The sequence below is a fragment of the Lissotriton vulgaris genome, chromosome 3_1 (genome assembly GCF_964263255.1).
Source record: "Lissotriton vulgaris chromosome 3_1, aLisVul1.2, whole genome shotgun sequence".
Taxonomy (NCBI): domain Eukaryota; kingdom Metazoa; phylum Chordata; class Amphibia; order Caudata; family Salamandridae; genus Lissotriton; species Lissotriton vulgaris.
The window spans coordinates 1,735,586,326-1,735,730,504 of record NC_141689.1 but is presented as its reverse complement, the minus strand read 5'-3'; positions in this window follow the sequence as shown (position 1 = coordinate 1,735,730,504).

Sequence of the window (144,179 nt, the reverse complement as noted above, 5' to 3'; positions counted from 1 at the left end):
AGCAGTGCTCATCACAGCAGTTGACAACATCCGAATGATCCTCGACTAGGGAGATACTACTGCCGTCATCCCACTTAACCTCTCTGCAGTCCTAAACACAGTCTCCCATTCCATTCCGTTTAAATGCCTTCACAAGGTGGGCATCAAAGGACCAACCTTGCAATGGATCTGCACCTTTCCCACTACAAGAAACCAAATGATTAACATGCCACCATACTCCTCGGAAGCCCGGGATCCTGTTTGCAGAGTGTGGGATCGTTCTTGGCTGAAGCTGACCCTCTTCAACATCTATATGTCCCTGCTGGCACACGTCATCCTTGCAAACAACCTTGATAAACTCGCCCATGCCAACAACACACAACTGATACTGCTGCAGGGATTCAGAACTATGCTTGTGATTATGGGACATCAGTAGGCAGGGACTTAGTCCCCATACCACCTGAGTACTCAGGAGCCTGGTACCGGCTAGCTATGGTGTCTCACTTCCCCTCCCACTCAATCACAGGGGGACACGTGATTAGACACCCCAGAACACAACCCTCTTGACCCCCTCAGGAATCGTTGTTACAGGGCACACCCTTATGCTCTCACACCCGTACTAGTCCACTGTAATTTCTGACAGAGAGAGATGGAAAGTTTTAAATGTTTATTTTAACTATCCTGTTCTAGTATGCAGTAGACATGCCACAGCAAGTAGAAAGATGCCTAAAACAAATATGGTTAGCATAGCAAGTAGTCTCTTTCTACAGAAGCAAAATTATTATAGATTAGAAGATCTCTAGGTGTTAGTAGCAGACCCCACACCTTAGTTGACACAGATGAAAGTTCTACATCTCAGGTGCTGTCACTATCTTTTCCCTGTAAAGTTCACCCTCCAAGTGTGTTACCTATCTGTGCACACCTATATGACAAAAGTACATGTTCCCAAACAACAGCTGCATTTGGGTGCTTTGTCTGGGTGCTATGGCCTGACTAGAACAGAATAACAAGCAGCATTGTTGTTTGACCTTGCCTACATGTTCAGACTAAATCCCAGGAAAGACCAGAAAGCAAAAACAATAGCATGTTCTGTGTGAAAGTACAGTGTGGCACAAATTAAAATATGTCTATAAGTAACATGCTCAGAGCAGAGAACAGTCTGGAACATGCTCATGCTAACATAGGGAATACAACAACGGGCCTGCACAGGGCATATAACACCCTCCCCTTGGTCATGACATTAGGACTGAATGACGACAGAAATCAAATGATGAGCATGACCAAAGTGCATAAGCAATTGCAGATCAAGATTGCCTGAAAATATTATTGACAAATGCATGGAACTTTTGTGCACAATAATATATCCGATTAAAGCGTATCGCTGGGACCCGAGATGTAAGATGCCAAATGGAACAATATCAATTCCAGTAAGACATCCAAGCCTTCCAAATTGGAGATAGCTGGCATCCACTTGAGAAGGTCAAAGGAACAAACATGCTCTTTATATCCAGTTGTAGATAGAATCTTCCAATGAGAACCTGTGTGGACTTCTATGAAATTGACATCCTGGAGCTGATGCAAGTTGCACCTCTGACCACTGGCCCAAACGCTGGGTTGAATACAAGCTGCATACCCAAAGAACAGTGTTGGTTATGGGCCACTAAGGGACCCATCAACAGTTCAAAATCCAGGGCTGCATGAGATGGGGTAGCAAGTCAGATATCCAGGGCCCACTAAAAGGGGCATCAGACAAAATGAAACACAGGTTGCACATAGGTGAAGTAAGCATATCGAAAGGTCAAACAAAATTCCACATCTAGAGCTTCTAGAGGCACCATTCCATAAACTTTTAACATTTGCTCACAGGAGAGCTGCAGCGATGCTTGTCCAGGCAGGACCTCAGAAGGAGCAGCCATTGCAGAAAGTTGTAACTAAGTATGGGCTGAAAATCCGTTCAGTTCGCGGAATTTGCGGATTTTTGGCAAATTCGCAGTCCACGAATCGTGCAAATTTTCCCCAAAATCCGCAATTCGCAAGCTGATGGATTTTTTTGCTTGGTCGCGCTTCAAAAATACAATATCGCACGCGGGGCGTTGACTTACCATGATTCTGAGTTCCCCGAGTTGTTTTTCCTCCCGGTTTGCGTGTGCTGCGCCATTTTGGATCTTACTGCGTGATCGTGCAAGAGTTTATCGACCGCGAGTACGTCATTGCGGCCTGCCGTCTTGCACAGCGAGAGTTTGACAACGAGAGTACGTCATAAGGGCCCGCGATAACGAATTGCAGGAGTAAACAATTGCGAACACATAGATGCGGCGCGCAGCTGACTTCCCGCAGGAGATTTGAACAGCTCGCTTTCCTGAACTTGCAAAAATTGCAATTCTGCACAAGAAATCCACCGCAGGCAGCATAAACCTTCTGAAAATGATGATTTTGATCAGAATAACTCATGACATTTGGCTGCACTTTTTTGTGCAAGGAGTCCATTTTGGGGAGGGGGGGTGGGAGGAAGGAAGTGCCCCACAGTCTTCAACTTCCTGTTCCTGTCCAGCAGAATCCTCCCAGTGCTTTGTCCATCTCCTGGTCACTTTTCATTTGGATCTGGAGCTGGAAGGATTACTTTTTGTGGATGCTGCTGGATATTTGGATTTGAGGCCTTTTTGACTTTCTTTGGATCACTTTTGGATTAGAAATTTCACAAGTAAGTTTGTTTGGGGCATTGCAGTTGCTGCAACTACAATTTTGGAATCTTTGATTTTTGGGCTGTTTTGGGGCCTTGTGCCCAGGGGTACTCAGTGGTGGGTGCACTGAGTCTTTCTGTGGGGTGTTTTGAATTTAAACATCAAGGAGGGGCTGGATGGCTTGGGATTGTGCTGATTTTTCTGTGATTTTCATTTTTTTGGCCTGTTGTGGCCTTTTCACCAGGGGTAGTGAGTGTTGCATGGGCCTAGTCTTTCTGTGGGTTGTCTGGAATTGAAACATCATGGAGGGGCTGGATGGCTTGGGATTGTGCTGATTTTTCAGTGTTTTTCGATTTTTTGGGGTGTTCATGGGGACAGGCCATGTGGGTGGGGGCCATTTTGAGTGCTGCTACAGGCCCTGGCCATGTGCTGGGAGGGAGGGGGCCATTTTGAATGCAGGCAGTGTTGTTAGGCCTGCAACCATTTTGCCTAGTTTTCAACCTTTATGCCCAGGGGTAGTGAATGTTGGATGGGCCTAGTCTTTCTGTGGGGTGTCTTGAATTTAAACATCATGGAGGGCCTGGATGGTTTGGGATTGTGCTGATTTATCTGTGATTTTCGTTTTTTGGGCCTGTTGTTGTGGCCTTTTCACCAGGGGTAGTGAGTGTTGTATGGGCCGAGTCTTTCTGTGGGTTGTCTTGAATTTAAACATCATGGAGGGGCTGGATGGCTTGGGATTGTGCTGATTTTTCTGTGATTTTCATTTTTTTGGGGTGTTCATGGGGACAGGCCATGTGGGTGGGGGCCATTTTGAGTGCTGCTACAGGCCCTGGCCATGTGCTGGGAGGGAGGGGGCCATTTTGAATGCAGGCAGTGTTGTTAGGCCTGCAACCATTTTGTCTAGTTTTCAACCTTTATGCCCAGGGGTAGTGAGTGTTGCATGGGCCTAGTCTTTCTGTGGGGTGTCTTGAATTTAAACATCATGGAGGGCCTGGATGGTTTGGGATTGTGCTGATTTTTCTGTGATTTTCGTTTTTTGGGCCTGTTGTTGTGGCCTTTTCACCAGGGGTAGTGAGTGTTGCATGGGCCTAGTCTTTCTGTGGGTTGTCTTGAATTTAAACATCATGGAGGGCCTGGATGGCTTTGGATTGTGCTGATTTTTCTGTGATTTTCGTTTTTTGGGGGTGTTCATGGGGACAGGCCATGTGGGTGGGGGCCATTTTGAGTGCTGCTACAGGCCCTTGCCATGTGCTGGGAGGGAGGGGGCCATTTTGAATGCAGGCAGTGTTGTTAGGCCTGCAACCATTTTACCTAGTTTTCAACCTTTATGCCCAGGGGTAGTGAGTATTGCATGGGCCTAGTCTTTCTGTGGGTTGTCTTGAATTTAAACATCATGGAGGGGCTGGATGGCTTGGGATTGTGCTGATTTTTCTGTGATTTTCGTTTTTTTGGCCTGTTGTTGTTGCCTTTTCACCAGGGGTAGTGACTAGTGAGTGTTGCATGGGCCTAGTCTTTCTGTGGGGTGTCTTGAATTTAAACATCATGGAGGGCATGGGATTGTGCTGATTTTTCTGGGTTTTTTCGATTTTTTTGGGGTGTATAACTAAACTGATGTTCCTCTGTCTTCCATTGCTTTTAGGTGCACAAGACTCAAGAGAACCACCAGTGCCAGGAAGAAGTCCTGCAGCGGTGTGTGTGTGCAGCATAACGTCACGCGACGTCACGTCTGGCCACAGACAACTCTGCAACTCGTGCAACTTCGGCCTGCTGTTCTGACCTGCTCTGAAGAAGATGGCCCCAAAAAAAGTTCTCCGTAGCTCCTCTAGCAAGAAAGTTGCCAGTAAGGAGCAGAAGAAGCAAGTTACCAAGGAGGCTGGTGTGCCGGCCGCCGCGTTTTTTGGGAGTAAAAAAAAAGTACGCCTGCAGCAGCAGCGGGATCTGCTGGGGACCAAGCTGGGAGCAGCACCCCCGCTCCATTGGGCTCAGTGCCTCCACCACCACCACCATGCCAACTTAAGTCCAAGCCTTTGATTGCTGCAGAGGCAGTCAGTGTACTTCTTCAATCACCATCGACCAGTGATGTTGGCTCATCGCAAGAAAGTAGCAGCAATGTCCCTGAATCAACACAGGTTGTTGTAACTCATCTGACAAGTGTTGAACAACCACAGCCGCAACAACAACCACATGTGCAAGTACAAGCCCAAGTACATGTGGAAGGAGAGGCAGCGCAAGGAGATGCGCAAGCAGAGGTGCATGGAGGGTCACAAGTGCCCACAATAGTTGTTCCTCCCGAAGTAGGGGCACATCAGGAAATCGACAATCAAGCCAAGGTATCATTTGAGGAAGCCACTCCTCCTGATGATCATTCATTGTCTTCCACATCCCTAGCAAGGAAAAGATCAAGGTTGGTGTCTACATCTTCTTCAAGCCCACCTCCTTCTGATGATACGGATCCCAATTGGGAACCAGCACCACTGCCGTCTGAGAGTGAGGCACACCATGATCTGACAAAGGTACTTAAGCGTAAAAGGAAGGTCGTCAAAAAACTCATAGTTATGGAGTGTGATGAGGCTCAACAAGAAGTGGCAGATACTCCTGCTGATGAAGACTCTCACGACGACGACGCAGTCATCATAAAGGTCACTGCAGCCCCAGCGGGCATGCAGCAAAAAGACATTTTGACCCTAGCCCGAGAAGCTGCTGAGCGTGATGATGTTGTTGACGAGGAGGCAATGGAAGAAACACCACAATCATTGGACTTAACTAGTACACCAACACCTACCGCTTCCATATTTCTTAGTCGCCAGAAGGGACCTCCATCCACCTCGACCTCAATTAGTGGTGGTGAAAGTGCAAAACGTACTGAAGTTCGGCAATCCACATCCTCCACTTCATCTGGCATTAGCAGCAGGACCACCACCACCAGTATCGCAGCCTCCTCCCGCCCCCAAAGACATTTCAAGTCCGCAGTTTGGGACTTCTTTAGTGTTTGCCCAAAAAAGGAAAACTTCGCCATTTGTAGCATTTGTAAGTTGGCAGTTAGTCGTGGTAAGTTTGGTTCCAACTATGGTACCAGAGGCCAGAGAGGTCATCTTGAAAGAAAGCACGCTGTCAAATGGTTTGCGCACCTACAGGCGATCAAGGAAGCCCGAATTGCACGTAATGCTGTTTCATCTGATGATGACGAGGAGGAAGAAGACGTGTCAAACACTTCACTTACACCCAGTACCCCTGTCAGCAGCACACCCCATGTGAGCCACACTAAGAGTGTGGGAGAGAGTGAGACACCAATGCGAAAATGTTCATCAGCGAGCGTAACTGGGTCGAAGATATCATCATCATCATCATCCCGTAAATGCTTGGTCCAGGGCAACATTAAAAAGATGCTGTTTACAGAAGAGCAATATGAACGCAACCACCCACTGACGCGTCTGTATAACACTAAGCTGGCTAAAATGCTAGCTCTGGACCTTCTCCCTTTTTCTTTTGTAGAAGGTGTTGGTTTTCTAGAATTAGTGGCAGTGCTCTGCCCTAAATGCAAGGTTCCTAGCCGGTTCTATTTTGCCAGAGTTGCGGTTCCAGCACTACATGAAGATGTGCTGGAGGTGATTGGGGCAGCTTTGCTGAATAGTGCTGTTCACACTATACATCTGACAACAGACATGTGGACCAGTGGCGCAGGCGCTGATTACATGTGCATCACTGCACACTGGGTCTCTTTTTCAGGGGTTAAAGCAAAGCTAAACGCAGGTGTTGACCCGGACCAAGTTTTTAAAGCTGCTCGGAAACATGCAACACTAGCCATGTTTGGTTTGGAGAAACGTCACACAGCACAAAACATTTTGAAAGAGTTTAACACAAAGGTCCTTGTCTGGCTGTCCCCAAAAAAACGCCAGATTGGTTATGTTTCCATGGATAATGGCTCCAATGTAGTTAAGGCCATGGAGCTGGGTCAGTATTTCAGAGTGCCGTGTTTGGCGCACAGTATAAACCTGGTTGTCAAAAAATTCTTGAGTGAGAAAGACAGTCCAGCGTACGAGGTAGTGGACACCTGCCGAAAAATGTGCAACCATTTCAGCCATTCTTTTAAGGCCTGGAAGCATCTGAGGAGCCTGCTACATGAACGCCGAATGCCAGTGAAAGCACTCATCCAGGAGGTGGCAACACGTTGGAACTCAACCTTCTACATGCTTGAGCGTCTCTATGAGCAGTATACGGTACTCGATCACTATTTCTTAAAACAGGGTACAGCTCAGAAGGGCCTGAGGATGGGTGCGGTGCAATGGGATATAGTTAAAAGCCTGACACGCATGCTTCGTCCTTTTGAGGTCTTCACGCTTGCAGTCAGCAAGGAGGACTGTAATTTGGGAAAAGCTATCCCATTGTTGTACATGCTGGAGCACCAACTGAAGGAGGTGTCTTCTGTGTTTCAAAAAGATGAAAAAAACAAAGACCCTTTTGTTTTGGCAGAGAAATTATTAGAGCACCTACAAGGTGATGAACGTCTTCAAATGATCCACTCACACCAGCATTACATTTGTGCTACGATTCTGGATCCACGCTACAAAAAGGCACTGGCAGGCCGAGCATTCTTTCCTTTTGCTGATGAAGATGTTACAAAGTACAAACGTTGGCTAGCCATGTCAGCCAAGAGGTTTGAAAGAGAACCGCAGAAAATTGATGGAAAAGGCAGTACATCAGCATCAGCAGGCCACCCCCAGTCAAAACAATCCACTTCTGCACCTATGGCTGTGGCACAAGTGACCTCTCAGCCGTTAAAGACACCGGCAACCGGATCATCTGCACCAGACATAACAGTAACATTGGATGCTGAAGAGGATTGGCTAAATCGGCTTGGTTTTGGTTCTCAAAAGGTCACAGCAAAAGCTAAGCAAAGTGGAGGAACCTTGGAGGACCTTGAGTCGATGGTGCAGGACTATCTGAATGACTCAACAGAGGTCTATGTTAATGCTGAACCATTGGCGTATTGGCATGGGAAAAAAGAATTGTGGCCACAGCTCTCCAACCTGGCTTTAAACTACTTGTCTTGCCCAATCGCAAGCGTGTCTTCTGAACGTGTTTTCAGTGCTGCTGGTGGCATTGTAACTCCCAAACGGAGCCGCCTCTCGCCCAAAAATGTGGAGAGGTTATCAATGATCAAGATGAATCAGCATCTCATACCACCAGAATACAAAGTACGAGAAAGCACGCCGCATGAAGACGAGGAGGACAGCAACGTAGATGAGGGAATTTATTCTCTGTTCGGTGACACTGACCTCGGGGTATGGGAGCACTGCTGGCTATGGATACTTTAGTTTGCAAGAGGATTGAAGCAAATCCATGGTGGCAGAGGGGAGTTAGGGCCTAGCTGCAGAGCGCGCGCGGAGTGATTTGGGAAATTGGCAAAAAAATGACTAAGTCCCCATTTTTGTACTTTTGCTCTTTGGCTGTTTGGGGGTCTTCTATTCGTTTTCTCATGGGTTGACGGCTCTGGGGCCATTGCTGGGAAGCTCTAATACCGGATAAAAGTGGTTTGGACCAAATTGGAGGCGGGAATCTTTTTGTGTTTTTGCTGACTTGCTTGCCTTTGAGGTTCTCTTTGGGGGGTTCCGGGTGTTTGTGGGTGAGTTTTGGGGTCTGGGAGCACTGCTGGGACAGTCTAATCTTGATTGCATTTGCTTTTCAGGAAATCCGTGGTGGAAAACTGGAGTTATGGCCTAGCTGCACAGCGCGTTTGGACCGAAGGCCGAGAAATATTGTAAGTATGAGATTTTGCTTTTGGGCTGTTTGGGGGTCTTGTGCTTTTTGGCGGGTGGGTTGTCGGGTCTTGGGGCATTCCTGGGAAGGTCTAATACCGGATAGAAGTGGTTGGTACAAAATCCACGCTGATTTTTTTTGTTGCTATTTCTAACATTTTGCTCAATGTAGTGTTTTCGGGGGCCTGTTTGGGGGGCTTCCTGGTGTTTGTGGGTGGGTTTCGGGGTCTGGGAGCACTGCTGGCTCTGGATACTTTAGTTTGCAAGAGGTTTGAAGCAAATCCATGGTGGCAGAGGGGAGTTAGGGCCTAGCTGCAGAGCGCGCGCGGAGTGATTTGGGAAATTGACAAAAAAATGACTAAGTCCCCATTTTTGTACTTTAGCTCTTTGACTGTTTGGGGGTCTTCTACTCGTTTTCTCCTGGGTTGACGGCTCTGGGGCCATTGCTGGGAAGCTGTAATACCGGATAAAAGTGGTTTGGACCAAATCGGAGGCAGAATTTTTTTTGTGTTTTTGCTGACTTGCTTGCCTTTGAGGTGCTCTTTGGGGGGGTTCCGGGTGTTTGTGGGTGAGTTTTGGGGTCTGGGAGCACTGCTGGGACAGTCTAATCTTGATTGCATTTGCATTTCAGGAAATCCGTGGTGGAAAACTGGAGTTATGGCCTAGCTGCACAGCGCGTTTGGACCGAAGGCAGAGAAATATTGTAAGTATGAGATTTTGCTTTTGGGCTGTTTGGGGGTGTTGTGCTTTTTGGCGGGTGGGTTGGCGGGTCTTGGGGCATTCCTGGGAAGGTCTAATACCGGATAGAAGTGGTTGGGACAAAATCCATAAGGAAAAGCCTTTTGGCACTTTTTGTAACTTAGGGTTCGTTAGGGTTAGCCCTAACAGCAGGATTGCATGTGTTTTGGGGTGTTCTAGATTTTTGCAACTGAGTTCTGGGGTCTTAGAGCACTTGTGAGAATTTGTAATGTGGGTTGCAAGTCATTTGAAGAAAATCCATGGTGGGAAAGGGGGGATTTGGCATAGTTAAAGAAAGCCTCTGCCACTATTCTAAACTTAGGGCTCGTTAGGGTTAGCAGTATTTCTATTGCATGTGTTTGGGTGGGGGGGTTTTGAGTTTTGGAGCGATGCTGGCTATGGATACTTTTGCTTGCCTGCAAGTGGTTTGAATACAATCCACGGTGGGTAAGGGGGTATTTGGGCCTACTTTTACTTTCGAAGTACGTTTTGTCACCAGTTTTCTGCTAGGCCTCGTTTTTTGAGATCTGATTGGGGGTCTTCTACATTTTTGCAACTGGCTTTAGTAAGGGTCTGGGTGGAAGCACTGCTGGGAAGGTCTAATTTTGTTCTAAAACACAGTTTACAGTACACCTAGCTTGAGGGGAAAGAACCGCTAAATTAATTTGCCCATACTTATTTATCCTTGAAAAGGTGACTCAGACAGAGTACGCACTTTCAAAAATGTTGTACTGTCTATTAGGAAAATCAAAGTGTGACTTTTTGCACTACACAGCGTACATACCTTATATTTATTTATCAGTGCTGTTTTTCGTTCAATAATTACAGGCCGGGTTTCAGTCTGTGCAATGGGGAAAAAAGGATGGAGTCAGGCTTCACATTAGCGAGCCGCAATTCAGCATCCGCCAGGCAGGCAGTGGACAGGGTGTCTTCTGGTCACCAACATTGATGGACGAAACGTCAGCTGGAATGGATGAGTGCCGCTAATAAGAGGAATTGTTTGCTGCATGCAACTTACTTACCAAATTCAACAGGACAACTACAACAATACAGATACAGTATCCATTCTTTTCTTCAATGAGTGTGTGTGACTGCATTTTTTGGATCTCTCTCTGCTTCTAAATTGATCCTTACAGCCATTCTGTAGGTTTTACTTCGGCTATTTTTTAAACCTAATTTAATGTAGCCCTGTACTGTCGCATTCTGTCATTCACGGTTGTCGAAAGTACTACTTACTTTTCTGTAACAATGCATTCAGTAGTGCATGCACTTCCTTTATGTCACGTAAAAGATTTATGGTTAGCTTTGTACCCAAAAATTTCTTTATGTTCAATTATTGTTTGTCCATGCTGTGCTTTTTTTTTTCTTTCAACAAAACCTACCCAAAAAGAAACCCCCATTCCCATCCATTTTACAAACCCTAACCCTCTTCCCCCGGGTTGTGTGGCTTTGCTTGATGTGTGACTAAATGACATCAATAATTCCACACACTTGCTGGGGAGGATAAGGTCATAGCAACAGGCTGGTGAAGGAATCCGAGGATATATTCTAGACTTACTCAGCTTCAGTACTATTTCTTGTAGTAGTAGCCAATGTCAAAGAAATCCTACACAAGTACAAGTTATACTATCAATACTTTACCATTTGTTAGGCTACATTGTGGCACTGTTGTAGTCTAGTGTACTGTCACCTGCTATATTCTCTATCGTACCGTTGTAATGCTACAGTAAGGACAAACCAGGTTTCATTTTCTTTTTTTCCATAGCCATGCAACTGCCACTGTGTCACACCACTAGTACCACCGCAATGAGGAGGAAATTTCAGCCGCCCTGGATTGCAACCTTAATCGCCATTTCCCGTGGAGCCAGCCCTGGGCCTAGCCCTACTTTCAAACAGAAATTACAGGTAAGATAAGCGTTTGGTTGGAGGTAGTATAATGGAGTATTAGGAGAGACGAGAGATTGACGGTAGTACTACTAAAGACCTAGGACTATTCAGGAAAACAAACTTACTGTTAAACCCCCACCCACCAGGCTCAAAAGCAGTAAAAAACAGGTATGGTCAGATAAAGTTTCAAAAAGTATGTTTTTATAGCCCTAACAAAATAATCTCCCGCAAGACCCTCCCTAACCCCAACGATTGTCCTTCAAAAGTCCCCAAAAAACCCAACTCCCAATTCCCACCCCCCAAAAGTCTCTAAAAAAGGGGCAAGGGACACTACGGCAGGGTGCTGTTGACTTTAGCAGCCAGGGCATCATGCTCCTTGCGGAGGGTGGCATGTTCGAAGCGGAGGCCCTCCACCAAGTTCTTATAGTTCAGGACCTCCTGCTCCAGGTAGGACAGTCTGAGGGATAAGCGGTGCCGGCGTGCCTTGCAAATCCTGTGGGGGGCAGCTGCTGTCTTTGCTGCTCGGCGGTGGCGTTTGGCTTTGGTAGCCCGGCTCCGTACCGCTGGAGCACTGCGCTGGCTGGCAGCCTGCACGGAGGAGGATGCAGCTGTCCCAGTGGACGTTGTTGTAGTACCAGACTGCGTCTCCTCTTCCTCCAGGGCCACCAGCTGCCGATATTCAGCGACAGTGGCATCCAGGCTCCGTTGCCGGGCCATTCGAGCCAGCTCCCTCCTCCTTGATGGTCTCTTGGATTTGGAAGGAGCAACTATATGAAAAAAGAAAGACATAGTCTGTAACCAATGCTCCTTAAGATTAACACAAAATGATTGAGCAAAATTTTTTAACAGTACAAGTAGCAAATTGAAAGCACAGTACATAACTATTGAGGACAGTATCTATGTAACCTCCGACTTCTTCATCCTTGCTCTAACATTAGTGGGAGTTTAAGGAACAAATTCTACGAGCACTATGGACTTCCATTACAGTCGACTATGACAGTACACCAGTCTTATTCTTCTTCTTCTCTCTTGTTTAGGAAAATTGGTACGTTATCTTATGCAAGCCGGCATAATGCCAGCGCAGTGAACTTGCACCCGAGAAAAACAGACGCACACCATGGTGAGTGAGACAGACTTGCGTTACTGTACCAGTACAGTACATGCAGGTGGTGAAGCTCTTACTTTTCTATTACGGGTGGCACTGAGAATACTCTGTTAAAAGGGCTACTGCTTAATTAATTTAGCTTTCACCCTAAAGTGCAAATGAGTATTAGAAAAGGAAAATGAAGAAGCTAAATAATCTGATTATCTATCACTTCACATGGGATGTATTTGATGACATACGGGATGACTTTAGGTGCTTTGCTTATTATTGAGTGAACAGTGATACACCCACACATGAATGACCTACTACTACTAAACTAAAGTTATTAAGAGAGGTAGGGAGTGTCCAACGTAATAACCGGATATATGCTGTGCTTGCAGTTGCAATACAAACTACTGCTACTATTCATGGTAGTATTTGGACAAAATTACAACTTCTTTTCCTTGCCTTTCCTACACTGGAACGGACGTGCGGGTGCGGTGTTACGTGCTCTTCAAAGTAACACTTAGTTCATCCAGTGACGTCTACTCTCTCTAGATACACATATGCTATCTAAGAGTCAGATAGTACCATGATCCAGGCATCCATCCATTCAAAGTATATGCACACATACAGTTTCAGTTTCACCCACCCAGGCTGTTCTCCTTCCACCCATCCTTGCTTCATCATTCACCCAGCCATGCACTATACCATATTCTTTCCTTCCCAGCCACCTCGGGGACCAAGCAAACACATATCATTCTTCTTTGCCAGTCATCATTACATTTCTCCTCCTTCCACACTTACTTACACCCTTCTTTCGCTTTTCGTTCATCCCATCCATCAAGTTCATCTCAGATCTGATTGGGATTCTTCTCGCCAAAAACTTCACAGCTAAGTCGAAGTACATTTAGAGGAGGCTACTACCTGGTTTATTTATAATACACCCGTGCAGAAAGCACACTCTGCAGTCTTCAATCTCAATGAGTAAGGAATATATAGCTTACCTCTGCCCGCCACCACCGTGTTATCCCTCACAGGCATGTCCTTGTCCGGCACTAGCACCGCCTCCTCCACAGAGTTGTCCTCCTCGTCCAATGCCTCCACCACTTCCGCGCTGGCCCCGCCTCCAGATGTTCCACCTACAAAGTACATTTAATAATGTTAGAATACACCACTCACTACTATATAATATTTGGTCTAGGAGGAAGAAAGAAATGTGAAAAAAACAGTATACAATTTAATAATTTGTGACTGTCTACTCTAAAGTAAAAATGTCCCTTTTTCCAGGGAAGGCTGTTATCTTGCTGCACTTTTTGGCACAACTGATGAATGCTTGCTTTTTATTTTTTTAAACAACAACTGAGATTGCATGTGCTGCCAATCCTTTAGCTCATTTATTTATAGTTAGAACACCTGACTGTTAAACAAATGTTCCTGAGACCACAAAAGTGTCGTTTTACTTCTATTTTATTTTGAAAAAGGGGGGTTATATTTTATTATTAGAATATAAACCAATTTTTAGAAAACATTTTCAAAGCATAATTTTTAGACCTTATGTACAACTAACAAATCATCATATTATAAACACAACAAAACTTTTTTAATAGAAATCTTTTTTTAGACTTTATGAACAACATATAATACAGGACACTCAGTCATACTACTCACAAACCACACTATTTACATATCTACAAACAATACAAAAAGAGAACATACAAATTATATCTACAATGTAATCACTGTGGATTTACAAATGAAGCCTAGAACCTAGTTGTATATTTACAAGAGCTATTCAAAAATAAAAATCATCCATTTTTTAGTTTGTTAAAGGCTTGTTAAGTCTACGCGTTTCGAACTCATATGAGTGAATGAGTTCTCATCAGGACCAAGGTCTGTGAAAAGAAAAAGGGAAACTTATTGGTATGCTGTTTTAGTGAAAACTAGTGTCTACCGCCCCTACTACTAGCTTGTGTCTCTTACCTCTCAATCACTTAGAAACCAGAAAAAAGCGAGTGATCTGGACACCTAACCATCTGTTATGGAGAAAATAAATGACTCCCATCAATGACTACCAAAACAATGACCATGTTGCATTAAAAACAGACTCCAACCTCTTTTTTCATGCTTACATAATTCTGGTGGGGCCAGGCTCTCTGACGACTTTGGGCGGTTGAGCTCCGGCTGTGTGTGAAAACGTAATGATGTAAATAGTGGCTCTGAGTTGGACAAAAGTTTCCAATAGCTTAACCCTGAGTGTATTCTCACCTCGGGGCTTGGTATTGTATCTTCACGCAGCCGGTTTGGGATCAAACAATGGTCCGTGGTGCAATGGAGTTACTTTAGGCGGTCGAGCTCAGGCTGTGTGTGAAAACGGAGTAATATAAATGGTGGCTCTAAGTTGGGCAAACATTGCAAATAGCTTAACCCTGAGTGTATTCTCACCTCGAGGCGTGGTGTTGTATCTTCACTCAGCCGGTTTAGGATCAAACAATGGTCCGTGGTGCAATGGAGTTAATCTGCAAAGACCAAGGTGGAAAGCTGCAGTCAGACAGCGTGGCCTGCATGTGCTCGGGTTTCAGAAAAGAGTTCAGCCAGCGCGTGGCACACTTACCGGCAGGATCGTCGATGCCAGGCAGCGTTCTGTGTTGCCAGTCGTCTGAGTCTTCCGGGTCCTAAAAGGATCCTGGGAGTGTGGGCGGATGCCTACTCTCTTGGATAGTCCGTCTTTTAACAGAGCTAGATTTGTTTAGCGGGAGGACGTGTATGGGAATTGTAGTTTTCTTGCTAGCAGTTTTTCTTTAGAATTAAAACTTTATGCGAATTTGTATGTTTTGCGGTTCGTCTGAGTTATTTATTAATATTCGAAATGCTCCAATAGTGCATGGTCCAGTGTCAGAAATCGGGCACAGTGATTCACTCTGCCACAAAGCTATAGCGGGAATTCCCAAACATTTTACTTCCCGTCAAATCAGCTGGGTCCCGTCAATATACGGACCACGCATCACGCATCTGTTGTTTTTCCATGAATGGTCACACGCAACTGACCAAATCTTAAAAATAAACATTTTCGCTAAAACAGTGGTCATGCCCGATTTCTGACACTGGACCATGCACTATTGGAGCATTTCGAATATTAATAAATAACTCATTCGAACCGCAAAACATACAAAGGGCAACTATGTCAATTCCATACACGTCCTCCCGCTAAACAAATCTAGCTCTGTTAAAAGACGGACTATCCAAGAGAGTAGGCATCCGCCCACACTCCCAGGATCCTTTTCGGACCCGGAAGACTCAGACGACTGGCAACACAGAACGCTGCCTGGCATCGACAATCCTGCCGGTAAGTGTGCCACGCGCTGGCTGAACTCTTTTCTGAAACCCGAGCACATGCAGGCCACGCTGTCTGACTGCAGCTTTCCACCTTGGTCTTCGCAGATTAACTCCATTGCACCACGGACCATTGTTTGATCCTAAACCGGCTGAGTGAAGATACAACACCAAGCCTCCAGGTGAGAATACACTCAGGGTTAAGCTATTTGCAATGTTTGCCCAACTTAGAGCCACCATTTATATTACTCCGCTTTTCACACACAGCCTGAGCTCGACCGCCTAAAGTAACTCCATTGCACCACGGACCATTGTTTGATCCCAAACCGGCTGCGTGAAGATACAATACCAAGCCCCGAGGTGAAAATACACTCAGGGTTAAGCTATTGGAAACTTTTGTCCAACTCAGAGCCACTATTTACATCATTCCGTTTTCACACACAGCCGGAGCTCAACCGCCCAAAGTCGTCAGAGAGCCTGGCCCCACCAGAATTATGTAAGCATGAAAAAAGAGGTTGGAGTCTGTTTTTAATGCAACATGGTCATTGTTTTGGTAGTCATTGATGGGAGTCATTTATTTTCTCCATAACAGATGGTTGGGTGTCCAGATCACTCGCTTTTTTCTGGTTTCTAAGTGATTGAGAGGTAAGAGACACAAGCTAGTAGTAGGGGCGGTAGACACTAGTTCTCACTAAAACAGCATACCAATAAGTTTCCCTTTTTCTTTTCACAGACCTTGGTCCTGATGAGAACTCATTCACTCATATGAGTTCGAAACGCGTAGACTTAACAAGCCTTTAACAAACTAAAAAATGGATGATTTTTATTTTTGAATAGCTCTTGTAAATATACAACTAGGTTCTAGGCTTTATTTGTAAATCCACAGTGATTACATTGTAGATATAATTTGTATGTTCTCTTTTTGTATTGTTTGTAGATATGTAAATAGTGTGGTTTGTGAGTAGTATGACTGAGTGTCCTGTATTATATGTTGTTCATAAAGTCTAAAAAAATATTTCTATTAAAAAAGTTTTGTTGTGTTTATAATATGATGATTTGTTAGTTGTACATAAGGTCTAAAAATTATGCTTTGAAATTTTTTTCTAAAAATTGGTTTATATTCTAATAATAAAATATAACCCCCTTTTTCAAAATAAAATAGAAGTAAAACGACACTTTTGTGGTCTCAGGAACATTTGTTTAACAGTCAGGTGTTCTAACTATAAATAAATGAGCTAAAGGATTGGCAGCACATGCAATCTCAGTTGTTGTTTATATGCTTGTGGCAAGCAGTGCTGTTGGAAGCCCAAACCCAGTAGTTTTGTTGTTTAGATGCTTTTTATTTTTAACACGCACCACTTTTTCTCCTAACAGACAGAACCTTGACTTCTAAGAAGACGAGCAGGATCAAGTTCAAACCAGGTGAGAGCTCGGCTCGACCACAAGAAATGTGTCCAATTAATCGTCAGCACTAAGCACTTTTCCATTTTCAGTTAAACGTTTACTTTTATGACAAACTTGATTTTAATAAATGTGTTTACTTTTAATAAAGCTTTTAAACTTAAATAGACTCTGTGGTTTTTGGTCCTCCAGACTAGAGTGGACGAGCTAAAGGTTTTGCAATTTTTGCAAGCATAAGTCCGTGCCTCTGACATCATTGGGGAATATTCATCGGTGACTTTGGGAGCTAAATGACTCTGCCACACTATCTAGTCAGTAAGGAGATTGGGGGTTCAACTACAAAGTCTGTTATCACTGAGGTATGTGGAAAGTCTAACAGCACCTATTATAATTGATAAGCTAAGCAATGCATTATTTAGTGTCCATAGTTCTGTTTGTGAAGATTTGTCCCTGCAACAGTAGTAGAATGGATTGTCCTCCTATCCAAATCAAAAGTAAAGTAGTATCTTATTCTTTCTTGGTGGTCATTCACCTTTTTATTGTTGGCAATTGTCAAAGCATAAACATTTAGAAGACTTGAAAAGACATTATGGATACTCCCAGAGGACTGCACTCTGTGCATAGAGCTATTGCTGACTAGAATGGGAGTCCAATGGAATTGCCAAATGTGCAATCTTAGTTAGCTACACAGACAGACTAATAAGAATAATCTAGTAATACCACACGGAGTCATAGTCGAGGCAGGATAAGAATTTAGATCCAGTCTACAAGAATATCAAAGACGATTTAGAAAAAATCGAATGAGGAACGCTGGGAAAAAATAAGTACTCTATATTAAAATTAAAACTTACTGGGGCCAGCAAAGGAGCCCTCGCCTGCCCAATCCTGGCCTGCATCCTCAACAGCACCCTCCTCCTCCTCCTCCTCCTCCTGTGTCCTCCTCTTGCCCCTGGGGGAAGCTGATGTACAACATGAAAGAAAGAAAAACAGAAAACATGGATGATATTTTTCAACCAAATCAAACATTTCAAAAGAACTAACAAAATAATTTGGCGAAATAGCAAATAGACAACTATTCCACGGGATATATTATTGACCAATCTCAAATGGTCTACTACGTTATTAGTATTGCTTGATTTGCGGACCGTCGAATTGGAAACTTCTTAATTAACTCACTACACAAAGTACTAAAAAGGTTTGCCTAGGATTGGCAGGCGCAAAAACAACAAGTGATGGACTGAATGTGGATCAATGTCACACACTCCCCCAGTCAAAAGATCTGGGCCCAAATCCATCGTTTTTTTGCACTCCACACCACCCTGGGTTAGACAATGGCGATATGCAAATCAGCTCTGACCCTGTTGCCCCATGGGAACAGTCCAGTCCGAACTACAAAAGCCATGTCCTTCCCAGAACGGAATCAAGCATCCGAGGACCGGACCGGTTTCGAGGTAACACCTCTCATCAGCCCGGCTAGCTTGACTCCAGTGGTGTGGAGTGCCTGGGACCCACGTTTGGGCATCCCCAGTGCACTTAGGGCGGCAATTGCAAAAACAACAAGTGATGGACTGAATGTGGATCAATGTCACACACTCCCCCAGTCAAAAGATCTGGGCCCAAATCCATCGTTTTTTTGCACTCCACACCACCCTGGGTTAGACAATGGCGATATGCAAATCAGCTCTGACCCTGCTGCCCCATGGGAACAGTCCAGTCCGAACTACAAAAGCCATGTCCTTCCCAGAACGGAATCAAGCATCCGAGGACCGGACCGGTTTCGAGGTAATACCTCTCATCAGCCCGGCTAGCTTGACTCCAGTGGTGTGGAGTGCCTGGGACCCACGTCTGGGCATCCCCAGCGCACTTAGGGCGGCAATTGCAAAAACAACAAGTGATGGACTGAATGTGGATCAATGTCACACACTCCCCCAGTCAAAAGATCTGGGCCCAAATCCATCGTTTTTTTGCACTCCACACCACCCTGGGTTAGACAATGGCGATATGCAAATCAGCTCTGACCCTGTTGCCCCATGGGAACAGTCCAGTCCGAACTACAAAAGCCATGTCCTTCCCAGAACGGAATCAAGCATCCGAGGACCAGACCGGTTTCGAGGTAACACCTCTCATCAGCCCGGCTAGCTTGACTCCAGTGGTGTGGAGTGCCTGGGACCCACGTCTGGGCATCCCCAGCGCACTTAGGGCGGCAATTGCAAAAACAACAAGTGATGGACTGAATGTGGATCAATGTCACACACTCCCCCAGTCAAAAGATCGGGGCCCAAATCCATCGTTTTTTTGCACTCCACACCACCCTGGGTTAGACAATGGCGATATGCAAATCAGCTCTGACCCTGTTGTCCCATGGGAACAGTCCAGTCCGAACTACAAAAGCCATGTCCTTCCCAGAACGGAATCAAGCATCCGAGGACCGGACCGGTTTCGAGGTAACACCTCCCATCAGCCCGGCTAGCTTGACTCCAGTGGTGTGGAGTGCCTGGGACCCACGTCTGGGCATCCCCAGCGCACTTAAGGCGGCAATTGCAAAAACAACAAGTGATGGACTGAATGTGGATCAATGTCACACACTCCCCCAGTCAAAAGATCTGGGCCCAAATCCATCGTCTTTTTGCACTCCACACCACCCTGGGTTAGACAATGGTGATATGCAAATCAGCTCTGACCCTGTTGCCCCATGGGAACAGTCCAGTCCGAACTACAAAAGCCATGTCCTTCCCAGAACGGAATCAAGCATCCGAGGACCGGACCGGTTTCGAGGTAACACCTCTCATCAGTGTTGTAGTTCGGACTGGACTGTTCCCATGGGGCACACGGTCAGAGCTGATTTGCATAAAGCCATTATCTGACCCAGGGTGGTGTGGAGTGCAAAAAACGATGGATTTAGGCCCAGATCCTTGTACTGGGGTGAATGTAAGACATTGATCTACATTCTGTCCATCAAATTGTTTTTTGTAATTTTCTCCCTGAGTGTACTGGGGTAGCTCAGACGTGGGTCCCAGAGCCTCCACACCACTGGAGTCAAGCTAGCCGGGCTGATGAGAGGTGTTACCTCGAAACCGGTCCGGTCCTCGGATGCTTGATTCCGGTCTGGGAAAGATATGGCTGTTGTAGTTCGGACTGGACTGTTCCCATGGGGCACAGGGTCAGAGCTGATGTGCATAAAGCCATTATCTGACCCACGGTGGTGTGGAGTGCAAAAAATGATGGATTTAGGCCCAGATCTTTGTACTGGGGTGAATGTAAGACATTGATCTACATTCTGTCCATCAAATTGTTTTTTGTAATTTTCTCCCTGAGTGTACTGGGGTAGCTCAGACGTGGGTCCCAGAGCCTCCACACCACTGGAGTCAAGCTAGCCGGGCTGATAAGAGGTGTTACCTCAAAACCGGTCCGGTCCTCGGATGCTTGATTCCGGTCTGGGAAAGATATGGCTGTTGTAGTTCGGACTGGACTGTTCCCATGGGGCACAGGGTCAGAGCTGATTTGTATAAAGCCATTATCTGACCCAGGGTGGTGTGGAGTGCAAAAAACGATGGATTTAGGCCCAGATTCCTGTACTGGGGTGAATGTAAGACATTGATCTACATTCTGTCCATCAAATTGTTTTTTGTAATTTTCTCCCTGAGTGTACTGGGGTAGCTCAGACGTGGGTCCCAGAGCCTCCACACCACTGGAGTCAAGCTAGCCGGGCTGATGAGAGGTGTTACCTCGAAACCGGTCCGGTCCTCGGATGCTTGATTCCGGTCTGGGAAAGATATGGCTGTTGTAGTTCGGACTGGACTGTTCCCATGGGGCACAGGGTCAGAGCTGATTTGCATAAAGCCATTATCTGACCCAGGGTGGTGTGGAGTGCAAAAAACGATGGATTTAGGCCCAGATCCTTGTACTGGGGTGAATGTAAGACATTGATCTACATTCTGTCCATCAAATTGTTTTTTGTAATTTTCTCCCTGAGTGTACTGGGGTAGCTCAGACGTGGGTCCCAGAGCCTCCACACCACTGGAGTCAAGCTAGCCGGGCTGATGAGAGGTGTTACCTCGAAACCGGTCCGGTCCTCGGATGCTTGATTCCGGTCTGGGAAAGATATGGCTGTTGTAGTTCGGACTGGACTGTTCCCATGGGGCACAGGGTCAGAGCTGATTTGCATAAAGCCATTATCTGACCCAGGGTGGTGTGGAGTGCAAAAAACGATGGATTTAGGCCCAGATCCTTGTACTGGGGTGAATGTAAGACATTGATCTACATTCTGTCCATCAAATTGTTTTTTGTAATTTTCTCCCTGAGTGTACTGGGGTAGCTCAGACGTGGGTCCCAGAGCCTCCACACCACTGGAGTCAAGCTAGCCGGGCTGATGAGAGGTGTTACCTCGAAACCGGTCCGGTCCTCGGATGCTTGGTTCCGGTCTGGGAAAGATATGGCTGTTGTAGTTCGGACTGGACTGTTCCCATGGGGCACAGGGTCAGAGCTGATTTGCATAAAGTCATTATCTGACCCAGGGTGGTGTGGAGTGCAAAAAACGATGGATTTAGGCCCAGATCCTTGTACTGGGGTGAATGTAAGACATTGATCTACATTCTGTCCATCAAATTGTTTTTTGTAATTTTCTCCCTGAGTGTACTGGGGTAGCTCAGACGTGGGTCCCAGAGCCTCCACACCACTAGAGTCAAGCTAGCCGGGCTGATGAGAGGTGTTACCTCGAAACCGGTCCGGTCCTCGGATGCTTGATTCCGGTCTGGGAAAGATATGGCTGTTGTAGTTCGGACTGGACTGTTCCCATGGGGCACAGGGTCAGAGCTGATTTGCATAAAGCCATTATCTGACCCAGAGTGGTGTGGAGTGCAAAAAACGATGGATTTAGGCCCAGATCCTTGTACTGGGGTGAATGTAAGACATTGATCTACATTCTGTCCATCAAATTGTTTTTTGTAATTTTCTCCCTGAGTGTACTGGGGTAGCTCAGACGTGGGTCCCAGAGCCTCCACACCACTGGAGTCAAGCTAGCCGGGCTGATGAGAGGTGTTACCTCGAAACCGGTCCGGTCCTCGGATGCTAGATTCCGGTCTGGGAAAGATATGGCTGTTGTAGTTCGGACTGGACTGTTCCCATGGGGCACAGGGTCAGAGCTGATTTGCATAAAGCCATTATCTGACCCAGGGTGGTGTGGAGTGCAAAAAACGATGGATTTAGGCCCAGATCCTTGTACTGGGGTGAATGTAAGACATTGATCTACATTCTGTCCATCAAATTGTTTTTTGTAATTTTCTCCCTGAGTGTACTGGGGTAGCTCAGACGTGGGTCCCAGAGCCTCCACACCACTGGAGTCAAGCTAGCCGGGCTGATGAGAGGTGTTACCTCGAAACCGGTCCGGTCCTCGGATGCTTGATTCTGGTCTGGGAAAGATATGGCTGTTGTAGTTCGGACTGGACTGTTCCCATGGGGCACAGGGTCAGAGCTGATTTGCATAAAGCCATTATCTGACCCAGGGTGGTGTGGAGTGCAAAAAAGGATGGATTTAGGCCCAGATCCTTGTACTGGGGTGAATGTAAGACATTGATCTACATTCTGTCCATCAAATTGTTTTTTGTAATTTTCTCCCTAGGATTGGCAGGCAGCAGTCCGCAGCATGCGAAGTGACAGCCAAAGTCCATCGTGATTGCAGATCAGCGACAACACTAAAGTTTTCTACTACATTAACCAGTCATTAAAATACTCAAACTATCAATCCACCACCACCATTTCTTCTTATCGCCATGTGTACAAAGGAAGGACTGGACTTGAGTCTGTAGGGGCTGATTTAGAAGCCCCTTGCGGCTCTTTTGCTCCATTGTTGCGTGACTTTTGTGACACAGCGGCATCACAAAAGAGGCGGAATGGTGCAGCGTATATTAACACCGTGACGCATATGGGAGACGCATCACGTTGTAAAGCCCTGCGCCATCAGGGGGCCTTCCGGCGCAAGGGAGGGCGTTCCTGCGCAGGAACGCATCCTAAAAGTGGCAGAGGGAAATCTACAAGATTTCAATCACTCACTTTAACGACAATGATGCGTGACTCAAACCCTGCGCCTGCTTGAAGCAGACGTATGGCTTGACGCAGCATTGGGGAGATAGGGCACCCCAGAGCATTGATGGAGCTGCGCCATCGTTGCGATGCAACTCCAGCAATGCGCCGCCCTTACGGCACAGATGCGTAACGCTTTGGTGATGTTTTAGGCCCATGGTGCGCAGCATTGTAAATACGGCGCACCATGGGTGACAGTGGCGTGGCGCACAATTACTGGCGCATCCCTGCTACTTTGCAGGGATGCGCCGGTAATTAAAAATCGGAACCTTAGTGTGTAGCATTACGCAGTTCTTTAAACTGCACTCATACATAATTTCACAGGCCAATGAAATGAACACAAAATCTACTGAGAAGCTACTATGCTTATTTGTTTTCGATTTTGTGTTCATTTCATTGAGAAGGAGAGCAGTGCACCTGATATGCACAGAAGATTTTGAAATATAATTTACCTACAATGTAATGAGCAGCATTATTGCTCTTGGTAAAAAAAAAAAAATTGCAATATAATAACACAGCAGGAGAAAACAGAGTAGTAAAGAAATAGCTACTACTACTACTCACCAAGCCCGGGGATCTCGAGGCCAAGCAGGTCGAGCAGATCTCGTTCACGGGTCAGGACATCCGTCCAGCGGTGGATGGCCTGGTTGTAGGTGCGCCGGACCCGAGAGTGGTGGTACATGGCCCGGCATACCTTATCCCACCGCTTTCGGAGCTCCCGCATCCCGTACCCGCCTCCGATCTTCCCGCCTGCCATGATGGTCCTGGGGAGGTGGCGCTGTACATAGAACACTAGTGCAGCCACCTCCTCCACGCTAAAGATCTCCCGTGGCATCACTAGCTCCCCCCTCAAACGCCCGCACGGGAACCGGGCACGGGGTGCGGGACCCTTCCCCTTTTCGGGATGCTTCCCGGCTCCCTTCACCATGGTCTGGGTGGAAAGGAATAAAGAAAATAGAATAGGGAAGAGAAGAAAAGAAAAGAGTTTGAAAAAGTAGTTTAAAATTAACAAAAAGTAGCAGTAAACAGAAAAATATAGGGCTAGAAAAATAGAGGGATAGATAATAAGTAAAATAGATAAAAAAAACTTCAAACAAGCAAAGGATGGCAGAGATTTAGAGAGGATACAAGAAGCATGCCCAGAACCATAGCAATGAATGAGAAACAAGATGGCCGCGCCCGTTCACGACCACGCGGGTAAGTTCGCGCGAGATGTTCCTCGCGAACACTCGCAAAATTGTACTGGCGAGCCGCACACTTTGCGAGATTACACTTTGAGCCCGGAAACGGAAATACGTCATGCAAACAAGATGGCCACGCCCTTGAACGACCGCGAGGGTAACTTCGCGCCTTGCGCTACAAGCGGCTCGCGAAAACGCACAAAACCTTGCGAACTAACACGCCGCAAAAAAAGAAATCGCATATTCGCACGAATTCGCGGCTTCCGAATCCGATCTTGCGCGTGTTCGCGAGCCGCGAATCCCGCGAAATTGCAGAAAAACGAGTTTTGCAAAACTGAAAGCACTCGGCAGGTGCAAGAGTTCAAACTCATCATTAGTAACCATTCCCTGTAGTGCTTCCTGACTGGGGCCCCTCCAGAGTTCAGTTGCTAGTTGCAACAATTGTATGACCCTGCTCTGACCCTCACAGCAGGCTCATAGAATAGCTACAAGTAGGCCACAAAGGTCATGGGAAAAAAAATTGCACTGCAACAGAAAGCAAATTAATGATAAGGAAGCAGGTGCCAGACCTGGAATTTTAAAACAGTGAGACATTAATAAACTAACCCCAAATTAATTCAAGTCAGTTGAAGCAGGGCGGGTGTGCTTGCTTTTCCCCCCCATAATCTACAGTGATGATGAACCAGAGGGTGGCATTGATGTAACAGAGGGTGGCATGGGTGAAACAGAGGGTGGCAGTGGTGAAACAGAGGGTGCTGGGAACCTGTGATGATGAACCAGATGTAGAAACAACATAGTCGCGACCATTGCGAGCCGACAGGTAAGTTCGCAATTGCGAACTAGTACAAAAACCCTCGCGAACTGGCAGAAACCCTTGCGAACACACAAAAAAAAATCCGCAAATTCGCGAGAATTCCCGGAATTTGCGGATTGCGAGTTCGCAAATTCGCAAATATCGCGAACGCCAGATTCGCAAAATTCGCCCATGCTTAATGGAGAGGTGCATGGAGAAGCGCAACTAGAGGTGCAACTACAGGCGCATGGAGCAGCACAAGTGCCCACAATGCTTGTTCCTCCAGAAGTAGAGGCACACCAGGAAATCGAGATTGAAGTGGAGGTATCATCCTAGGAAGCCACTCCTCCTGATGATGATCCATTATCTTCCAGATCCCCAGCAAGAAAAAGGTCAAGGAGGGCTACTCTAAAGTCTTCTTCAAGCCCCCTTCCTTCTGATGATCTTGATGTTGATTGGAACCCAACAATGCAGTCTGAGAGTGAGGCACGCCATGACGACGAACAAGAAGTGGTGTATTCTACTGCTGATGAACAGTCTGACGACAACCCAGTCATCACATTCGTCACCCCAGCCCCAGCGGGCATGCAGCAGACAGACATTTTTACCCTATCCCGAATTGCTGCTGAGCGGGAAGTGGGCGGCGTGGCACTGGTACAACCACCAACGCAGTAAACTACTACATCAACACGACCTACAGCTTCCAAATTTTCTAGTCAGAAGGGCCGGCAGGGACCTCCATCCAGCTCGACCTCCATTACCTCAAGTAGTGGTGCTGTAAGTGCACAGCAGAGTCAAATTCATCCATGCCAATCCTCCACTTCATCTGGCATTGAAACTGAAAGTAGCACCTCCACCACCAGCAGACATGTCCAGTACCCAGGTTGGGAATTCTATAGTGTTAGCAAAAAGGCGGAAAACATGGTCGTTTGTTCAATTTGTAAAAGTGTAGTTAGTCGGGGTAAGCTTGGTACCAACTATGGTACCGGAGGCTAGAGAGGTCATCTCCAAAAACACCACACTATCATTTGGGAGGCGCACCTAAGGAAGATAAGGGATGCCAAAAGTACAACAAATCCAAATGTATCCATTCATATTGCTTCTGATGATGATGAGGGGCTGATCGTGCAGGTGGGAAGTGAAGAAGCGACAGACATTTTTTCTGGTACACCCAGTACCCCTGGCAGCAGTACTGCAGCGCCCAGACCCTCTATCCCTGCAACATGTATCAGGCACACTAAGAGTCTGGGAGAGACACCAATGCAAAAAAGTACATCAATGAGCCTAACTGGGTTAAAGAAGTCTGCATCATCATCATCATCACCTATGAAAACCGTCCAGATCACCATTAAAAGCATGTTTTGGTCGGATGTGCCATTTAAACGCAACCACCCTACGGCATGCAATGCAATGCTGGCTAAAATGTTAGCTAAAATGTTAGCGCTGGACCTTCTCCCTTTTTCTTTAGTGGAAGGGGTGGGTTTTCTAGAATTTGTGGCAACAGTCTAGACTAAATGGAAGGTTCCTAGCCAGTCCTATTTTGCCAGAGTTACGGTTCCAGCACTACATCAAGATGTGCTGGAGGTGATTGGGGCAGCTTTGCAGAAGAGTGCTGTTCACACTATCCACCTGACAACAGACATGTGGACCAGTTGCCAAGCCCTTGATTACATGTGCGCACTGGGTCTCTTTTGCAGGGGTTAGAGAGAAGTTACATGCAGGTGTTGACACAGACTCAGTTTTTCAAGCTACTCGGAAACATGCAACAGTAGCCATGTTTGCCATGGAGAAATCTCATACTGAACTAAACCTTTTGGATGAGTTTTAGAGTAAGGTCTATGAATGACTGCATCCAAGAAAGCGCATGATTGGTTATGTTTCCATGGATAATGGCAGTAATATAGTTAAGGCCATGCATGAGGGTGGCTATTTCAGAGTGTCGTGTTTGGCGCACAGTATTAACATTGTTGTGCAAGATTTCTTGAAAAAAGAAAACACAGTCAGCAAGTTACTAACCACCTACCAAAGAATCTGCACACATTTCAGCCATTCTTTTAAGGCCCGGAAGAAGCTGAGGAACATGCAACGTGAACGAAGACTGCCAGTCAGAGGACTCATCCAGGAGGTGGTAACACGTTGGAACTCAACCTTCTACATGCTTGAGCGTCTGTCTGAGCAGTGGATAGTAATCAATGAGTATGTTTTTGCACTGGGTTCTACTATGATAGACATGAGGCTAGAGTTGGAGGAATGGAAGCTAGTTAAAAGCCTGACAGACATGATTCGTCCTTTTGAGGTCTTCACGCGTGAAGTCAGCAGGAAGGACTGTACTTTGAGCAAAGCTATCCCATTGTTGCGCATGCTAGAGCACCAACTGAAGGTGGTGTCTTCAACGTTCCAAGATGATGCTGAAAAGCAAGACGCATATCAGTTGGCGGAGAGATTATTTAGCCGCCTAGTTGACAATGAAAGGCTTAAAAAAATACATACAGAACAACATTACATTTGTACCACTATTCTGGATCCACGGTACAAAAAGGCAGTGGCCATAAAAGCATTCATTCCTTTTAAAGAAGCAGATGTTTCAATGTACAAACATTGGCCAGCTCTGTCATCTACTCGGTTCGAAATAGAGCGGCAGAAAATTGAAGGAACCGGCAGAAGGACTACTGAATCAGCAGGCCATCTGGCGTCAAGGTTCACTTCTGAATCTGTGGCCAAAGGCAGTCACTTTCCCTCACAGGTGTTAACGACACCAGCAACCGTATCATCATCCTCCTCACCTGCACTAGGCCCAGCCATAATATTCACGGAAGCGGATTGGCTAACTCATCAAGGGTTTGCTAGTTCCAGTGATGCAAAGGCCACAGATGGTACGGAAAGTAGAGCACCCCTGGAGAACCTTGAGTGTATGTTGCAGGCCTATCTGGATGACCCAACAGAGGTCTTCGTTAATCAGAACCCATTGCTGTATTGGTATGGGAAAATGCCTCTATGGCCACTGATCACCAACCTGGCTCTAAATTATTTGTCTTGCTCACTCACAAGCATGTCTTCTGAACGTGTTTTCAGTGCTGCTGGTGCCATTGTAACTTCAAAAAGGCCCCGCCTCTCGCCCAAAAATGTGGAGAGGTTAACAATGATCAAGATGAATCAGCACTTCATACCACCAGATTACAAAATACGTGAATGCACGCAGGAAGAACCAACTTAGCTGACAGAATTTCTTCTCTGTTAGCTGACCTACTCCAGTCTCAATTCACAGAGTTTGAGGACGAACTCTACTTCCCTGACACCAAGGCCTGAAAATGACTTCCTTTTTTTCATCCTTATTCACTTTTATTCCTGTGTGTCTTTCTTTGTTTTGCTACTTTTACCACAACAAAACTCTAATCACATAATCACAACAAATCCATCAGCAGCACTGTCTTCGTCTTATTTCCTTATTGAAGGTGCCGCTGTCTGCAATCCAGAAGTTCACAAGTTCACATTCACAACTCAGTCATGTTCCTCTATCCTCCTCCTCCAGACTCCCCCTATTCATTTCCCTCAAGGCAGATGCTGGATTACGCAGAATGAAGAAACTGTCGCTTTGTAGATGAGTCCCCTCAAAAGAAGTGGGACTGGAATTACTGACTATATGCTGATTGCTGACAGTTACTTCTGAAATTGATTGACACACACGAGAGGCTGCCCTGTGGGCCTCCACATTAAGAACAACAAGATGTGGACAAAAAGTGGAACAGGTAATGAATAATGAGTGGGCATGCACTGCAGTGGACAGCACTGGCTGTCTGGCTCTGATAAAAGCAATTGCTGTTTGCTTGTTGTGCATGAAATGAATCATCATATGTCTTCTGTTATTATATAATCTTTTACACACTACATGTAACTAAAGTCTACTCTGTGTTTTTTTACCTTGTTTAATTCAAATTCTCTACTGCAGGGGCCACTACGTTGCATTTTTTAATATGCAAAATGTCCTTAGACTCACTGTGTGTGTAGACTACGACTGCATGAACAACATTGAGTTTGCCAATATACCATGATGATGATGAGTCTTGATGATTAAAGTTACATAATTTCTTTACAGTCACTGACTGGGACGGAGGGATCATCATCGTCGGTTTATGGAAGAACTATGGCCATTTCGTGAGTGGCAAACAGGTAAACCAGTCAACAACAACTACAGCAGAACTACATGTCGGTCTAGTCATGGTATGGAGTGGTCAAGCCAGTGTAGTGTTGTTATGCCAGAGTCCAGCCAGCAGTTCATGTAAAATTGCGGCTATGTAGCTTGCTGCATACAATTAGATATGCTTTTTTCTGTATGTGTCACAGAGGTATGCTACATCAGGTTGTTTTACTCAGTAGTGCCTGCCTTGACCGTCTGCTTGGCCCTGGCCTGCTGTGTGCTAATTACTATCCTTGAAAAAGAGACTCAGAGTACGCACTTTTGAAATGATGATGCTTGTATGTAATACTGTCGCCTCTGAAACTGAAACTCTTATTTTTGCACTACAGCACACCCTACCTTATATTTTTTTCTCTGTGGTGTTTTAATTTCACTTCCTGTTTTATTTTTCCATCATCAATTACAGGCCGGCTTTTACCCTTTGCAATGGGAAAAACAATTAACTCAGGCTTACCATTATTGATCCACAATTCCACATCCGCCAGGCAGGCAGTGGACAGTGTGCTTGGTCACCAAGATTGATTGACGGAGTGTCAGATGGAATGGAGGAGTACAGCAAAGAAGAGGAATGGCTGGATGCATGCAACGTCCCAAATTGAACAGGACAACTACAACATACAGTCACTGTATCCTCTTCACTTCTCCTTATCTTTCAAATAATGTTATATTGTTGTGAACTTCTATGAGTGTGACTCTATGCATTTGTTTGCTCTCTGCTTCAAATTCATCCCTCCAGTTATTTGATAAGTTTTTCTTTGCTATTTTTAAAACTAATTTAATGTACTACTAAGTGTTTATTCTCTCAGAAGGCAGATAGGCAAGTGAAATTGCGAACTTACTGAAGCCCTTTACTGTCACATGGTTTCTTCATAGTTAGTAAGTTGTAGTACTACTTTTCAGTAACCTAACCATCCATTTAGCAAACAACTTCATGCATGCAGTAGTGCATGCACTTCCTTTATGTCCCTGAAAAGATTTATGGATATCTTCGTATCCAAAGATTTGTTTATCTTCATTTGTTGTCCATGCTGTGTTTTTTTTCCTCTCTCCATAAAACTTTCCCAAAAACCCCCATTCCCATCCAATTTTCAAACCCTAACCCTCTTCCCCCGGGCTGGGTGGTTTTCAATGAAGTGTGACTAAATGACAACAATAATTCCACACACTTGCTGGGGAGGATAAGGTCAAAGCATCAGAAAAATCATTCAAATCAGAATTTCATGTGCACCATCGTGGATTCATCATCAACATTCTCTTCCTACACCTGACAAATCGAATGCTTAATGCTTACGCTGCTGTGTCCTTCACCTTCAATACTATTTATTATAGTAGCCATACTCCACGCAACTAGTACTTATATTTTGAATACTTTAGCATTGCTTAGGCTACAATTTATGGCACTGTTCTTGTGTACTGTACTATCTATCGTACTGTTCTAATGCTACGCTCAGGCCACTCAATGTTTCATTTCCGTTTTTTTATATGCTGCTACTGCCAGTGTGTACCACTACTACTACCAGCACAACGATGACATTTCATCCATCCAGGATTCCATACCCAACCTTAATCTCCAGTTGCCATGCAGCCAGCCCTGTGCCTAGCCCTATTCTCAAACACGAATCACAGGTAAGATAGGCATTTTGGGGGAGGAAGAAAATGGAGTAGGAGTAGAGGAAAGACTGACGGTAGTACTAGTAAAGTAGTAGGACAATTGAATTCACTAACTCTGACAGTGGCACTTTTGTACAATTTTGGGCGATTAGACAATTTGAATCAACCAGCCAGTTAAGTTTCAGGAAAACAAACGTACAGTTAACCCCCGCTTCCCCCACAAAAGGGTAAAAAAAAGTGTATGCTATGTTTAAGTAGAGAAATAAGTAATTATTGGAGCCCTAACAAAAACAAACTATCCCACAAGAAGGCCCAATCCACCCCCCTCCCTAACCCCAACCAATGTCCAAATGTCCTTATAAAAAAAACTCCCTGTCCCCAACACCCAATTCCCACCCCTCCTCCCCCCAACAGTCTTTAAAAAAGGGGCAAGGGACAGTCACTTCTTCCGGTGGTGTCCTGTGGACAGGTGGTCCTGCATCTCTTTGCGGAGGTCCCGGAGCTGACACTCAAGCTTCTCCACCACACGCTCCAGGGAGTCCACTCTCCTGCTGAGGCAGCGCTGCCGTGCCATCCAGGTTATGAGGGGGCAGTAGGTGTTTTGCTTGCTGCTGTGCGGCAGCGGTGGGAAGCGGTCTGACCACGGTGCCGTACTACTGGAGGCTGCTGGCTGGTGGTCCTGGGGGCACTGGAGGAGGATGCAGTTGTTGCAGCCTTCTCCTGCTCCCGAGCCCACAGCCGCCGATATTCAGCGCTAATGGACTCCAGCTTCTGGGCCCTGGCACGGACAGCCATCTCCTTTCTGGTAAGCTTTTGTGGAGCATTTATATGAAGAAAGAAAGAAAAATACTGTAACCAATGCTCTTTAACATTAACACAAAATAATTCAACAGAAAGTTGTCTCACAGTAATACAAGCAACTTGCAAGCACAGTATAACGTTTTGGCATGTATCTTTCCGCCGTCTTTGTAGGCCTGTAACATTAGTGGGAGCTTCAGGAATTCTACTAGCAGCACTACAGACTCACTACATAGTCAGAGAGTCAGAGAGTACACCAGTCTTCTTCTTTTTTTCTCTTGTTTTGCGAAAGAAATTACCTGTACATGAACTTTTGGTAGCCGGCATAATGCCAGCACAGTCAGCTTGCACCCAAGAAAAACAGACACAAGCCATGATGACGCAGACTCGTTTTACTTTAAGCAGTACATGCAGGTGGGGATAGGGAAGCTCTTTCGTTTCTATAGGGGTGGCACAGGCCATACTCGGTTACCTCAAGGGCTACTGCTCAATATAATTTATATTTTGCACTGCCCCCCCCCCCCCCCGGGGCCTTGACTACTACAAAAGGAAAATGAAGGTTATTCATTTCAGATCATATATCCTGCAGATCACATGATCTTTGCTTATATGATGGATGACTTTAGCTGCTTTGTTTTAATAGATTGAGTGAACAACAGCCGGAGGAAGGGACTTGACTTGATATAATGTGAACTATTCAATACATACACAACATATGCTGTGCTTGCAAAGTAAACTACTGTACTGTTAGTTAAGGGAGTATTTCTGAACAATCACAACTTCTAGTATTTGGATTTCCTCTGCTTTGCTACTCTGGAACGGACATGCTGTTCAAAGTAACACTCTTCATCCTCTGAGTGTCTGCTCTACACATACACCTCTGCTATCTATGAGGAAGAAGATACCATCCAGGCTTCCAAAGTAAACGCCTATCATTCTTCTTAATCTTAATGTCTCACTCTCAACTGTACCAACTTTACTTTTTCTCAACAACCAACTAACACCCTTTTCATTTTATTTGGTAAACCACCATCGTGACTTGCATTTGAGTTTCACACAAATGATATATTGCAATGCACACCACACATGCATTTTCTGATTCACCCACACAGGCAGTCATCTTTTCTTTATCCTCCAACCATCCTTGCTTCAAGCAGCCATGCATCTGATTCCTTCCTATCAGCCACCACTGCCTGCATACAAAAACACGTATCATTCTTTACAGTCATAAATTTGACGACTCGCTCGTCCTTCCTTTCACCCTAAGTTCTATCCTGTTTCGTTCATCACATCCCTCAAGTTCATCTGATATGACTTGGCTTCACGATAAAAGTTTCCCAGCTGAGTTGAAGTCAAACAGAGGGGGAGATTGCTTACTTGAGAACTACCCCCGCTAATGCTATTGCTAAGTCAAGGGTGACTGTCTTCTTCGTGATTGGCAAAAATGTAGTTCTAAATTGGTAACTGTTCTTAACAGTACAGAGTACTTGTACTAGTGTACTGTCTACTGTACAGTACATCATACACTCCTTTGCGAGCCTACTCTAAAATTTCAGTAAGTAAGGAGTATAATAACACACCACCGTCCCCCGCTGCTGAGCCATCCCCCTCAGCTCCTCCTGGTGGCACTTGTGGCGCCGCCGCATCGCCCCCTGGAGTAGTGGACACCTCCGCACTACTGGCCCCGGCACTGGTGGTGGGAGGTGCTGCATCCGATGTTGTAATGACGCCTAGAAAAAAACATGTCATATTTTTAGATGCCATACACCACCCCCTATTTTGTCTCGTAATGGAAGAAAATGTTAATACATAACCAATTTTTAATTATTGGGAATGAAAAAAATGATGGTTTTGGAGAGGGTGTTAACCTTTTATATGCTTAGCCATTACATGCTACACTTTTTGGCACAACTGATGAATGCTTGCTTTTTAACATGCACCATTTTTCTAATCACAGACAGAAGATTCCATTGCCCTTATGCCAACAAGAGCTTTTGAATTCACCACCTGCTTCTGTCCCTTACTCATCACCACCAGTACTTGAAGTTCAAACAAGGTGAGGGCTCCCGCACAGTTATTCTAATAATTAGGTGTGTTAAGTTGAAGTATATTGATTCTAGGGAAGGGTGTTCAAACTTTATTGAGTACGGGGTTTGGGACCCTTCCCCTTGCTCTTCCCGGCTCCCTTTGCCATGATCCTGGACAGAAATGGAAATAAATAAGAAAGAGAATAGGGAAAAAGTAAATAAAAGAAAAGAGTTAAAAAATTAGTTTTAAAGTAACCAAAAGTAGAAATAAAAACAAAATATAGATGTAGAAAAAGAGAGGGATAGATAATGAGTAAAAAAGATCAAAAAAAGTTCAAACAAACAAAGGATTGCAAAGATGAAAGCAGGATAGAAAAAGCATGCCCAGAACCATAGCAATGAATGAAAAACAAGATGGCTGCGCCCATTGAGGACTGCATGGGCAAGTTTGTGCGATATTTCCCCCGCGAGCATGCAAAAACGTACGCAATGATGTAATTGCGCCTCGCACGTAGGAAATGCCCAATGCGAACATGCAACTAGCACCTGGAAATGGAAATACGCCACGCGAGCACTGAAACAAGATGGCCTCGCCCATGTACGACTGCATGGGTATTTTCGCGGTCAGCGCGCTGAAAAACCCCCAGCGAACACGCAAAGCGCCCTGCGAATTTTACCCATACTTAGTTATAACCCTGAGCTGGAGTTGGTCAATGTTCCCATTGCATATAGTTAACATGGGGATGCTGTCCATTTGCTCTGTGATGAAATGTATCACCATAATGTTGATAACAGAACAAATCCACATAGTTCACAGAATTAAAACATTTATCCATATTTCTAAAGCGCAGACTATTCACCCTTACAGGTCTCAAGGCACTGGGAGCTGTCGTGGAAATTAAGTGAGTCACATAGTGCTGAGCTGCCGCCAAGCCAGGGATCGAACGTGAACCCTGTGTTCCAAAGTCAGCTGCCCTGGCCGCAGCACCATACCTCTCCACCTTCAGTAGCAAAAGCAGTGTAGTATTGCAATTCGGAAAACATTGAAATCACAGCATTTACATCCCAATCATCTGGTTGCAACTCAGTTATTATCACATCACCCACAAAAACACCGAATACATATGGAATCTGTAAGATCTCTGTAGAAGCGAAGACATCAAATTGGACTTTATCCCATACAATTCCATCAGTGACTGGGACCGCTAAAATGATAACAAGGGACTAGTCTTTTTTCATTTTATGTGAGAATGAATGTGGGGAGAGCGCGCTGTAGACAAGTTCTGCAGCAGAACATTCCAGGAGGTATGGGCCATTAATCAAGAGCCATGAATCCAATCCACATGAACAAAAATACTATGGAAAACATGATCCAGACATACGTCCAAGGTGAGCCCAGATTAGTGCATTTTAACCAAGATATGAACACACAAATCATCGCTGAAGACAATGAAGAATTATCAGGAGAAAAATTGTCTTGATCAATATAATAACCAGAAGAACTTAGTTGAACAACAGAGGCTGAGATTCTGGTTTTGGGGCTTGCACTCCTGTAGCAGTCTCAAGGGGTGGATCAGAATAAACTATTTCCATAATGGAGGGTGTAAAAGATAAAACAATCAATCAATCAAGAATTTATCAAGTGAGACTACTCACCCATAAGGTTCTCAAGGCGCTGGGGGGATGCAGGTTCCAGTTGATCAGGGATGGGGTTCGTCGAAGAGTCAGGTTTTGAGGTTTCTTATGAAGGTGGGCAGCTCTACTGTCTGTCTAAGGTGGAGCGGAAGGCGTTCCAGGCCTTTGGTGCGAGGAAGGAGAAGGAGCAGCCTCCCTTTCTGGTTTTTCTGGTGTGTGGGACCACAGCGTGGGAGAGCTGGGCTGCTCGTAGGGTTCTCTGGGGCGTGCGGAAATTGATTTGGCTGTTCAGGTATGCTGGTCGGTTGTTGTGGAGGGTCTTGTGTGCTTGGGTGAGCATCTTAAAGGTGATTCTTGCCTCGATGGGGAGCCTGTGTGGTGTGCGCAGATGCTGGGAGATGTGGCAGTGTTTTGATAGGTTGAGGACCAGCCTTGCAGGGGTGTTCTGGATGTTCTGTAGCTTGTGGGTGAGATTTTTGTTGATTCCGGCATAGAGTTGCCATAGTCTAGTCTGCTGGTGGCCAGGGCGTGAGTGACGGTTTTTCTGTGTTCATGGGGGATCCACCTGAAGGTCTTGCTTAGGAGGCGGAGGGTGTGGAAGCAGGAGGATGCAACTGAGTTGATCTGGTGGTCCATCTTGAGCTCGGAGTCCAGGATGATCCCCAGGTTGTGCGGGTGGTTGGTGGGAGGGTTTCCAAGTGCGGTGGCCACCAGATATCGCTCCAGGCATCGGGTTTGGGTCCCATGATGAGTACTTCTGTCTTGTTGGCAATAACCTGCAGGCAGCTGTTTTTCATCCATTTGGCGACTGCTTCCGTTCCTTCTCAGAAGTTGTGCCTGGCGGTGTCGGTTCGTTGGTTAGGGATATGATGAGTTGGGTGTCGTCTGCGTAGGACACTATGTTGAGTCCGTGGGTTTTGACAACTGGGGTGAAGGGAGCCAGGTAGATGTTGAAGAGCGTTGGGCTCAGGGAGGACCCCTGGGGGACTCCGCAGGTAGTTGGTGTAGGGAGACATAGAAAAGGGGGGAGCCTTACCCATTGTGTTCTGCTGGAGAGGAAGGAGCTGATCCAGATCCCTGCATCGTGAAGCCTGCGAATTAGGGTACGGTGAGAGACAGTGTCGAAGACTGCTGAGAGGTCGAGGAGGATTAGGGCTACTGTTTCTCTTTTGTCCAGTAGGGTGCGGATGTCTTCTGTCACGGCGAGGAGTGCGGTTTCTGTGCTGCAGTTTTTGCTGAAACCAGATTGGGAGGTGTCAAGAATGTTGTGCTCTTCTATGAAGGTGGTGAGTTGGCTGTTGATGGCTTTCTCAATGACTTTTGAAGGGAATGGGAGTAGGGAGATGGGTCTGTAGTTTTTGAGGTCCGTGGGTCTGCTGACGGTTTCTTCAGGAGGGGGTTGACTTTGGCGTGTTTCCAGTCATCGGGGAGAGAGACGGCAGCCACGGAACAGTTGATGGTGTGTCGGAGTATGGGTGCAATGGTGTTGGTGGCTCTGTTGAAGATGTGGTGGGGGCATGGGTCCGTGGGGGCCCCTAGGTGGATTGAGGTCATGGTCTTTAGTGTGTCTTCGGTGATGAGGGCTGTCCAGCAGTGTATTATAGGTTTCCCTGTGTCGTAGGTGGTCGGTGGAGGTTATCTGTGTTGGTTTGGTTTGTCAAAATTGTTGTAGATGCTCTTGATTTTGTGGTGGACGAATGTGTTGAGTTTGTCACAGAGTTCTTGTGAGGGGGGATATTGTTCGATTCTCTGGCGGGTTCGGCACACTCCTTGATGATGTTGAAGAGTTCTTTGCTGTTGTGTGCGTTGGTGTTGATTCTGTCTTCAAGCTCTTGTTTCCTTGTTTTCCTGATTAGTTGGTGGTGGGCGCTGATAGCAGCTCTGAAGTTGTAATGGGATTCCGTGGATTTGGTATTTCTCCAGGATTTGAGGCAGTGGCAGTTGCGTCTGGACTCTTCGGAGTTCGATGGTGAACCATCTGGCTTGCTTGGTGTGGGTGCTGTTGGTTTTCTTGAGATGTGCTAAGGTGTTGGAGCTGTCAGAGAACCATCTGTGCAGCATTCCGGCTGCTGTGTTGGGGTCTTCGTGGTCCGTGATGATTGGGGTTATGTTGCTGAGTAAGGAGGTGAGCTGGTCGTCAGTGGTTTTGGACCAGTTTCTTCGTGGGAGCAGTGCTGGTGTCTGTGGGTGGTGGGTGTTCTGAGGGTGAACTGGAGCATTGGTGGTTGGTCCATGGGAGTTCAGTGGTGTGGCTGAAGGTGATGGAGTTTCTATTTCCTGATGTGAAGAGGGGGTCGAGGGTGTGTCCTGCTGAGTGCTTTGGTTCGGTCACGATTTGAGGTTGTCCAGGAGAGCTGCGGTGTTGGGGTCCTGCTGGTTGTCGATGTGGAAGTTGAAGTCTCCCAGCAGGGTGTAGTTGGTGGATGTGTTGGGTGGCATGCAGGGAGATAATGTCCATGAAGGAGTCGGTGAACAGTCTGCGGGGTCCAGGGGGTCGGTAGATGAGGGTCTCCAACTATGAGGTCAACTGAAGGGTTGATATCCCCCTCCAGCAGCCGAGGAGAACCAGAAAGGACAGAGCTCACCAGCTGTAAAGAAATATCCTTGCTTTGGTCACCCAGAGGCATAATATTTAGCATTGGCCATATGGTATAACTTGACATGTTCAATTGAAACAAAGCGATTATCTTTGTATCCAGGCAGAGGAGGTAAAACCACAGTTTGGATACCCTGAATACCAAGCACTGGAACAGGAGCATGGTAGGTGGGACTAAATTATTTCTTGATTGCCACCTTTTCATGAACCAGATCACCAACTGTAGGTAGCCTGCCTGTAGGTAGCCTGCCTGAAACACTGTTGCTTCTTCAAGTCGATGGCAAATTATATTTTGCCAGTGTAACACAACACTTTTGTAGATCCTGTAAGACAGCACAGTGGTGATCTACATTAAATGCTGAGGCAGCCAACACAATGTCTAGACCTTCAAGGACTTGATCAAACATTTTGATACCAAAAAGCAGTTCGAAAAGGGTCTGCCCACCCCGAGATCTTCTTGGGAGACTATTAAGAGCACGTTGAACCCAATAAAGGTGAGTTAACCTGCCACAGCCCATGACTAATACCATTGTTGTTAAAGATTGCTTTAAATCCTGGTTTACACACTCCACAACAGAATTGCCCTCGGGCCGATATGGAGAAAAAAAATGCACCTGCGCTCCCATGGACTTCATCGAATCACGGTAAACCTTAGAGGTAAAAGCCAGACCTTTGTTTAAATGGAAAGTGCCATAGGCATTAGTCCCGATAAAGACATGCAAATCCTTTATAACAGTGTAAGCATCATCAGAGCGCTGTGGCCAAACCCAGAAAAACCTAGGGGAACATTATCAAGAACGGCGTTAAAAATGATCGCCGGTTTAGCGGCAGAAAACTGCCACTAAAGAGGCAATAATGAGCTTGATAATATGCCCTTGAAAAATCCAATAGTAGTCCATGTTCTGGGGTGAACATGGGCTTCTATTGGAATTCTCCAGGGCATATTGTCAAGCCCATTATCGCCGCTTTAGCTGCAGTTTTCTGCTGCTAAACCAGCTATAATTTTAACGCCGTTCTTGATAATATGCCCCCTAGTGCGAGAATCCACTCCAACCAAAATATATTTAAAAGCGGTTTCAGGCGTCAATGGACCCCAATGATTATGGTAAATACAGTGGAACTTTTAATTTGTTGACAGACATCACGACAAAGGACATGTTTATGAGTTTGTTGGTATACCCATACACAAATAGCGTTGTTGTAAAAGAGAAGCAGTAGCTACAAAACCAACGTGAGCAGAAACATGCCTTTATGAGCGGCCATTATAAGAAAATGTCTGCATTTGAGAATCAAGCGATTGCCAACTGTATAAATAGAAACAAAAGGAACTTTGTCAGTAGTTAACCGATAAGTATAGCAAGAAGGAAATCCCTGTGGAAAGGAGTGCCCTCCCTAGTTGCAGGAATAGCCGCCTATTAGACCTGCCATCCATGACTTGGTTTCCCCTGACTTTTTTGCCTCTACCTCCTTTATTTTTGACGCTGTGCTTGATTTTGTTTTTGATGGTTTAAATGCTTTGGGCACTTTGTCACTGCTGATCAGTGTCAAAGTGCAAGTGTACCCTGAGTAATTTGCAATTATGAGTGGTAATCCATGATTAGCATATTTGTATTACCAGGAAGTCCCTAGTAAAGTGCACTGAAAGTGCCAGGGCAGGTGATTCAAATGCTACTAGTGGGCCTGCAGCACTGATTGTGCCGCCCACATAAGTAGCCCTAAAATGTAGTCTCAGGCCTGCCCTGTGGTGCCTGGGTGCAGTTGCTAAACTGCCATGCTGCCCTGGCCAGTGTCCACACTTTCCAGGCCTACCCCTTCCCTTTCTGTACACCTTGGATAGCCCTATAAAGGCCCTGGATACCCCCTGGGCAGGGTGCAGTGTATATGAAAAGTAGAGCATGTACTAGTGCGTGTGACATGCTCTGATAGTGAATTACAGCCATTTTAATTTTTCACTATTGAGAGGGCTGTCTTGCCCGTAGGCTATGATGGGGAATGCTGTGTATAATGTTTACCTACATATCTTCCCATAGGAGCAAGATAAAAAAATTAAAGTCTGGTATCTCTGAACTCAGAATTTAATAACACATCTTTTAGGACAGATGGTTTTAAAACCCTGTGTTTGAGCACAGCACTTTTAGAAAATGGCTGTTCTCTTGTCTGACTTTTCTGTATGCCTTGGCCTGTTTGTGATTTGACTGTCTGGTTTGTGAGTGACAGGGGCTAGGGACCTCCTAGGAGGTTGGATGAGTCAGCCCTAGGCTGAATAATAATAATAATAATAAACCATTTATTGAGCGCCTGGTTACACAGAAGACAGTGTGTCCCCGCGCTAATTGCTGCAAAGATTTCAGAAGGCAGATGATAGGAGAGCCATAGGGAGGAGGAATTACGTGATGAGAAACAGGAATGTCTTAAGTTTACCCCGGAAAATAGTTTCCGAGGGTTCCATGCGCAAATATAGCGGGAGTTCGTTCCACTGTTTAGAGGCCAAGTATCTAAATGAGCGGCCACCCATCCTGGCCCTCTTGACTCGAGGAGGTTTGAACAACATCGTGCCGGAGGATCTTAAATTCCGGATGGGACGATGTATACTGAGGAGGTTCTGGAGATAGTTCGGGCCTTTACCTTGTGCGATGCGATGAGCAAAGCAAAGGACTTTAAATTTGATCCGCTCCCTAACAGGGAGCCAATGAAGCTTTGCCAACGCGGTTTTACCAGAGGCTCTGCGAGGAAGTCCAAGCACAAGTCGTGCAGCAGCGTTCTGAACACACTGTAGTTGATGAAGTCCTTTTGCACTCAAGCCTGCTAGCAGGGCATTTCCATAATCGAGGTGGGGGTCACCAGGGCATGGACAATAGTTTTTCTGGCACCAATTGGGAGGAGATCCAGAACCTTCCGAAGGACCCTTAGTACACTGAGACACCTCCCTGTCACCTTGTTGACGTGTGACTTGGAAGAGAGATCTGAGTCAAGCATCACGCCAAGATTTCTTACCGAATCCACAGGGGTGGGTGGGCTACCCAGTTCAGTAGGCCACCACCTGTGAGACCAGGCAGATACTGCTTTCCCCACCACTAGCAGTTCTGTTTTTTCGCCATTTAGGCGAAGGCAGTTATTGTTCATCCATGATGCCACTGAAGATAAACAGTTGGAAAAATTAGTGGCATCATCACTGTGGTCCGGCGTGAGCTTGAATATTAGTTGGGTGTCATCGGCGTAACTAACAATGGTCATCCCGAATGCCTCCACCACGTGGGCCAGGGGTTCCATATAGATGTTGAACAAAGTGGGGCTCAAACTTGAGCCCTGAGGAACCCCATGGCTTACCTTCCTAATAGAAGACCTGAAGGGTGGGCAATGAATTTGGAAGCTCCTATTGACCAGAAAGGAACGTATCCACTCTAGCGCTGATCCCTCCACCCCCATCTCAGAGAGTCGGGACAGCAGCGTTGTGTGCAGCACGGTGTCAAACGCTGCACTTAGATCTAATACCACCAACGCTGCTGTCTCACCCTCATCTACTAGCCTTCTAAGGCACTGGGTGGAATAGAGGACGGCTGATTCCGTAGAATAGCCAGGTCTAAATCCTGATTGGGAGGGATGGAGGAGGGCTTCCTCCTCAAGATATGCCATAAGCTGCTTATTCACAATCTTCTCTACAATTTTGGAGCAGAAAGGTAGGAGGGAGATGGGGCGGAGATTTTGGAGTTGAGAGATATGGATGTTTGGCTTCTTTTTAAGAGGGATCACTTGGGCAGTTTTCCACGCTTCAGGTACATAACATTCCTGAAAGGACAATGTCACCATATGGCTGATGTGGTCGATCAGCATACTTTCCATAACCTCTTTGCAGAGTGCCAGAGGGCATACGTCACTGGGAGAGCCGGATTGTATGCTATTGATGATAGCTAATAAGTCATGTCTTTCAGGTGTTTTGAAGCATGTAAGATGGGATTTCCTAATGGACCCAGAGCTGTCTCTCGTGCCACTTTGGTGGCCTGAGGAATCAATACTGGGTTTAAAAGTGGCATGGATTTTATTGACTTTCTCTAAAAAGAAGTCCACAACAGAGTCACATATCTCATCAGAGAAAGTATCTTGGGCTTCCATTCTAGTGGGAACTGTAAGCTCCTTATAAATGACGAAGAGTTCTTTAGTGGGATTGTCTGCCAGCTCAATCCTATTTTTATATGAATGACTATATATATGAATGACTGCATCTGCATCTTGAGTGGTGGGAAGGGATAGCACCTGGGCCTGAATAGGGCTGTGCCTTCCTTTCACAATGATGGCTCCACCTCCTGCTGGGCGGCTGACAACCCTGCCCCTCTCTCTAAAAGGAAAGGAGAAGACAGAAAAACAAAGTGCTCAGGACCTGACCTGAACTGGTTCTGACCAAGCCAAGGCCTCTCTTCCTCTAGAGAACAAAGAAAACACCGGTATAAAAAGGGTTACCCAGACTGCAGAAAATTAGATCATCCTGAAATGAAGAAGGAACCTCTGCCAAGGAGAAATCTGGAAGACTGAAGCGGAAGGACTGTCCTGTTGTGTGCTTGTGGACTCACCTGTAGTGTGCCTTAAGGGCCGTCACCAGTGTGCCATGCTTCATTGTGCTACCTTGAGAATCACAAAAATAATTTTATCCCCCCCCAAAAAAATTGTCAATAAGTGACTTTCTGCAGTAAAGTGTATCACACACAACAAGGGTGGGTAATTCAGGATCAGCATATTTAAGAGCCAAGAGGACTGCACGTAAGTCGTCCTGTTGGGGCGTGCAGTCGCCAAGAGACTGGTAGTGCATAAGCCTGCTTAGAACCAATGGTTGGTTGAGCTGAGCCATCAGTGTAAATGAGACATTTGTACTCATCAAAAGGAATGAATGGAAGAAGGGAGAGGATGAGCATGTTCATACTGAAGACATTTTTGTGTTTGCAAAGAAGGGTCTAAAACAAAACTGACATCAGCCGATGTCAATGTCGTAGCCCATTGAATCCAACAAGAATGTAGAGCTTCATATTTAGGGACACTGGCTTTCGTGGCCGCCTCCAGAGTGGGCATGGGAGAAATGACAAAACTGTGTTTACCTTGTGCCAGAGGGCATTCTTTCAGAACAGCCAACTGCACAGCTTGTGATTTTTTTCAGTAGAAGAGAACTGCAATTCTGCAGGAGTATACAGATGCAATTTATAAGCAATTGGGACTGTGTCACCCTCAATAAAACACACATAAGTGAAACTGATCACTCCGGGTTGAATCCGGATGACCAAATTTGTAGTATTGAATCTAGCTTGTAAGTATTGCTTTGCAAGTAAGTCAGACTGCAAAGCATAGAGCACTGCTTGTGTTCCAGAAGCAGAAAAGGATGACTGTATCAAAGCATAAAGAGACTGGATACTCTGAGTATAGTCAGGAATGAAAGTGCTGCTGAAGTTCGAAAACCTAGCAGTGACTGCAATTTTTTTAGGGTAGAAAGAGGTTGCAATTGAGCAAACGTCTCCAAAAAGTGGGGAGCCAAACTTCTACCCTCATTGTTCAGTTCATAGCCAAGAAAGAGAACTGCCAGAAATGCAATATGTGATTTCGCAAAATTTTATTTGTAGCCCAGGGATGCAATGATGCCATCCCCTCGTGCAAGATGGGGACTAAAGTTATCGCCCGTCAGGTATATGTCATTGACATAACAAAATGCTTCTGGGACAATTTCATTCAAAAGCGACACTATACGTGCTGCAAAAACACCAGGGAAATCTGTATACCTCATAGGAAATCTCACATACTCTCTGAGTGCTGAGGGTGCTGAATGCAGAAAAATACCAGCTTTCAGGAGCCAGTTTGTCACAAAAAAAGCCATTGGAAATATGCAAAGTAAATTTAAATCTTTGACATACAATATTACTGATCAATGCTCTACTATGCATGTTTTGCACTGCATATGTACGGGTGTGACTATTGAAATGTCTATAATCAAAAACAATGCGAAATGAACCATCAGGTTTCAAAACCGGAAAGAGAGAGTTATTCAATGCAGAGACACAGGGTTCAATTACACTCTGATACTCCAATTGAGTCCGAATTTCTTTAATGGACGCCTTTGCATCACCTTAAATTGGATATTGAGGCAGTGGCTGAGGAACAGAGCAAAAAGGCACAACATGCCATGGAGAATCCATAAGTCAACCAGCTTAGTTTGGGTATTAGGCCAGGGCCAAGGCAAAAGGCCATTCATAAGCATAAGCATGCTTAGTCTTATCAGGGACATATTGAAAAAGAGAAAGGCATAATCACATCCTCACCTCGAGGACAAGCAAGAGCAAAGGGGGAGGCGAATCGACCTCCGCCAGCAAAAAGTCATAAGAATACATCAAGTTGTCGCAAAAAATTGCATTTATAGTGCGGTTAATGTCTCCTTCAATCTGAATGTCTACATGATAAAGTCTATCAGGGGGTGCTATGCGAGTGTCTGCAGTTTCAACAAGCTCAAATGTATCAGTTACTTTCGCCTCCAGAAATGGGTGGACTGTCTGGCGCACTACAGTAACTTCTGCCGCGCTGTCAAGGAAAGTCACCACCCAACTCTTGTGTAGGAGGAGGGTTCTCACCATCAGGGGCTAATTTTGGTGTCAATGCAGCAACCTTCTTCTTCTGATATGGGGCTGTAAATGGAAGTGGTTTCTCTCTTAACTTTCACGTCAAAAGAGCAATGCAGGTCCTGCTGAGTTTGCGCGGACTCGCCTTGTCAGCGATCTTGCCGTCCTCCACGGTCGTATTGTTGATCAGACGATTCCTCATTGGAAAGAGGAGAACGAGGATCAGGAACTTGAAACCTCTCAGGAGTTTTAATCTTAGAGCAATCACGTAAATCATATCTTCGTTCAGAAGCTTCCAGTGGCAAACCACCACAAGACCTAGGCTTCTGTTGCTCCTTATTTTTGTCCCAAGACTTTTAGGAAAGGCTGGACATCCCTCCTAGGCAAGGGATCTTACCCTGAGACTGAGGAGAAGGTCTAACCCCCAAATAATTGAGGGGCATATTACCAAGCAATAGCGATAATTATCGCTATTGCTTGGTTAGAGACAAAAATTTACCGCTAAGCTGCGGCGATTTTTATCGCAAATAAAACTTGGTATTACCAAGGTTTATCGCAAATGCGATAAAAAATCGGCCGCAATGCTTGAATATCGCGGAAAAGTCCGCGATATTCATGCATTACCGAGCTAATGCCCTTAGCCATGTTATCCACCTCCCATTGGATAACATGGCTAAGAACTGCTCAGGGCAGGTGTTAGCTTTTGGAGATATTTGCGCTTAGCGCGAATATCTCCAAAAGTTGGTAATAGGAGATAGCTATGTTAGCGACTGTTTCCAGTCGCTAACATCTTGGCACGCCCACTTTGCATGTCATTAGTGATAAATATCACTGACATGAAAAGTGGGGCCCAAGATGGTCGCTATCTCCTACTAGCTGTCGGCAACTGGTGTTAGCGACAGCTAGGTAATAGGGAGATAATTTTATCTCCGCTTTCTTGGCTTTTAAAGCCAAAAAAGCAGAGATAAACCCCCTTGATAATATGCCCCTGAGTCCCAAATTTGTATAAACGTCAGCATTAATAATCGTCAACTCACTTTCCCGATCAAGGTCTGGCACCGCTTAATGGTATTGATGAACCATCAAAGCTGCTGCTTCACCTTTAAAATCAGAAAGAATAATTCCAGAGACCACAGGAAAAATTCCCAATAATTTCATCCCCAGATCTAGGGCAGGACCTGCCCCATATTCATCCTGTATCTGTTTAAGAGGGATCAAATGAACGCTCATCGAGGGGGTGCCATAAAAAAGTGTATACACAGAGGCAAACACCCTCCCCCTGGTGTTGCAGTCAGCCAACAGAGGAATCAGACCACTAGGCAAGCACATAGTAAGGATCCTGGCTTTTCAACAGGACCTGTGAGATGGAAAACTGCATTAAGCTGTTCAATTTTCTGAGCAATCCAAAACGGCATGTCCTCAAGATTTGGAGGATGTTTGCCCATCACCGAATTAATCATAACAGGGCTAATCACAAGACCTCCACTATGTGCAGCCGGGACCAGAGATGCAGCCCCAGGTGGAGCCACTAGAAAAGCATGGGTTACAAATTGGATCAAGTGTCTATAAAGAAATACCTGACCATACAACAAACAAACTTCTGCCAAATTAACATTAAGATAAATAGGATGTGGATTAAAGCTGGCCAAAACAGGCCAATCGGCCCCAACAATACTCAAGGGGCCCATACTAACAAAATAAATAGGAGGGGGTAGGGAACCATTAAACTAAATCTGGTGCTCCCAGGCTCTAAGAGGAACTTCAATAACTGCATAAGGGCGATAAGCTGCCAGAACAGCGGCAGGAGTATAATCATGGAAAGAATTATCATTCGCATCCACTGTAGACAAGGTAACCCAGGAGTAGAAGACTTCAAAACAATATGCAGGATCCTCTTTGACTACAAAAACAACTGATGACACTGCATTGGGGACCCCATGCTACAACAAATGTTGAGTAAGTGCAGCGCTGGAATGAGTCAGAATCTGAAGTGGCTGAGCCATCACTGAAAGACAAGGGAAACAAACAGTAGCACAAAATGGGTTTAAAACCTTTTAAACTTCAAGCTTGAAAAACCTACAGCAAAAGGTGAGCCCTAAAAACTGAGTAGGCAAAGCCATCCCACCACAGACGTCTCTGGAAAATGTTGCGAGGGTATTGTGGACCAGCACAAGCGCCACTCAGACCAAACGTTGGCGGCACCATGTGGGCAGCGATTCTGCTGAGTCACAGATCTATGCTTGGTATGCATGGACTAAGTCATCCTACCACCTGAGTACTCATGAGCCCGGGACCGACTAGCTATAGTGTCTCACTTCTCTTCCTACTCATTCACAGAAAACAAGCAATTAGACACCCCAGAACACAACAGTCCTGACCCTCTCAGTAATCCCGGTTACATGACACACCATCTCACTCTCACAGTCATACTAGCCCACAGTCCGTTCTGACAGAGACATGAGGAAAGTTAAAATGTTTATTTTTACTGTTGTGTTCTAGTATGCAGTATACATGCCACAGCAAGTGGGAAAATGCCTAACACAAAAACGGTTAGCATAGCAAGTAGTCTGTAAATCATAAATGGAGCTGTCATTATATACCACAGTGTAGCCTGACCTCCCTCCCGTTCTACAGGAGCAAAATGATAATATATGAGAAGATCTCTGGGTTGCAGACCTCGTACCTTAGTATAAACATAAATATGAAAGTTCTACATTTCAGGTGCTGTCACGATCTTTTCCCTGCAAAGGTCTCTCCCTAAGTGTGTCTTACCTATCTGTGCATTCCTATATGGCAAAAGTACATGTTCCCAAACAGCTGAATTTGCATGTTTTGCCTAGGTAGAACAGGATAACTAGGGGCATTTTTGTTCGACCTTGTCTACATGTTCAGACAAAACCCCACATAAGAACAGAATGCGAAAGCAACAGCATGTTCTGTGTGTAAGTACAGTGTGGCAAAAAGCAAAATATGTCTATAGAGCAACATGTGAAGAGCTGAGGACAGTCTGCAAAATGCTCATGCTAGCATTAGGAAAACAACAATGGGCCTGCATGGGACATATGCCAATACTATTGCTCTCCGAAAAACTCCCAGGACCAGAAACAACTTCCATTTGTCCATTACAGAAATGGCCTCATAAATGAAATCCAACTGTCTAAAGTTGAAGACTGAGAAATCTGAAGTGGTGATTTTTGGAAAAAATGCTTTGCCATGGGAGTCCAACTGGTGGCCAACAGAACTCAGGACACTCCCATCCCCAGCACACAAGCTAGGAATATCTGAATCATTGATAGCAAGGCGGACATGTCTGCCTAGGTCAACACAGTCAATGTATAGCTTTAAGGCAACCATTCAGTGAACAGAACATAAATGCTAATCAAAGAACAATAATAATCAAAAAGAACCAAAGACAACAACTTAATTATCAAAAATGCAAAATGAACATTTATTAAGTATTACACAATTTGATGAAAATATAATATTCATTCATTCGCTTTCATGTACATACAAACTCACAAACACACTGTAAACCATTTAAAAACATTGCTCTCCTGGAAAAAATAAAAAAGCAGTTTTAATAAAAAACTGTGGCAAAAATTCAAATGACTGGCAGTATTCTACGTGCGTATCAGCACTACAGGGGCGCCTTTGTCAGGAAGAGGGACACAGTCGACACAATAGATAAATTGAAGAAGATATCTGAGAGACCAATCGTGTTAAGCAGTCAATGGAGACACTGTGGAACTTGATGTATAGGCTTAGTTATCCCAGGTAAAAGGACGCTTTCAATGTATCAAAAGTAGATGAAAGTTAGAGGTCCTCATGGAATTTCAATTAAGATTTGCTGTATGACTAATGGATACCAGGCTAATGATGAATATGATGTCACCATAAAAACGAGAGGCGTGATAATGTCAGATGATGACCGAATTTTACTTTGGGAATTGGATTTAATGCGGTGTAGATAAACAAAATGAATATCGTTCTGTTTGGTTTTCTCAAGGATGATTCTCAGCCAATTCAAAGCTTCCGGATGTGGGGTTCATTCTTTCCGCAATTACGTCCGGCAACACAGTCACCACGTCCTGTTCACACACCCTGAGAATGTTGAAATCGATCTTCAAGTGGCTACCCAATAGCACCAAGAAAACCATCACTCAAGCCCTCATCAGAAGAAAACTGAACTTCGGGACGACCCTCTCTGCAGAAATCACCAACCACCTCACAAAAAGAAATGCAACATCACATCCAAACTGGACACATTTTTCCCTAAATGAAATAGGGCAAAATGCTAAATCTTCAATATATGTAATTTTGTGTACTTTTTCAGAATTTTTTTGTGATGTCTTACAAAAGAAAGTGAATTACTCACACCAAGATAAAGCATTACACTGTTGACCAAACCTGCTGCTTCTTCATTTACATCGGTTTATGCTTCTTCCAACTTATGCAAATGGGTCTGCAGCAATTGCAACAATGAGACTGTTTGGCTCCTCATTCATTCCTTATTGCAGACTTCCAATATCAAAATCTCAAAAGGCCTTAGGAAGAAATATACTACAAGAATGTATGCAATAAATCTAATCTTTCACTCAGTGGAGAAGTGCTGTGATTAGCCCCAGCCCTGCAGGATACAGGTCCTGAGCTGTATTCACAAAGAAAAGTGACAATAGAACTTCAAGATAGAAAAGCTTTGTAACAAAACAAGGGTGTGGAGAGGAGCCCAAATGATGTGGGTAAAGCTAAAAGTGAATGCAATCAATGAGGAAGGGTATGGGCTGAGAACTGAATGAGTAAGGTAATATTGAAAAAGTAACACTTGACGGAAGAAAATAACAAAGTGTGAGGATGCAGTAACAAGTTACAAACATGATGGACAGCAGAACAGAGAAAAAACAAAAGGGAACTGTTGCCATGCATCTTACTGATATGAATGGTTCCTCATATAGTGGCTCTACCTCTCATGTCCCATAAAACTCAACCTTTCACCTGAATGTGAGGATTTGAGGTACTCATTCTGTCTTGTAGCATCCTGTTCTCCAGAGTTTCCATGCGTGACCTCTTCTAATCTTGTAATTTGAGAGTAGACCAAGGCCTTCACCTCTACGTATCCTAACTTTCTTCCTATTCCTAACAATAATCCTCGCTCTGAAAGTTGCATCCATGTTCATTCATAGAACATAATAATTTATAAGCCTGTCCTGTTCCAACGAGAATTGCAGCATGTGGACTCCATTCCAATGGAAATGGATATTTGTTGACGTTAACCTCTGTGTTACGGTGATAATAATTTTGCCGGTAACGTAAAACAAGTGGCGTCCGGCCTGATCAGCTAATCAGCGTGACGCAACTTTTTTCATGTTTTGCGGAAAAATCTACATCACTACAAAACGACTGCAAAGTACCCAAAACACTACAACAACAAAAAATACCTGAAAAACCATGGAGGAAGCAGGACCCAGTAATTCAGGAGAGAACAACACCCCCAACACCACAAACAGCCAGGAAGACCATCCAGAGACACAGGGGAAGAGGAAGAAGAAAACCAGGTTCAGCCAGCAGGAAAATTAGATCCTGATTGCGGAGGTGACAGACAAACAACAACAGCTCTTTGTCAGCTCCACTGTGTCATTGGGGACCAAAAATGCAATATGACAGTCCATCGTAGCTAAGGTGAATGCTGTTGCAGAGGTCAAGAGGACAGTGACCGACTTCAAGAAGTGCTGGCATGATGCCAAGCGTAAGACCTGGCAGAAACTGTCCAACAATTACCAGGCAGCACTGCAGACCAGAGGTGGGAAATCAGTGCCACAGGTGGAGCTCGATGCCTAGGTGGCCACAGTCATCAGCGAGGAGTCGGTGGTTGGAGTCCAGGGACAGGATAGTGCTGAACATGACCAGCAACATCAGCAACAGGGTGAGTAACAACCAGGGACTGGAGGGACGGGGTGGATGGGACCAACGTCACTCATGCCCAAATAAATATCACTCAGTGCACATCCATACTGACTGCAGATCTTGTCCCAGATACTATTGACCCTGGGGGCACAGCCACATATCACCATAGTCAATGACTATATTGCAAGGCACACATTGGTGGTGTCACAGATTTGGAAATCTGCATAAAAAGGTATTATAAAATATAGAAAAAGGGGCACATTGACTGGAGAGGTGGCAGAGTGTCACTTGGCCTCCTTGCCTAACACAGCGCACATGCAAATTATCTACAGAGGGCTGCATCTCTTTGACAACAATATGGTGATGCACCATGAACAAGACAGGTGTCTGAATGTCTTAACACACTCCAAGATGGCGTCCATATCCTTGGAACGCACATCAGTCCGTTTTCTAAGTCTTTGAAACACTTCCGATAAGCCGTCTCAGAGAAGCCGCGGCTTTTCACAATGTCGGCGTTTGGAAACGCGTAATTCGTAACAGCAGAGACAAGAGGTAAGCTGCACACTCTGCCACGAGACAGAAAGCTACATCCAGCTGCACGCAATGGTACAAGGTATCCCAGACCTTTCTTAGCTATACGGAGCACTTTGTAAACTAAGACCTTTTAAGCTCAACCCATTTGTTGTTAAACTGGATATACACCTCCGCATTTCATTAATAGCTGTTCAGAGGTATCACGAGCATGCAGCAGACGTTTCAAATCTCCCTCAGTTAGACTCTATTACATTTTGGTTTGAATTGGGTAGACTTGCATGTAATTTAGAAATACCAGCTTCATGACCATGCAGCAATGTTTTCACTCAGTTATAAGATAGCACAATATGCACTCGATTTGATTTTTGGTATTCTTTTGTTTTATCGTATTTTCTCATGGGACTGAATCTATTGCTCTATAGATCTTAGATTGATAATGTTAAGTCGTGATAGAACTTTGTTTGAAACTGTATAATTTTTACATGTTGCCGGATGGAACTACGGGGATATGTATCCAACCACCAATTATGTTCACTTTCAGATTCCCCTGATGAAGTGCGCTAGACGCACGAAATGCATTGGGAACTTGTTGGAATACTGCTTTGTTTCTATGGATTAACCCTTTTGATGAACTAAAAATGAACATTCGCTATGAACATTATAAACTAAAAATTCGAATAATAAAGCTGAATAAAAGCTTTGCAACATTACTTAAGAACTTTTGGCTTTCAATGATTTAAGCGCTTGCGCGCAGTGCCTTGAGGGCCGCCCTTGAGACTCAAGGACGCCATAAGTCGATGTTTAGTACACACTCTATGGTCTAGAGAGTGATACCTCAAGACGCACGCTACAACGTTGAACATTTTATGCAAATTGCTTGTGCACGAATTCATTTATTTGGCTTGGTAGGTTTCCCTTGATGGCAGCTGAGCACAGGCCAAAAACCCAGGTGACCCTCCCCTTGCAAAAGCAGGTGGATTTGAGATAGGCAATTTTGATGTTGCCTCACTACGTTTGGGGCCCTTGCCAGTTGCAGGTACTTGCGCCTCCCATACAAGTGAGGCACCATTTTTATCAGGAGACCTGGGGGAACGCTGGGTGGTAGGAAATTTCTGTAAGCCCAGTGATGCCACACTTTTCCAACCAAAAATGTGTGAAAAAAGTGAATTTTTCAGCTGAAATTGAGGTTTGCAGGAGATTCTGGGTGAGGAAACATTGGGGGATCCACGCAAGCCATACCTCCCTGGAAGCCCCCGGGTGTCGCATTTGCAGAAATGTATGGGGTTGGTAGTTTTCCCTAGATGGCCGCCGGGCACAGGACTAAAAACCCAGGTGACACCCCTTGCAAAACCAGGTGTTTTGAGATAGGCCATTTTGATGTCGCCTCTAAGCATGGGCGGAAAATCCGTTACGCTCGCGGATTTTGCGGATTTTCGGGAAATTCGCAATCCGCGAGATTTGCGAATTTCCCGCAAAATCCGCAAATTCGCACGCAGAGGATTTTTTTTGCGGCGCGCGGCGTTGGTGATACAATTTTTGCGGCGCGCGGCGTTTATCATCATTTGCCGAGTTGTTTTTCTCGATAGTTTGCGAGTGCTGCGCCATTTTGGATCTTGCTGTGTGATCCCGCGGGAATTGGCGAGCGCGATTACGTCATCGCGGCTTGCCAGCGATAGTTTGTCAACGCGAGTACGGCGAGATCACGTCTCGCTGTACTTCGCAATTGCGAGATTTGAGATGCGGCGAGCAGCAAGAATCTCGCACAAGCGAAAATATAAAATTTGCAATTCTGTACAAGAAATCCACCAGCAAGCAGCATAAACCTTCTTGAAATGATGATTTTTATCTGAATAACTTCTTAGGTTGACATTTGCCTGCACTTTTTTAGCGAGGAGTCCATTTTGGGGAGGGAGGGAGGGGGGTGGGAGGAAGGAAGTGCCCCACAGTCTTCAACTTCCTGTTCCTGTTCAGCAGGCTCCTCCCAGTGCTTTGTCCATCTCCTGGTCACTTTTCATTTGGATCTGGAGCTGGAAGGATTACTTTTTGTGGATGCTGCAGGATCTTTGGATTTGAGGCCTTTTTGACTTTCTTTGGATCACTGTTGGATTAGAAATTTTACAAGTAAGTTTGTTTGGGGCATTAAATTGCTGCAACTAAAATGTTGGAATTTTCGATTTTTGGGCTGTTTTGGGGCCTTTTGCCCAGGGGTACTCAGTGGTGGGTGGACTGAGTCTTTCTGTGGGTTGTCTTGAACTTAAACATCATGGAGGGCATGGATGGATTGGGATTGTGCTGATTTTTCAGTGATTTTTGTTTTTTGGGGCTGTACTTGTGGCCTTTTCACCAGGGGTATTTGAGTCTAGCATGGGCCTAGTCTTTCTGTGGGCTGTCTTGAACTTAAACATCATGGAGGCCATGGATGGAATGGGATTGTGCTGATTTTTCAGTGATTTTCGTTTTTTGGGGCTGTACTTGTGGCCTTTTCACCAGGGGTATTTGAGTCTAGCATGGGCCTAGTCTTTCTGTGGGCTGTCTTGAACTTAAACATCATGGAGGCCATGGATGGAATGGGATTGTGCTGATTTTGCAGTGTTTTTCGATTTTTGGGGGTGTTCATGGGGAGGGACAGGCCATGTGGCTGGTGGCCATTTTGAGTGCTGCTACAGGCACTGGCCATGTGCTGGGAGAGGCAAGTGGCCATTTTGAATGCAGGCTTTGTTGTTAGGCCTGCAACCATTTTGCCTACTTTTCAACCTTTATGCCCAGGGGTAGTGAGTCTTGCATGGGCCTAGTCTTTCTGTGGGTTGTCTTGAATTTAAACATCATGGAGGGCATGGATGGATTGGGATTGTGCTGATTTTTCAGTGATTTTCGTTTTTGGAGGCTGTACTTGTGGCCTTTTCACCAGGGGTAATTGAGTCTAGCATGGGCCTAGTCTTTCTGTGGGCTGTATTGAACTTAAACATCATGGAGGACATGGATGGAATGGGATTGTGCTGATTTTGCAGTGTTTTTCGATTTTTGGGGGTGTTCATGGGGAGGGACAGGCCATGTGGCTGGTGGCCATTTTGAGTGCTGCTACAGGCACTGGCCATGTGCTGGGAGAGGCAAGTGGCCATTTTGAATGCAGGCTTTGTTGTTAGGCCTGCAACCATTTTGCCTACTTTTCAACCTTTATGCCCAGGGGTAGTGAGTCTTGCATGGGCCTAGTCTTTCTGTGGGTTGTCTTGAATTTAAACATCATGGAGGGCATGGATGGATTGGGATTGTGCTGATTTTTCAGTGATTTTCGTTTTTTGGGGCTGTACTTGTGGCCTTTTCACCAGGGGTATTTGAGTCTAGCATGGGCCTAGTCTTTCTGTGGGCTGTCTTGAACTTAAACATCATGGAGGCCATGGATGGAATGGGATTGTGCTGATTTTTCAGTGATTTTCGATTTTTGGGGGTGTTCATGGGGAGGGACAGGCCATGTGGCTGGTGGCCATTTTGAGTGCTGCTACAGGCACTGGCCATGTGCTGGGAGAGGCAAGTGGCCATTTTGAATGCAGGCTTTGTTGTTAGGCCTGCAACCATTTTGCCTACTTTTCAACCTTTATGCCCAGGGGTAGTGAGTCTTGCATGGGCCTAGTCTTTCTGTGGGTTGTCTTGAATTTAAACATCATGGAGGGCATGGATGGATTGGGATTGTGCTGATTTTTCAGTGATTTTCGTTTTTTGGGGCTGTACTTGTGGCCTTTTCACCAGGGGTATTTGAGTCTAGCATGGGCCTAGTCTTTCTGTGGGCTGTCTTGAACTTAAACATCATGGAGGCCATGGATGGAATGGGATTGTGCTGATTTTTCAGTGATTTTCGTTTTTTGGGGCTGTACTTGTGGCCTTTTCACCAGGGGTATTTGAGTCTAGCATGGGCCTAGTCTTTCTGTGGGCTGTCTTGAACTTAAACATCATGGAGGCCATGGATGGAATGGGATTGTGCTGATTTTGCAGTGTTTTTCGATTTTTGGGGGTGTTCATGGGGAGGGACAGGCCATGTGGCTGGTGGCCATTTTGAGTGCTGCTACAGGCACTGGCCATGTGCTGGGAGAGGCAAGTGGCCATTTTGAATGCAGGCTTTGTTGTTAGGCCTGCAACCATTTTGCCTACTTTTCAACCTTTATGCCCAGGGGTAGTGAGTCTTGCATGGGCCTGGTCTTTCTGTGGGTTGTCTTGAATTTAAACATCATGGAGGGCATGGATGGATTGGGATTGTGCTGATTTTGCAGTGATTTTCGTTTTTTGGGGCTGTACTTGTGGCCTTTTCACCAGGGGTATTTGAGTCTAGCATGTGCCTAGTCTTTCTGTGGGCTGTCTTGAACTTAAACATCATGGAGGGCATGGATGGATTGGGATTGTGCTGATTTTTCAGTGATTTTCGTTTTTTGGGGCTGTACTTGTGGCCTTTTCACCAGGGGTATTTATGTCTAGCATGGGCCTAGTCTTTCTGTGGGCTGTCTTGAACTTAAACATCATGGAGGCCATGGATGGAATGGGATTGTGCTGATTTTTCAGTGATTTTCGATTTTTGGTGGTGTTCATGGGGAGGGACAGGCCATGTGGCTGGTGGCCATTTTGAGTGCTGCTACAGGCACTGGCCATGTGCTGGGAGAGGCAAGTGGCCATTTTGAATGCAGGCTTTGTTGTTAGGCCTGCAACCATTTTGCCTACTTTTCAACCTTTATGCCCAGGGGTAGTGAGTCTTGCATGGGCCTAGTCTTTCTGTGGGTTGTCTTGAATTTAAACATCATGGAGGGCATGGATGGATTGGGATTGTGCTGATTTTTCAGTGATTTTCGTTTTTTGGGGCTGTACATGTGGCCTTTTCACCAGGGGTATTTGAGTCTAGCATGGGCCTAGTCTTTCTGTGGGCTGCCCTGAACTTAAACATCATGGAGGCCATGGATGGAATGGGATTGTGCTGATTTTGCAGTGATTTTCGATTTTTGGGGGTGTTCATGGGGAGGGACAGGCCATGTGGCTGGTGGCCATTTTGAGTGCTGCTACAGGCACTGGCCATGTGCTGGGAGAGGCAAGTGGCCATTTTGAATGCAGGCTTTGTTGTTAGGCCTGCAACCATTTTGCCTACTTTTCAACCTTTATGCCCAGGGGTAGTGAGTCTTGTATGGGCCTAGTCTTTCTGTGGGTTGTCTTGAATTTAAACATCATGGAGGGCATGGATGGATTGGGATTGTGCTGATTTTTCAGTGATTTTCGTTTTTTGGGCTGCACTTGTGGCCTTTTCACCAGGGGTATTTGAGTCTAGCATGGGCCTAGTCTTTCTGTGGGCTGTCTTGAACTTAAACATCATGGAGGCCATGGATGGAATGGGATTGTGCTGATTTTGCAGTGTTTTTTGATTTTTGGAGGTGTTCATGGGGAGGGACAGGCCATGTGGCTGGTGGCCATTTTGAGTGCTGCTACAGGCACTGGCCATGTGCTGGGAGAGGCAAGTGGCCATTTTGAATGCAGGCTTTGTTGTTAGGCCTGCAACCATTTTGCCTACTTTTCAACCTTTATGCCCAGGGGTAGTGAGTCTTGCATGGGCCTAGTCTTTCTGTGGGTTGTCTTGAATTTAAACATCATGAAGGGCATGGATGGATTTGGATTGTGCTGATTTTTCAGTGATTTTCGTTTTTTGGGGCTGTACTTGTGGCCTTTTCACCAGGGGTATTTGAGTCTAGCATGGGCCTAGTCTTTCTGTGGGCTGTCTTGAACTTAAACATCATGGAGGGCATGGATGGATTGGGATTGTGCTGATTTTTCAGTGATTTTCGTTTTTTGGGGCTGTACATGTGGCCTTTTCACCAGGGGTATTTGAGTCTAGCATGGGCCTAGTCTTTCTGTGGGCTGCCCTGAACTTAAACATCATGGAGGCCATGGATGGAATGGGATTGTGCTGATTTTGCAGTGATTTTCGATTTTTGGGGGTGTTCATGGGGAGGGACAGGCCATGTGGCTGGTGGCCATTTTGAGTGCTGCTACAGGCACTGGCCATGTGCTGGGAGAGGCAAGTGGCCATTTTGAATGCAGGCTTTGTTGTTAGGCCTGCAACCATTTTGCCTACTTTTCAACCTTTATGCCCAGGGGTAGTGAGTCTTGTATGGGCCTAGTCTTTCTGTGGGTTGTCTTGAATTTAAACATCATGGAGGGCATGGATGGATTGGGATTGTGCTGATTTTTCAGTGATTTTCGTTTTTTGGGCTGCACTTGTGGCCTTTTCACCAGGGGTATTTGAGTCTAGCATGGGCCTAGTCTTTCTGTGGGCTGTCTTGAACTTAAACATCATGGAGGCCATGGATGGAATGGGATTGTGCTGATTTTGCAGTGTTTTTTGATTTTTGGAGGTGTTCATGGGGAGGGACAGGCCATGTGGCTGGTGGCCATTTTGAGTGCTGCTACAGGCACTGGCCATGTGCTGGGAGAGGCAAGTGGCCATTTTGAATGCAGGCTTTGTTGTTAGGCCTGCAACCATTTTGCCTACTTTTCAACCTTTATGCCCAGGGGTAGTGAGTCTTGCATGGGCCTAGTCTTTCTGTGGGTTGTCTTGAATTTAAACATCATGAAGGGCATGGATGGATTTGGATTGTGCTGATTTTTCAGTGATTTTTGTTTTTTGGGGCTGTACTTGTGGCCTTTTCACCAGGGGTATTTGAGTCTAGCATGGGCCTAGTCTTTCTGTGGGCTGTCTTGAACTTAAACATCATGGAGGGCATGGATGGATTGGGATTGTGCTGATTTTTCAGTGATTTTCGTTTTTTGGGGCTGTACTTGTGGCCTTTTCACCAGGGGTATTTGAGTCTAGCATGGGCCTAGTCTTTCTGTGGGCTGTCTTGAACTTAAACATCATGGAGGGCATGGATGGATTGGGATTGTGCTGATTTTTCAGTGATTTTCGATTTTTGGGGGTGTTCATGGGGAGGGACAGGCCATCTGGCTGGTGGCCATTTTGAGTGCTGCTACAGGCACTGACCATGTGCTGGGAGAGGCAAGTGGCCATTTTGAATGCAGGCTTTGTTGTTAGGCCTGCAACCATAGTTGTGCAAGTGATCCATCTTGGGAACCAACACTGCGGTCTGACAGTGAGGCACACCATGATCTGACAAAGGTACCTAAGCGTAAAAGGAAGGTCGTCGAAAAACTCATAGCTATGGATTGTGATGAGGCTCAACAAGAAGTGACAGATACTGCTGGTGATGAAGCCTCTCACGATGACGACGAGCCAGTCATCACAAAGGTCACTGCAGCCCCACCGGGCATGCAGCAAAGAGACATTTTGACCCTATCCCGAGAAGCTGCTGAGCGTGATGATGATGTCGACGAGGAGGCAATGGAAATGGAAACACAACAATCATTAGATTTGGAGTTAAGTAGTACACCAACACCTACCGCTTCCATATTTCTTCCTCGCAAGAAGGTACCCACCTCGACCTCAATTTGTGGTGGTGAAAGTGCAAAACGTACTGAAGTTCGGCAATCCACATCCTCCACTTCATCTGGCATTAGCAGCAGGACCACCACCACCAGTATCGCCGCCTCCTCCGGCCCCCAAAGATATTTCAAGTCTCCAGTTTGGGACTTCTTTAGTGTTTGCCCAAAAATGGAAAACGTAGCCATTTATAGCATTTGTAAGCTTCGAGTTAGTCGTGGTAAGCTTGGTTCTAACTATGGTACCGGAGGCCAGAGAGGTCATCTTAAGAGAGCGCACCCTGTCCAATGGTTTCCGCACCTAGAGGCGGTCAAGAAAGCCGGAATTGCACGTAATGAAAACGTTGATTTTTCATCTGATGATGACGAGGAGGAAGAAGACGATTCAAACACTTCACTTACACCCAGTACTCCTGTCAGCAGCACACCCCATGTGAGGCACACTAAGAGTGTGGGAGAGAGTGAGACATCAATGCGGAAAAGTTCATCAGCGAGCGTAACTGGGTCGAAGATATCATCATCATCCCGTAAATCCTTGGTCCAGGGCAACATTAAAAAGATGTTGTTTACAGAAGCGCAATATGAACGCAACCACCCACTGACGCGTCTGTATAACACTAAGCTGGCTAAAATGCTAGCTCTAGACCTTCTCCCTTTTTCTTTTGTAGAAGGGGTTGGTTTTCTAGAATTAGTGGCAGCGCTCTGCCCTAAATGGAAGGTTCCTAGCCGGTTCTATTTTGCCCGAGTTGCGGTTCCAGCACTACATGAAGATGTTCTGAAGGTGATTGGGGCAGCTTTGCAGAAGAGTGCTGTTCACACTATACATCTGACAACAGACATGTGGACCAGTGGCGCAGGCGCTGATTACATGTGCATCACTGCACACTGGGTCTCTTTTTCAGGGGCTAAAGCAAAGCTAAACGCAGGTGTTGACGCGGACATTGTTTTTAAAGCTGCTCGGAAACATGCAACACTAGCCATGTTTGGTTTGGAGAAACGTCACACAGCAGAAAACATTTTGGATGTCTTTAACACAAAGGTCCTTAACTGGCTGTCCCCACTAAAACGCCAGGTTGGTTATGTTTCCACGGACAATGGCTCCAATATAGTTAAGGCCATGAGGGACGGTCACTATTTCAGAGTGCCGTGTTTGGCGCACTGTATAAACCTGGTTGTCCAAAAATTCTTGGGTAATAAAGGCAGTGCAGGGTACAGTGTATTGGACACCTGGCGAAAAATGTGCAAGCATTTCAGCCATTCTTTAAAGGCCCAGAAGCAGCTGAGGAGCCTGCTATATCAACGTCAAATGCCAGTGAAAGCACTCATCCAGGAGGTGGTAACACGTTGGAACTGAACCTTCTACATGCTTGAGCGTCTGTATGAGCAGTATACGGAACTCGATCAATATTTCCTTATAGAGGGTACAGAGGAGCTGAGGATGGGTGCGGCGCAATGAAACATAGTTCAAAGCCTGACACGCATGCTTCGTCCTTTTGAGCTCTTCACGCGTGCAGTCAGCAAGGAGGACTCTAATTTGGGATAAGCTATCCCATTGTTGTACATGCTGGAGGACCAACTGAAGGAGGTGTGTTCTGTGTTTGAAAAAGATGAAAAAAACCAAGACTCTTTGCTTCTGGCTGAGAAATTATTAGAGCTCCTACAAGGTGATGAACGTCTTAAAAAGATCCACTCAGAAGAGCATTACATTTGTGCTACTATTCTGGATCCACGCTACAAAAAGGCGCTGGCAGGCCAAGCATTCTTTCCTTTTGATGATGAACATGTTCCAAAGTACAAACATTGGCTAGCCTTGTCAGCCAAGAGGTTTGAAAGAGAACGGCTGAAAATTGAAGGAAATGGCAGTACATCAGCAGGCCATCCCCAGTCAAAACAATCCACTTCTGCACCTGTGGCTGTGGCACAAGTGACCTCTCAGCCGTTAAAGACACCGGCAACCGGATCATCTGCACGAGACACAACAGAAACATTAGAGGCTGAAGAGGATTGGCTAGCTCTGCGTGGGTTTGGTTCTCAAAAGGTCAGAGGCACAGCAAGAGCTAAGCAAAGTGGAGGAACCTTGGATGAGGACCTTGAGTCGATGGTGAAGGACTATCTGAATGACTCAACAGAGGTCTATGTTAATTCTGACCCATTGGCGTATTGGCATGGGAAAAAAGAATTGTGGCCACAGCTCACCAACCTGGCTTTAAACTACTTGTCTTGCCCACTCGCAAGCGTGTCTTCTGAACGGGTTTTCAGTGCTGCTGGTGGCATTGTAACTCCCAAACGGAGCCGCCTCTCGCCCAAAAATGTGGAGAGGTTAACAATGATCAAGATGAATCAGCACCTCATACCACCAGATTTCAGAGTACGAGAAAGTGTGCCGGATGAAGAGGAGGTGTCCAGCAACATAGATGAGGGAATTTCTACTCTGTCAGGTGACACTGAGCTCACCCTGCCTGAATTCGCAGAGTATGATGACAAAGCCTTATTCTTATTCCTGGACCGTGATACCGAGCCCTGAAAATGAGACAACGAATCAATAACTTTCTTTTTCGTCCTTATTCACTTTTATTCCTGTGTGTCTGTCTTTCTTTGTTGTGCACAGTTAATATATTTCAAACTTTAATCAGATAATCACAAAATCAAGCCCATCAGCAGAACTGTCTTCACTGGTTTGCTAATTGATTTGAAGTTGCCGCAGTCTGCATTCCTCAGGTTCACAAGTTCAGAAGAACATGCTCCTCTATCCTCCTCCTCCAGACTCCTATTTCCATCAAACCAGAGGGCTGGTTTACGCCCAATGAAGAAAGACTCAGCACTTGTGGGGGTGTTGTTGTACCTCTTTGCAGGTGAGTTGACGGCTCTGGGACCATTGTTGGGAAGCTCTAATACCGGATAAAAGTGGTTTGGACCAAATCCCAGGCGGAATTTTTTTTGTGTTTTTGATGACTTGCTTGCCTTTTAGGTGCTCTTAGGGGGGGTTCCGTCTGTTTGTGGGTGAGTTTCGTGGTCTGGGAGCACTGCTGGGACACTCTAATCTTGATTGCATTTGCTTTTCAGGAAATCCGTGGTGGCAACCCCGACTTATGTCCTAGCCACGCAGCGCGTTTGGACCGAAGGCCGAGAAATATTACAAGTATGAGATTTTGCTTTTGGCCTGTTTGGGGGTGTTATGCTTCTTGGAGGGTGGGTTGGCGGGTCTTGGGGCATTCCTGGGAAGGTCTAATACCGGGTAAAAGTGGTTGGGACAAAATCCAGGCCGATTTTTTTTTTGCTATTTCTGACATTTTGCTCAATGTAGCGTTTTCGGGGGCCTGTTTGTGGGGCTTCTTGGTGTTTGTGGGTGAGTTTCGGGGTCTGGGAGCACTGCTGGGACACTCTAATCTTGATTGCATTTGCTTTTCAGGAAATCCGTGGTGGCAACCCCGACTTATGGCCTAGCTACGCAGCGCGTTTGGACCGAAGGCCGAGAAATATTGCAAGTATGAGATTTTGCTTTTGGCCTGTTTGGGGGTGTTATGCTTCTTGGCGGGTGTGTTGGCGGGTCTTGGGGCATTCCTGGGAAGGTCTAATACCGGGTAAAAGTGGTTGGGACAAAATCCAGGCCGATTTTTTTGTTGCTATTTCTGACATTTTGCTCAATGTAGTGTTTTCGGGGGCCTCTTTGTGGGGCTTCCTGGTGTTTGTGGGTGGGTTTCGGGGTCTGGGAGCACTGCTGGCTATGGATACTTTACTTTGCAAGAGGTTTGAAGCAAATCCATGGTGGCAGAGGGGAGTTAGGGCCTAGCTGCGGAGCGCGCGCGGAGTGTTTTGGGAAATTGGAAAGAAAATGACTAAGTCCCCATTTTTGTACTTTTGCTTTTTGGCTGTTTGGGGGTCTTTTACTAGTTTTCTCCTGGGTTGACGGCTCTGGGGCCATTGCTGGGAAGCTCTAATACCGGATAAAAGTGGTTTGGACCAAATCCCAGGCGGTAAATTTTTTGTGTTTTTGATGGCTTGCTTGCCTTTGAGGTGCTCTTAGGGGGGGTTCCGTCTGTTTGTGGGTGAGTTTCATGGTCTGGGAGCACTGCTGGGACACTCTAATCTTGATTGCATTTGCTTTTCAGGAAATCCGTGGTGGCAACCCCGACTTATGGCCTAGCTACGCAGCGCGTTTGGCCCGAAGGCCGAGAAATATTGCAAGCATGAGATTTTGCTTTTGGCCTGTTTGGGGGTGTTATGCTTCTTGGCGGGTGGGTTGGCGGGTCTTGGGGCATTCCTGGGAAGGTCTAATACCGGGTAGAAGTGGTTGGGACAAAATCCAGGCCGATTTTTTTTTGGCTATTTCTGACATTTTGCTCAATGTATCGTTTTCGGGGGCCTGTTTGAGGGGCTTCCTGGTGTTTGTGGGTGGGTTTCGGGGTCTGGGCGCACTGCTGGCTATATATACTTTACTTTGCAAGAGGTTTGAAGCAAATCCATGGTGGCAGAGGGGAGTTAGGGCCTAGCTGCAGAGCGCGCGCGGAGTGATTTGGGAAATTTGTGAAAAACTGACAAAGCCCCCATTTTTGTACTTTTGCTCTTTGGCTGTTTGGGGGTCTTCTACTCGTTTTATCCTGGGTTGACGGCTCTGGGGCCATTGCTGGGAAGCTCTAATACCGGATAAAAGTGGTTTGGACCAAATCCCAGGCGGAAATTTCTTTGTGTTTTTGATGACTTGCTTGCCTTTGAGGTTCTCTTAGGGGGGGTTCCGTCTGTTTGTGGGTGAGTTTTGTGGTCTGGGAGCACTGCTGGGACACTCTAATCTTGATTGCATTTGCTTTTCAGGAAATCCGTCGTGGCAACCCCGACTTATGGCCTAGCTACGCAGCGCGTTTGGACCGAAGGCCGAGAAATATTGCAAGTATGAGATTTTGTTTTGGCCTGTTTGGGGGTGTTATGCTTCTTGGCGGGTGGGTTGGCGGGTCTTGGGGCATTCCTGGGAAGGTCTAATACTGGGTAGAAGTGGTTGGGACAAAATCCTCGCGGAAAAGCCTTTTGGCACTTTTTGTAACTTAGTGTTCGTTAGCCCTAGCAGCAGGATTGCATGTGTTTCGGGGTGTTCTAGATTTTTGCAACTGAGTTCTGGGGTCTTAGAGCACTCGTGAGAATGTGTAATTTTGGTTGCAAGTCATTTGAAGAAAATCCATGGTGGGAAAGGGGGGATTTGGCATAGTTAAAGAAAGCCTTTGCCACTATTCTTAACTTAGGGTTCGTTAGGGTTAGCAGTATTTCAATTGCATGTGTTTGAGTGGGGGGGATTTCGAGTCTTGGAGCGATGCTGGCTATGGATACTTTTGCTTGGTTGCTTGCAAGTGGTTTGAATGCAATCCACGGTGGGTAAGGGATAATTAGGAAGGGGTACTTCGGCCTACTTTTACTTTCAAAGTAAGTTTTGTCACCAGTTTTCTGCTAGGCTTGTTTTTTGAGATTTGATTGGGGGTCTTCTACATTTTTGCGACTGGCTTTAGTAAGGGTCTGGGTGGGAGCACTGCTAGGAAGATCTAATTTTGTTCTAAAACACAGTTTACAGTACACCTAGCTTGAGGGGAAAGATCCGCTACATTAATTTTCCCCTACTTAATTATTTATCCTTCAAAAGGTGACTCAGACAGAGTACGCACTTTCAAAAATATTGTACTGTCTACTAGGAAAATCAAATTGTGACTTTTTGCACTCCACAGCCTACATACCTTATATTTATTTATCAGTGGTGTTGTAATATTATATCACTTCCAGTTTTTCGTTGAATAATTACAGTCCGGGTTTCACTCTCTGCAATGGGGAAAAAAGGATGGAGTCAGGCTTCACATTAGCGAGCCACAATTCAGCATCAGGCAGGCAGTGGACAGGGTGTCTTCTGGTGACCAACATCGATGGACGAAGCGTCGGCTGCAATGGAGGAGTGCCGCTAATAAGAGGATTTTTTTTCTGCAGGCAACTTACTTACCACTTCCAACAGGACAACTACAACAACATAGATACAGTATCCCTTGCCTTTTTCTCTGACTGTGACTGCATTTCTTGGATCTCTCTCTGCTTCTAAATTGATCCCTTAACACATCACTTAGTCCACTCCACTATCACATCTGCACCACACATAGTCATTTGTAAGTGCTCCTACGTAATTCGCAAGTCGCAGCACGCCCCAGCCCGTAGAGGACTGGGATGGCCCCAATGATGAAGCATGTCACCAAGGGGCAACCCTGGTGAGTGAGGGGACACCTAGAAAAAAAGCAATTTCTCCTTTTCTATCTACTATACCTTCCAGACCAACCCCATTGAGTGTTGTTGTGAATGGATTTATAGTGACCAGCAAGGCTCTCAGGTATCTGGCTACAGAGACCTTATGTTGAATATAGTTATCAATAATTCCACACACGCCCTGTACTGTCGCATTCTTTCTTCCACAGTTGTCGAAAGTACTACTTACTTTTCACTGACATGCATGCAGTAGTGCATGCACTTTCAAAGATTGATGGATAGGTTTGTACCCAAATAATTGTTTATGTTCAATTGTTTGTCTATGCTGTGCTTTTTTTACAGGGTGTCTTCTGGTGACCAACATCGATGGATGAAGCGTCGGCTGCAATGGAGGAGTGCCGCTAATAAGAGGATTTTTTTTCTGCAGGCAACTTACTTACCACTTCCAACAGGACAACTACAACAACATAGATACAGTATCCCTTGCCTTTTTCTCTGACTGTGACTGCATTTCTTGGATCTCTCTCTGCTTCTAAATTGATCTCTTAACACATCACTTAGTCCACTCCACTATCACATCAGCACCACACATAGTCATTTGTAAGTGCTCTTACGTAATTCGCCAGTCGCAGCACGCCCCAGCCCGTAGAGGACTGGGATGGCCCCAATGATGAAGCATGTCACCAAGGGGCAACCCTGGTGAGTGAGGGGACACCTAGAAAAAAAGCAATTTCTCCTTTTCTATCTACTATACCTTCCAGACCAACCCCATTGAGTGTTGTTGTGAATGTATTTATAGTGACCAGCAAGGCTCTCTGGTATATGGCTACAGAGACCTTATGTTGAATATAGTTATCAATAATTCCACACAGGCCCTGTACTGTCGCATTCTTTCTTCCACAGTTGTCGAAAGTACTACTTACTTTTCACTGACATGCATGCAGTAGTGCATGCACTTTCAAAGATTGATGGATAGGTTTGTACCCAAATAATTGTTTATGTTCAATTGTTTGTCTATGCTGTGCTTTTTTTATAGGGTGTCTTCTGGTGACCAACATCGATGGACGAAGCGTCGGCTGCAATGGAGGAGTGCCGCTAATAAGAGGATTTTTTTTCTGCAGGCAACTTACTTACCACTTCCAACAGGACAACTACAACAACATAGATACAGTATCCCTTGGCTTTTTCTCTGACTGTGACTGCATTTCTTGGATCTCTCTCTGCTTCTAAATTGATCCCTTAACACATCACTTAGTCCACTCCACTATCACATCTGCACCACACATAGTCATTTGTAAGTGCTCCTACGTAATTCGCCAGTCGCAGCATGCCCCAGCCCGTAGAGGACTGGGATGGCCCCAATGATGAAGCATGTCACCAAGGGGCAACCCTGGTGAGTGAGGGGACACCTAGAAAAAAAGCAATTTCTCCTTTTCTATCTACTATACCTTCCAGACCAACCCCATTGAGTGTTGTTGTGAATGGATTTATAGTGACCAGCAAGGCTCTCTGGTATCTGGCTACAGAGACCTTATGTTGAATATAGTTATCAATAATTCCACACAGGCCCTGTACTGTCGCATTCTTTCTTCCACAGTTGTCGAAAGTACTACTTACTTTTCACTGACATGCATGCAGTAGTGCATGCACTTTCAAAGATTGATGGATAGGTTTGTACCCAAATAATTGTTTATGTTCAATTGTTTGTCTATGCTGTGCTTTTTTTACAGGGTGTCTTCTGGTGACCAACATCGATGGACGAAGCGTCGGCTGCAATTGAGGAGTGCCGCTAATAAGAGGATTTTTTTTCTGCAGGCAACTTACTTACCACTTCCAACAGGACAACTGCAACAACATAGATACAGTATCCCTTGCCTTTTTCTCTGACTGTGACTGGATTTCTTGGATCTCTCTCTGCTTCTAAATTGATCCCTTAACACATCACTTAGTCCACTCCACTATCACATCTGCACCACACATAGTCATTTGTAAGTGCTCCTACGTAATTCACAAGTCGCAGCACGCCCCAGCCCGTAGAGGACTGGGATGGCCCCAATGATGAAGCATGTCACCAAGGGGCAACCCTGGTGAGTGAGGGGACACCTAGAAAAAAAACAATTTCTCCTTTTCTATCTACTATACCTTCCAGACCAACCCCATTGAGTGTTGTTGTGAATGGATTTATAGTGACCAGTAAGGCTCTCTGGTATCTGGCTACAGAGACCTTATGTTGAATATAGTTATCAATAATTCCACACAGGCCCTGTACTGTCACATTCTTTCTTCCACAGTTGTCGAAAGTACTACTTACTTTTCACTGACATGCATGCAGTAGTGCATGCACTTTCAAAGATTGATGGATAGGTTTGTACCCAAAGATTTGTTTATGTTCACAATTGTTTGTCCATGCTGTGCTATTTTTTCTTGTCTCCCAAAACCTTTCCCAAAAACCCCCGTACCCATCCATTTTTCAAACCCTAACCCTCTTCCCCCGGGCTGTGTGGTTTTGATTGATGTGTGACTAAATTACAGCAATAAATCCACACACTTGCTGGGGAGGATAAGGTGATAGCAACAGGCTGGTGAAGAAATCCGAGGATATATTCTTACTCTGCTTGACAAAGACCCATGGCTAATGTCAAAGAACTTCAACCGAATTAGTAGTTATACTTTACCATTTGTTAGGCTACAATGTGGCACTGTTCTAGTGTACTTCTGTCACCTGCTATATTCTCTATTGTACCGTTGAATTGCTCAGGAGGACAAACCAGATTTAATTTTCTTTTTTTTCATAGGCATGCAACTGCCACTGTGTCACACCACTAGTACCACCGCTATGAGGAAATTTTATCCGACCAAGATTGCCAACCTTATTCGCTGTTTCCCGTGGAGCCAGCCCTGGGTCTAGCCCTACTTTCAAACACAAATTACATGTAAGATAAGCGTTTGGTGGTTTGGGGGGATAATGGAGTATTAGTAGGAGAGACGAGAGACTGACGGTAGTACTACTAAAGTCCTAGGACTCTTGGATTCACTTCACTTACTCTGTGAGAGGTACTTAGTGTTGAAAACATTTGGGCATTTACACTTAAAGGAAGAAAATGGAACTAAACTTTCAGGAAAACAAAGTCACTGTTAAACCCCCACCCACCAGGCAAGCAGTAAGAAACGGGTATGCTCAGATAAAGTTTGAAAAAGTATATTTATATCCCTAACAAAAAAATCTCCCGCAAGACCCTCCCTAACCCCAACGATTGTCCTTCAAAAGTCCCCAAAAACCCAACTCCCAATTCCCACCCCCCAAAAGTCTCTAAAAAAGGGGCAAGGGACACTATGGGTGGATGCTGTCTACTTTTTGGGCCAGGGCATCATGCTCCTGGCGGAGCAAGGCGTGCTCTACGCGGAGCCCCTCCAACACGTTTGAAAAGTGGTGGAGCTCCTGCTGGAGGCGGGACGCCATCAGGGTACTGCGGTGCAGGCGTGCCTTCACTGCCTTGCAGGTGCAACGGCTGTGAGAGGAAACTGTTGCCCTTGCTACTCGGCGGTGGCGTTTGGCTTTCGCAGCCCGGCTCAGTCTGGGTGGACCACTGTGCTGGGTGGCAGCCCGTGGGGGCACGGAGGCCGATGCAGACGACGTTGTTGTTGTGGTCGACTGCACACTTTCTTCGTCCTCCAGGGCCACCAGCCGCCGATATTCAGCCACAGTGGCAGCGATCCTCCGTTGCCGGGCCGCTCTAGCCAGCTCCTTCCTCCTTGTTCGTTTGGAAGGAGAACCTATATGAAGAAAGAAAGACATAGTCTGTAACCAATGCTCTTTAAGATTAACTCAATCATTCAGCAGAAATCTGTGTTGCAGTACAACTAGCAACTTGCAAGCGCATTACATAACTATTGAGGCCAGCATCTATCTAACCTCACACTTCTTCATCCTTGCTCTAACATTAGTGGGAGTTTAAGGAACAAATTCTACGAGCACTATGGACTTCCATTGGAGTCGACTATGAAAGTACACCAGTCTTATTCTTCTTCCTGTCTCTTGTTTAGGAAAATTGGTACGTTATCTTCTGCAAGCCGGCATAATGCCAGCGCAGTAAACTTGCACCCGAGAAAAAGAGACGCACGCCATGATGAGTGACCTAGACTTGCGTTGCGTTACTGTACCCGTCCAGTACATGCAGGTGGTGAAGCTCTTACTTTTCTATTACGGGTGGCACTGAGAATACTCTGTTACAACTCAAGGGCTACTGCTTAATTAATTTAACTTTCACCCTACAGTGGAAATGAGTACTAGAAATGGAAAATTGAAGAAGATAAATATTCGGATTATCTATCACTTCACATGGGATGTTTTTGCTTATATATGGGATGACTTTAGGTGCTTTGCTTTTTATTGAGTGACCAGTGATACATCCACACATGAATGACTGAGTACTACTAAACTTATTAAGAGAGGTAGGGAGTGGCCACCGTAATAACCAGATCTATGCTGTGCTTGTAATACAAACTACTGCTCTTATTGATGGTAGTATTTGGACAAAATTAAAACTTCTTTTCCTTGCCTTTCCTACACTGGAACGGACGTGCGGGTGCAGTGTTACATGCTCTTCAAAGTTACACTTAGTTCATCCACTGACCGTCTACTCTCTCTAGATCATGGGTACTCACAAACTTTCTCTCAGGGGCTAAATTTACAGTGTAGTTTGTGGCCGAGGGCTGCACTGGTGGGGCGGAGTCAGAGGGGGCGGGGCTAAAGCAAAACGAAAACTTGTAACCATGAGGTTGCACACAGGTCCCTGCAGCAGATGCCTTCATCCACTGAGCCACCAGACCCAGCATTTACATACATCTCTCTCACTCATGCTCTCCCTCCTGCCCTCCCTCTCCATCTCTCTCTCCCTCCTGCCCTCCCTCTCCCTCCCCCTCTGTCATCTCACTGTGTGTGTGTCTGTCTGTGTCAGCCTTCAGCCCGGGCTGAGACAGCTTCCTCAACGCGCACACACAGACAGCCACACCAAAGTACTTAACAGGTCTTTAAAAGACCATTAGCATATTATTGAGGCTTTGTTTGTTGTAGCGCCCCTGCATCACCACCCTGACAATCACTGCTTGCCCGGCCCCACAGAGCAGAGGCTTTGTTCTATTTCACCTCTTTGTGGCCCTGCATCTCCACTCTGCTCTGTGGGGGCCGGGGGAGCAGTGATTGTCTGCAAGGTCTGCACACCGCCAAGGAAGGCTTGCCGGGCCGCCACCGGCCCGCGGGCCATACTATGAGTACCCCTGCTCTAGATACACATATGCTATCTAAGAGTCAGATAGTAGCATGATCCAGGTATATGGGCACATACAGTTTCTGTGTCACCCACCCAGGCTGTTGTCCTTCCACCAATCATTGCTTCATCATTCACCCAGCCATGCATCTCATATTCTTTCCTTCCCAGCCACGTCTTCAATCTCAATAAGTAAGGAATATATAAGAGCTTACCTCTGCCCGCCACCACCACCGTCTGAACTCTCACAGCCGGCACTGGAACCGCCGCATCCTCCCCTGAGGAATTGCCCTCCGCCTCCGTGTCGAGCACCACCACCACCTCCGCGTTGGCCCCGCCACCAGATGTTCCACCTACAAAGTACATTTAAGAATGTTAGAATAAACCACTCACTAGTATTTGGTCAAGGAATGAAGACATGTGAAAACAATGTAATGCAGCACTTTTTGGCACAACTGATGAAGGCTGGCTTTTTAACACGCACCATTTTTTTCCACACAGACAGAAGATGGACTTCTAACAACAAGATCAAGTTGAAACAAGGTGAGAGCTCGGCTCGACCACAAGAAATGTCTTCAATTAATCGTCAGCACTAACCACTTTTACATTCTCAGTTAAACGTTTCGTTTTTTTATTATGACTTCATTTTAATAAATGTGTTTACTTTTAATAAAGCTTTTAAACTTAGAGAGACTCTGTGTTTTTTGGTCCAGAGTGACTAGAGTGACTGAGCGAAAGGTTTTGCAATTTTTGCAAGCATGAGTCCGTGCCTCTGACACTTCTTGACTCTGACTCCGTACTCTTCAGCTACGTTGGATAATAATCATCATTGGGGATCAATGATCGATGAATTCGGGAGGTAAATGACTGTGCCACACTATGTAGTCAGTCAGTAAGGACATTGGGGGTTCAAAGTCTGTTATCACAGAGGTATATGGAAACTCTAACAGCGCCTATTATAATTGATAAGCAATGCACTATTTATTGTCCATAGTTCTGTTTCTGCAGAAGAATTGTCCGCGCCACTGTAGTGGTATGGATTGTTCTCCTATCCAAACCAAAAGGTAGTATCTTATTCTTTCTTGGTGGTCATTCACATTTTATAGTTGGGAATTTTCAAAGCAGATAGAACACTTCAAAAGACATTATGGACAATCCCAGAGGACTGCACTAAGTTGATAGAGCTATTGCTGACTAGAATGGGAGTTTCGCCAACCGTGCAATCTTAGTTAGCTACACAGACAGACTAATAAGAATAATCTAGTAATACCACAGGGAGTCATAGTAGAGGCAGGATAAGAATTTAGATACAGTGTACAAGAAGATCAAAGAGGATTTTAAAAAAATCAAATGAGGAACGCTAGGAAAAATAGGTACTAGTCTAAAATGAAAACTTACTGGGGCCAGAAAAGGAGCCCTCGCCTGCCCGATCCTGGCCCTGTTCAACAGCATCCGCCGCCTGATGTTCCTGTGTCCTCCCCTCGCCCCTGGGGGGAGCTGACGTACAACATGAAAGAAAGAACAGAAAACATGGATGATTGTTGCTTGTCAATGTCAACCAAATCAAACATTTCAAAAGAACAATAACAAAATATTTCCGCGAAATTATATTGATTAGGGTTAGTTTTCATTTATTTGCGGACCTGTGACTTCAAAAGTCACGTAACTCACTAAACAAAGTACTGAAAGGTTCACCTAGGACTGGCAGGCAGCAGTCCGCAGGCAAGACGCAAAGTGACAGACAAACTCCATTGTGATTTCAGTCAGATCAGTGACAACACTAACAGTTGCCTGCTACATTACCAGTCATTTAAATAGTCAAACTATCAATCCACCGCCACTATTTTTCTTATTGTCAGGGGTACAAAGGAAGGGGCAGATTTAAGCCCCTTGCGGCTCTTTTGCTCCGTTCTTGCGTGACTTTTGTGACGCAGCCGCTAAACAAAAAAGGGCGCCAGGGTGCGGCGTATAATATTATAACAACGTGACGCATTTGGGAGATGCATCCCGTTATAAAGCCCTGCGCCATCAGGGGGCGTTCCGGCGCAAGGGAGGGCATTCCTGAGCTGGAACACATCCTAAAAGTGGCTGAGGGAAATCTACAAATTTCAATCAGTCACCTTTAGGACAATGATGCGTCACACAAACCCTGCACCTGCTTGAAGCAGACGTACAGCTTGACCCAGCATTGGGGAGATAGGGTACCCCAGAGCATTGCTGGAGCTGCGCCATCGTTGCGACGCAACTCCAGCAGTAAAGCTTCGGTGACGTTTTGGGCCCATGGTGCGCCGCATTGCAAATACGGCGCACCATGTTTGGTGGTGGTAGCGGGCCGCACAATTAATGGCGCATCCCTGCTACTTTGCAGGGACGCGACTGTAATTGCAATTCTGCCCCTTAGGGGCATACTTACTTCCGCGTTCTGGCGCATCTCCAGAGATGCGCCAGATCAAATGCGTCACGCAAAACTACCCTTGCGACACGGCAGATGCGCGCTCATTTACAATGCGGCGCGCCCTGGCGCAAGGGTAGGCACTTGCGTGACGCATCTCGTCACGTGAGAGCGGCGCATCGCTGGAGTCACGTCGCCAACGCAATGCAACTCCAGTAATGCTCAGGGCCACCCAATACTTAACATGCTGTGTCAGTCCTTTCGCCTGCTTCAAGCAGGCATAAGGAATTGAATTGACGTAGCAGCGTCGCAGAAGTGCCTGCGTTAAATCTTGTAGATTTCACGCAGGCAATTTTGCGAGGCGCACAGCCGCCGGACCGCCCACCCTGCGTACTAGGAACGCACCCATTGTGGTGCAGGCCCATGGCTTTATAACGTGACGCATCTCCCTAGATGCGTCATGCTGTAAATGACTCGCAGGGATGCGGCACGTTTACACCGCTGTTGCGTCACGCAAGGCAACGTAAACGTGGCGCAAGGGGCTTGTAAATGTAATCTGCCCCCTAGTGTCTAGCATTACGCAGTACTGTAAAGTACACTCATACATAATAGTTACTCAGGCCAATGAGACCACAAAATAGAAAACAAAGAAGCATAGTAGCAACGCCACTGAGAAGGAGAGCAGTGCACCTGAAATGCACAGAAGATTTTGAAATATAATTTAACTACAATGTAATCGTCATCAGCGGCATTATTGGCTTGCTCCATGTAAAAAACAAATATTTGCAATACAACAACACAGAGCAGGAGAAAACATCATAGTAGTGAGTGATGAAATGGCTCCTACTACTCACCAAGGCCGGGGATCTCCAAGCCGAGCTGGTCCAGCAGGTCGCGCTCCCGGTCCAGGAGGTCCGTCCAGCGATGGGTGACCTGGCTGTAGGTGCGCTGGACCCCGTAGAGGTGGGATATGGCCCAGCACACCTTCTCCCACCGCTTCCGGCGCTCCCGCATGTTGTAGTCGCCGGCCGCGATCCTGCCGCCTCCCGCGATGGTCCTGGGCAGGCGGCGCTGGACGAAGTAGACCAGCGCGCCCACTTCCTCCGGGCTGAAGATCTCCCGTCGCATCACCTACTCCCCCCTCAATCGACCGCATGGTGTCCTGGCTTGGGGTCCAGGACTCCTCCTCCCCGCCGCCGCTGCCGCCCTCAAGTGCCTACGCAGCTTCACGGCGCCTGGCTTCACCATGGTCTGGGCAAAGTGGGCAGGTAAGGTAGGAAGTAGAAAATTAAGAAGGAATAGGATAGGGAAGAAGAAAAGAAAAGAGTTTAAAAAAGTAGTTTAAAAGTAAAGAAAAATAGCAGAAAAGACAAAAATATACAGCTAGGAAAAGAGAGGGATAGATAAGAAGCAAAATCGTTAAAAAAAACCTGAAAACAAGCAAAGGATGGCAAAGATAGCAAGAGGATTAAACACCATGCCCAGACACAGGAAATGAATGAAAAACAAGATGGCCGGCGCCCGTTAACGAGCGCGAAAGTAAGTTCGCGCGAGATTTCCCTCGCGATCTCGTGCGAACTTCTACTCGCAATGCGCTTACTGCGCGAGATTATACATAGCGGGCGGAAACGGAAATACGTCACGCAAACAAAATGGCCGCGCCCGTACTCGACCTTGGGGTAAATTCGCGTGTTGCGCTGCAAGCGGCTCGCGAATACTGCAAAAAAACTCGCGAAACAACAAGCCGCAAAAAAATAAAAAGCTCATTCGCACGAATTGGCGGCTTCCGCGGTCGGTTTCGCACGACGCCGCGCCCCGCGAATAGCGCGAAAAAACCGAAAAACGATTTTTGCAAAAGCAAAAGCAATGAGCAGGTGCAAAAGGTCAACCTCATGATTTGTAACGATTCCCTGTAGTGCTTCCTGAGGGGGCCTTCCAGAATTCGGTTGCCTGCTTGCAACTATTGTGTGACCCTGCTCTGACCTTAACTGTATGCCACAAAGGTCCCGATTTACAGCTAAGGGAGCAGACAAGCAGGTGCCAGGCTGGAACTTCAAATTCAGTGACACATTAATTAGCCCCTAATTCATTATTGTCAGTTGGGGCAGGGCAGGTGTTGTTAATAAACTAACCCCAAATTAATTCATGTCAGTTCAAGCAGGGCAGGTGGGCTTGCTTTTCCCCCCCATCTTCTACAGTGATGATGAACCAGAGGGTGGCATTGATGTAACAGAGGGTGGCATGGGTCAAAGAGAGGGTGCCAGTGGTGAAACAGAGGGTGCTGGGAGGCTGTGATGATGAACCAGACGTAGAAACAACATAGTTGCGACCGTTGCAAGCCGACAAGTAAGTTCGCAATTGCGAACTAGTACCAAATCCTCGGGAACTGGCGGAAACACTTGCGAACACAAAAAAAAAAAAATTCGCGAGAATTCGCGGATTTTGCGGATAGCGAATTAGCAAATCCGCAAAATTCGCGAACGCGAGATTCGCAAAATTCGCCCATGCTTAGTCGCCTCACTACGTTTTGGGCTCTTGCTCATTATTATGTAATTGGGCCTCCCACACAAGTGAGGCACTATTTTTATAGGGAGACCTGGTGGAACACTGGGTGGTAGGAAATTTGTGTGAGCCCGGTGATGCCACATTTTTCCAACCAAAAATATGTGAAAAAAGTGAATTTTTCTGCTGAAATTGAGGTTTGCAGGGGATTCTGGGTAAGGAAACCTTGGGAAATCCAAGCAAGCCATACCTCCCTGGAAGGCCCCGGATGTCTACTTTGCAGAAATGTATGGGTTTGGTAGGTTTCCCTAGATAGCTGCCGAACACAGCATCAAAAACCCAAGTCACCCCCTAGCAACACCAGGGGTTTTTGAGATAGGCAATTTTGATGTCACCTCACTATGTTTTGGGCCCTTGCCTGTCGCGGGTACTTGGGACTCCCACATAAGTGAGGCACCATTGTTATCGGGAGAATTGGGGGAACACTGGGTGGGAGGAAATGTGTGGATCCACGCAAATTCCAGTACTGTCCCACACAGAAATGGGAGAATAAAATTTTGGGCATAATTTGCAGTTTGCAGGGGATTCTGGGTAGGAGAATGTTGGGGGACCCAAGCAAGCCATACCTCGCTGGACTCACCTGGGTGTCTAGTTTACGTAAATGTGTGGGTTTGGTAGGTTTCCCTAGATGGCCGCCGAGCCCCGGACCAAAAACTAATGGGACCCCCCTTGCAAAACCAGGTTGGTTTGTGATAGGCAATTTTGATGTTGCCTCAATAGATTTTGGGGCCTTGCCTGTCACGGGCACTAGGCCTACCCCGCAAGTGAGGTATCATTTTGCTTGGAAGACTTTGGGAACGCAGGGTGGGTGGAATTTTGTGGACCCACGCAGAATCCAGAACTTTCCACCACAGAAATGTGAAGAAAATGTGTTTTTTGACAAATGTTTAAGTTTTGCAAGCGATTCTGGGTAACAGAACTTGGTGAGAGCCAGTCAAGTCACCCAATACTGGATTCCCCTGGGTGTCTAGTTTTAAAAAATGTACAGGTTTGCTATGTTTCCCTATGTGCCGCTAGGACCCAAAATCCACAGGAAGGCATATTGCTATCAACAACTCAATGCCTGGTCGTCTTTCTGCTGCCCGGGGGGGATGTCGGGGGGTTGCCTCATTATGACCCCAAGGGTGGCAAAAACACTGAGGCTATTTGTTGGGGGGTGTGGGGGCATTGGTATGACCATTCTGGTCAGTCACGACCCCCACACACAACAAAAGTCAGCGTAATCGTTGGCGACTAGTGGGCTTTTTGCCCCCCTGGTGGGGCAAATTTGGGGCTATTGGCCCCATCTGCCCCCCCAGGGGGACAGAAAGCTTACTAGGTACCAGGGATGTTTTTGGTCAAATTTTAATTAGGGTGGGGGCTGTCCAAAACAGTATGACAATGCCCCCACCCTAATTGAAATACTCCCGAAAAAATACCTGGCTTCTAGGGGAGCAGATTCGGGTCTACTGCCCCATCTGCCCCCCAGGGGGGCAGGAAGGCTGTAATTTTTGTGTGGGGGGTGTGGGGGCATCGGCATGCCTGTTTTGGGCAGCCTCCAACCTAATTAAAATTTGACCAAAAACATCCCTGGCACCTAGTAAGCTTTATGTCCCCCTGGGGGGGCAGATGGGGCCAATAGCCCCCAATTTTCCCCACCAGGGGGGCAAAAAGCCCACTAGCCGCCAACGATTATGCTGGCTTTCCCTAGTAACTAGTGAGTTTTCCCCCCGGGGGTGCAGATTGGGGCTAATGCCCCCATCTGTCCCTCAGGGGGGGGGGGGGTACAAAGCCCACTAGATGCCAGAGATTTTTTTCAGCAAATTTCAATTAGGGTGGGGGCTGTCCAAAACAGGCATGCCAATGCCCCCACCCTAAATAAAATTTGCCCAAAAAAATCCCTGGCGTCCAGTGGGCTTTTTTCCCCTGGGTGGCAGATTAGGGGCTCCTGCCCTATCTGCCCCCCAGGGGGTACAGGAAGGCTGTGATTTTTGTGGGGGAGGGGGTGGGGGCATCGGCATGTCCCTTTAGGGCAGCCCTCACCCTAATTAAAATTTGCCCCAAAAAAATCCATGTCAACTAATGAGCTTTCTCCCCCCCAGGGGGTTCAGATTGGGGGCTAATGCCCCCATCTGCCCCCCAAGGGGGCAGAAATCCCACTAGATGCCAGGGATTTTTTGGGGCAAATTCTAATTAGGGTGGGGGCTGGCCAGAACGGGCATGCCGATGCCCCCACCCTAATGAAAATTTGCCCAAAAAAAACCCTGGCATCTAGTGGGGGGGCAGATTGGGGGCTACTGACCCATCTTCCCCTCAGGGGGGGCAGGAAGGCTGTAATGTTTGTGGGGAAGGGGTGGGGGATGGGAATGCCCATTTTGTGCAGCCCCCACCCTAATTCAAATTTGCCCCAAAAATATCACTGGTATCAAGTGGGCTTTCTGCCCCCGAAGGGCCAGATTAGGGGCCAATGCCCCATCTGTCCCCTGGGGGGGAGCAGAAAGGCTGTAATGGTGGCAGGTGTGGGGGCATTGGCATCCCCGTTTCGGGCAGCCCTCACCCTAAAAATATTTGAACCCAAAAAAATCCCTGGTGTCAAGTGGGCTTTCTGCCCCCGGGGGGGGGGAGGGGCAGATTAGGCGCTACTGCCCCTATCTACCCCCCAGGGGGGCAAAAAGGCTGTAATGGTGGCGGGTGGGTGGGGGCATTGGCATGCCCGTTTTCGGCAGCCCCCACCCTAAAACAACTTCAAAAAACAAAACCCTGGTGTTTAGTGAGCTTTCTGCCCCCCACGAAGGGGCAGATTAGGGGCCAATTCCCCATCTGCCCCCCGGGGGGGGGCAGAAAGACTAATGATTGCGAGGCTGGGGGCATGGGCATGCCCGTTTTGGACATCCCCCACCCTTATTTTTACTTTCTAAAAAAAAACTGGTGTCTAGTTAGCTTTCTCCCCTCCTAAAGAGGCAGATTAGGGGCCAATACCCCATCTGCCCCCCAGAGGGGCCAGAAAGGCTGTAATGGTGGTTGGTGGGTGGAGGCATTGGCGTGTCCATTTGGGAAGCCCCCACCCTAAAACAAACTTCAAAAAACAAATCCCTGGTGTTTAGTGGGCTTTCTGCCCCCCGAAGGGGCACATTAGGGCCAATACCCCAGGGTGGGGCAGAAAGACTGTAATGATTGTTAGGGAGGTTGGGGGCATGGGCATGCCCACTTTGGGCAGCCCCCACCCTTATTTAAAATGTATTTAAAAATCCCTGGTGTCTAGTGGGCTTTTTGCCCCCCCAGGGGTGCAGATTGGGGGCTACTGCCCCCATCGTCCCCCCAGGGGGGCAAAAGGACTAAATTATGCCAAATCACATTGGGGGAGCAAAGGCCCTTGCCCAAGGGGGCGCTCCCCCCTCCCTGGTATCAAGTGGGTGGATCCCTGCTTGGGGATCACCCTGCTGTGGCGATCCCCAAGCAGGAGATACCATTGGAAAGGGGAGATTCTCCCTTTTCCAACAATACCTCTCCCATCTTTCTATGTACTCACGGGGCGGAGATAGCCCCCTGAGCACGTAGAAAGAGAAACTGAAATGAACCTCTTGGCTCATTTCAGTTTCGCTTTCACTGAAATTATGTCAGGCGACATGCACGCTGATCGTCATTTCAGGGAAACCAGGAGGGGGGCCTCGGGAGCTGGGGAAGCTCTTCCCCAGCTCCCGAGGCTTTGGGGGTGAAAAGGGAATCCCTCTGGTGCCCGCACCAAAGGGATTTCCCAGGGGATGTTCCATGACGAACTGGACTCGTCATGGGCACAGGAGCACTGTGCCCCATGACGAGTCCAGCTCGTCATGGGCACAGAAGGGGTTAAAAGCTACCTAAACCTAACACTACATTATCCCTGCACTAAATCTACACTTACATTAACTAACTACTAAATATGTCAACAGGATGATAAATATGAGGAGTAACCATGGGGCTGGACAGGGTGGGAACCCAAATGGGCATCCTCCGTCAATTAGTGTGCCCCAGGGCCCCCTTAATGTCCATGAGCTGGCCCTTAATATCATCCTGGTCCCATTCAAGTTGGGCAACTCTTATGTTCAGACTGAATATCAACCTCCTCTCCCTTCTGGTAAGGACAGACCTTTCACAGTGTGCATGAGCCCTGGAGGATGTCACTGGTTAAGCACTCTGTGAGCAGGGATGAGTCACATGTGAGGATGTGGCTCCTGCATGTGGAGAAGCTCCATATCCAGCCTGGACAGCAGACCTTCTCCTGTGAGTGGGCTGATTTGCTGGGTCTGGCTCTGCTGTGTTGATGATACAGGCAGTATAGTGTGTTTCTTCCCAGCAATCATTGCACTGTCCGGTATCGACTTCCATCTACCTGCGGCCCTTTCATCCCGGTACCTCTTGGCCATTGTCCTGTGCCCATTCGCCACATGCCTGATATGTTGATAACGTTCTTTTCGCAGGAGGCACTGATGTTGCTGCTCCCAGGACATGTTATCTGAAAACATTAAATGGTAATTGTCACGTTTCATGACTCCAATAACATGCTGGCATGAAGCACATTTGCCACACCTATGAATAATTAACCATAGCTTACGTGAACATCATCAAAAACAACATGCACATAGACACATGACACATGACATGATGAATCATGAACACATCATAGCCGTATTCTGAATTGGAAGGTCACGACAGGGAAACACCCTTTACCCCACATGCGTTACTCTGCACTGACATTGCCCTGCAGCTTTACCCCGCAAAATTGATGACAGTCTGAAGTATGGCACTCGTGAATTATTTTGACTAGATATGTGTATGCTTTTCGTGCATTGCTGTTCATTACATGGTCTCTTCTCAGTGTGCAATGACCATCTCCATTGACAACATTACATAAAATGCTAGTCCAAACATTACATGTTGTGGGTCTGTTATTGTACACACTACGTCACATGAAAAGTCATGCATGTCAGGAATGAGCTGATGTTATCTTGTATGTTACAATATGTATTGGGTGCACAGTTGACATTGTAAGTTAGTTTTGGTGATAAGTGCGCTCTACAAGAATATCTGACATGACATATCAATGGTCTCCAATGGATTACAATATCATACAGACAAAGAGCAGATTATGCATACTTAGATGTATGTAACAGCTAACATAAGGGAGCTGCATCCTCAGATCTATGCATAGCTCTACTTAACACACTGAGCCTTGAGGAAGCATGTTGCAGACCCAGCTGCATATATGAACATGTCATTGTTACTTTGTAATGTCATGGTTGCACTTTGCATGTCACAGTCCTTGCTAAAGCAAAAGTGACAATGCCTGTTAGCATGAGCTGTCCACATGTCCTGTGGATCATGCTGTGCCTTTGTATGAGACCCTGGTGTCTAGACACAGATGCTGCTGACTTACAGCAGAGTGACAGAGATGACATTGCCTGCGTGGTACGTGATCTGGTGGTCACATTTCCTTAGAGTTATTGCATGAACAATGAACATTATCTGATGTCAAGTCTTGTCATGTCCTTGTTTTGACAACACTCACATGGGAAGTATGCATGTTGCAACTTTTTATGTTAATAATTGAGGGACAGCACTGGTTGTGCACAAATGTAAGTGTGCATTCACGTACACACACCATGAGTACACCGATGTTGCACGGTAGACATCCGATCTTTTTGAATGTGCTCTCAACGTATGTTATAAGATTATGTTGTGTGGACCGTCACTGGCGAGGAGGAGGCACATCGGCTCTGCTGGACTTGTGATGCCGGTGACATGTGAAGAGGCAAATTGGAGTGTCCACTACTATCCGCTGCATCAGTATTTTGAATTGCATAGTTTGCATTCCATGCTGTACCCCATATCTGATTGTCTGTGCTCACAAAGGATTCTGCTGGCTTAGTCAATGAGTCAGAGAGAGTGTCGTATATTGATGCCTGCTATGGTATTGAGTTGTTAGTAATGGTTGTGAGTGATTTAGAGGCGGACCAGAGGTTGTATCAGCAGTTATCCATGGAAAAGCCTGTTTGAGCTTAACTTTTTTGAAAGGACGACATTGTCCATGTGATCTGCTTGCAGATGTTGCCATTTTAGGGACAAACATATGTTGCATCCTATAATCAACACATGCTGGTGATCACTTTGTTAGATTTCATATTCACATAGGTGATTGATATTGGATCCACTGCTATACGTGATAAGTATGTTCCACATATTATGACTTTACTTTCACTTGACAGATATATGTACTTGTGAAATGATGAAACAGGCATACAGGACTTTGGTGTGGTGATATTTTATGTACTGAGTTACGATGTTTAAATATTTGGGATGAATATACATGTGATATTTGGTCTTGTGTTTAGGTTAAAAAAATTGGAGATTATTTGTTCTCTTCTTGCTGTTTCAGCAGCAGAGGCTGGTGTGTCTGGCATCTGCCTCTTCATACAGGCCATCAGATGGGTTGTCCTGCTCCTCCTGTTCTTTATCCAATTGCGTGTTTGTGCGTACACATATATTGTGCAGAATGCAACAGGCCATTATGATCTGGCACACGAGTTCAGGACTGTACAGGAGTCGGCCCCGATACATCAAGGCACCGTAACCTGGATTTGAGGACTCCAAATGTCTGTTCAACTATGGCCCTTGTGGATCGCAGTGCAACATTGTAGTCTCTCTGGGCCTGTGTGTGTGTCACTCTTAGGGGCATCATCCTTGATCGCCTGAAACATATTGAAGAGATAATTGGCCATTAGTGCATGTGCCTGCTGTGTTTGCGTAGTGTCTTCTTAGGTGTGTGTGTGTGTGTGCATTGTGCACATTTGTACTTTCTGGTGTGACATGTTGATTTTGCTACACTTTACCAGCAATTACCAGCATCATTGAAATTGACTTGCCTATACTTGAGAGACTACACATCAACATGTTTTCATTGTCTGTGTCCTGTGTATTATTGACTCCATGTGACTGTCAGGATGTATGGGCCAATGTAAATGAACATGCGTTGTCATTTACAGACTCATTGTACAAACCTGAGGTCACCTGTGCATATATTGTCGAGGGTGCACCATTGGCACATATGCCATTTAGGCATCAACCTTGAGGTTTAGATGACTACTATGTTGAGACATCATCAGGGTATCTCATTGTTAGTCAATGTGTTGAGGCTGACTGAGAGTCTACATCTTGTTTGTTTAAGTTTGGAATCATTGGGTTCCTTTACATCAACCTTGCCACTAATGTGGGACAGAGTCTAGTTGAGAGTGGCACTGCTACATGGTGCACTTGACTTACTGGGACAATTATGGGGAACATTAATTTGCATTGATGTACTTGTGCATGGTTAGACTTGAGCTCTCCATGTATGCATATTATGGTACAACATGTCACTGTACACATGTGTGTGTCTGTTCACTGACAACACGTATTCTAGATTTGGATTTTGCCATCAGATTGCTACACCTCACCAGAGCAGACATGTGTGTGTAAGGCATGTGTTGAGGATGTGATTTGAATAGTGTGTATGCTCTTCCTATGTATGCTCCTTTCAACAAGAACACACACTGATGTAAAAAACAACTTTTGATTTATTTGTGGTCAGTTGGTGCTCCATTCATTCGGCACTACTATCAGAGCCATGATGCATGCACACCCACTACATGGGGCATGGCTGACAGTGTTTTTGCATGCCAGCAAATTGTGAATTTTCACAAGTGAGGGCAGGGTGATCTGTCATCTATTTGTACATATGGTCCATGTTGTTATATTCAACATGTATGTGGCACAGCAGTATCATATGTTCTGTATCATGTACTGCATTGCATGATTAAAATTTGTGTCTGGTGTGTTCTGCAAAGTCTATGATTCAAGAATGCCATAGTGGTTTGTGCAATATTTTCATGGCTCTTCCCTTGTTGGGCTGTGTTCCACATGTCTTGATTGATAATTGACGCTATGGCGGCTTTAACTCCTTGAACATATGCCCCACAATTGCCAGAAGGAGCCCTTATGAGCAGCATTTTGCACATTTATCCTTCCTGCTGAAAATAATTTGTCAGTGGGGAAATAAAACTATGTGGCTAGATGACTGTGAACTGAGTTAGGTAAGAAGCATTCTTGTGGTCATGAGTGGCAGTGGGACAGTTAACACAATAACCATTCATGTTCCGTCTTTATAATTTCTTAAAAACTTTGCCAATTCTGAAAATGTGTGAGTTTGGAGAAAGTTTGAAATGCGGATATAAGAAAAAAAATGTCCTAGCAATTATAAACAAGCAATGGCACAGCCAATCGATCTCGGTATTGTGGCCGGTTGATTTTGCATTGTTGTGACTGGGAGGTTTGAGCCAGAGCGTCCTAAGGATGACAATCTGATAAAAGATCTCAGACAAAAAGAATGCTGATGACCATGAGATAATACACTAAAAACTGAAGGCAGAGTATGTCATGCAAAACATATATGACATGGTTTGGAATAAACCCCAAAATACAGGTGATGATAATCGTGGCATGTCTAGGGAAGGTGGAGGGGGAGTTTACTGAAATAGTAGGTGACTGATAACGATAGAAGATATGTACCTTGTTGAAAATATGGAATTCTTGGTCTTAACCCTTAGAAAATAAGAAATAGAAATGGAAGGAGGGTGGTTTATTTCATGAAAACATGCATTAGATAATAAAACCAACTTGTATCATGCACAGCTACTCCAAGGAGTGTCCGAACGCTTAGCACAGGTCAAAAGATGTGGAAGCACTTTACATCTATTCCTTCACAAAAGCCAGGTTTTTAGCCTTTTTTTCAACACTTCTACATTCCTCAATGTGTGAAGCTCCAGGGGAAGCTGTTTCCATGCTGCTGAGCCCAGGTAGGTAAGTGACCTTCCTCCCCCTCTGACACATTGAATTCTGGAAGTCACTGTTAACAGGTTGTAAGAAGATCTCAGGTTTCTTGACGGAGTGAAGAAGCCAAAACTAGTTCTAAAAGAGACCACAACCATCTGGTAGGTGACCCATACTCTATTACTAGTGCCTTGAATAAGATTCTTCTCCTGCTAGGAAGCCAGTGGAGAGCACACAAATGAAGAGGCATCTGAGTTGTGACTGGCAAGTTCAGAAGAAGGCGGACTGTTGCATTTTGAACCACTTGAAGCCTGTCCAACAGATGTTCCAGAAGCCCAAATTAGAGGGCATTACAGTAGTCCATCCTGGAGTTTATCAAGGCCTCAATAACCATTTTTTTTGCAGTAAAGGACAGGTAATGTAAGAACTCTTTTAGGGAGTAAAAAAGTAATGCAGAATAAAAACAATGGTAATCATGGCGTGTCTCTGGAAGGTGAGGGTGGGTCCTTGAAATAATACGTGACTGAGAGGGATAGAAGATATGTGCCTTGTTAAAAAGATGGAATTCTTGATCTTAACCCTTAGGAAAAACCGACATATGGATATTCTATGTATAATAGAGAGGTAGTGGGTAAGGTATAAACTGAGCATGGACTGGACATCAATATGGGGATGCAATACCCAATAATTATTTATGCCTTTAAATGAAAGCCCCAACTGATGTAGCATTTACAGAGGTTAGTAGGTAGGAAAGGAAGACTTGACCCAGAGATGTGCCTATTTTGGACATCTGTGCTGCAGTATTGGGTGCCAGAGCATGGAGCTATGCTAGGATGGGGAGAAAAATTTACTTCATCTCCTTTCCGACTCACCTCCACTATTTTCTGACACTGGGTGCATTTGCCAGCACCGGGCCCACCCAGCACAAACACCACTAGAGGGTTCATGACAGAGCTTAGGACACAACAAAGACTAGGAGGAATGCGAGACAGTGAGTCGAGGACACTGAACAACAAGTAGAGACTGGTGAAAGGTGGCCTAGGACACACCTGAGGCCAAGCTGGTGCACCCAGCCTCCGAGGAGCCAGAAAACTAGAGGAGGAACAGAAACTGGCAGGGAGGCAGGCTATAGACATATAAAAAGAATACTAAGGGTGCATTACATTGGGCGTTCCATCAGTACAGAACTAAGTAAAGTTATAAATGGAAGTCCGATCTTTCCACTACTTGCTACTATGTGTCACCACATATTTTACAATACAATGTAGATTGAAATTAATTCAAAATAAAAAAAACACTGCATGTTAGAAATGGGGGTCCCTAGTTGGCAGAGGAAGGTACCTTTGTCCAAGTAGGGACCCTTCTTCCTAGTCAGGGTAAGGGAGATACGCTTCTAAAGTAACCCCTGCTCACTCCCTTGGTGGTTTGGCATGAGCAGACAGACTTGTCTCAGAGGCAGTGTATAAACATTTGTGCATGCATACAGTAACACATTGAAAACACTACAAATGGACACCACACCAGTTTAGAAAAATATGCAAAACTTTATCTACACCAACAAGACCAAAATTTAAAAAAAATCCAACATACAGTACTTGTAAAAATAGCTACTGTGCAAAATAACCTTTAAATTGCATGAATAATGTGAAAAAACAGTTTATCCGACCTGGTAGCTCCTTTTGGGGCTACCTCGATACTGAACATGAGTGACAGAGTCAACAAATTCCAGCCAACCCCTTAGGTATGGCTTAACTAAAGCGTTGACGGTCTCGGAGACAGTACCTTTCTTGTTGCAGCAGACAAGGTGGTACAAGCTGGTCAGGGGCAAAACGTGCAATGTCCTCGTGAATTGGGGAAGGCAGCGGGTCAATGACGTAGACGGTGAGACCAAGGCCTGCATTGCAGGGTGAGACAGTGCTCGATTTGGTGCTGGCAGTTCAGGGTGTGGTGACGGAGCTTGTTGATGTTCGAGTCGGGCAGGGAAGGAGTCGGTGACATCTGTGCAGCATGTAGTGAAGCGGTGCTCACAGGTCACGGTGCAAGCAGTGGCTCATTGACGGTATCGTTGGGACCAGAGTTGCATTGCAAAATGAGGCAGTGCTCTCTATGGTGCCTTCAGGACACGGAGTCTGCGAAGGACTCAGTGTCAGAGTCAGCTGCTCTTGTCTTCGGCGTTGACTGAAACTAGCAGTTCCAGAGATGGTGCCCAGAAGGATGGTGAGGTCTTTGCTGTTCCTGAGATCTATTGACCACTTCAAGCTTTTGGAGATATTTTCTAAGAGCAGGATGGACAAAAACAGTCACTACAGGCCAACCCCAGACAGCACACAGCAAACGGGCAATACTCCTCCACCAGTTTCGCCAGCTCTTCTCCTTGGCAGCGGTTCCACTGTAAGTCCAAAAGTGATCTAACAAATCTGGGGTCTTGGTCCCAATATTTATACAGAAAAATCCTTCTGATGGCAGAGAAGCACGATGCTCAGTCAAAACCAGTTCTATCTTCTCTGGTACAGCTTCCTGGCAGGAGGTGGAGACAGTATTGTGGACGGCAGACCAGGCCCATTCAGGTGAAAGGAAATCTCCTCTCCCTGCTCTAAATGCAGACCAGGTTTATTCAGGCCAGCCCTGACTCATCCAGACTCTCTGGAGCCACAGCACATCCCCAGCCCCTGTCACTTCAAAGCCAGACAGTCAATAAACATCCTAGCAGAGGCAAACTGGATGGCAAGCAAGAAAATACCTACTTTTTAATAGTAGTATTTTCAAACACGGAATGTAAAAATCACCCTCACTAAAAGATGCATTTTAACATTCTGAGTTCAGGCTTACTAAATTGTATTTTCCTAACTTGTTCCCAGGGATAGTTATGTTTATAAGATGTTATAAGCAAACTCTCCATTCTATCGTATGGGAGCAGGTAGCCTTGGAACAGTGAAAAACGAAATTGGCAGTATTTCACTAACAGGACATGCCACACACACCAGGGCATGTCCTACCTTTCACATATACAGCACCCTGCCCACAGGGGTACCTTGGGCCTACCTTAGGGATGACTAACTTGTAGGAAAAGAGAAGGGTAGGGCTTGGCAAGTGGGTGCACTTGCCAAGTCGACGTGGCAGTTCTAGACTGCTTACAGATACTGCAGTGGTAGATCTGAGCCACATTTACTGGCTACTTATGTGGGTGGCACATTCAGTGCTGCAGGACCACTAGCAGTAGTTGATTTACAGGCCCTGTGCTCACACAGCGCACTGTACTAGGGACTGACTAGTAAATCAAATATGGCAATCATAGAATCACTAATCCATAACAATCATTTACAAAGGGAGCACTTGCACTTTGGCACTGAACAGCAGTGGCAAAGTACCCAAAGCATCAAGACCAGCAAAAACAAAGTCCAACACACAGCAAAAGCACAGGAGGCAAAGACAAAAATACTGGGGAACCCCACCCCAATGATACCAGGTCTATCATCCTTTTTTAACAGGCATTTGAAGACAGACGATGCCTTTCAAATGTGTATTAAAGAAAATTACACTGCCTCCTTTAAGTCAGCCATATTGGGAAGATGCAACGTGTAAGCCGCTCCCAAAGAGCAACATGTTGCACGAGGATACTGACATTACGTCAAAACCAACAAGAAATATAAGCGTGCCCCGTGTAGACGAAAGTTAGGCACATTGCTGAAATCAGCAGCAGTAGGGACTTTAGTGGGAGGGCGGATGGGTGCCCGATTAGGTAAAAAGACAAAGCTAAAGTGATGGCAAGGAGGACATGGGGCATACGCATTACAGTGAGGTCTGGCTCTCCGAAGAAAATGAAAAAGAAAACAAGGAAGAAAAAAATGTGTGCGCTATGTAGATAAATGGTAGGGATGCTACTGGAACATGAAGCACAGTGGCCTTGAAGTGGGTGCCATGCTGAAAAAAAAAGAAGCTGTACAGCTTCCAAAAAAACCACACGCTACCTCCAGAGTTACAGCCATCTTTACTAAAAGTCAGAGCTCGGAGCACTGAAAAGATTGAGCACTCCTGTGCTTTGCACTTGGACAAAGCAAGTGCAATGCAAAGCAAGCAAAAAGTAGTCCCTTTTACAGTTGTTAAAATGGGACAAGTGGAAGGGTACAAGTACTGGGGCACTGCACCATGGGAGTGAACAACTGATGAAAAGGAGGGCCAAATAGGAAAGATTAACACCTTGGAAGCAATGATTGTTTTAAAGCACACTTACAGAAACATATGAAAAGCAATGGGTGGGCGTTAAGCCAACAAAGACATATACAACATATCTTGAAGAGACATCTCTGCCCAACCTAAAAATGATGGAGCCGTGCTGTAAAAAAGTCACAGGTCAAAATGGCAAAAAGTAAAATAATCATGCTAATGAATATTAACAATCAAGAAATACTAAATATGACGTAGTACCATGCATTAGTATGGATGCTTTCACCAGCAGGCTTGATAATGAAGCAGGGCACCCCCTTCCTATTAATGAATACCCCTGGGCAGTGCACCACCGCCTGCTGAGAGAATTCTATGTCATGTTTACCTCTCAGGCCCCCTACCCCTGGCATGTAGGGAAGATGCGCGCACAGTTCAAATATTAGCACTGCCACCTCCCCCTTAGATGAAAATTGCATTCCTGCGGAAGCAAGTGTCGGACACACCTCTTCCCTTGATCTAACTCTACCATTAAACCAGAAAGAGAAAGAATGAAAGCATGAAAAAAAAGACAAAAAGAAATCAAAGCTGTTATAATGTACTTAGCTCCTTTTGTTTTGTACGTATTTTTCTATAGCCCACTGTATGCTTAATTCACACCAGCTGCACCATCCTGTCCTTTTTTTATAGAATGTTGTTAATGCTCTTTTCTGAATATTCAAAGGTCAGGTATTTAAAGCTGAGGCAGTGTTTGGAACAAGGTGTTTGGTGGAGATGTTACTTTCTACATTAAATATTGAACAGGCTTCTTCAACTGTGGGGTATTTTGCTAAAGTTAGCTACAACTGCTGCTAAAATATTAACTAAAAGCAAAAAATTAAGAAAAAAAAGTCAACAGTAGGTACAAAAATCGATGCAAGCAGGAAGGTGGGAATGGGGAGCAAAGAAAGGAAAAAGCACGCAACAGGAAAAACTAGCATTTGCAATGCAATCAATCCCGCCTTTGGGATCTTATATGTATTTAGCTATGCAGCACATTAACCTGTGTGCTGAAGCATCTACTGTTCTTTAACATGGAAGGAAAATAAGCACCAAGCTACATGACACACCAGGTATGGGAACACATGGAGAGAAATATTGGCTGTCAGCGAGAAATTGTATAGTCCAAAGCTCTGTTTTTAATATAAAATCGGTGCCTTCCGTGGTCATATCACTATAAATGCAGGATTTGAAAAAAAATATTATTGTCTACTGGTGTTCATGGGAGACAATGGACTGGAAACTAGAAAATGCTAAAGGGATTCTGGTATTTTACTGACCTCTGCTGGTCATTTTCTATCAAGAAAGTTAAACAGAGGCAGTTGCCAGAAAAAGAAAAAAAAGAAAGTCCATTAGCAGAAAGCAATACTGGTATTTACTGACCTCTGCTGGTCGTTTTCTATTAAGATAGTTAAATAGCGGCAGTTGAACAGAAAAAAAGGTCCCTAAGCGGAAGCAGACAAGTCCTAGGGCTGATCACCAGAGCCCACACAGTACATACACATATCAGTATATGCTAAACTATATACAAGAGGTCTCGAGTGCGCACTCTAAAAACAGCCACTGACCCAGTCAACCAACTCCAGTTGGCCATTGTGTTTTCTCTCTTATAAATGGAAAAAAGTCTAACTTTCATGCTGGAGGCTTGTAATCGTTTTGGCCCACATGCATCAAGGGTTTTTGGAGTCGCAAACGGTGCAATTCCTTAAAATCGGCCGTTTGCGATTCCAAAATCCATTTTTGGAATGCATCATTCATTTTCAGAAATCGCAACATTTTTGCGATTTCTAAAAATGGGTTTGCTTTCAAGAAATCGCAAATTTGCGATTTTTTAAAAGCAATGCGTAATTAGTTTTAAAATTGCGAATTCGCAATTAGGGTGTCAAATTTACCGAGTGGTTGAACCACTCTGTAAATTTGCAAAAAGTGTTAAAACCGCAGCAAATGCATTTTTTAAACATTCATGTTACGGACACACATGTCCTTAGGACATGTGTGTGTGCAACATGATGCGAAAACAACATTTCATGGGTGCAGGGGGGGTTCATTTGAACCCCCCTCACCACCCTTGAAATGCAATCAGGATTTGCGATTTTCAAAGTGCGAATTCGCAATTCCCATTGATCCCTATAGGCCTTTTGGCCCATAGGATCAATGTGAATTGCGAATTCGCACTTTGAAAATCGCATAATATTTGCGATTTGGTAGAAATTGCGATTTCTACCGAATCGCAAATAATTTGCGAAAATATTCATGCATCCCGTTTTGCGAATTCTAAAATGCGAATTGCTATTTTCGCACTTTAGAACTCGCAAAATCCCGGGATGATGCATGTGGGCCATAGTTCTTGAGGGCATACATCGTGTAGATTTTCATTGTGACTTACTCGACAATGTACACTCGCAGGGAAAGCTACGAGAAATCACTACTGTCATGTACAAATGCTGAAATTGGAGAGCTACAGGAAGCCAAAAGCTGTAGGACATTCTGAATTTTGTGTGCTTTTACTCTGCTAATTGTGAGAAATGTTTGCAAGTTACAGCTTCACACTCCCTTGATCCCGATTTACGCCGTTCCCCTTCATCACAGTAGTGTATCACACTAAAGAATCTCTTATATCACACATACACAACTCCCACAACTTCACTCCACTCAGGAAACGGTTGAAACCTATCTATTTTAAATCCTAATATCTGATAGTTCTTCCTCAAACTCTTTGTCACAAGCACCTGGAAGCAACTCAGATATGCACTGCGTGCTTTTCAAATTAAATTAAATTAAATATAGTCAAATAACAAAGTATAGCTCATTAACAAATATGTCTGGTCCTTGTTTTAATTCTACGGGTTAGAATGTATCTGCAGGAAATAGTCACCTACCACCGTTTAGAAATGAAGACTCCATAAGATTTATTCACAAGTCCCTTGCGCAACCCGTATGTCACGTTTCCCATGTTTAAAATGCCACAAAAGTGGCGCAAGAGGTTTGTAATTAAGCCCCAATGATTCTGATTCTTAAACATTTCACCGTGATTTCCCCTTACAGTACTCCTAAATTCAAGGAGGAAGCCAGGACAGCTCCTTCCGTACTCCTGAAATTCTCAAGTACGCAGGAGTGCTACTACCTGCGCTTACTCATGAAGCAAACTTAGGGGCGGATCTACAAGAAAGTGCCGCAGCGCAGCACCGAAAGCCCTTTGGCTGCGCCATGCTGCGGCACTTTCAGAGCACAGAATGCAACATATCTACAATGATATGTCGCATTCACTGTGCTCTCCCCTGCGCTGGCGCAGAAACAGCAGCCATGCGCCAGCGCAGGCACCCGGGCACCATGGTGCAAGGATGCCTGCGCCATGGGGAGATTGCTTTTGGGAAGGAAGGGGACCCTCTCTGCACAAAAGCAATCAATGCAGGCATTTTCCTCTTTTAATGTGTGCTGTAGAATGCAGCACACATTGAAAGAGGAAAAAACGAGGAGAAATGAAAACATTTCTCGTCGTTTCGCTTGGCTACGCGCTACCCCTATGGTGGCGCAGCAAACAGACGCATTTCCAGGTTTACGATTTCTCGTAAATCTGGAAATGCATCAGTGGACATGGGTGTTCACCCACAGCAACACCCATGTCCCGTCCCTAACACCCAAAGTGGTGCGTGAACAGGGGTGATATTTACAAGCACAGGTTAAGTCACGCAGGGTGACTTTACCTGTGCTTGTAAATATCCTTTAACAGGCTGCGCCACCTGTGCGTCACGCAACATTGATGCAACGGCGGCGCATGGGGCTTGTAAATATGCCCCTTAGTGAATAGAGCCCAGCGCGTTCAACTTTGGACGAAAACACTTTCCCGCTGCGCATTGGAACAATACATCAGGGTGTTTGGCATTTACCGGCACAGAGACAGCGGCTTCCATCTGCCCTGCTCCGTTTATCATCATTATGGCAATCATTTTAAATTGGTTCCGATAAATAGCGTCCTGTAGAATAGATCAGTTCATTTTTGGTCCGTTTTTGTTGTCAGGTTAGTCATATTCTTGAAAACAGATTTAGACAAATGTTGTTTTGAACGCAATGATCTTGAGCTATGGTGTTCCGTTTGTTCAAGAAATCACTGATGAAGATTAATTTTTTAATGGAAAATATGATACATTTCTTCAGTCGAGTCATGAATTTATGCAATATTTGGTTGTGGAATCTCAAGCAAATATAACTACGCTAGAAACACTGTTTGACCGAAGTGCCTTTGTGAGGAGAAAAAGAAAGCACAAATATTCTCGTGTGGTTTGCAGTCTTAATGTTTATTCAAGCTCAAAGAAATGCTGCATCTCATAATATTTTTGGTTCATTTGCTAAGCTTTAATCAATGCAAGCAAATTTGCTTAAAAAGCAAAACAAATGCACACCAGTGAATTGCAATTAGTGAAGACGGTATCAGATAATGTCTCCCTTTCTAATATGGTCATCTGAAGTGTATAATGATCTTGGAGCGGCACTGTAAACAATTACTCGGGAAAATCTTGAGTCCCAAGCAAGAGTGCACGGATCAAAGCTGAGACGAGTACTGGTAGCGAGTTAAGATGTAAGACACAGTAAAATGTTGTGATAATGAAAGAGGTAGGGAACATTCAACACATTGTACCAAAGGGTGTTACAGTCCTAAAGTTTGCCATCCACAAAATCACAGACTTTGCAATCACCAAACAGCAAGTCAGAACTTACGAAACACACTTAGGGACATTGCTTCTGAAGCAGAATTCCATTCCAGAATGTTTGGGGCATATTATCAAGGGGGTTTATCTCCGCTTTTTTCGCTTTAAAAGCCAAGAAAGCGGGATAACATTTTCTCCCTATTACCTAGCTGTCACTAACACCAGTTAGCGGCAGCTAGTAGGAGATAGCGACCATCTTGAGACCCACTTTGCATGTCAGTGATATTTATCACTAATGACATGCAAAGTGGGCGTGCCAAGATGTTAGCGACTGGAAACAGTCGCTAACATCGCTATCTCCTATTACCAACTTTTGGAGATATTCGCGCTAAGCACGAATATCTCGAAAAGCTAACACCTGCCCTGCGCAGTTCTTAGCCATGTTATCCAATGGGAGGTGGATAACATAGCTAAGAGCATTAGCTCGGTAATGCATGAATATCGCTGACTTTTCAGCGATATTCATGCATTGCGGCCGATTTTTATCGCATTTGCGACAAACCTTGGTAATACCAAGGTTTATCTGCGATAAAAATCGCCGCAGCTCAGTGGTAAATTTCTGTCTCTAACCAAGCAATAGTGATAATTATCGCTATTGCTTGGTAATATGCCCCTATATTTTATTCCGGTCCCTGTCCTTTTAAGGACATTGGCTGGAATGAAACAAGCATTTGCAATGCAATAGTTCTCGCATTTGTGAGAGTTTGAGCTATTTTTATTCTAAATGATATTGCCTTTTATATATGTTTTGGTTTTTGAAACATTAATAAAAGCCATTGTCATTTACAATGCCAATAGGTCAAACTCGCGTAAATGTGAGACCTATTGCATTGCAAATGCTTGTTTTGAAGTGCAATAGATCCCACACATGCCCCTAAGGCAAATGTGTGTTCTACATGTGCACCACTAATTTTGGGGTGCATTACGGGCGGCCTTATGCCCATAGCCATCCTTGGTTTAGCATTTCCTAAGTAGCGATTTCATAATTGGAAATCGCTATTTAGGAAATGCAAGACCAGCCCATTGGTACAAATGGCATGGGATTTCCCAATTGGGATATCCTAATAGCAATTCCTTCTCTGTTGGAATCGCTATTAAGAAATCGGTTATTTCATACATGTCGTTTTGCATTTCCTAAAGTGCGATTCCAATGAAGTGGCTATTTAGGAAATGCAAAATTGCATTTCCAAACATCTGCTTTAAAATGTGGCGTATTGCATAAAATGTCAATGCAAAATGTACTAGGCACAACAAACAACTCATGAAGTGAGGAGAAGATTCCCCCAACTGAAAAGATTCTGCTAAAAGGCACAAATGTAGCAGGCAAACATGATACTAACAGTGAAAGGTCTCTGAACTACAATGAAAACCAGTAACTTTACACATTAGACTCAGTATTGTACTCTATTGTATTGTAGCATTTATATAAAATTGTAGGCAGCTAAAACAGATTGTCAGATGGGGACCTTGCAACACTTGGTTGGCAGGGTACTGTATTTGTTCCAATCCATTGTGGGAAGCCATTTAGCGTGTGTAAGTGACCAGAGAGGTGTTCTTATCTTGTCTTGAGCACAGTGCCTAGTGGGTGATGGAGAAGGTGCAAGAAATAGGGGCAGAAGCTATGATTATTATGCATGTCCAATGTTATGTTTCATGACTTCTATGAAACTATCAGAGTATAGCTTATGCTTACATGATTTGCACATTTTTTGCAACCAAATTACATATAGTGGTATCACCACCTGCAGGCAGCACTGATCCAGGTTCCTTACCATATTCTGCTGTGCATTAACATTCAGGTGAGTGCCTGCCCTGTAACTGCCTGCTGTGTGAGTATGTGTCTGGATAGTGTTGGGCAGGGGATGTGTGTGTGTTTCATGTATATGTATGTGTTTCATGTGCTAGGTGTGTTTAATGTCCAGCACTTCTCCCTTTAAAGCCATACATGGTGTACTTTGTCATTAAACTCCTAATATTGTGTACACTTCAATACAAATAAATGAGGAACATCAATTCTCCCGATTTATTTTTCAAAATATTCAACTTCCATGCTTCCAAATGTTGGCAAGTATACTATACCTATTCTGTGTGTAAAGGGAAGCGTTTACTCCAGAAGTACATGTGTTGTCTGTTTTGAGAGTTCTGCAGAAGCTTGCACCACTAACACATCTTATAAGTTACTTAATCTGTATGTAAATGAAGCGGGCACCCATATAGCACATGTGTTCTATGCCTTCTTGAAGCTCGATAAATCTTTCCACTAAAAACAAGCGCTCTGACATCTTCGGGTAAAGTCCTCGCTATATAAAAGCGCATTAGATAATTAAATAAATAAGAAAAAAGACACAGCAGCCACCGCAGCAAGCTCGGAAGACCACTATTGACAACAAGCTGAGGCAGGGAGATAAGCGAAACAGAAAGCAGCTTAGTATCCGGGCTGTGAGAAGACCTGGGAGGGCGGGGGCTGCCCTCGCATGCTCGCAATTTCTAGCTTTCGTTATGAAGAGGGAGCTGAATTCCAGGGTCCCAGGAGGGTGCCCGGGTGAAGACCAGCAGATAGCACTGCCGGGCTCCCAATGCCTAAGGGGAGAGCCCCGCGTCGTGCTGGCAGAGGAGCTGGAGTGCTCTGGAAAAGCGGTGCAGCCAGCTGCTGAGCAGTCCCCCCCACAGACAGGGTGAGTGGGGGAATCTCCATTAGTCTAATGGTTGTGCCGACTGGGGGGTGGGGTGTGTGTGTGTGTGGGGCTGTATGTGTGTGTGTGTGTGTGTATGTGTGTGTGCGTGTATGCGTGTGTGTGTGTGTATGTGCGCGCGCTCTATTGAAGGAGGCTGACTTGCCTCAGAAGCGGTACAGGAGATGGCCACAGCGTGTGGGTGTACGTGGGCGCACACATGCTGAAATCGCCAAGAGCTCTGCGTGGGTGCCCATCCCCTGTCCCACTTCCAGAGCAAGTCGCTAACAATAGATTTTACGCTGGACAGCAGCGCTTCGCGCTGCTTACACCAGCTCGCCCTAAAAAGGGCGGTATTCTGTGAATGTGAATGCTAAGATGAATGTCTGCTGTTACAGTCCCAAAATGAATACTATTACATGTAATATTAATGAGAAAAGGACTTTTGAGACTCCTTGTGAATGGTGGTTTTGCAATGGAACCGATTTGTAACTCAGTACAAAAGTTGGTGTTATAGAGCACCCTCTTTTGCATCTTATTCCCTCTGATATTTTTCTTTCTATTCTGAAAGCATTTTTGCTGGCCATAGGACTCTGTCAACCAGGGCCAAAGTGCCTGTGCTCTCCCAGTTAAATTTGCATACACCTAATTGGCTTATTCAATTTACTATTGAGTCTCAAGCATTTGGCACTATAATCACCAAGTGCCTGTAAATTAAATGGTACAAGTGGGCTGTGGTACGTAGAGCAGGTTGCACGGTATTTAAATGTAGGACATGTAAATTTCATGTTTTACATGTCTTGAAAGAGAAAAATCTACATGTATTTTTTTGCAGAGTGTGTTATAACTACTCTGCTTACCTATTTGAGAGGAGGATCATGGTTGAAGTGTACTCCTCCAGGGAAAACAGGTCCAGTTTCTGCTGTTTCATCCCTTGTTATTTTACCAACCAACTGCAGAAGTCAATCACTCACACTCTTACTGTCTGCCTGTCTCTTTCAGTCTCTGCTCTCTTTATTTTTCCCGTCTTTTGATTCTACGGAGGGTGTCGATCGGCTTTAAAGGGGAGAAGATGGGATTGACTTCTGAAACATCTTCTCTGTCAAAGGTTCCTGACACTGTGCCCCAGGAGATAGTCTCCTTGATGACAGTGCTTGCATTCTCTTGTGAGATTACCCTCAGTATGTACTGTTGTTGTAATTTGGCAGCGATCAGGTTTAGCATCTAGCTGAAGCCATCTTGTATTTGGCAGCCATTTTGTATGCCATGTGCTACCACGTGGTGACCATGTGCTCTGTCCTACCTTTCTGTCGTCTGCTCTTGTACTCTGCCTAGTGACAAGTTATATTTAGCCTCTTCTGCTTTGCACATGCTCAGTTGAGCTTGCAGATGTCTATGCAGCTTTCATTAGTCTGTTACTGTCAGGATGTGTTTACTAGAATTAGCAACTGCTAGCTCCTCCCTCTTGTTGATTGTGCATTTTCTGTATGACCCTATATGCACCGAAAACCTTCTTTCTGTTCGTATACCGCCTTCTTTTGAGCCCCTGTGTGGGTATAAAAGGTTTATGTTCCTACTGTTCGTTGTGCTACTTCATACACTATCGAAGGGTTTTGTGTGAATGTAGTTCCACCTCTTGAGGTTAATAAAGCGCATTGTTTTGTATTGCAGTTTACGTGCCAACTTCTTCCTATTGGTCTAAGGACTTTGTGCAGAGAAGGGCGAACCCCTAGCACTGGTAGGCCTAGCTGAGACTCACCACAACACTGTTTGTAGCCCATAACATTTTGAAGATGTTGATGTTTGAAATCGTGCTGTAGCTTATACAGATTTCAAGGTCAGTAACAAGGATGTCTGTTCAATCTGTCAGCAAAGCATCTTCTCTGACTAAACATAGTCTTCGCTAGCAGTCTAATGACCTGATTTACTGTTAGTGAGATGACTATTCCACCAGAAACATAAGTGATCTCCTGTCCATCCTATTGCAAGTGCCATAGGATATAATGCAGTTGTAATAAGGTAGATGGGACATTGGTCACTTTTGTGACAGAGAAACACATCTGCCAACCTCTAAATAAATCCCTACATTTCATACAAGATGTATACTTTTAAAAATTAGATTGTGTGTTTATGTTAAGACTCAAATATTTTGCAAGGATAGCAACAGTGGAAGAAACCAATTTAACATGCAGGGCCCCAAGCAAATATTCAACAGGCAGCTCAAACTAGTTTGTTAGGTAACAACTCAAAACCTGGTTTGGTGTGGTTAAGCATATATGTATATATGCCACCCCTGAACAGTTCATAAGAGCCTTCATGTGCTGGTGTAGCCAGATTACATTTTTTTACAGTATTCTGAGAGGTTCCACTCAAACATCCATTGCCCAACATTAAGCAGTGTTTCATTCAGCAGCCAAACTTGTCTCTAATTCAAGCAAATTCTGACAAATCACTCCCATACTCCTCAACATCCATAGACTTACCACAACAATCCAAAACAAAATCTTGTATCTAGGTTTCAAGTCTATACATGACAACACACTCCATACCTTGCAGATTTGATCTCCATTTCAGACTGCGAGAGAGACCTAAAAAAAACTGACACCTTATTTCTTGAAATCCTTAAATTTAGAAACTCCTCTCTACTGAAGCAATGCTTCAACAAGGTCCCTCCTGAAGTTGGAAACTCACTATCCCAATGACTAAAGGCACAAACCTCACTAAGTGCTATCAAGAAAAATCTTAAGACAACTCTTTTGACCATTTCTTAATTATTAAATTGCATGTCCTAGCTCTACTACAAATTGCATGACGCTTCCTTTGATCTTGATGCTAAAAGTTGCTAATCCCTCTGCTCTTGCCTTTTTATTCTCTTGTATTTCATGTTTTATTTATAGCTCCCTAGCACCCCATGGACCAGGTGTGCCACAGAGGAATACTTTACAAGTAAATAAATACATATGTTTCACAGTGCATTCATTATCTAGAGCCACATGTTCTTCCTGTGTCGTTTTTAATTGTAATGTATTAGCAGTGTTGTGTGTGGTGGATCAGTCTTCAAATCACAGCCCAGATTTCCTTACAATTGATGCAGGGCAACGCAGAAAGACAACATGCTGCGTCAAATGGAGAGAGCAGAGATTCACCATATTTACTATATAGTGCATTCCTGCTCTCTCTCTCTGAGCTGGTACACTTGTGGTTGCCAAGCACCAACGCAGTCACCCTTGTGCCTTGGTGCAAGGGTGCCTGCATTGCAGGCAGGATTAATTTTGTGCAGGAAGGCACACCTTCCTGCACAAAAACAATCATCAGAGGCATTTTCATTTTTTTTCATGTGCTGCAAAATGCAGCACATATTTAAAGAGGAAATAACAAGGAGAAATAAAAATCTTTCTACTCGTTATGCCTCTGTGGGAAAATCATACCATTTTGACTCATTCTCAGGTTTACTACTGTGAGGCAAAGATTTACAAAAGGTTTTACATCGGGTTTGCATTACCTTTTCAAATACAAACCTGACGCAAAATCTATGTTAGGTTTGCAGCCAACACAAATTGGTAGTTTTGTTAGCTTGTAAGAATAAGTAACATAAACCAGTGCAAAGTGCTTATTTGCATTACTCTGCATCACGGGGATGTCCCAGGGGTGGTACATGGGCTTACCTGGCTACCACCGACTAACAACAGTTAATGAAGATTTGTGTCAAAAACCAATGCCTCTTGAAAGAAGATTAAAAGGAGAAATGCTTTCATTTCTCCTTTCTTTTCTGACTTTGCAGGTGTGCTTCACTGTGCAGCACACATACAAAGTGTGAGAAGTATTAAAGTTAGTCTAAGCATAGTACCCTTATAGTACAAAATCAATGCTATACTCGCGCAGACACCTTTGCACTACGGCTCAAAGGTCCGTGCATGGCACTAGGCAGCATAATTTTGTGCCAGTGCTATGGAGACCGCTGCATAGTGCCATATCTCTGTAGATGTGGCACTGTCCTTCTCTCTTCCTCTCACGCAATGCAGCGCAGCAACTTTGGGTGCTGTGCTCCATTGTATCTGGGCCTTTAAATCTGGGAATGTGTCAAAATGTATTTGAGAATGTGTAGGAACACCCAACCTCCACCCATTAAAATGCCTATCCAACACAGAGTAACTCAAGGCTGCGACTTGCACTGCCTTACGTTACTTCAAATGTACTAAGCTACACAGAGCCACTCAAGGTGGTTTTTCATGGCTTACTAAATCTCACTGAAGTCCTTGTTTTTCCCTGCACCACCTTGCGACCGCTTTGCATAGCGCAATATCAATGCAAGGGCTTGGTAAGTCTGGGCCCAAGAATTTGTGCCAGTGAACCTGAACCGTCTTCAACAAGCGATATTTAACTGCTGCCTTGGCAACCTGAGGTCCATCAAGAGGATTCATCCATTATCTCACATTCTATTCTCACTGCTTTTTCTTCTTCATGTTAGTTGGTTGGAAAATCATGACATGCGCAGGTGGTGACGTCGTGTTGAGTCATCTTTCACGTTTCTCAACATCAGGTCGGCAGTAAGGTTATGGCTGAGAATAGCGGAGGATTAGAAAGCAGAACATATCCCTTATTTTCAAATGTATATTTATGATTGAGGGCCAGATGTACAATAGAATTTTGCTATCACACAGTCTGCAATTTGCAAAATCACTGTGCTTATAACCATGCCCTTTCAGTGTACAAAATCAAATATACGAGTTTGAAAAGTGTTACCAACATGAAAAACGGGCTTTGTGTCCAATACCACATCACAATTTGGAAAGGGGACAAAGGGACATTTCTTCCAAATTGAGATTCGGAATGCAGTGTATCCCTTTGTGCTACACCAATTCCGGTCCAACCCCATTGATTAGTTTACAACACCTCAAAGAAGGGGGAAACTGATTTTTAACCCTTTAAGTGCTGCCGTCGGCCAACGGTCATCGCGAGCACTACCTTGCCAGTGCTGCGCACGACCGTTGGCCGACGGGGCCGCACCCGTTATTCAAACGTTCAGCACTGGGCGCTGAACGTTCGACGCTGCTAAGGTGTTAAAAGGCAAAGGGCCACCTTGTGACCCGCTTCCCCTTTGGTAACTGTTTTGTCAACTTCAGAGGAAGATGGGCAGTGATAGGGAAGATCAGTGCTTGCTGTGTCCATGATGGTTTCTCCAATGAAAATCTTTTTTTTATTTTTGTAAGTCAACACCAGTTCCTTTAAGGAAAACAGGCTGTTAAAAAATGTATTTGTGAATGCAAACATAGGGATGGTGGTCTGCTACCTCTTGCAGACCACCATCCTAATGTTTGTAGCTAATCACAAGGTGTCACAATCACAATCTGAAAAATGTATGTTCATTAGGCCTGTCGTTCTCTGACCCCTGTGAATGGTGACTCTCAAAGTATTTTTGCATATAGAGTATGCATACACCGGAGGTCAAGTCAGGCTTATATGTAATATATTAAATGATAAAGTTTAATTCTACAACAAGGAACCTAAATTAGAGTTTGGCAGGATGAGTACAGTCTGTCAGGGTGGCGGAAGACACGGAATGGCTGCTGGCCCAGTGATCATCCCCGACAATTCAAGTGAACCAATGCCACGGATGTTCCCTTCAATGTACTAAACATTTGGTGGATGCCTACTATCAGTTTATATGGCTATTCACACATTTTTTATTTCTTAACAACAAAACACAAATGAGTTTTTTTCTAGGGCGTGGGGACTATTATATCTTTTTCCTGTCACTCACCCCAAGGTTTTCCTCCCTAAACAGGGCGGGCGGTGTAATGTCCTTCCTCTGACAGGCCCTACTCCGTTGTCATGTGCGGAAGTACTCAGTTGCCAGAACCAACAGGGACTCTGTCAACAGAATATCTAAGGTCCTCCTGTCTGTAAGTTAGGTAGGCAGACAGAGAGCTTGGTAGGCAGTGAACTCCATCTCGTTTGTGACGAAGTACCCTGTCCATTAAACTCTTGCGGCACTTTTTACGCTGCCGGTGCATCATTTTTTGTGACGCACCAGCAGCGTAAAAAATGTGCCTTGCTGCACCATATTTACAAAGTGACACATCTTGGTAGATTCTTCACTTTGTAAACCCCTGCGCTACATTATACCTGTACCAGGTATAATGTATGCAGGGGGGCGTTTTAACGCAAGAAAGGGTCATAGAAGTGACGCAGTGAAATCTGTAAGATTTCACTGCGCCATTCTAGGACGCAAATGCTTCAATTTCTCATGCCTGCCTCACAGCAGGCGTAAGATTGACGCAGGCCATTTCAATTGGGGCTTGCCCTATGTGAAAGGACGCATTGCTGGAGTTGCGTCACTTTTGTGACACACTCCAGCAATGCGTCACTTTTGCACCATACAGATACATCAGAAATACTGAAGTATCTGTAACTCCTTGCGCAATGATGCGTCATTACTGTAAATATGACGCATCATTGGTCGCAAGGAGGGCGCAATGAAAAGTAACGCATCGCTGTTTTCATGCAGCAATGCGTCACTTTTCATAAATGAGGCCCTAAATCACGCCCAAAGTATTGCGTTTTGGAGTAGGCCTATGTAAAATGTTTGCATATTTCTCAATACATGAAATCGGAAAAATCCTGCATATGTTGTGGTTATGAAATGCACAATTTCGCACTATTTAAACTGGTTTCATCAGAAATACCTCACAGGAGACTTTTTTGGCCTTGATGTAGTTGACTTGCTTGTATTTTAGCTAACTATTGAAAGCAAAGTATGCATGAGTGTTCAATTTTCATAGGAGACACAACACAATGTTTGCTTTATGAAGTTTTTCATAATCGTATATCATTTGTGTGATAGTTCACACAATGAAAAGTGACAATTTTGCATAAGCTTATTTTAGAGTAAGTCTTTGGAAACAACGGCATTACAGTGTTGGTAAATTGACTGTTTATTTAAGAATTTTCGAAACAATTAATTGGGGGCAATAATGCAGTATGTGCCTTTTGCATATGGCAAGCAATACAATTAGCATTTTATTGCCAACCATACTTGCGTAGTGTTGAGATACAAATGGTTTCAAAACTGAGCTCATTTGGTCCTGTTTTAAAAGGAAGTAAAAACGAAATGGTCAAATGACGCAGAAAGTAAAGATTTTGGAATCAAACCAAGCGTCACAGTCACATTTATTTAAGTAATTAAACATGATTAAAACACAGTATTACCAAATAAGCACCTATTGATTTGTTTGTTCTAATGTTGACGTCTTACTAATTGACCTCAACAGTTAGTTAGCATTACAAAACGTCTTGTTAATAGACTGCGTAGAGGCAGTCTGTCTCTGTCAGTCACTTCGGGCTTTCATTAAGGTGCTCGAGACACAAATCAATGCATGTGACGGTTAATCTTGAAATGCTTGAGTGGTCCCCCTGAGCAGAGAGGTGGGTGGTTGCTTTCTTCTTTTCAATGAATGCATTTAGGTTGTGTTTTATTACCTTCTTTTGCCGACTCTATTCTTCACAATGAAACAAGTATGTTATGCACATTTCCAAAATGTTAACTTTGGAAGCTCTGATAAGGTAATTTTTCGTGCTATTCTTTTTGTGATCTAGTCCACGTCATTGTCCTTCCAACCTATACATTACATAACACCAGGGGCAGTATTGGGATCTCTTTCTCTGTGTTGCAATGGCGCAGAAAGGGTGTATGAGTTTCTTTTTCTTGTCTTCAGTCCATCCACTAATTCACATCCAGGATTTATGGGTCATATTTACGAGCCCCTTGCGCCGCCGCAGCGTCACTTTTTGTGAAGCTCCAGAAGGCGCAAATCACAAAATCATATCTATGAGTCCATGCAAAGACACTATGCCTGGCTTTGAATGGCCTCATAGATATGGAGTAAGGCAAGGCAGCGCAAATCACTGTGTTGCTTTACTCTGTGCTCGGGAGGCTTACCATGGGCGTTGAGGTTGGTTTTCCCAAGCAACACCCATGGATTGTGACACTTCCCCAGATTTACGAGAGCATGTTAAAACCGAGGAAGCGCCAAAACCTTACCCCTCCCGAGGTGAGGCATAACGAGGAGAAATAACTTTAATCCTCCTCATTTTTTCCTCTTTCTATGTGTGCTGCATTATAGAAGGAGAAAAATAGCTCTTAGGATTCTTTTTGTGCAGGAAGATGTCCCTTCTTGTACAAAAACAATCCTACTGACAACACAGTCACCTTTGTACCATGGTTCAAGGATGCCTGCATTAGCAGTAGGCTCCCGAAACGGTACCAGCACAGAGAGGAAGGACAGGAATGCATTGTATTGATTAAATATGGTGCATTCCTGCCCTTTCACTTTGGCGCAGGGCAGCTCTGCAAGTTCACTTGCTGCGATACCCTATGCCAAATTCTCATACATGAGGGCTATGCGTTGGGCGGTAAATACTCCATTCATGCTAGTTTTTTCCCAGATAGATCTTGGCAAGCTAAACCTGATGAAATGTATTGGTTGGAAACTCCCTCATAGATACTGGGACATGCAGACTTGGCAGGTTAAGCATCAAAACATGCATGTTATTCTCCTTTTTTGGGCAAAAAAACTGTAATTAGGTAATATCACATCTGATAAATTAAAAAAAGTTTTGGGTGCGACAAATATTCTCTCAGAAATATGTCTACTTGTAATGAGGGCCTCCATGGATGCACTGCATCTGCCCAGAGCAAAGAATAGGTTCATGATAAAGCCTGAGGGGTAGTATCTTGAACATTTGCACTGGCGCAAAGGAGTGCCTATTTTTATGAGTTTGCACTGTCAAAATACAGGCAATTAAAGTGGAATGTTTTCGATTGGTGCAGGGTTTTCAGGCAGCAGTGCTGGAAATCATAGAGAGGCAACTACTGCTCATTATTTCCAAGATGTACAGTCTACAGTCCAGCACTAACTTGGAGATTTTTCAAGTCAATGTAGGAGCTGCAGACAGGTCACTTTTGGGAAACACAAACACACAGACCACATCTGCCTCTGTGGTCCTACTGAACAGGATAATTTGGCCTCATATGCTTTTAGTTCTCTTACAATGTGTGAATTGTATGCTCTGACGAAGGAGCAAGAAGGAATGGTTGACCAGAATGCAGTTCATAGTTTTATGTTTTTTAGATTGCTTTAGATAAGAAAGGGATGGACGTATGAAATCCTATATGGTCTTTCAGGACCTATGAATACATGATGCTGGTAATAGGAGTCTGGAAAATTCCTTGTTTGCCACATTACAACAGTAGCAGTTTTATGAGGGAATAAGGTTGGAATTGTGGGGTGCAAATTGTTTCAGCTCTGTTTAAGCCAGACTATCACAGGGAATGACTATCAAGTTTGAGGTAGATGCTTATCTGTGCACAGGTGAAGGAGCCCAGGCACCTCATCCCAAAATAGACACTGAAAGTCAGCAAGTTGTATTACTTTGATAGAAGATGACCCTGGTACTACAAAGATCATGACTGATAAACCTGACTATAAATACAGTTAAACACCGAAAAGAGGAAAAAGGAAGAAGTGAAGGAATTTTATAAATTGAAAGTAAGGCAATTGATTTGGCTGTCATAGCTGTTCAATCTATCTAAACTGAGGAGAGCGGTGAGTTCAAAGCAGGTAAAGGGGCAACTGGAGACCAGGTTTGATTGACATGAAGAACTAATGGCAATTTTCATTTCTCCCTTGCAACAGTATAATGAGTTTGAACAATGCACAGTGGGAAGCATATTTAGGTTTAATAAGGACAATGGACAAAGCACACATATTATTGCAAATGTATATTCTGGAAAACCCTTCACTTGTGACAGGAAGAGAGTTTCTAAAGCAGATGGAGAAGGTCATTGGTGACCTAGTTAGTGTACAACACATAAAGGAGTGAGCTATGAGAGATGAAATATTAAACTACCAACAAGAGCCCTAAAGTGGGAACTTTATTACAGGAATATATTTCTTATTTCCACTGGTTTTGCCAAGGCCTAACTGTCGAAGTAATGTGGCTTCAGGCGTCTTTAGAGTGGTGTTAGAGTGGTGTCTTGTGGTTAAGCATGGGCGAATTTTGCAAATCTCGCGTTCGCGAATTTTGCGGATTTGCGAACTCGCAATCCGCAAAATCCGCGAATTCTCGCGAATTTGCGGATTTTTTTTTTGTGTTCGCGCGGGTTTCTGCCAGTTCGCGAGGGTTTTGTACAATTTCGCAAACGCGAACTTACCTGTCGGGTCGCAAGTTTTGCGAACTTGTTGTTTCTACGTGTCCAGCCTGTTTGGGACACTCTTCTTCATCACTGCCACTCTCTGTCACCACTGCCACTCTCTGACTACTCATGCCACCCTCTGGCCCACCCATGCCACCCTCTGTTTCATCACAGCACCCTCTGGTTGTCCAGTGTACATTATTGTGGCAAAGCAAAGCACACCTTCCCTGCCTCAAGTGACCTGAATTAATTAGGGGCTGATTAATGTGTCACAGAATATTTTTTTAGCTGGCACCTGCTTCCTTAGTGCTTCCTGATTAGTGATCTTTTGCACTTGCTAAGTGCTTTCATTGTTGCAAAATTAGTTACAACACCTGCCCTGCCCCAACTGACAATAATGAATTAGGGGCTGATTAATGTGTCACTGGATTTGAACTTCCAGCCTGGCTCCTGCTTGTCTGCCTTAGCTGTAATTCAGGACCTTTGTGTAACTATTCTGAGGGTCAGAGCAGGGTCACATAATAGTTGCAAGTAGGCAACTGAACTCTGGAGGGGCCCCTCAGGAAGCACTACAGGAAATGGCTACTAATGATGAGCTTGAACTTTTGAACCTGGTAAGTAGTTTCAGTTTTGCTAAGATCGTATTTCTGCAATTTAGCGCTTATTCGCGGGGCGCAAAGTTGAACTGGAAAGCCACGAACTCATGCGAACAGTGCGAGCAAGCCATAAAATCCGCTGCTCGCGGATTTGCGGATTTTGCGGGAAATTCGCGAATCTCGCGGATTGCGAATTTACCGAAAATCCGCAAAATCCGCGAGCGTAACGGATTTTCCGCCCATGCTTACTTGTGGTCCCCTTCTAAAAAGCCTGCCATGGCGTGGTGGGATATCTTTTCCCCAGGGAGGTATTGGTAAGGATATGCAGAGGGCAGTAACTGATATTTGAATATCTTTTCTTTACATCTTCATCCTCATTTTGCATCGTTGTGTGTCAAATCTGTAATTGATTTTTGATAGGTGTATGAAATTGGGTTACTTGTTGAGGGGAACGAAACTCTACTCAAGTAGCAACCACAATCCTTGTCAGGGGGAAGTCACAAGAAAACCCCAAATTATCCTGTGCTCAACCTTCAGGTAGCTTGACACAGAGCAGTAATGCTTAACTTAGAGGCAATGTGTAAAGTATTTATGCAATACTTGAAACAATAACAAAGTGAAACACAACACAGGAAAACTTCTACATCAATTCAGAAAAATATAGTACATTGTAATAAATAATTTATGGTCAAAACAATGAAAAACCATTCAGTAAAACTGGTGATATGCAACTTTAACTATTTAAGTGGAAATGGCACCAAAATGCACAAAAAGCCAACTGTTGAAATCTGGCCACACTAGATCGAGACAAAGTCACAAGTTCAGACTGACTGCGATGGAGAGTGGCCAGGCTACAGGGATACAAATAGGTCAGCTGAACAAGAGTACCCTAAATCCTGGTTGAGAAGAAGTGCGGGGACCTGTGTAGAGGGTGTGTCACGTAGCCAAGGCTATGCAACCTCCTGGTCAGAGATTCATCACGCAGTGTCGGTTCCGAGGAGCTGTGATGCAAGGTCCTGCATCGTCGTCAGGGCAGCCGTCAATAAGGGGGCTTGAAATGGGAAGTCATGCATTGAGGATGCGTTGCAAAGGGGCTCGTTCTGAAGATGCTGCAGGCTTGTGTTGCAGAGTACTGTGTTATCGTTGAAGCCGCCATCAATGTAAGAGCCTGCATAGGGAATGTGTTGCGCTGCAGTGGTTCAGATGAGTTTGTGCAGGAGAGGCGGTATGTCAGTTCTGCTCATGGTTGTGTTGCGCTGCAAAGGAGATGTGTCAGTTCTGCTGGGTCAATAGATGGGCTGGCAGAGCAACTCATGCCTACTTCTAAGGGTACAGGACTGGGATGGCACTACTTGGTAGGGTAGGACTAACAGATAGCAGAGTCCAGGTGCAGGCTTCAAGGTTGTTGGAAGCCTACTATGTCCATGAGGCTTCTGATCTGGAGTCCAGCTAACTAGCCCCTGGAGTCACCCTTTGGCCTTGAGTTTAGAGATGAAGTCCAATCCTACTCATTCAGGAAAGAGGGCAGCCGATTGACAGATCAGCACAGTAGGGCAGTTGTCCAGCAGAGTGGCAGTACTTTCAGCAGCACAGACATCCTTCCTTTTGGCAGAGTCCACAGGTCTCGAATGTACCCATGAGTTGGTGCCTGAGGTCCAAATTTTAAACCTTGCACCCACTTTGAAGTGGAAGAAGCGTCCAGAGGATTCCACCCCAGACAAGTGCTTTGGATTTCCTGCCTCCCTGCCCTGACTCCAGATTGTCTAGGCTCATAATAGACAAGTGTCAAATCCCTTTGTGAGAGTGCCCAGGGAGGCCTTTGCAATGAGCAATTGTTGTAGGCTGGTTATTGCTATTCCCCCTTGTTAACTCAGAGTGGCCCAATAGCTAGTTTCCCTTTGTCTCACTGTCTGGGAGCAATACACAAAGAGTGGGTCGGTGAGGACCTCAGTAGGCATACGGGTGGTTAGGGACCCCTGACGAAAGTGTGACTACAGGAAAAAAACTCTGCTCCCTGTGGAGCCTATAATAAAACCCAACTGGGGACCTCTGATTGGGCAAGTATTCACTGACTGATGCATGCCTAATAATTTTATTGTGCATATCTGATTAAAAAAAATTTAAACTAATTTGACGGGAAGTTTTAGCAAAGCAAACCCACCCCGACAAATGCCTTAGATCTTGTTTGGCCAGTTCAATAGGTAGAAACATGTTGGCACCATAAGGGTCATAGGACAAATAAATACCAATTGCCCCAAACATAGTCTATTATATACATTCTGCACTGAAAATAGCCTTAGGCAAGGTTCTATTCTTGCTCCATTATTATTTCCCCTCTATATTGCTGATATGGACATAGCATTAAAGTCTGACAAGGGCATTCCACCAAAGTTAGGAAGTACAGAAATAACATATCTGGCATATGCAGATGAACTTGTGATCCTGTCCCACACCCTGAAAGGACTTCAGCATCAACTAAAGCAATTACAAAATTACAATACAGAAAATGGACTGATAGCTAATTTGTCGAAAACAAAAATTGTGACATTTGGACAGTCAACAAAAGCAAAAAGGTGGACATTCGGAGAAACCTCAATTGATGTAGTGGAGCAGTATGAATACCATGGAGTGATTTTTGATAATGAACTATCCTGGACAAGCCATCTAGTCAGTAGATGATCAAAATCAACAGTGATCGCCTAATCTGTTTTAAAATTCATGAATATGTATGAAGCACTACTCATGAAATTAGTTCTATATTTATTATATGCATCCCCAGCAATGAGTAATAAGGCCATCTTTAGCTTTGAGAAATGTTTTATGAAATGCATATGCACTTTATTGCATCTAGGACTAGCAACTCTTCACTGCATTATGAGATTGGAACTTGGTCTAGAATAAGCATGGGCGGAAAATCCGTTTCGCTCGCGGATTTTGCGGATTTTCGGTAAATTCGCAATCCGCGAGATTCGCGAATCTCCCGCAAAATCCGCAAATCCGCGAGCAGCGGATTTTATGGCTTGCTCGCACTGTTCGCGGCTTCCCAGTACAACTTCGCGCCCCGCAAATAAGCGCAAAATTGCAGAAATACGATCTTAGCAAAACTGAAACTACTTACCAGGTTCAAAAGTTCAGGCTCATCATTAGTAGCCATTTCCTGTAGTGCTTCCTGAGGGGCCCCTCCAGAGTTCAGTTGCCAGTTGCAACTATTATGTGACCCTGCTCTGAACCTCAGAATAGTTACACATATGCCACAAAGGTCCTGAATTACAGCTAAGGGAGACAAGCAGGAGCCAGGCTGGAAGTTCAAATCCATTAATCAGCCCCTAATTCATTATTGTCAGTTGGGGCAGGGCAGGTGTTGTAACTAATTTTGCAACAATGAAAGCACTTAGCAAGTGCAAAAGATCACTAATCAGGAAGCACTAAGGAAGCAGGTGCCAGCTAAAAAAAATATTCTGTGACACATTAATCAGCCCCAAATTAATTCAGGTCACTTGAGGCAGGGAAGGTGTGCTTGCTTTGCCACAATAATGTACACTGACTGGACAACCAGAGGGTGCTGTGATGAAACAGAGGGTGGCATGGGTGGGCCAGAGGGTGACATGAGTAGTCAGAGAGTGGCAGTGGTGACAGAGAGTGGCAGTGATGAAGAAGAGTGTCCCAAACAGGCTGGACACGTAGAAACCACAAGTTCGCGAAACTTGCGACCCGACAGGTAAGTTCGCGTGTTGCGAAATTGTACAAAACCCTCGCGAACTGGCAGAAACCCGCGCGAACACAAAAAAAAAAAAATCCGCAAATTCGCGAGAATTCGCGGATTTTGCGGATTGCGAGTTCGCAAATCCGCAAAATTCGCGAACGCGAGATTCGCAAAATTCGCCCATGCTTAGTCTAGAATCCTCGTTATCATTGCACTACAGGAGCTCTGTGAATTATAATATTGAATGTGCCAAGGCAGGTCCATCTTCACTGAAGCATCTGATATTGGAAGAGTTGGGGAGAACAATATCCAGTGATATAGAATTGCACACTATATTGATGGGACTAGGATCTAATGAATTGCCTGATATACAGGAACTAAGGCAAATGATCTGCTCCCTTTGGAAATTAATTTGCAATACATTTATGACAAAGCAGTGGGCCATGGATCAGTCACAAGCTTTAAAACACAACCATACTGACTTAGTAATTGACACTTATACCACCCAGAGTCATGAATACTTAGATTTAAATCTATTTGGCCATATAAAAAGAAAATATTTTAAATTTAGACTGTTGTATATTCCGATCTGGGAGTTTGAAGGGAATGGACCCAAGCTCTTAAAGGCAGTCCAATTTGTCATCTCTCTAGAACTGCTGTAGAATCCCTTACATACACGATTTGTATTTGCCCCGATTTGTTGTCTATACAGAAGATATATTTACGATCCCTGTTTAAAAATGCGAAAATAAGATCAATTAAGGATGCTGTTACCTACTGTTTTAGGCTGAGGGAAGGCAGTGCAATAATAGTGATGATAAAACTTTTAGATCAGGCTTATAGAGCATTATCTGCGTAAATATCTGTACAGAATGGGAACAACACAGATTATTTTTTTTAGAAACACAATACAAAATCCTATGCACAATTGAAATGAATTGTATGTGTTTTTGTACATGTGATACATTTGCACCTTAATTAATTTGTGAAGAAATTAGAAATTAACTGAGGTAAAGAAGAACATAATACAGCGACAGATGGTTGAACAACATAGATTTTTTTAACACAGTATTTAACCTGCCATCAGGGGCAAAGAAATACAGTTGCACAATGAAATTAACTGTATACGCTTTTGCACATATGGCAAATTAGCACTTTAGTACATAAATGAAGTAATGGACTGAGCTAAAGAAGAACATAAAAATCTGGCAAATGGTTGAACAATACATGTAAATTATTGTAGAAGATGGAACGCAATGTGCATTTGATATTATCTGGTGTATGTATTAAATCTGCTTGCTCTAAACTGGAGGAATTTAGTTTTCACAATCGGTACATTAGCAGCTTATTATTAAAAGTTAATAGACTGAACTAAATACGACGGTAGTACAGTTTTAGATGGTCGAATAATATATGCAAATAATTGCATAATTAGGGAATATACAGAATTTTATCCTCTGAAGGTTTTGGCCTGATTTTATTGTTGTAAGTTTGATGTTAAAGTTTTAACTGCTGCATTTTTTATACTATTGTTAAAAAATGTTTTTTTTTTATATAATACTAGCTTACCCGTCGCGGGTTGCTGCGATCTCAAAAGAAAGGAAATTTAGGGAAACTTGTCATGATAACATTCAATTTACATTGTGTCATTTTTATTGAAACATATTCATTTTAATATGGAAAACATTTTAAAGTGTTGTTTTAATTCTGTTTATTTATCCAAGTGCTTGTGGATAAACAGTATTTTTAGTTTTTCAGTCTGGTGCGTACACAAATAATTCAGAAGGTTTTCCGATGCATGAGCTGGCCACATACAGTTGTCTATGTGAGAAGCACGGATTCTCCAAATGTAGTCCACATACTTGCAGCGATTGTCCTTGTGCTTTGTTGATGGTCATTGCAAAAGCAAGTCGCACCGTAAACTGTAAACGTTCAGTATTGGAAAGATTGTGAGGGTCCTGGGGGGCCGGGGGGGGGGGGCGATATTTAACACATTTTTATTTTTTCTTTATTTTTTGCCAGAAACCTACGCAGGAGTGTACTCAACAACTTTTAACACAATTATTTTTTTTTTTTATTATTTTTCTTTGCCAGAAACCTTCGCGGGAGTGTACTCAACAACTTCCCAAAGTTTCATGGTGATCGAATGAATGGTGTAGTAATGCATAAAGGACAAACAGACATACTTTTGTTTTCATATATATAGAAGATTAAACATAATATGTTATTGCATCAATCGTGACATTAAATAAAATTCCAATGTTAAATGATTAATATCATAAAGTAATGTATATATTTAATTTATATAAAAAATAAAAAACTCACCAACCAAAAACCTCAAACAACAAACTAAACCATTGTGTAAAATATTTACACACATAAAATATGTAATACCAAATACCAATCACATAACTTTTACATAAATGTTGAAATATACCTACCCGAAACAAACACATGAAAAAATAAAACTAATTAAATAGAGATCCATAAAAGCAATCCAAAGTATCTAGTAAACATTAAAAAAACTAAAAAATCTTTAAACAAAGAAAGCTCCCGAAAACCCCAAAAAAAGGAAATCAAAATAAACTATATTGGTTTATTAGAAAGCAAAACAGATTTCCTTTTAAAAAAAGACAATAAATCCAAATGTTCATATGACAGTTTGTTAGAAATTGAGTCTTCGGTTGACAGCAGAGATTTGCATCCTGTCCAAGTAGGGACTACAATACTACTCAGGGTAAGTCAGATACAAAACCTAAATTATCTTGTGCTCACCCTCTGGTAGCTTGGCACAGAGCAGTTAGGTTAAACTTAAGAGGCAATATGTAAATAATATGTGCAACACTTAAATTATAGTACCATTCTGAAAAAAACAAAAAAAAGTCTCCACACCAGTTTACAAAGATAGAGAATATTTTCTGGGTAAAACAAGCCCAAAATAGCAAACATCGAATACGTAGAACTCAAGATGGTATTGCTTGAAGATTTAATCCAAAAACAGTGTTTAGAGGTCAATAGCGCTAAAAGGCAAATCCTACGTTCGGGTTGACCACGATGGCGGGCCGTCCGGGACAGGACCCATGCAGGGCCTGCTGAAAATGTCCCCTGTACAGAGCAAGCTTCTGTGCAAGGGGGTCACTGCATCAATTTTTTCAGAAAACAGGACCAAGGAGCTTAAGACTGGAGGGGGCATCTTAAGCAAGGATAAGACACACAGAGGGCAAAGTCCAGTAGCACCAGCAGAGTTGAAAGAAGTATTTTGTGACCCTGAGACTTCAGAGAAAAGGAGGAAAGCCAATAAGCCCTAGGTGAAACTTGGGTTCAAGGATGTAGAGAGAAGTTCAGCAATGGCAGGCCTTAGGCAGGTTTACAGGGCTATTAAAGTGGGTGGTAAAGTCAGTGCTGCAGGCCCACTAGTAGCATGTAATATACAGGCCCTGGGCACATATAGTACACTTTACTAGGGAATTATTAGTAAAATAAATATGCCAATGTGGATAAGCCAATGTCATCATGTTTTAGGGAGAGATAACATGCACTTCAGCGCTGGTTAGCAGTAAATCCAACAATAAATAATTCAGCAAACAGGGGAGGCACTAATCAAAAGGTTTAGGAGTGACTCCACAGAATGGGCTAGGTCCAAGATTGTTCATAAAGAAAAACATGCAAAGTAAAACAGAAAACGCACCTGCAAAAAACAGTGCAATCAAAAAAACATGAGCAATACACTTAAGCACTAAGCACCTTGAGAACAACAACGACAACAACTCCACAACCCTGATCGATAACCTCGCCAAACTCAGACTGATGCAACTCGTCACAACGCCTACCCACTCCGCCGGCCACACACTCGACCCAGTCTTCTTCTCAAGCCTGTACGTCTCCATCAGCCACACCACCAAACTCCTCTGGACCGACCACCGCTGCATCCACTTCACCTTCCAGAAACCCACCACACACCACCGCACCCAACAGATCCCCAGCCGCTGCTGGAGAAAATCTCTGAAGACCAACTACACCCAAACCTCGCTCTCAGCCCACCCAGCGAATGCTCCAACACCGACGAGGGTGCCCACAGCCTCAGACGCTGGATCGAGGACTGCGCCAACACCCTTGTCCCACTGAAGAAACCCCCCACAGAGACACCAGCAAGACGGCCAGCTGGTTCACCCCAGAACTAATAGCCTCCAAGCAAGCCTGCCGGAAACTAGAGAAGAAATGGCACAGTTAACAAACTCCGGACAGCCACGCAGCACACAAGGACACCATCCGCAGCCACCACCACCTCTTCAGGGCGCGCAAGAGGACCTCCTTCAAAGACCGCCTCGACAACAACACATACAATAGCAAGGAGCTCTTCAACATCGTGAAGGAACTCTCCAACACCAACGACATCCCGCCGTCGCAAGCCCTTTGTGACTCCCTCGCCACCTTCTTCCACCGCAAGATAGAAGACATCCACAGCAGCTTCAACACTTAGACAGCCCCAACAGACAGCAACACAACAGACCCTCTGTACACCATCAACCACGACCCCCTGCTAGCCTGGGCCAGCGTGAGCATCGATGACACCATCAAGACCATGCGCTCAATCCACTCCGGCTCTCCATCAGACCCATTCCCGCGCCACGTCTTCAACAGAGCAAGCAGCATCATCGCACCCCACCTGCGCAACGTCATCAATCTCTCCCTCGAGACCCTGAGCTTCCCAGAGGATCTGAAAACACGCCACGATCAACGCCCTACTCAAGAAACCTAAGGCAGACCCAAGAGACCTCAAGAACTTCCGGCCCATCTCTCTGTTCCCCTTCCCGGCCAAGGTCATCGAGAAAACAGTCAACAGACAACTAACCTGATACCTCGAAGAAAACAGAATCCTGACCCTTCCCAGTCAGGGTTCCACAGCAACCACAGCACTGAGACTGCTCTCATTGCCACCACCGACAACACCCTGCTGGACAATGGCGAGACCGCAGCACTCATCCTCCTAGACCTCTCTGCCACCTTCGATACAGTCTGCCACCGCACACTACGCGCATGCCTCCACACCGCATGGATCCAAGACAAGGCTCTGGATTGGACCACCTCCTTCCTCTCAGGCAGAACCCAGACCGTCCACCTCCCCATTCCGATCCGAAGCCTCCGAGATCATCTGCGGGGTACCCCAGGGATCCTCCCTTAGTCCGACGTTGTTCAACATTTACTTTTCCCCGCTCGCACATGAAGCCCGATGGCACGACCTCAACATAATATCCTATGCCGACGACACTCAGCTGATCCTCCCCTCACCAAGGACCCCATCACAGCCAAAGCCAACCTCCACAAAGAAATGAAGGCCGTTGCCGACTGGATGAAGACCAGCTGCCTGAAGCTGAACTCGGACAAGATGGAGGTCCTCATCCTCCGCTCCAACGCTTCAGCATGGGACAACTCCTGGTGGCTGATGGCACTGGGGGAAGACCCAACACCCACCGACCGAGCATGCAACCTGGGAATCATCCTCGGCTCAACGCTATCAATGACTAAGCAAGTCAACGCCATCTCCTCCTCCTGCTTCAACACCGTCCGCATGCTCCGCAAGATCTACAGATGGATCTCGACAGATTCAAGAAAGACAGTGGCCCAGGCCCTCGTCAGCAGCAGACTAGACTAAGGAAACACCCTTTACATGGGAGCCCCGACCAAGCTCATCAGATGACTACAACACATCCTAAACGTCTTGGCACGGCTGATCCTTGAAGTACCACGCCATGGCCACATCACTCCACACCTGAGAAACCTGCACTGGCTCCCCGTCAACAAGAGGGTATCCTTCAAGCTCCTCTCCCACGGACACAAGGCACTCCACAAGACTGGCCCAGCCTACCTCAACAGCCGGCTCTCCTGCTACATCCCCAACCGCAAGCTACGCTCCTCCGACCTCTCACTCACCACCGTCCCTCGCATCTGAAGAACAACCACAGGTGGGAGATCCTTCTCCCACCTCACCGCCAAGACATGGAACACCCTCCCACTAAACGTACGTCAGACCTAAGACCTGCTGACCTTCAGGAGGATACTCAAGACCTGGTTATTCGATTAGTAGTGCCCCCCGACCCCCAGCGCCTTGAGACCCTCACGGGTATGTAGTGCGCATTACAAATGATTGATTGATTGAAGCATTCAAAAGCAAGTAACGTAACATACAATAACTTTACATATCAATTATTGATTACTACAAAACACTGCACGAAAACCTAAACCAACAAACTAGTGAAGAACGCTACAATTACAACAACTGAAATCACTAAAAATCGTCATACAACACCATTACTATAACTAACCTCTACAACTGCCCCATGTCCTCCCAACCTCAGAACCATAGAAAAAACTTTTAAAAAGGATTTTGTTGTTCTGACAAACAGCAGTACCTTCCCGCGTCCCGGATCCTGGAGAAAAGACTAAAAGTTACATGAATAGGCTACTAAATAGAAGGTATCAGTAAAATGAAATGACTGCTAATTGAAAGTAAAAATAAATGCCTATCCCACTATAAAGAAGAGAAAATAAAATGAATTACAAAAATGTAAAAGAAAGTTTTCAAAGCTGTAAATAATTATTAAACATGTAATGCATTACAAATGTTTTTCAAAATGTAATCAAAATTGTAAAATATATAAATCAAATAATGGTATAGAAATATACAGTTGTTTATTGTATACTAATAAAAGATATTTATATATGAAACAACTGAAATCAAGTTAAAAAAATAACCTGAAAAATGTACAACATGTAATATTAGTTTTACATGATTGTTACTGTTTATTTAAAAATAAAAATGCATTCTTTTGTTTTATATTTAACAATAAATGTTTTGTTTTATAGCTAGAACTGAATATGTTAAAAAAGTTAAAATATAGAAAAACTGAAAAAAAGGTTGCATGTCTTTATTCTATGAAAATATCTAAATATTAAAGTTGTTTATTTCAAATATACACCCAACTGCTATGTTGATTATATTTCTAAACATCAACAATACTAAAGGCCTGATTATGAGTTTGGCAGTACATAGGATCTGATGGTACATGGACTGCCAGACTGTCTGTCCACCCTCCCTATTAAGGCTTGGGCAGTTGGGCTACTACAGACAGCTGCAACTGCTGCGGATCCATGATCCTGCGGCTGTGGCGCAGTGGTCTGAGGAAGTAATATGCTGGTGGTGCCTCCCAGCACAACAGAGCATATTCAAGTTTCTTCGCCTCCCTCTTTCTTGTGGCAGTGAGCCCCCCATGAAAAGGGTGGAAATTAGGAAAATAAGGGGGCTCTAAAAGGGCACCCTGTTGCATCTGGGCCCGGGGATCCATGCAAGGGAGCACATGTTGTGCCCCCTGTATGCATGCACCCCAGTTCCTGCATGGCATGGAATGCAGAACATGCTGCATTACATACCATGCAAGAATGTACCGTGGCTGTCCCATAAGTTGTGTTTATCTAAGACTCTCCTATGAGCCTTAGAAGGACATCATCGTGGGCTGATCTGCAATACAGACCACCCTCCAGGATGAAACTCGTAATCCGGCGTGCGGTCTGACTATGAGTTTGGCTGTCTTCCTTCGGGGTGCTGGCATGGAGCGTGCAGGAAGACCGCCAAATTCGTAATCAGACCTTAACAAAATCACAGAAACTGCTCCTACTACATAAAAACACATTTTAAGAAAGGAAATGAACACTAAAATTGTTACATTAAATATACCCACTCCAACGTAAACCGTTTTTGAGAAAGTGATATAAACTACTACGTTCACAATTACGATTCCCAGTTCCATCTAAACCATTTTGGGGAAGGTGTTGGACACTAAAGTGGTGACGTTTATTATTCCCCCTACAATTGAAACAAATGTTTGGGAAGGTGTTGGAGCCTATCAGGCTATTTTAAAGAACAAGGGAACCCGCTAGGTAAACAAGGACCTGGGGTATCAATTGCAAGAAAAACAAGGGTCCTTGGCAAGGAAAATGACAAATATAATAATTATAGGCCACAATATGCGCTATAATAACCAAAAAAGTCCAGCCGGACTTGCAAATTTATTCAATAATTAAATAAATTGATTTATAAGGAAACAATAAAACAGTGGGACACAGTCCTGCATCCACAATGCTATACGTACATTAAGACAATACAAACATATAAGGTGTTTCAGGCATGTAAGGAAAAATGGAGCAAGAAGGGGAAACTTTACAATGCACTTGCTTCACATATGTGGGGAACAAAACATTTTAGGCACATAATAGTGAACTAGTGTTAAGCCCACATATCATGTCGACGGCGTTTCGATCCAGTCAAAGATAGTGGATCATCATCAGGACAACCATTGCCTGCCTCAATTAAAGCCTGTAAAAACATGGACAAGGGGGACATATAACAGAAAATTAACCTTCTGTGTAACTCTTAGGATTATTCTGAATTCGGACTCATACCATGCTTTAAGGTGTTACTTGATCATTCCTGTGAGAGAAATGTCAAGCAACCTGTGCTGAACATCCACGGCGCATTGTGAGCAATTCATGCGATGAGGGACATAAGTGTAAGGTCTTGATTAGCATTCTATATGTGTCTAATGCATGCCTTGGTGATGTGTTCTATGTTGGCGATGGGTGGTGAAGGGAAGTGGGAAGACAATGATTGAAGCAAGGGAATAATTACATAAGCGCGAAGAGCGGTGTGTCTACCACGCTATCCCAAGTGGTCTGGAAGGGCTGAGTCAGAACTGGCTGCTGCAGTAAACCGATGTGGTTGTACCTGTATTGAGAACAACAGTGGTCAGGGGTTGGTTAGGTTCTACTGGGGAAGGACGTGAACCCCAAGGAAAGAGGCTTACCATGCACCTTAAGGTTAAGGTGTCCGAGTGGAAGCCTGGTCAGTTGGAGCGTCTAGGATAGGTTATGGCTGGGCATCAAGGGTACGATATTCTGAAAGGCATAAAGTAATGCATGGGTAGCACAGCAAGCCGCTGGAACACTAAGGAGCAGAGGGGTCAGTTACCCTTATGGAGGACCCAAGGAACCAATTGACAGCCAAGGTGGGCTGAGGCCGTTCCCGAGGTGTGCTTCCCAAAATAGTCAGTACAGGGCTTACCTGGAAACCAATAGAAAAGTTACGAAGGGCGGCTAGGTGAAGGATCAGAGATGGGCTCCAGGGAGGAGCAGTGTCTCGGTAGTGCTGCGGCGTTGGTCTGCAATGGACCTATCGTGAGCAAGGGAAGGAGGGTGAGGGGGTGAAGGAGCGGGTGGTGTCAGGCTGTGATTACAGGCTCAACACGGGGCAACTTACCTAGAATTACGACGGCTTCCGTGGGGTGAAGCGCGATCGCCTGTGAATAGGACATGGAACCAGGGTTGGGCTCCAAGACGAAGGGAGGTACAGGGACCTATGGCCAATAAGAGAATTATCGGATAACCCTGCCGGGGGGTGTGATTCCTAAGTGGCGTGAAGTGCCGGGCATCTTACCTGTTTAGGGCAGCTGCCAGATGGGCTGTATGCAGAGTTCCTACAAGAGAAAGGGAACCCGTCATAACCCGAGTATAGCCTCCGTTGTAGATTTAGGGGACAGTGAACCCCAGCTTACCTTCGTTCTCAATGGAACGGCGGAAATTATTTTGGTGTGGCTAATGCCCCTTCCAAGATGGCGGTCCCATTACGCCACCATCCCCTTCCAAAATGGCCGACGCGGCTATTTCTATTCAGCCCGCCCACTTCCGGACGCTCCACGGCGCGATCGAGCACCGGGACGTCTTCCGCCGTTCCATTGAGAACGAAGGTAAGCTGGGGTTCACTGTCCCCTAAATCTACAATGGAGGCTATACTCGGGTTATGACCGATAATTCTCTTATTGGCCATAGGTCCCTGTACCTCCCTTCATCTTGGAGCCCAACCCTGGTTCCATGTCCTATTCACAGGCGATCGCGCTTCACCCCAAGGAAGCCGTCGCAATTCTAGGTAAGTTGCCCCGTGTTGAGCCTGTAATCACAGCCTGACACCACCCGCTCCTTCACCCCCTCACCCTCCTTCCCTTGCTCACGATAGGTCCATTGCAGACCAACGCCGCAGCACTACCGAGACACTGCTCCTCCCTGGAGCCCATCTCTGATCCTTCACCTAGCCGCCCTTCGTAACTCTTCTATTGGTTTCCAGGTAAGCCCTGTACTGACTATTTTGGGAAGCACAACTCGGGAACGGCCCCAGCCCACCTTGGCTGTCAATTGGTTCCTTGGGTCCTCCATAAGGGTAACTGACCCCTCTGCTCCTTAGTGTTCCAGCGGCTTGCTGTGCTACCCATGCATTACTTTATGCCTTTCAGAATATCGTACCCTTGATGCCCAGCCATAACCTATCCTAGACGCTCCAACTGACCAGGCTTCCACTCGGACACCTTAACCTTAAGGTGCATGGTAAGCCTCTTTCCTTGGGGTTCACGTCCTTCCCCAGTAGAACATAACCAACCCCTGACCACTGTTGTTCTCAATACAGGTACAACCACATCGTTTTACTGAAGCAGCCAGTTCTGACTCAGCCCTTCCAGACCACTTGGGATAGCGTGGTAGACACACCGCTCTTCGCGCTTATGTAATTATTCCCTTGCTTCCATCATTGTCTTCCCACTTCCCTTCACCACCCATCGCCAACATAGAACACATCACCAAGGCATGCATTAGACACATATAGAATGCTAATCACGACCTTACACTTATGTCCCTCATCGCATGAATTGCTCACAATGCGCCGTGGATGTTCAGCACAGGTTGCTTGACACTTCTCTCACAGAAATGATCAAGTAACACCTTAAAGCATGGTATGAGTCCGAATTCAGAATAATCCTAAGAGTTACACAGAAGGTTAATTTTCTGTTATATGTCCCCCTTGTCCATGTTTTTACAGGCTTTAATTCAGGCAGGCAATGGTGGTCCTGATGATGATCCACTATCTTTGACTGGATCGAAACGCCGTCGACATGATATGTGGGCTTAACACTAGTTCACTATTATGTGCCTAAAATGTTTTGTTCCCCACATATGTGAAGCAAGTGCATTGTAAAGTTTCCCCTTCTTGCTCCATTTTTCCTTACATGCCTGAAACACCTTATATGTTTGTATTGTCTAAATGCACGTATAGCATTGTGGATGCAGGACTGTGTCCCACTGTTTTATTGTTTCCTTCTAAATCAATTTATTTAATTATTGAATAAATTTGCAAGTCCGGCTGGACTTTTTTGGTTATTATAGCGCATATTATGGCCTATAATTATTATATTTGTCATTTTCCTTGCCAGGAGCCTATCAGGCGGCATTTATTGTGCCAGGGCATCACATCACCTTCGCCCATCACAGCCTCATCAGAACTGCTGCTGTATGATGCATCCTTTATGCTTGCCCTTGCATTTCAAGCCCCTTATTGACCGCATCCTTAATGACAAAGCAGGACTCCGCATTGAAAGCCCTGCGGCTTCTTCAGAACAGGCCGGGGCTCAAAGCATCCTCAATGGAAGGGTTTCCATCACAAGCCCCCTTGTCAAAAGCATCCTTGACGATGCAGGACCTTGCATCACTGCCTTGAAGCTCCCTGGGACCCACGCTGCGTGACGCATTTCCAACCAAGAGCTTGGATCTACTCGGCTGAGCAATGTATCCTTGCGCTTTGCAGGAAGAATAGTCAGTGAGTCAGCCCTTTTTATCCATTGGATTTTATGGGTTTTTCATGTTTTACAATTGCATAGATAAGGTGTTCATCAATGCATGGCATTTCATTGATTGTCACTGTAATGATTAATTGAGCTGGATGGTAGTCCACCGCAAGGAATAAAGCCACAAACGTATTGAGGTAAAATATAGCTTCAATAATTTAAGTATGGGCTCAACCCTTCCATAGCCTTGGCATAGACCAGGCACCCTTAACCTAGGAAAATGTGTAAAGTTGATTGTCACTTTAATGATTAATTGAGGTGGATGGTAGTCTACTGCAAGGAATAAAGCCAAAAACGTATTGAGGTAAAAGATAGTTTCAATAATTGAAATATGAGCTCAACCTTCTGTAGCCTTGGCCTAGAAAATGTGGAAAGTATTTAAGTAAGTTAACAGTGAAAAAACAGTTAAAAAGTCAAAATATAATACAATAAAAGTCCTATACCCAATTTTGAAAAACCGAAAAACCGCTTTGTGAAATTACACCAATATACCAAAAATCCAGTGAGGGGAACAGGAGATATTAATTTTAAATATTTCAGGTAAAAAGTGCTAAAAAATAGTCAAACACCAGTCACTAGTCACTGTTCACAGGTTTCCATAACCTAGGTGAAATTTCAGACTGACTACGATGAGTAATGGGTCAGATATACCAAGACGGTTAGACCTAGTCAAAAAATGTACCTTCTGACTTTGTCTCTGAAAGGAAATTGAAATCATCCAGTAGTTCAAGGTTACAGCAGTATCTGCTGAAGGCTCTCGAAGCCTGGTAGTCACTGGATAAGGTCTTCCGAAATTCTCACGTCATGCAGATACTATTCTTGCTTCACTCAGTCAATATTTCCAACCTCCACACAGAATACTGATGGCGGGCCCACAGCGTGGCAGTGGTTGAACCGCTAACAACAGTACGACAGCCCTGTGGACCGTCGTAATAAGGTCCAAAGTCTACTTTTTAAAGTCACTTTTTATGAATATGTATTACATTCCAACTTCAGCATTGATTTGAATTTAATAGACAAAAAAATGATGGGCCTCATTTATGAGGCTGTGCGTCACTTTTACGCCACCGGTGCGTCACTTTTTGTGATGCACCAGCAACGTAAAAAATGTGTCTTGTTGCAGTATATTTACAAAGTGACGCATCTAGGTAGATGTGTCACTTTGTAAACCCCTGCGCTACATTATACCTATGCCAGGTATTGTTAGACCTGGCACCTTGGCGTGAGTCTCCCTTCCACTTTTTTGCTGATGTGCCTCAGATGTTTTTGCTGGTGTTCGATGCTCAGGGCACTGCGCCACAGCCAATCCGTGCCGCAGTGCAAATGCCCCCTATATAAAGTGTATCCGTAATTGATTTCCATGATTGGCTTATTTGGTTTACTGTCAGACCCCAGTAACGTGCTCCAGGAGTGCCGGGGCTTGTAGATACAAATGCCACTAGTGGGCCTGTAGCGCTGGTTGTGCCACCCACCGAAGCGGCCTCGTAAAAGAAGTCTTGGGTCCGCCATTGCAGACCCTGTGTACAGTCTGGTACTGTCACGCTGACTGTACAAGTGCCCACACTTGCCCGTCCCTAAACCTTTCTTAACCTTCATATCCGTCACCCCTATGGTAGGCCCACGGGCAGGGTGCATTGTTAATGTTAATGGGTGTCTTATATAGCGCTCGGCTACTCCAAGGAGTGTCCCGGCGCTTTGTAAGCGTAAGGCAGGACAAGCCCTGATGTGTGTGGCATGTCCTAGTAGTTAATTACCGCCCTTTTCCGTTCTTCACTATTGAAGGGCTGCCTGTTCTCTTAGGCCAAGGTGAGCGGCTGGAACTGTTACACGCTATAGTCCCGGTCGGCTCAGTGAACTCGGTGGCATGTCGAGTTTGGTATGCCAGAACTCAGAATAATAAAATATTTCCTCTAGCAAGGTTTATTTTAATATCCTGTGTTTGCAACTGCTACTTTTAGAAAGTTAGCATTTGCTCGCCTGACTATTTCAGCCCGCCTCTGCCAGGATGTGTATCTGCTGTCTGGGTTGTGTGAGTGACAGGGCTGGGGAATTCCCGGGGACAGTCGGGGTGACCAGGTGGTGAATAGAGTGCTTACACCAGGATGGGTGGACCGAGTAGTCCTTGACTCTGAATAGGGTTGTGCTCCACCACCACAATGCTGGCTCCACCTCCGGCGGAGCGTCTGATGTCCCTGCCCGGCACCCTGAAAGAAGATGGCAGCGTCCTGTCAACAGAGTACTCCCAAAACCGGGTTAAACCAGGCTCAGGCCCCCTGGCCTGCCAAGACAAAAGAAACCAAGTATAAAGGTAGGAGCGATGCTCCTAAGAAATTAGATCCAGTTTTGACCACGACGAACCTCTGCCCGACTAGAAGGACCAAGAGAAGCAGAGGAGAAGGAATCCTACAGTGGTGCCTTGCTGAGAACGGAGAGGAAAAGACCAGAAAGGACTTTGAAGACTTGTGCCTGAAACTATCTCCAGGGCTTGATCATGAGCTTGCCCTCTGAAGGGAACCCCAGGACCATTGGGTTCTATTCTGCCTGTGCCCATTTTCTGTTGGGCCATTAGTTCTTATTCCCTCGCCAGAGTTGTGACTCGGGTGCCTTCGCCCTCCAAGGTCGTGACAGCTCGGAGCCTGGCCACCCCGCTGCAGAGAGCCCCGCTCAAGCTTGAGTCGCTCTCCGCTTCTGTGCCGGGCCGCCCGCTCTCCTGTCACCTCGCCTGCTATGGAGCATGCTGTGCGCCTCTCATCTTCTCCCGCCAGAATCTGCACGGAGCGCAACTAATAGCCTCGGACGGTCCGTACGTCGTAACGTACCCGACTGTCTCACTTTGCCCTCCTGTATACCAAGGCCGTGCCGCACCTCAAGAAGGTCTTCCGTACTGTGGTACCGAAGGCCCGGTGCTGCACCCGTCTGCCCGAGAACGCGATGCCCCACACAGATCCACAGGTACGAACTGGTGTGCTAAGAAGTAGTACGCCCCGCAGGCCTGAACGGCGCCTCGCCCCGTGAGCTGCATCAGATCCTGGATCGCCACAACCCTCCACACCATCCCGCTCACCCGCCTCGCACCACGAGGGGGCTCCGAGCCGGATAGATCCTTTAGGAGAACCGTTGGCCTTGTCCAGGGTATGCCCTCACCAGTAGCCGCGCCCAAAACGCCTCGGACACTCATCGCAAGGTACATTGGAACTGTATCCCGAGTTCGCATCGGATCCAGGGTCCGCAACGTTTGTTTTCCCTGTCATCGTACCTTGCTGACCAAGAACACTTAAGAACAATTGCCTATTTAAATCTGGTGGCCTTCATTCGCTACACGTTATATGGTCTTGTGATAATTCTGCATATATTTTTACATAAAGCCTACGTATTTTTGATACAATCCTACGACTGGTGTCAGTTTGTGGTGGGTCAGTGGGTTTCCTGTATGTGGTCATAAATGCTTAACTAACTATCGCCCTGAAGATTAGCCTTGTCTGCTCGCGCCACACTACCTAGAGGGTGAGTAAGGGTTAATTCTAAAGGAGTAGTTCTCTTACCCTGACTAGAGGAGAGGGTCCCTGTTTGTCACAAGTGCATACCTGTGCCAACCAGAGACCCCCGAGACTAACAGGAATAATATATGCGGGGGGCGTTCTGACGCAAGAAAGGGTCATAGAAGTGACGCAGTGAAATCTATAAGATTTCACTGCGCCACTTCTAGGACACAAGTGCGTGAATTTCTTACACCAGCCTCACAGCAGACGTAAGACTGACTAGGCCCTTTCCCATGGGGCTTGCCCCATGTGAAAGGACACATTGCTGGAGTTGCGTCACTTTTGTGACACACTCTAGCAATGCATCACTTTTCCGCCATACAGATGCGTCGGAAATACTGATGTATCTGTAACTCCTTGCGCCATGTTGCGTCATACTGTAAATATGACGCATTATTGGTGTCGCAAGGAGGGCGCTGTGAAAAGTGACGCATTGCTGTTTTCAAGCAGCGATGCGTCATTTTTCACAAATGAGGCCCTATGTTTTAATGATTCTAGTACCTTGTCCTAAACCTGAGATTGAAGAAATTAGCTTGGCGGGTGACTATTCACTGTAGCTATATACCAACTTTAACTTCTGGCATTCACCTCATTTAAATACTAGGCACGCTACTGTATTGCTACAAGCCCTACTTAGAAGTGGAAGAAGGGTTCTTGCCTGTCAAAAACAATTACTTTGAAAGGTTCGCTTTTGTATTTTTGAAAAGGATACACAGTTAGGCCTGAAGCCATGTTTTCTTTGTCAGAATTGTGCAAGCAGAGAGAATGACACAACATGTGCTCCAGTCCACAGGAGACATTTAACTTTTCTATGCAATTAAGCAATTAGTGTATTTCCTGCATCATATACTGTGGTCTTACTGAGAAGTTAAGTATAGCCGATCTTCTCACTCGCCCCCTCCCGCTCCCCTAGCCCCGGTCCCGCACGGCTGTGCGCCGATTGCTCCGGAGGGCTGACGAGGTAGCGGGCGTCATTTTGGGTGAGGCTGAGGGGTTGTTTGGGCTGCGCACTAGCCATCGCGCCTGAGGCTCATAAAACTCCGCCCCATGCGAACGCGCAGCGGACGCCTAAGACCCAGTGGCAGTGGGTTTGTGGCAGCTGTTGCTCGCGTGTGGGACGGCACGGCGGATCATTTGGAATCTTTTTAGTTCTTCTTACCTGATTACTAGTTTTTAAAGATAGCGATTTTAAAGACTAGCGCTATTGTTGAAACTGCATTTTACCTGCTTGTCTGCCGATCGCCTCACTCACCCCCTCCCGCTCCCCTAGCCCCAGTCCGGCACGGCTGTGTGCTGATTGCTCCGGAGGGCTCACGGGGTAGCGGGCGCCATTTTGGGTGAGGCTGCGGGGTTGTTTGGGCTGCGCACTAGCCATCGCGCCTGAGGCTCATAAAACTCCGCCCCATGCGAACGCGCCAGACACGCGCAGCGGGCGCGCCAAAGGCAAGCCCGTCTGCGCCCATCCGCGGCCGAACGGGGCGAGGGGCCCCCCACTCTGCCCGTTTTCACTCATATTCTACCTCACAATTACTGGCGTTACAGGTACAGTGGCTTCCCCAAACTGCCATTTGCGCACGAATCAGTAAACTCGGCCTAGCTCGTTCCCCTTCCTCTGTTATCTCCCCTTCCCTCCCTCTCTGTGGCCCCTACCGAGTCCTCTCCTTCCTCCCCTCTGCCCCTCGATTCACCCCATCTCTCAGCATTTCTACTCAATACTAGATCGGCTATCAAACACCATTTAGAATTGCTTGACTTCCTGGATTCCGTTAAGCCAGACTTGCTATTTCTGACTGAGACGTGGTTCCGCTCTGATTCCCTTCCAAGTGTGCTATCTGCCCTTCCTTCCCCCTATGTTATCCTCAGGGCCGATCGGCCCGACGGCCGAGCAGGTGGTGGAGTTGCTTTGGTTGTCCGGCAGACCTCCATTTTCAAATACTCCCTTCCCCTTCCTTACCTACGGCGGACTGTATGGTCATCCGCGCCACCTTTTCCCAGACCCCCCTAACGTGTGTCCTTGTCTATCGCCCCCTCAACCTTGTCCCTGTTTCCTCCCTGCCATTTCTGACCTTTTGGGAACCTTGGCAATTAACAATTCCTCGGTTCTGCTTCTCGGAGATTTTAATTTCTGGCCCAACGATCCAGCTAAAGATGCAGTCTCCCGTAACTTCACTGAACTCCTCTTGAGTCTGAATTTTGTCTCCCGGGTTCTTTCTCCCACCCACATCCATGGCCACATGCTAGATCAAATCTGGAGCCTCAATACTTCGATTCCTGCCCTTTCTGTCCAGTCTTGCCCTTGGACGGATCACTCTTTGATTTCCTTTTCTCTGGATCTAACTATTTCTTCCACTATTCCACCCCCCAAACATACCTGGGCGAGGAATTGGAACAGAGCTGATATCCCTGCCCTTTGTTCCTCTTTATCGGCTTCTGACCCTATCCTGGCTGATCTCACGCCGTCTAGGCAGTTGGATGCTCTAAGTAGCTGGCTCCTGTAGGCTTGTGATCAGGCTGCTCCCTTGAAACATGTAATAGTTAGGCGCGCTCATGACGCAAACAAATGGTTCTCTCCCGCACTTCAGGTAAAAAAACTCGAGGCGCGTCAAGCTGAGAGAGCCTGGAGACGTGCTTACTGTCCCCTTCTGAAATCCCGCTACATGCTTATCTTAAAAGAATATAAAAAGGACATTCTCCTTGCTAAAACAGTGTATTTTTCAGGGAGAGTTCTTGATGCTGAGAACCAATCCAGGGAGATATTTACCATTGTTCGGGAACTGTCTTCGTCTGACAGAGCCTCTTCTAAAGTTCCTCCATCTCAGCTGTTGTGCAACTCTCTCAACAATTTTTTCATTGAGAAGGTTGCCCTTATTAAGGCTGGGATTCCGCCTCCATCCTCTACCTTTTGTGACCCCCAGCCTCCCCCCCCCTGTCTCCTGCTTGACTCACTGACCTCCCTTAACCAGAGACACCTTTCTTTCCCTACTGACTCGTGTAAATTCTGGATCTCCCGTGGACATTCCCCCGGCGCACATCCTTCGCAGGCTCTTTACGAGTTGTGACCTTCCCCCTCACCTTCCTTAACGATTCTCTCGACCAGGGGATTGTCCCAGCCCTTCACAAAACTGCCATCGTCATTCCTCTTTTAAAAAAACCGGGGGCTGACCCTACCGCTCCTTCTAACTACTGTCCCATTTCCCTCCTCCCCTTTCTGGCTAAGGCCCTGGAGCCCCATGTCACCCAGGTCCTAGGTGCCTTCATCGAGGAGAGTGGGGGACTTGCTTCCTGGCAGGTAGGCTTTCGTCCTCGGCACTCCACCGAGAAGGTGGTTATCTCTGTGATGGACGACCTTAGAGAGGGGCTTGATACCAATACTTCCCAGGCCCTTGTCCTTTTAGATCTCTCCGCCGCCTTTGACACGGTTGACCATTCCATCCTTCTCACCCGTGTTAGGGCAGCGGGTATTGAAGGCCCTGCTTTGGCCTGGATCAGCTCCTTTCTGAGGCCGTCCACCTGGCCGAATTCACTGCCCCCCCTCACTTAGTCCGGTGTGGTGTTCCCCAGGGTTCCTCCCTTTCTCCTCTATTATTTAATCTCTATATCTTTCCTCTTATTTCTGCACTTCAAAACATGGAGGTCACCGTATACAACTATGCCGATGACCTCCAACTCATCTTTCACCTGTCACATTCCTCTACCAGTATACTCAATTTCCAGTCGGTTATGCTGTTCATCAGCGATTGGATGAACGGCAACCACCTGAAATTAAACCCGGATAAGACGGAACTTGTTGTTACTGGTAGCTCTCCCAGTCCCTGGTCCCCTTGCTTTTGGCCTCCTTCCTTGGGCACTTCCCCCACTCCCTCTCTCTCTGTAAAAACCCTAGGGATCTCACTCAATAAACACCTTACTCCCCACACTCAGATTAGTTCAGTTGTTTCTTCCTGTTTCTTTGCCCTCCGCACCATCAGGAAAATCTCCCGGTTCTTCTCTGTCCCTGCCCTTAAATTAACCCTGATGGCGATGGTTCTGTCCTGGCTGGTTTACGGGAACATTGTATATAATGGAGCCCCTGCTTATGCTTTTCACCGTCTCCCGCTAGTCCAAAACCAGGCCGCCCGCTTGATCTATGGCCTACCCTGATTCCATCACGTCACTCCCATTCTTCAATCCCTACACTGGCTGCCTATTAAAGAGCGGGCTCTCTTCAAATTGGGCTGCACTACTTTCCAGGCCTTAGTGGGGACTGCCCCTGACTTCATCTCCTCCGCCATTAGTACTTACTGCCCTAACAGAGAACTTCGCTCCTCCACCAAATTTCTTCTTTCTGTCCCCCGGTTTAAGAAAAAGAAATCTGGGGGCCTGAAATTCAGGGTCCTTGCCCCCACCTTTTGGAACTCTCTCCCTCTTCACATAGATCCATCCCTTCTTATTTTGAATTTCGTAGAGCACTTAAGACTTTCCTTTTTTCGTACGCCTTCCCATCCTAGTAATTCTGTCACACCAACCACCAATCACTGGCTAAGCATCCTCCTAGCGCCATGAAACCGCATGGTATACGTGCGCTATATACATTTTTGTAAATTCAAATTCAAATAGAATTAGAAATGATGTTTTAGGAGTCAGAGCAAATACACTGGGACACAGGTTGCAGTGCCCTAGTGTACAGACTACAAAACCCAGCAATACGAGTCTGCGAAAAAAGGAGGGAACTACGGAAAAATAGACACTGTCTAACTCCGGCCGATTTGATTTTGTTGATTCACATGCCGTTTGAAAGACTGCAGAAACAACATGACATGTAGCTTGTAATCCAGAGTCAGTGTGTGTCCTTAGATTTTTTTTTCTGAATTGACATGAACATTTTAATTGCTGGTTAATAGTTTTTTGTTTAAGGAATGTGCCCAATTTGTGTTTATGGCAGGTATTGGATATTACAAATCAACTTTGCAAGATCATGGGTTTTTACAAGAGTACCCCAGGGAAAGTGAACTTTCTCTCTATTTGACTAGCAGTGTACTCTTTACTCAATCTAAACCTCTCTAACTCTCAGCTTACCTCTGATTTTCTCTCTCTATGGCAGGTAACTTTAAGGATTTCTAGGGTCTTGGGCCAAAAATATTTTCACTGTTTTGTGTGACCCTCTTGAAGTTTAATTTGCTATTGCTTGGCTTCATGAGGCTTGAATTAACTAGAAATGGGCAATAAATAAAAGGTTGTCCCTCACAGGGACCCCCAAACTATGTCTTGCCCAGGGCACAAAATCCTTAAGATGACACTGCGTATGCATGCACAAAACATTCTTACGGATGCAGAGAAAATTCTGTTCCGTTGACAAAAATGAATACTATGCAATATGCTGCAGTTTATGCCTTTTATGTACATAATTTTTAACACAAACGTCATCAACTGTATTCTTCTAGGTTACCGCCTCACTCTGCTAATGCAATCTGTCAGCATAGGTGCTTTAGTATCTTCTTCCATTTTGTTGTAGCCCCAGGAGTAGCTTCATTCTTTCTAGAAAATCTGTGAGCAACAAGCACAAAGCTGCCCATCTCTTGCTAAGACCCATCTCTCATAAAAAGCTAGACCTATTGACTTTGCCACAGCATCACCCCAGGCTGAGAACCAAAATCATCCCGAGCAACAATGTTCAAACCGGCCCCGCGCTGTAGGAGCCTGCGACTAGAATGGGGTCAAAGGTGCATGGTTGGTTGCTAGTGGGCGATTTTCCTCTGAAACCAACCTCCTATCTTGCCGCCCACTAGGGAAATGTAAGAATAGCACAATGGCCGGTCGGGCACTGCATCGCATTTAAAATTTGTTACATTTACAACTACAACATTTAAATGACATGTTGCTGAAAACAATCTTTGCAAAATCGCAAAAAATTTGGACAATGATCCCTGAAACTAATTAGCCAGTTTTGTAATATTGAAGTTTTAATTGCACAAACTTTATCCCGCTGCAATAAACTCTATAAAATGTGATTTTTTCATCGATTGACTGTTCTATCCAAAAATGTAGGGCTTCCAACTGTGATCAGATACTTTATTGCAATTTACAATTTCTATCCTGAAGCCGAATTTAAACCAGAAGATGGCACCAAAACATTCGCAACTATTGTGAACCTCCTGCCACTAATTAATGTTTAAAAATAAAATATCTTATGCTGTCTTGTTTGTATGTATGTTGGCTGATATAAAGCCTGCTGAATCTCTCTTTTAACACCGAGCAACGTGTTTTTGCTGTGTTTTTCTCGTTTTGAAATATAGAACATTGTTAGAAATCTGTAGGGATGTATCATTTACAAGTCAGTGGTAGCCATATTCTGCCTCATCACCCTCGCTGAAATCTTGAAAATGCTCAGTTTACGCCTCATTGTTTACGATAAATGTCGGGGAACACTTCAATACAATATATTGCACAAAGCTATTTTATGGCTAAAACTTCGAGCTTCATATCTACTGCTCCTGCAGAAGCCAGCTGTGTTTTTGTGAAAGTTTAATGAGAAAAACTAGCCACTGTACTGCAATGCCCAGGAGCAAAACCTGAACACAAAATTCAAAAGTCAGCGCTCACAGGATTTCGGATATTATTGCATAGATTTTATATATTCAGCAACCTAGGGAGTAAGTTGCAAATCGGTACAAGGAAATGTGTAATGAAAAAGGACAGACCAGAAAAAAGCTAAAAGATTAACCAATCGAACATAAAGAATTGGGGGCAGATTTACAAGCCCCTTCCGCCTCTTTTACGCCGCCGTTGCGTCACTTTTGTGACGCAGCTGCGGCGCAAAATATGCGCCATGGTGCGGGGTTTATACAACGTGATGCCTCTGTGAGATGCGTCACGTTGTAAAGCACTGCGCCATAAGGAGGTGTTCCGGCACAGGAGTGGGGGGGTTGGGGGGGAGTTCCTGCTCAGGAACGCCTCCTAAAAGTGGCTGATTGAAATCTACAAGATTTCACTCAGTCACTTTTAGGTAAATGCTGGGTCAAAACTTTTCGCCTGCTTGAAGCAGGCGTTAGGCTCGAGGCAGCATTGGACAGATAGGGCCCCCAGAGCATTGCCGGAGCTGCGTCGCGCTTGCGGCGCAACTCCAGCAATGCGCCGCCTTTACGGCACAGATGCGTCACGCATCTGTGACATTTTTGCCCCATGGTGCGCCGCATTGTAAATGTGGTGCACCATGAGTGGCGGAGCTGCGGCGCACAATAACTGGCGCATCCCTGGGGATGCGCCAGTTGTTGTAAATCTGCCCTTTATTTTTCAAGTAAGGCCTATGCCTCACTTGAAAGTCAGTCTCAAATTTAATTAAGATTTCTGACAGTGCTAGCCTGACACAAGTTGGCACAAAACTGTACATGCTAGTTATTAGACAGAGCTAACTGTATTTGGAGCTGGAAAGGTAGATTTTTTCATAGCACAAAAACTGTTTTGCACCTCTTAGTGCCTCCCTTCATCAAGTGGGATTTCCTTGGGCATATTACCACAAAAACCTATAGGTTTTGACACAAAGCTTGAGCTAATAAAAAGTCAGACTGGGCGTGGCATCAAAAAACAATGCCTATTAAAAGCAGGAGTAAACAAGGGGAAATATGTTTGTCAAAAATAGCCACCTTCTGCGGTGAATCACCCAAATTTCTGTCATGACAGTTTGTGCTAAGCTGTAGATCTCAGTGCACTTTACCCCTGGCAACCAGGGGTAAACTGAATGTGCTCCTTTCAACATGATGAAATTGGCATACCCTAATTGGTGTATTTAACTTACCTAAATGTCTCAAGTATATTGTACAAAATGAACCCATGGCCTGTAAATTAAATGTCAAATATTTATCACAAGCCCTATTCATTGTCAAAGTTGGATTTGTGATAAATGTTTTGGAAAAGGTACTGGTATTTGGCAGCTGAATAGCCCCCTTCATGAGGAGCAAACTTGCTTTTAGAGCTGAGACAAAGACCTTGGATGTGGAGAGTTGTTCTGATCCTCTGGTAGGATGACCATTTGCACTGTGCCCAGGAACTTAAATAACTTCAAAGAGGCCTATCCTGTCCAGGGCAAATGTTAGCTGATGCCTGTGCAGGGACCTTCTTTTTTACCCACAGTAGATCAGTTCCAATCCCAGTGGGAGAGGAGCTTCCCCGGGAACTGGTTTGGAGTAACCACTGAGGAAGGGTTGCTAATTTCCCTGGCCACAACGCTGAGGTGTGCACACAGGCTCTGCACAAGGGGAGAAGGGCTTCACCATTTTGGCTTTTAGCAGAGAGTGGCACTGGGGTATTGGTTGTAGTAGGGCACATTGGAAATGTTACCTTGTTGGTTATGGAGGGTCCAGGTGTCACCCCAATCCACAGGCTGGTACTAGGCATAAATGAGGCACCCACCGTACCCTCCTCAGACCACTTTATGGATTTGTGGAAGAACAAAACTGACGTCATACCTGTGACCTGAGATGAGCCTAGAAGACTGGACCATTTTCCATTTAGTACCAAGGACAATGATATGGACTCCAAGAATCTTAAGGCTGGCTTTCCGTTAAGGCTATGGGGTACAAGATACCTTTCCTAAATCTGCCCAAGTGATGAGTACCAACTGGACCTGTCTTGGCTTGTCCCTGCTGCTTGCCTCTGTTGGAGTGAGTCTTGACAAGAGACAAAGTAAGAAGGCAAAAATCTCTACTGGGCGAAGGTGCTGAAAGTATGTGGTGCTTCTATAGGTGTGAAATTCAAATTTCTCCCATTCTGATTGTTCCCACCAAAATGTAATGGCTTCAGTGAGACCTCGTCCAGTGGCTATCCAAAGACATGGCCGCCTTTTTGGTCACAGCCTGCTGCCTTGCCCCACTGAAGATATTTACAGTCACAAGCAGCTCTCTTTGCAGAATTGGGCAGTTTATCATTGCAAAAACTGTGTTTTGTATGTGCAAACCTCAAATTGCAATCTGTCAACAGATTACCAATTTACAATTTGGGTTTGCGACCCAATGCAGAATTGGACTTTGGAAGGGGCATGTTTAGGGCATCCCTTCCAAACATTGAATCAGATTGGTATGTATTAATGTTTTTGCAACCGAATTCCAGTCGAAAAAAATATTAATCTTTTATCCGCATAAGGTAAGGAGTCAACAAGAGACTCCTTTCCATTTGCGACTCTTAAAAGAACATTTTTTAAGAGTTGGAAGTAGTCCCATAGACCACTGCTCACTCTTAAAATGTGAAATCTACAAAATCAAGGCTTTATTTAAAAACAATCACAGACATGGAAGTCTGCTGACCTCAATAAGCCCCCATCCCGGTGACAATTGCAATTTCAATTGGGTGGCAAATTGCAACCAACCTCTTCGATACAAGGAATCTGTATTTTGTGAACTGTCTATTAGTGCAAAGGTTGCACATATTTTATGACCAGTGCTTCATACATCTGATCCCAGGTCCGAAGGTAAAACCTTTGATTGTGTCAAATCTTTTCTCTCTACCCAACCCATGCTCCATCACAGTCAGCCTTATCTTGAACCCAGAAAATGATCAAACTCAACCAGATAACTGCATATGGTGCTTACCGCTTTTTCGTGCATTTAAACTTTTTTTTAAATTTTTGTATCATTTTGTTTAGTAAATTCTAATTGGTTTGGGATTTTTCTTGTTATTGTTTTGTCCTCACATGCCATATTTTTTCCGACTGAAAAACCTCAAAGTTTCCCTTCTGTCTTAGTAGTTTGCCCTCCATGGACCTTCAAGATGACATTATTTTGGAAGGGGGTGTTGATAAATTTTTCTTCTACTCAGTTGGCTGTGATCATTGTACTCATGTGATAATGTGCCAGCTCATTTCAATATTATATTTAACTGTGGGAATGTTCCCAAGAACATAGCTGCCCAATTTGGGACATTTGACCTCATACGGTGATACCTGCTTCCCTTAAATTCACCACTAAACTGTCCTTCGAACATTCTGGGGAACCCGGAGAGTCCCATATTTGCGCGTACCTGCTATTACAGGTTTATTATACGCTGGAACTGTGCCCACAATTGGGCCGCCACCTGCAACACTTTTATTCGTATTTTTTTTAAATACTTCTGGTCTCTGAATTTAAACATATATTTGGATCCACTATTTTTCACTTTCTTTAACATGGTCTAACATTGCTGGTCACTCCCTGACCCTCACCTGTCTGAAAACAAAAATGGAAGGTTTTTTAGCTGTAAAGCCCACACATATAATTGAAAGTCTGGCAGTGCAATGGCACCTCTGTCAAAATTGTTCCGCAATTTCATTTGTGTGATTCTTAAGCCCTTGGATGCCCATCTAAATGAGTCTATCCTACCATGAAGCTTTTGGTTCACATATTCTTAAAGTGGAGGAGTATCATATTAAAAAGAAAAGTACATTCTGGAGTATAGCCATTTTATTTAGTTTAGTCCTTCCAAATACCATTAATGGAAGGTGGGACCAACTTTAATAGCCTATTCATATCTGCCATTGATTCATTATAGCTTCATTCTGCCAATTTTCCTAATGACCGGTCCACCCTTATGCCCAAGTATTTTATTTCTCTTTTAATCAACCTATGCTTCTCCTCCATATTCCACACCATCACCTCAATCTTGGTCGTGTTAGCCTCATTTCCAGCCACTTTCCCAAATTCTCTGATCAGGAAGTCCAAACATTACAGTTTTGGGATCAGATCTTGTTTATTTACCATTATGTTTTCTGCATATAAAGAAACTTTCTTTGACCAAGTGCCATATGAAAATGGGGTGAACTTCTGTTCTAGCCAAATCTTTTCAACAAAAGGGTTGATGTAATGATGTAATGAGGAGAGGGGACAACCCTGTCTGGTTCCTCTTATTATCTTGAAGCTTGATGTAAGTTTCCCATTCAGCAAACGTTTTGCCGATGGATCCCTATAAATAACCCATATGGCCCTACAAAACCTATTACCCATATTATAGTGATTCTGCATGATGTAGAGAGATTGCAATTCACCCTATCAAAAGCTTTAGTAGCATCTAGTGTTATAATCACCAGAGGTGTTTTACTTTCAGTTGCCAAGTCAATTGCACTATCTAAGCAATTAACTCATGGCTTAGATGGTGCATAAATCTCCCTTTCATGAAACCTGTTAGATCTTCCACTATCAACCAACCTACTAGTCAGGATACTAATATTGACCTTATAGTCGCAATTCAAGAGTGAGATTCGGCTATAGGACCTACAAGTCTGTGGGTCGTTCCCTGGTTTTAGTATTAAAGTAACTAGTGCCTCCTCCCAAGATTTTGAGGATGAGGCTGCTTCCACCCAAATATCTTTATACAGGTTCTCTTTAACTGTTCCCTGTTTTCCTACATTTTATTTCATTAATTTCATTTCTTGTGAGGTCTGCCTTGGTCTGCCATGCTAGGAATTTCCCCGCATTCTCGCTATATTCAAAGTATTCTGGTTTACTAGCTTCCCAGGATGCTCTCACCCTACTATTTAGAATAGTAGTGAGACCAAGTATATGTCTTGAATTTTACCACTTACCCAGAGATTCTTCCCCAAACATTGGCTCTCTACACTTTTTTCCAGTGCTACTATCTTGTATTCCAAGTCTTCTACCATCTTTTTATATTGTTCAGCCTTTTGCACAGATAGGAGGATCAGAACCCCCTATATATAGGCTTTGAACTTGTCGCAAATTATATGTTTAGCTGCTGATGTACTGTTAATCTGGAAAAACTCAACTGTTCTTGCTCCTAGTGTATCTATTATGGCCTGATCATTTAATAAAGAATGATCTAATGTCCATCTGTTCAGCTTTCTTCCTGGTGGTACTTTTAACTCTAAAACTACAGCTGCATGGCCAGACAAATGAGCGGCTAAGTGCTTCACTCCTTTAGCATCTACTTTTAGAGACTTGTCTAGAAGAAAATAATCTATACGTGAGAAATGGTTATATTTCTTGTTGTTTAAAGTTTATCCTTTCTTACCAGCATGCGATTCTCTCCAAATATTACATAGGCCGAATTGCTTTGGACGGGATTTGATATTTGTGTGCATTTTCGTGCAGAACTTTGATCTACTTTTATTAGATCTATCCAACTGACAATCCATCACTACATTGAAATCTCCAGATAGCATGATCAGGAAAAGAGTACTGATCAGTTCTGTACTCATGGTTTGTAAAGGCTCTATGTCATCTATGTTCAGGCCATAATATCCTGCCAGCCTGTACAACCTACCATATATTTTCATCGGTGCAATGGCCCATCTTTCCCTCTTATCCACTTTCCAGTCTAAAATAGAAAGTGCTGTTCTCATTGTAGTTAAGATAATCTCTTTTCATGTGACTTGTTTGTCACACCAATTGCTAAACACAGTTCTGATTTTTAAAGATACTAAAGCATTCTGCTTTGGGTAAATGGAACTCCTGAAGAATAAGATTTGGGCTGGGGTATCCCTCAAACTGTTGTTCTGTTACTTTTGCCTGTAGCCCATTAACATACATTGATTCATTCGTATAGTCAAATATATTTTTCTTTATTGAATTTGTTTCTATCTCCTTTTGAACGTGACTTTATCCTTTAAATATTTGATGAAACACAATGCAAAGATTGAATATTCGCTGCATAATCATGGTGCAATATGTATATAATGTGCATAGAATGAACTGTTGCTTTTATGTATAATGTTATGAATTAAGTATATGTGTAATGTCTAAATGTTATGTTTTTCTCATGCAAATGAATTTCTATGAGTAAATGAAAAAGTAAAGAAAAAGTAAAGGGGTTAAATAAACTACACCGGACAAATCTAGAAATAAGACTGATTTGTTGCTCTAATTAAAGAGCTTTAATAAACAAACTGTAGGGCCAGCACCCTGTTTTTCAAAAAAGAAACAGAGAGGAGAGCAGACTACAGCCCATTCTAAGTATTGGCGAAATTTGCAAATTCGCGTTCCGTGAATTTGCGCGAAATCAAATTCGCAATCCGCAAAATCCGCAAAATCGTGCGAATTTGCGGGTTTTGGGTTTTTTGCATGTTCGCTGGGTTTTTTGCATATTCGCGGGGCTTTTTGCATGTTCGGGGGCCGCTTGCATGGCGAAGTTACCCATGCGGTCGTGTATGAGCACAGCACCCTCTGGTTCACCCCTGCCACCCTCTGGTTCATCACTGCCACCCTCTGGTTCACCACTGCCACCCTCTGGTTCACCCATGGCACCCTCTGGTTCACCCCTGCCACCCTCTGGTTCACCACTGCCACCCTCTGGTTTAGCACTGCCACTCTCTGGTTCACCCCTGCCACCCTCTGGTTCAGCACTGTCACCCTCTGGTTCCCGACTGCCACCCTCTGGTTCACGACTGCCACCCTCTGGTTCATCACAGCACATCTCGTTCACCACTGCCACCCTCTGGTTAACCACTGTCACCCTCTGGTTCAGCACTGCCACCCTCTGGTTCACCACTGCCACCCTCTGTTTCATCCCTGCCACCCTCTGGTTCACCACTGCCACCCTCTGGTTCATCACAGCACCCCCAGGTTCACCCCTGCCACCCTCTGGTTCAGCACTGTCACCCTCTGGTTCACCACTGTCGCCCTCTGGTTCACGACTGCCACCCTCGGGTTCATCACAGCACCTCTGGTTCACCACTGCCACTCTCTGGTTAGCCACTGTCACCCTTTGGTTCAGCACTGCCACCCTCTGGTTCACCACTGCCACTCTCTGGTTCACCACTGCCACCCTCCGGTTCACCCATGCCACCCTCTGGTTCACCACTTCCACCCTCTGGTTCACCCCTACCACCATCTGGTTCATCACTGCCACCCTCTGGTTCACCCCTGCCACCCTCTGGTTCACCCCTGCCACTCTCTGGTTCAGCACTGCCACCCTCCGGTTCAGCACTGTCACCCTCTGGTTCACCCCTGCCACCCTCTGGTTCATCACTGTCACCCTCTGGTTCATCACTGCCACCCTCTGGTTCACCACTGCCACCCGAGACCTTTTGTGATGCAGCGGCAGCACAAAAGATGCGCCATGGTGCTGGGTATTAACAACGTGATGATTCTGAGAGATGCGTCACGTTGTAAAGCTCTGCACCATCAGGAGGCGTTCCGGCGCAGGGGAGGGCGTTCCTGCACAGTAACGCCTCCTAAAAGTGGCTGAGTGAAATCTACAAGATTTCACTCAGTCACTTTTAGGCCAATGCTGCGTCAAAACCCTGCGCCTGCTTGAAGCAGGTGCAAAGCTTGATGCAGTATTGGGGAGATAGGGCCCCCAAGAGCATTGCTGGAGCTGCGTCGCAAAGGCGACGCAGCTCCAGCAATGTGCTGCTTTTACGGCACAGATGCGTGACGTATCTGTGCCGTTTTTGCCACATGGTGCGCCGCATTGTATATGTGGCGCACCATGGGTGGCGGAGCAGTGGCGCACAATAACTGGCGTATCCCTGGGGATGCACCAGTTATTGTAAATCTGCTCCAATACATTTAGCCAATGTGAGAGCACTTACTGATTAGACAGTAGAAAGTACTCCAGTTGAGTAGAGGTATTGCACAAAAAGGTGGCATCTTCGTGGACAAACACGCAGGGCGGGATTCATTCTGCCCCCTGTTAGACTCGTTTTTTGTGCCCTTCTGCCCTCTGTTAGACTCGTTTTTCCCTTGTTTTTCTGCCCTTCTGCCCCCTGTTAGGCTCGTTTTTTGTGCCCTTCTGCCCTCTGTTAGACTCGTTTTTGTGCCTTTCTGCCCCGTTAGACTCGTTTTTCATGCCCTTCTGCCCTCTGTTAGACTCGTTCTTCCCTTGTTTTTCTGCCCTTCTGTCCTCTGTTTGACTGTTTTTTTGTGCCCTTCTGCCCTCTGTTAGACTCGTTTTTCCCTTGTTTTTCTGCCCTTCTGCCTTTTGTTAGACTGCTTTTTGTGCCTTTCTGCCCTCTGCATCACCACATCACTCAGCGCTACCCTAGCATCACTCAGCACCACCATATTATCACTCAGCACCACCACATTATCACTCAGCACCTCCACATTATCACTCAGCACCACCACAGCACCACTCAGCACCACCACAGCATCACTCAGCACTATCACAGCATCACTCAGCACCACCACAGCACCACCACAGCACCACTCATTGCAACCACAGCATCACTCACCACCACCACAGCATCACTCAGCACTGCCACATTATCACTCAACACCACCACAGCACCACTCAGCACCATCACAGCATCACTCAGCACCACCACAGCATCACTCAGCACCACCACAGCACCACTCAGCACCACCACAGCATCACTCATCACCACCACAGCACCACTCAGCACCATCACAGCACCACTCAGCACCACCACAGCATCACTCAGCGCCACCAAAGCATCACTCAGTGCCACCACATTATCACTCAGCACCACCACAGCACCACCCAGCATCACTCAGCACCATCCCAGTATCACTCAGCACCACCACAGCACCACTCAGCATCACAACAGCACCACTCAGCACCACCACAGCACCACTCAGCGCCAAACCAGCATCAATCTGCACAACCATTCAACAACAACTGGTTCAAATATGTTCTCTCAATGTTTCAAACTTTTTTACAAATGTCACAAAAAAATGTTAATATTTCACTTATGTTCTTGGATTTTCGTCACAATAAAATACACTGAACATAATCTTCTCAAAAGTTATTTACAAAAGTTTAAGCTATTGCCATTATAAATTAAAATCACTTTTATTTAAGTATTAATTATTTAAAAAAATTAAAAGCCATTGTAATTTGTAATATCAATACAGCTAAGTCACGTAAATACAAAACATGTTGCATTAGAAAATGCTATAGGTGTCACATTTGTGAAAGTTATAACTATTGGCATTGTAAATGACAAAGCTATTAATTTAGCTATTTTCAAAACCAACACATAAATAAAAAAAATTGTCATTTACAAGACCAATAGCTCAAACTTTCCTAATGCGAGACCTATTGCATTGCAAATGCTTGTTTTTATATCTGTCAGTGCTTCCTGTTGAGGTTTAATTTTCGTGACAGGCGCCTCATTGCCTACTTGTAACTATTCTCTGACCCTGCTTCAAGGGTCAGAGCAGGGTCAGAGAATAGTTGCAAGTAGGCAACAAGGCGCCAGGAAGCACTTACAGGCTTACAGCAGCAGGTGCCCAAGTTGAAGTTAATTTCTTTGTATCCCTTTTGTAAAAGGTTGCAAAAAATGAGCTTCAACTTTTTCACCTGCTGCTGTAACTATGTAAGTGCTTGGTTTGAAAATTCGTCCCCGCTGATTCGATTCGCGGATCGCGAAATCGCAGACAATCCGCAAATTCCACGAGCGGAACGAATTTTCAGCCCATGCTTAGTCTATTCAATACTAGTGGGAAATGACCAGTGTGAGCAGCACCCTGTAAAAAACTTAATTGAGGCGGAAGTGACAGAATGAAGGTTAGCTAAAAGGGCCACAAAATTCGGATCAACCCCCATTTTGCAAAATAAGGCCTAGAGTTTAACATGGTTAACCCTGTTGAACGCAGATGTTAAGTCCATGATAGCTAAATGGAAATATTCATACCGGACACCCATGTATTTATTGATGATAAGATGGAGATTCAGGCATTGGTCAGAGGTGGACGTACCAGACCTGAAACCATATTGGAAATCGCTCATGATGCTATTCACCTCTGCCCACACCAACAGTCTGTTCATAATTACCCTCCGTAATTCCTTTACCAATGCGTCTATTAACGAGATATGGCAGTAGCATTGGTGTTTGTCCTTGTCACTCTTCTTATAGATTGAGACAATCACAGCTGTGGACTACGAGGCCATCGCCCCCTCCCGAGCAGTTGCATTCAAGACCTGAGTCAAAAGAGATCTCCAAACCTCCAAATCATTCCTGAACAGGTCTGGGGGAATTCCATCTGGTCCCGGGACCTTATTGCAGGACAATGCCATGATGCCCTGAGTAACTTCTTCCAAGGCAAAGATCACAGGTGCACTGGATAAATCCTCTACTGCCATGTCATTATTCCCCCGCACCTCCTATTGGTAAACACCTTCCAAGTGGTCGACCCACTATTGTTCAGAAATTTGATGACATATTACCGGGCCAGAGCTGTCCGCCTAGCAAGGCCTATAAACCACTATCTGAAAAAAAGAACTATATCCACTCTCACATGCCTGACATAGTTCCTCCAAAGCCATCTCCCACAGAGTAGATTTACAAGTATCCAGGGCTTGCTTATAGGCCCACCTGCATCCTGCAACCAGGCACCTATCCCTGGGAGACTGCTTGAGTGCAGTCTTCATCTGTCGCAGTGATCTCGCACAGTCCCTGTTGAACCATTTTGGGTTTTGGGGGCGCATGCTGAGGGTCGGTATTGACAAGAGGTTACATTGTACCCAGAGAAACAGGTATCCATGGCATTCACAACCCTGGCATTATAGAAATTAATTAAGGCTAACAAAGTGGAGTTCAACAATGACAACCCCTGCATCATTCAGGTCTACCAGCACATGCCGCACATATATCCACTCAGCTCAACTGCAATAAACGTGATGGAACCCCCAAGCTTTCCCAGCCACCGAGGGCTCCGCTGGAAGAAAACAAGAAGTGCAATTTTCCACAAAAAAGTTGTTCTCAACCTTCCAAGTTTCTTGGAGGCAGATGAATCAATAGGTTTTTACCAACCTCAACCAGCTAGGGCAAAAAAACTTGTCAGAAAGTCCTTCAATGTTCTATGACTGGAGATTTCACCTAATAGAAGATAGTGGACTAGCTGGAGAAGTAGGGAAAGCCAGAGATGGCAAGGGGGAATCATGGGAGCCCAGTCAGTCGCACAACTCCAAGTCACTTCGGGGGGTTGGGGGGATCTGTTTGAGGTGCACAAGGGAAGGGACTGCCTGGATGCTAAATGTACACTAGTTAGTGGAGACCTACCTTCCAGGCCTAAAACACACAGGGGGACAGCCGAATCTTTCAGGCCTATAGGAAGATCCCAATAGGAGGACAATTATACCGGGCAGGTCACATATCCTCTGGACGGGCAGGGCAGACAAGAGGTCTGCAGCAATCTGAAAATTACTAAAATTAACCACCATACAATACCCTGCCCATTATTTCCTGTCTTATCCAACACAACTAACTCTCTGGGCTATTATGATGGATTCCACAATCCCCCAACCTCTATGTGTGCAATTTTAGCCAGTGCACCACCTTGTTTATAATCTCAGGGTAGGTTTCAGCAGGTAGGTTTGAGCGAGGAGGAACAAAACCTATGACAACAAAATATGGAATCACATCAGGTGGCAAATTAAGCACAGCACCAGGATTAATAGAAAGCGAAGGAGCCAGAATACGTGAGCTGGCCTCCTTGCTAGAAGCACTGCAACAGGCATGCCACTGGTGCTAGGATCCATGACAAGGTGACCAGGGTTAGTGAAACTCAATTCTGCATTTGGGAGAACCTGCTCCTGATGCGATTCCCTCCCCAGGCTTATGTGAGTCAGAATCTCCACGCACTGTACTCAATCTGGGTGAGTCTACATACAATGGGATCAAGCTTATCGCTTAGAAATGACTTGAGCTCAGTTAATAGATCCCTGCTAGAAAATAGGTGTTCCTCTACACAAATTGGGGTCAGTTTGAGCTGACACATTAACCTGGAAATTATGCTGGGTTGTGTTGAGAACTCACCTTTTCCATTTGCATCTAGGACTAGCCACAGGGGATAAAGGGGTCGGGAACTGAATATATCCCAACACAACCAACCCGGCCCTCTCCCTGTTGAACCTGGTCACTTGAACTGTGGGGCATACCTGGGCCCTTCTAGGGTCAGGCGAGCAAAGGATGAGTAGTGGGAGGCTACCCCTACATAAGGAGAGCTTTCTTTCTGCCAGCTCAGTTTATTTAGATACCACCTCCACTGCATGCTTGAGGAATCCCTCTATGGTGGAGAAATGAGGAGTGGCAGGCAGGGCAACGCTTTAGTGGAAGACCCTTTCTTTTTCCGAATGCTTATTGCTGCATTAAGTATCCTCTAACCCTCCTGGCCCCACACCAAAATGGAAGGTGAGCCCTCACAATCAGGCGTCAATGTCAAATATAGACCCCCACAACAACAACAAGCCCAAACCAAAAACCAGGCGAGAGTCTAATGACAACAGTCATTGTGTCAGTTTGAGCTTACACATTAACCTGGGTATTATGATGGGTTGTGTTGAGAACTCACCTTTTCCACTTGAATCTAGGACTAGCCACTGGGGATACGGGGGTAAGGAACTGAGTATGTCCCACCACAACCAACAACGGCCTTCTTCCTGATGACCTGGTCACTTGAACAG